Raw genomic sequence first — 126,162 nt, forward strand, 5'->3', positions numbered from 1 at the left:
TGGGGCACTTGCTTTTGGCTTCAGGTTGCTGTGAAATTCAGATTTTCTGCAAGATGCCAGCCGAAATCAGCCTTTTGTCTTCATCCGGATGTTTGAGATGGAAGGACAGTTCTTTGCGTCTCTTACAGGTGTTTTTTATTCAAGTTTTTTGATTAAAATACAAAGATTAGTGTTTCAAACGTGGAAATAAGAACATTGTGGAACTAAATAGATAGAATTAATAGGTAGAATTAAGGTAAGACCACGAGTGTTTCCTGTATTCTGTTAATATGTCAAGGTGTGTGTATACAATATATCAAATTGCTTTAAACACCCCAGTAATGTAAAATGGGAAAGGTGTTTTCAGAGATTCTCAGTCCTCAGCTACTTGTCCAAGATTTTGTTAATGTTTTTGTTCATGTTTTACAGAAGCAGAATTGCAAAAAGCCCATAAGAAAAGACGTTATTCTGGCCTGTTTTATTAACTGCAGCAGGAATTTAGGATGCTGGAAGATGAGGACTTTCCTTCCTGAGCCGCTGAAGTCCCGCTGGCCCACAGAGCTCTGTCAGAATCATCCTCTCGCCGTCCACCCTTCCCCTCCCAGAGGTGGTGATTCCAGCCCCCCGCCCCGATACCTCTTCAGAAGCAAGCTGTGCGCTCTACCCAACAGTCACAAGGGATCAGTAATAAATAACTATAAGTAGTAAGAAATAATAATAGTAGTACTAGTATTATGAAGAAGGAGGAGAAGAAGACAAAGAAGGAGAAGAAGAGGAAGGAGAAGGAGGAGAATGAGAACAAGAAAGAGGAGGAGAAGGATGAAAGAAGGAGAAAGAAGAGGAGAAGAAAAAGAAGTAGAATGAGAAGAAAGAGAAGAAGGAGAAGAATGAGAATAATAAGAAGGAAAGAACAAGAAAGAAGAGAAGGAGAAGAAGGGAAGGAGAAGGACAAGGAGGAGAAGGAGAAGGACAAGGAGGAGAAGGAGGAGAAGGAGAAAGAAAGAACAAGATGAGAAGAAGGAGAAGGAGAAGAAAAATGAAAAGGAGAAGAGAAGGAAAGAGGGAGAAAGAAGAGAAGGAGAAGAACAGGTAGAATGAGAATGAGAAGGAGGAGGAGGACAAGGACAAGGAGGAGAAGGAGAATAGAAGGAGAAGGAGGAGAAGGAGGAGAAAGGAAGAACGAGATGAGAAGAAGGAGAAGTAGAATGAAAATGAGAAGAAGGAGAATTATAATAAGAAGAAGGATGAGAAGAACAAGAAGAACTAAAAGGAGAAGAGAAGGAAAGAGGGAGAAAGAAGAGAAGAAGAAGAACAGGTAGAATGAGAATGAGAAGGAGGAGGAGGACAAGGAGGAGAAGGAGAATAGGAGAAGGAGAAAGGAAGAACGAGATGAGAAGAAGGAGAAGTAGAATGAAAATGAGAAGAAGGAGGATAATAATAAGAAGAAGGATGAGAAGAACAAGAAGAACTAAAAGGAGAGAAGAGAGAAGAGGGAAGAGAGAAGAGGGAAGAGAGAAGAGAGAAGAGAAGAAGTAGAATGAGAAGGAGGAGGAGGAGAAGAAGAAGGAAAATAAGGAGGAGAAGGAGACGCAAAGGAGCAGCAGCAAAGGAGGCGCCGCCCTGCCCCCCCGACCCGGGCCGCTCTGTCCCCCCCCCGGCCCGCGCGCAGCCGCTTTCTCTCCGCGTCACTTTCGCTTTCGCTCTCCGGGCGGGCGGCGGCAGCGCCGGGGCCTGCGGGCGGGGGCGGCCGGTTCCGGCGGTCTGGCGGTGGCAATGGCAGCGCGGCGGCGGCCCGTGGGGCCGGCGGCGGGGCCGGCGGCGCTGGTGTCCGTGGTGGCGCTGGTGTCCGTGGCGGCGCTGGTGGCGGCGGCGGGGGCGCCCGGCGGCCCGTTCCCCTGGGACGCGGTGCGGCTGCCCCCGCACGTGGAGCCGCTGCGGTACCACCTGCTCCTGCACCCCAACCTGAGCACGCTGAGCTTCGCGGGCCGCGCCGACATCGAGCTGCGGGTGGCCCGGCCGGCCGGCGCCATCGTGCTGCACGCCAAGGGGCTGCGGGTGGCGGCGGCGGCCGTGGCGCCCGGCGGGGCCGCCCCGGCGCGGCCGCTGCGGGTGCTGGAGCGGCCGGACCGCGAGCAGCTGGCGCTGCTGCCCGCGCAGCCCCTGCGCCCCGGGAACTACACCCTGAGCCTGGAGTACCGGGCCAACCTCTCCGACACCTTCCGCGGCTTCTACCGGAGCACCTACCGCACCCGCGACGGGCAGCTCAGGTGCGGTGGGGGTTACAGGGGGACACCGCGGGTTCCCTGGGGTAAATGGGGGTGGGACGGGCTGCCCGGGGCGGTGCTGGAGTCACCGCCCTGGAGGGCTGGACAGACGGACGTGAGGCTCTCAGGACATGGGGCAGGGACAGGGTGGGAATGGGTGGACTCGGTGACCTTGAGGTGCTTTTGCAACCAAAACGATTCTGTGATTCTATGAAATGCAGCCACATGGAGTAGCTGCTTCTAGAAAATGCTGCCACCTTTCAGTTTTCTGTGTCCCAAGCTACTCCAGCGGTCAGGCTCCTGCGGCAGGTCGGGCAGCACCCCACGGCCCACGGATTGTGTGTGCTGGGGCTCCTGCCTCTGGCCTTGCTGGGCCTGACTCCACCAAAGCATCCACTGATTCACAGAACCACAGAGGGTTTGTGTTGCAGGGCCCTCCCCAGCTCCCCAGCCCCCCTGCCATGACAGGGACACCTTCACCAGCTCAGGGTGCTCAGACCCCGTCCAGCCTGGCCTGGGATGTCTCAGGGATGGTTCATCCACCACCTCTCTGGGTACCTGGCACAGGCTCTCACCACCCTCAGGACAACAATTCCTTCCTCATGTCCGGCCTGAATCTCCCTCCTTTAGTTTAAACCATCACCCTTGTCCTGTCACAACAGCCCCTGCTCTAAAGTCTGTCCCATCTTTCTCATGGGCCCCTTTTAAGCACTGAAAGGTGCACTAAGGTGTCCCGGAGCTTCTCTTCTCCAGTGAACAGCCCAGCTCTCTCCCCTGTCCCCAGCAGAGCTGTTCCAGCCTCGGGTCATTGCTGGGGCTGCTCTGGCCCCTCTCCAGCAGCTCCATGTGTGTGTGCTGAGGTTCCCTGGGTCGTGGTGGAGCAGCCGGGGCCTCGTCCTCCACAGCCCCTCCAGGGGACCTTGGTTCGGCTTCATTTGGCCGCCTCAGTTGCCCACCACAGACTGAGAAATGGTAATCGGTCCTTGACATGCAGAAGTTTTTGGTAGTACCGTTAGTTACTTTGTAAATTTGAAATTAACTGTTCTCACACTAAAGGGGTGAATGCTGTGCGTGTGAAGGTGTGTGACCAAAAACCCTTTTTCCCCCCATTTAGAGTGCTTGCAGCAACACAGTTCGAGCCGACGGCGGCGCGGATGGCCTTCCCGTGCTTCGACGAACCGGCCTTTAAAGCCACGTTCTCGGTGAAGATCAGGAGGGAGCCGAAGCACCTCGCGCTGTCCAACATGCCCATTGTAGGTGGAACTTTGAACCATGTGCTGTGGGTTGATGGTCTCTGAAACTGAAAGCAAAAGGAGAACAAAACATCCAGACTGGCGCTGGTCATCACCCCAGTTCTCTCATGAGAGCGTGGTGCTGCTGTCTTGACACAAAGCTGAGAAGAAATTAAGATAATGATGCGTTGTGTGTGTTCCTGCTGCTCAGCAGAGGTGTGAGAATGAGCAGCACAACGCAGTCTCCATAGCCCCTGTTTTACTTAGGAAATGCTTTCCATGTTGATCTTAGATTTTAAGATCAATGATGATACATATATATACGAATAAATATGTGATTCATGTGTATTATTAATTGTCAGATAAGCAGCACCTTCTCTGTGAAAAAGTACTTTATACTTCAAAAAAACATCTGAGTCAAAGTGCCATACGTGTAATCTCTACAGATACTGTTTGTGATTACAAATACTAAGTATATAGGGTTAACCGTGTTTTGTACTTTGATCTTACTTTGGGTGTAGGAGATTCTTCATAATTTCTTCTGTACTGTTAGCTGCTGGTTTGCAAGGAAAATAACCTTTATAAATCAGGGGACAGCACCCCCAAAACTCCTTCCACAGGTACATTGTAGATCAATGCATAAAGTAATGATTAAGGAGTGGGTGCTAAATATGTTCCAGGTCTGAATTAGTCAGCTAAGGCTCTGTGTAACCAGGGGCGGAGAAGTGAGGCCTCAACACGCGACTTGTTTTATGCTGAACTAGATATTTGTGGTAACTGAGCCACAATTTGGGGGAGTTCACGTCTCTTGTGTAACAACAGCTGCTGGGATTTATATGGCTGCTAATCAGATGAAATTGTGTGAGATTAATTGCGTCTTTTTAAACTGGGAAGAAACACAACCGTTGTTGGTCCCCACAGGTTGTGCTGCTGGGATAATCTATGCTTGTTTTTAGGTGAAGTCTGTGAATTTGACGCCCTGGCTCGTTGAAGACCATTTTGATACGACGGTCAAGATGAGTACGTACCTCGTGGCCTTCATTGTTTCGGATTTTAAATCCATCAGCAAAACGACCAGTCATGGAGTTAAGGTAACTCAGTCTCATCTTCTCACAATGCTTTAGTATTTAAGTCTGTGTCAATACATAACGATGTACTTTTCAGTTAAATCATTGGATTTATATATCTTGACATTTTACAGGAATGAAAGGAGAGAAAGAAATTGGTTTTGTAATTAGATGATTAGTTTGCATTCTGACCTCTATTAGTTTCAAAAGCTTTGGTAACAGGCTTGCAAATAATATAACAACATAACATAGCATAACATAGCATAGCATAGCATAGCATAACACAACACAACACAACACAACACAACACAAAACGTAACACATAACACGTAACACATAACACATAACAACACATAACACATAACACATAACACATAACACATAACACATAACACATAACACATAACACAACACATAACATAACACAACACAACACATAACAACATAACATAACAAATAACATAACTCATAACATAACACATAACACATAACACAACACATAACACATCATAACACAACACATAACACATAACACATAACGTAACACATTAACATAACACATAACATAACCTAACACATAACATACTGGTAACGTAGTTTGTTTCATGTAATTAAGGCAAATGAAATACAGTTTTAATGAAGCATCAGCACTAAAATAAACCCGTTATCAGTCGAACAATTCTGACGTGATACGGGTGGCAATTGTAGGAGCTTTCTCGGGGCGTCGTGGTTCTGCTGGGTAACTTTTAAAACTTGCATTCCCAATTCCGATGTCATTTCTCTTCAAACGCTTTACTAACCGCTGTGTGGGAGGTGTGGAGCGCGCGGGGGTGTCCCCCGCGGTCCCGGGCGCCCGTTCGGCGCAGCCGCGGGCGGTGCGGCTGAGGCGCTGCCGTGTCCGCCGCAGGTGTCTGTGTACGCGGCGCCCGACAAGATCCACCAGGCCGGCTACGCCCTGGACGCCGCGGTGAAGCTTCTGGACTTCTACGAGGATTACTTCAGCATTCCGTATCCGCTGCCCAAACAAGGTGAGCGTTAAACAACAGAATCCATTCGAGAGCCTTGCTAAGCACAGCGAGTAAATCATTGGCACTAAGTCAGTGATTTAGGGTATTGAGACAGCACCAAGTTAGGCTCATAGGCTTTTAGACTGGCTGATTCAGAGGACTGAAGGACATTTTGAGAAACTGGGAACTGAAACTCCCATCTTCTGTACAGAGCTTTTTAAAATATGTTTTTGCAAATGTATGTAAGGGAGCCATTGGGAGTGTGTGTGACACATGTGCCTGTGCTGTCGGGAGGTGGGATGAGCGAGTGGGTTCTCTGTTGAATAAAATGATACTAGTGCTGTGGTGTTTTGTTTTTATTGCTTTTCCTTTTTATTTTCTCTTCTAGACTTGGCAGCTATTCCCGATTTCCAGTCTGGCGCCATGGAAAACTGGGGGCTGACCACATACCGGGAATCCGCATTGTTGTACGACCCCGAGAAGTCCTCGGCGTCCTCTAAGCTGTGGATTACTACGGTCATAGCCCACGAGCTGGCTCACCAGGTCAGGTTTGGGCGAGAATGAGGGATTCGAGTGGGCCTGCAGAGGGGTCAGGGCTGATGGACCCTCTGTGGGACGGGCATTTTGAGGCTGTAACATGAAAATAGCAGCTTTGGTGAGCGTGCGTATCGGGGCTCTAAACAAAAATGTGTTCAGCTCCACAGCTCCAGTGCCGTGGGGACTTTGCACCATTGTCAGCCCTTGAAATTAATCACACACTACCAAAATAGGCACGTAGAACTTTGGGAAGGCAAGCTGTTTCACAGGTGGCTTCTTTACAAGTTTTAATGGAACATGCGTGGAAGCTGCTGCTTTAGCGAATTACCATTAAAATGAGAAATGAAATGGGGAGAGGCCCAAGCAAGCTGTATCTCTAAAAAGGTTCCTTAGAGGACAATAACATGCTATAAATGTGGTTTCAGTAGCAGCTCTTGTGATAAATTGTGTGTTTCATTTCAGAAGCTCTCTCTTTTTCTCCTTTTTTTCGCAGTGGTTTGGCAACCTGGTTACCATGGAGTGGTGGAACGACCTGTGGTTGAACGAGGGGTTTGCCAAGTTCATGGAGTTTGTGTCGGTCCGTGTTACCCACCCAGAGCTGGCAGTTGTAAGCACCTGCTACTGTACTTTTATTTTATAACTGTCTTCTAATTCCACTAATTAATAAGGTTAAAGATCAAGCAGATTTGTGCTGTGAAACACTTTAAAATTTCTCTTTGAGGTGATATCTGAAGGGTAGGAATGTTGATTTAACTATACGTACATATTTTCAGGAGCTTATGACGGAAGGTAATGATCGCAGTGAAAGCGTATTCTTTTTTTTAAAAGACATTTAGACTTCCAAAAATGTAAAGAAATTATTTTATCTTATTTCATCAAATAGGGTTGGACTTGAACACACTAAAATCCTTCTACTAGCTTAGCAGAAGTCTGATATATGAAATTTATTCCAAAGTGAGATGAACAATGCATCTGGGCAGAGTTTCGCCATAGCACTATGGTGGTGTTATAAGTAGTGAAATTCACCGTATTTTCCTTTTTAATTTGTTTTATGATTATTGACCACCCTGTCATCAGACTGTGGGAATGTGCACATCTCTTTTTGGACCTATTTTTTAAGTCTCACTAGCTCGACTATTTCAGTTTAGAACACTAGAACTCACTTGGCTGTCTGTATTATTGTTTTGGTCTTTTTATGCTCCGGACTAAGAAGAAATATACGTTTTGCTTTCCATGTACAATTTAAAGATTGTGCAGAACAGGCTGAAAAGTGAATGAATAGGGATTCAGCGGTCACCGTGCAGAACTGGGTAGTGATATTTGGTTTTGCCTCCTCTCAGGAAGACCATTTCTTGAGGAGATGTTTTGATGCCATGGAAGTGGATGCATTAGATTCGTCACATCCCATCTCTACTCCTGTGGAAGATCCAGCTCAAATCTTAGAAATGTTTGATGATGTTTCTTATGAGAAGGTAAAGCACATAAGTGCTGTTGGTTTCACTGTTGTACTCCGTGCGCTCTGCGATTGTGTTTCACTGATGTCGCCCCACATGTAAGGTGGCCCTGACACGTGATGTTAGTGGTTTTGTGACCTGAGTTGCCCCTTGTCCAAAACACCTGGGTGGATTCAAACCGCAGTTGCCTTTTCCATTTCTAAAATGAAAGAGCCTTTACTTCTTCTGTTTGTTCTGTGTCAGTTTAGCCTTAAACCTTTTTTTTAGGTTCTCAACCCAAGGAGCATTTTTCACTGGAGCATTATATGGTGCTGGCTTGTATAGTAATTAAAAAAATAACATAACTTAATCAGTAATATTTTTAAGAGTAATGATGACAAAAAAACAGAGTACTGGTTCAATATATGTAAAACTAGATTATTTTTTAACCAGAGAGCCATATAAAAGTGAACTGTTGTGTAGATTAGTGGCATGAGATTCTTCTGAAACAATTATCTTGCCAGATAAGGAGACGTTTTGGAAACACGTTGTTGCTCTTTTTTTCAGGGATCTTGTATATTAAATATGCTGAGGGACTACCTGACTGCTGATGTGTTCAAAGCCGGACTTGTGCAGTACCTGCAGAAATACAGCTACAAGAATACGAGAAATGCAGACCTGTGGAACAGCATGACGAATGCAAGTGTTCCTTATTATGTTATTTTTTCCAAATTTCTTAACTTCTTGTGAATAGTGCGTCTATTACTGGAGACTGTGACCAGTCCTTCTGCTTATGGCATCAAACAGAGATGACCAAAACATGTTTTTCCCTTTCAGATTTGTCCTACAGTGGGTACTGACAAAAACGAACTAGAAGGTGGTGGTTTCTGCAGAAGCCAACAGTCGCCGTCAGCTGCAGTAAGCGTCTGGTTTTTTACCCATCGGTATTTGGGAGTGTGACGGGTGTCTGTGCCTTCTCACGTTGTTACTGTTCTGTGCCGTGGCATCAATATGTGCACATTCCAAAAGCCTCATTTGCCACTTGAGTGTAGTTCTAGGGAGAGTGTAGGTTTCTTCAGTTCCGTTAGAAATCTGTTTTCTCTGAGACTGGACGGAAATCCTGCTCCTGCACCCAGGGCTGATTGAAAGGCATCAGCACTTCAAGAGATCACAGAGTCATATAACCGCGGAATGGTTCGGGTTGAAGGGGCCTCCACAGCCATCCCAGGGGTTTCTAAAACACTTTTGTTCCTCTTATCACAAGAACAGGACGAAAAATCAGAGTCAGCAGGATGGATCGAGCCAGCAGGAGGTGGCGGTGGCTTTGGTCACAGAATCACAGATGGTTTGTGTTGCAGGGCCCTCCCCAGCTCCCCAGCCCCCCTGCCATGACAGGGACACCTTCACCAGCTCAGGGTGCTCAGAGCCCCGTCCAGCCTGGCCTGGGATGTCTCAGGGATGGTTCATCCACCACCTCTCTGGGTACCTGGCACAGGCTCTCACCACCCTCAGGACAACAATTCCTTCCTCATGTCCGGCCTGAATCTCCCTCCCTTAGTTTAAACCATCACCCTTGTCCTGTCACAACAGGCCCTGCTCAAAAGTCTGTCCCATCTTTCTCATGGGCCCCTTTTAAGCACTGAAAGGTGCACTAAGGTGTCCTGGAGCTTCTCTTCTCCAGCTGAACACTCACAACTTCACAGCAGCTTGCACAGAGCTCCTACACACCCATTTCCATTCACCGTCAGTGTCCTCCCACCTTCCTCCTCTTCTTATGTTGTCTTCCTCCCTCCCTGCCGCCCAGCACTGGACGAAGGGAGAGGCTCTGGACGTGAGGGCGATGATGGACACGTGGACGCTGCAGAAGGGCTTTCCCCTGGTGACCGTGACGCTGAGAGGGAGGAACGTCCACCTGCAGCAGGAGCGCTACGTGAAAGGGGACAGTTCTGCCTCCTCGGCAGGGTGAGAACAACGGGAAATCTCACACAAACCGGAATGCCCCTGTGGCCAATGGTGGTGGGCAATGGGAGATATTGCTGCTGTTTGTTGAGCTCCCTGGGCTGTCTGGCTGTGAGTCTTTCCCCCTGTAGCCCAGGGTTGGTGGGAGTTGTGGGTGACACTCCATGCCGGGCCGGGCTGCCAGCAGTGGTGGAGTCCGGGTGAACTGGGTGACTGTGTCTGTGTGTCTGTGTGTCTTGGGTGTCCGGGTGAACTGGGTGACGGGGTGTCTCTGTGTCTGTGTGTCTTGGGTGTCCGGGTGAACTGGGTGACGGGGTGTCTCTGTGTCTGTGTGTCTTGGGTGTCCGGGTGAACTGGGTGACGGGGTGTCTCTGTGTCTGTGTGTCTTGGGTGTCCGGGTGAACTGGGGTCTGGGTAAGTGGGTAAACTGGGTGTCCGGGTGTCTGTGCATCTGGGTGACAGGGTGTCCAGGTGACGGAGTGAGCTGGGTGATTGGGTGACTGGGTGAACTGGGTGTCCGAGTGAGGGGGTGTCGGTGTGACTGGGTGTCCAAGTGAGGGGGTGTTAGTGTGACTCGGTGTCAGGGTGACTAGGTGTCAGGGTGACTAGGTGTTGGGGTGACTGGGTGTTGGGGTGACTGGGTGTCAGTGTGATTGGGTGTCAGGGTAACTATGTGTCAGGGTGACTGGGTGAACTGGGTGATTTGGTGTCAGGGTGACTGGGTGAACTGGGTGACTGGGTGTTGGGGTGACTGTGTGTCAGGGTGACTGGGTGTCAATGTGATTTGGTGTCAGTGTGACTGGGTGTCGGGGTGACTGGGTGTCAGTGTGACTGGGTGTCAGGGTGTCAGGGTGACTGGGTGTCAGTGTGACTGGGTGTCAGTGTGACTGGGTGCCGGGGTGACCGGGTGGTTGTGTGGCTGTGTGCACCGGGTGATGCGGTGCTGCAGGCCCGCTGGCAGCACCGGGCTGTGAGGGTCCCGGTGCCGCGGCTGCCGTGCCCGTGGCGCCGGGGGACACGGGTGGGAGCGTCGGGTGGATCCGGCCCCGGCTGCGGCCGGAGCCGCGAGTGCCGCGCGCTGTGGTGCTGTGTGGTGACACAGATCCCGCGGTGCTGGACCGGGGCACGCTGCAGGAGCTTTCACAAAGTTCTGTCGTTAATCAAACCACTTCTGTTTTGCAATAGATACTTGTGGCACATTCCACTAACCTACATTACCAGTAAATCCAACCAGGTCCAGAGATTTTTGATGACAACTAAAGCAGGTAATTTCTTTGGCTAACTGGGTGACTAATTTATTTAAAGTTTGTTTGCAAGCCTTTTGGTTTTGCGTGGGTTTTTTTTCAGGATGGGGAGCTGGAGGTACGAATATCAGAGAAGCACATTTTTGTCAGCTCATTAATATCACTGTAACCATCTCTTAAATATACACATAAACCATGTTGCTGTGTTCTTTACATCACTGAGATGGGAGTAACAGCATTATTTGGTATAGTATTAGTATGTGTTTGAATCACTAAGAGAAATGTGAGTAATGTTTTTGTTTCCAGATGTCATTATCCTTCCAGAAGAGGTGGAGTGGGTTAAATTCAACGTGGACATGAACGGGTATTACATTGTGCACTATGAAGATGACGGGTGGGATCGTCTCATTAACCTTTTGAAAGAGAACCACACAGTGATTAGCAGCAACGACAGAGCAAGTCTCGTTAACAACGCATTCCAGCTCGTGAGGTATGGCCTTCTGTCCGCGTCTGAGAAAACACAAACTGTGTGTTTATGAGGATGTACCACCGAGGAAGTGTCGGTAATGTATATAGTATTCATTAAATGTGTTAAATAGAGCGTATTTTCTTGTTCATGGCAGCGTAAAGCTGGGATTTATCTTGATTGCAGTGGATTTATCTAAGCGTGTTTAGTGACTGGTGTCGTGTCCCATACACACACGCTAACGGAATCTGCCGTTGTGATGCACTAAGGTAGCATTTTTGCACCTGTAAAGATGCTGGTGCCATTTGTCAGCTGGAAACAAGGCTGTGACAGCCACGAACGTGACGTGATTGCGAGGGGTTGGTCGTGGTTCTGCGGTGCTGTGACTCACAGTGCTCTGCAAACCCGGGGCAGGGAGCTGAACCACCGGCGGCCGCGACTGCTGCTCTGAGTGTTGTCCCAAAACAGGGTTCGACCCGCTGTGCACACCAGTGAGCAAATACAGCACAGAGGGACGAGGTGTTGTTTATTACAGGGTTGTGTAAGTCTGGATGCTGGAATAAAGCCGGCACAACAGCAAGAAGAGTAACAGCCGTTATACACAAAATCTTATCCCTGTGTTCACACCGTAAAGAGCCACTTGGTTACACATTTGCATATTGCATTACATAATCCTTTTAGTGTATAATGAGCAACGTTCAGCTAGAGGACACTTGATCCAACAGTCCTGAGATGTGTTACAGTAAGACTGCACTGATTGTGCGGCTTCAAACTGTCTGAAGCTGCGAGGTCAGTGCTGCCTGTAGCTGTGAGCAGGAGTTTGCAAGTCACTCTGGTCTTTGTGATATGAGCAGACCAGCCTAAAACTGAAATGATTTATATATCTTTATGTTAGCAATCGCAGACAGGATTAATTCCTGTAACCGATGACAATGCGAGTGCACGGCATTCGAGAACAATGGGGCTGGGGAGAGCTGAAGACAGTTGAGATCGGGTGAGCGTGAGGTGGCAGCTTGCAGGGCCGTGTCAGCAGCGCCAGCCGAGGTCTTTGTTTGGAGAGCAGAAGGAAGGTCTTTCCAGTTTCAAAAGAGGAGAGTGAAGAACGATTGCTGTGTTGAAGGAGCTTGGGATGCAAAGGGCAACAGGACCGAGAGATGCAAACTGGGTGACGCAGGGTCTGTTTGTGATGGGTCACGAGCACGGGTATTTTGAGGCAGGTGAATAAGGAGAAAATGAGAACGGGTGCAGGGAGCTGATGTGGAAAGGATGCAGAAAAAGGGTTTGGCACCAGGATGAAGAAATGCACAAGGAGAGTGAGAAAGCACATCTTGTGTTTTCTGTTCGCTCTCAGTAAATGAGCGAGATGTTCCTGGGAGAGGAAGGAGAGTGTGCAGGGTCGGGTAACGCAGCAGGTGGGTTGCAGCACTGAGGTTTGCTGCAGGATAAGTATCTACGTGTCGAGGCAGAAAGGTGCTGCGGGGAAACTATCTCGGTCCTTGGATTCCTTTTGTGTGTGTGGTTTGTAGAGAAAAACAGAAAGTGGGGAGAGCGCAATAGAGACAAGGAGTGTGGGGAAACCTCAGCGTGTGAGAGATGGGGGAAAGGTGGATCTTTATTGGTCATTCCCCTACACCCCATTTCTTAGTTCCGAGATTAGTTATGAGGCTTCATAGTGTATGTAGCTCCTCAGCCACATTTCACTTCAAAAAGCAAAGTTAGAAGGGATGTGGAAGCTACCTTTAAGGCTTTCCTATTGGTATAGATTTCTGAAAAATGTTTGGCTTGGATTGTGCTTGAAAGTTTGCCTTTTAAGTTTCACCGTAACGTGTTTTATCCCCTTTCTTCTACTTCCTTAGAATAAAAAAATTGTCAATTTCCAAAGCTTTTGATTTAACTTTATACCTGAAACACGAGCGACAAATCATGCCCGTGCTCCAGGGGCTGAGCGAGCTGATCCCCGTGTACAGGCTGATAGAGCGGAGGGCTGCGGGTGGCACAGAGAAACACCTGCAGGTAACGTTTTAAACGTCCGGAACGTCCTCACTCTGCCCGTACCCCGTGAAACGCACTTCAGTGTATCTCTTGGTTGTCCCCTAATTTTAGGAGTACATAGTGAACCTGTTCAAGGAGCTGATTGACGGTCAGTCGTGGAGCGACGAGGGGTCGGTGTCGGCGCGGCTGCTGAGGAGCTCGCTGCTGCTGTTCGCCTGCGTGCACCGGTACCCGCCCTGCGTGCGCCGGGCCACCCAGCTCTTCACCGAGTGGCAGGAATCCAACGGGACCCTCAGGTTTGTCCTGCAGCAGCTTCTGTTTTCTCTGACACACTGTTTAATTACACTGGAGTTAATTTATGAGAAGAGGTAAACTTCAGTCCTTTCCATGCTCCCAAGTTAAGCCTTCGTAATGTTGGTATCTTGCGCTTCACATTTGCGGCGCCTCCACAGCGCGGTGTGTGACCCTGGGGAGACCACACCTGGAATATTGTGTCCAGCTGTGGCCCCTCAGTTCCAGCAGGACAGGGAACTGCTGCAGAGAGTCCAGCGCAGCCACCAAGATGCTGCAGGGAGTGGAGCATCTCCCGTGTGAGGAAAGGCTGAGGGAGCTGGGGCTCTGGAGCTGGACAAGAGGACACTGAGGGGGGACTCATTGCTGGGATCAATATGGAAAGGGGCAGTGTCAGGAGGATGGAGCCAGGCTCTTCTGGTGACAACCAGGGACAGGACAAGGGGCAATGGGTGCAAACTGGAACACAGGAGGTTCCACTGAAAGAGGAGAAGAGACTTGTTGGGGTGAGGGTGTCAGAGCCTGGCCCAGGCTGCCCAGGGGGTTGTGGAGTCTCCTTCTCTGCAGACATTCCAACCCCCTGGACACCTTCCTGTGTAACCTCATCTGGGTGTTCCTGCTCCATGGGGGATTGCACTGGATGGGCTTTCCAGGGCCCTTCAACCCCTGACACTCTGGGATTCTGTGATTCTGTGTGCAAACGGTGCTGCACAGCTGGGGCTGTAAGGATGTCCTGAAAAGGGAAAGTAACGTGTTCCCTCGTTTATCTGCCTGAAGATTGACCTGTGCCTGCTGTAAAAATAGGTAACTGCTGCTCTTGAACTTCACCTGATTTTTGTTCCTCATTGTGATGTAAGAACTCGCTGAAACATCCTCCAGAATGTGTCTGCGAGGTTGTTCTGGGCAGGTCAATGAAGAACATACCGGTGTCTGACCGGGCACAGCCAGGGAAGGAATATACAAAAATAAACAGAGGAACGGCGAGTCCAGAACTTCTGGAAGTCATTTCCAAGGCAGGAGCAGGACTGAGGTGCAGCTGGAGTGTTTAACTGTTTCCCAGCCACGGGGATCACTTTCCAGCACCCCAGAGGGACAAGTGTTCCTAATGAAGTGTCAGCTCTGACTGTTGATGTTGACAGTGGCACTGCTGCGTCTCCCGGTGTTCTCCTGAGTGCACCGTGCGTGACCGGTGTTTGCCTCCTGCAGGCTGCCGGCGGACGTGCGGAGCGCCGTGTACGCTGTGGGCGCGCAGACGCCGCGCGGCTGGGATTTCCTGCTCGGCAAATACCGGCTGCACTCCTTCCACCTGGAGAAAAACAACATCGAGTTCGCGCTGAGCCTGACCGAGCGCCAGGACGAGCTGCGGTGGTAAGCAGCGCCGCGGGAGCAGGAACGCGCTGGGGAATCCGTGGACACCGAAACAGAAAATAGAATTATTCAGAGCCTTGTCTCTTAGGCTTTGAATTTAATGGTATATAAAATGCTTTATAGAGTTAATATGGCCACAGGAAGCAGCTGCACCTTTCCATTTCTTTGTTTTGGTGCCGGGGGTCAATGTGCTCAGAATTCGCAGCAGCAGATTAGGACAAAATACAATAAAACAGCCATTCAGTCCCTTATCTTCGCTTGGCAGACACTTCTTTATTCGCCCCCGTAGTTATTCTGGTTACAGGTGCATATACTGTACGTTTCTCATAGAAATCTGAGGTTTCCTGGTGCGAAGGGAGCTGAGCAGCACCGGGGTTCCTGGGGCTGCCCAGGGACCGTCACCGTGACGTGACGGGAGCGGGACGGACGTGGCGAGGGGCGCGTTGTGGAACCGCCGCAACCCGCGGCAGCGACGTGTCGGGACACCAGGACGTGAACTCGGCGCGGCGACGCGTCCGTTTGTCCACACGCCTGAACTTCAATTCCTGTTGTTGATTCCAGGTTGATGGATCAAGGTCTGCGAGGCGACATCATAAGAACTCAGGATCTTCCACACATTATTATATATGTTGCCAAAAACCCTTCTGGCTATCATCTGGCTTGGGAATTTTTGAAAGAAAATTGGGAGAAAATTGTAGAAAAGTAAGGAACATAAGTTGTTTTACTGCTCTCTCTGCCCAATTTGCCTCTAAAACTCTCTACAAAAGCAGACATTCTCTGAGTGTGGGTGTTTCCTTTTGCCAGGTTTGAGCTTGGTTCGAACTCCGTAGCAGGAATTGTTGCGGGGGTGACGAGTCGGTACTCGACAAGGTCACATCTTGCACAGGTAAGATGTTCAGATCCTGGTTAAAATAAATAGCTGTAGCGTTAATTAAATGAAAATTTGGAATGAATCCTAGTGTGGTAAAGCATGATGGTTGTGAAGCGATGGGGTCGGATCCTGCGTTTTTCTTGAGAAGGGTTGTGCTGGGATGAGTTGGGTTACTGAGCAGGAGGGGAGGAGAGGGAGAGGGAGAGGGAGAGGGAGAGGGAGAGGGAGAGGGAGAGGGAGAGGAGAGGAGGAGGGGAGAGGAGAGAAGGAGAGGAGAGGAGAGAAGAGGAGAGGAGAGGAGAGGAGAGAGAGAAGAGAAGAGAAGAGAAGAGAAGAGAAGAGAAGAGAAGAGAAGAGAAGAGAAGAGAAGAGAAGAGAAGAGAAGAGAAGAGAAGAGAAGAGAAGAGAAGAGAAGAGAAGAGAAGAGAAGAGAAGAGAAGAGAGAAGAGAAGAGAAGAGAAGAGAAGAGAAGAGAAGAGAAGAGAAGAGAAGAGGAGAGGAGAGGAGAGGAGAGGAGAGGAGAGGAGAGGAGAGGAGAGGAGAGGAGAGGAGAGGAGAGGAGAGGAGAGGAGAGGAGAGGAGAGGAGAGGAGAGGAGAGGAGAGGAGAGGAGAGGAGAGGAGAGGAGAGGAGAGGAGAGGAGAGGAGAGGAGAGGAGAGGAGAGAAAGAAGAGGAGGAGGAGAAGCGTTTTTACTGAGCTGAGAAAATGCTGAGGGACAGGGAGAAATACAGCACTGTTCTGCATCTTCTATTCTGGGATAACTCTCCGTGCTCCTGGGTGTCACATGTGATAACCATTTTATCTGCGTGTTCCAGTCTCTGTCGATGGTAAACACCCCAGGCCGGTGGACGTGCGGGGCTGATGACGGTGTCATCTTCCCAGAAGCTGCTGCTTTTGTTGCCTGTTTAAAATTTTCAGCTTTAGGGCAAAACACAGCCAGAAGTGATGCAGCTATGTTAAGTATAAAAGGAAGGACCACAGAATGTCATTCTCACATTCGCGTTAAACCCGCGTGCTCGCGGCGCAGGGACTGCGGGGACGTGTCTCTGTCCGCCCCACGTGCGGCTGCGTCTCCCGTGGGGACTCACACGAGTTCCTGAGCACCAAGTCAGCGTGAGGCTGCGGGAACATCCAGCAACTCCCTTCATGTGATGCGTTTGTATTGTGCTTTGTGACCTCACATCGAAGCCATCAAATTATCAGAAAATGATGCAATTTGTACAATATGTACGGTCACCATATCTTTTGAAATATCTGCCATTAACACCAACTCACGTCTGAGGTTGTGTGGAGTTTCCGCCCCATTCTTGGGGTGCGGGGTGGGTCTGGGTGTCATGAACGTCTTGCTGGGTTTCCATGCACCCAGGAGACGCTGCAGCCTCTTAATCAACTGCTATTTCACGTCTTTTTTGTCAACAGGTGAAAGAATTCTTCGGTTCTGCGGGGGAGAAGAGCGCGCAGCTTCGGTGTGTGCAGCAGGCGATCGAGACCATCGAGGACAACATCGAATGGATGGACAGAAACTTCGAGGAAGTCAAAGCGTGGCTGCAAAACAACCACCTGTAAATCAGGGCACCTCACTTGTCTTTGTCGGAAACAACCGAAAAGCGCTGAGGAGCTGTGGAAGCTCAGGGACGAGGGGCAGCGGGGGTGTGTGAATCGCTTCATTTGTACGGAGCCGTGCGTCGGGCTGCTGCTCGTGCTTGTGTTTTGCTTGGACACGGTGACGCCTTTCGCTGATCTCTCACCAGGGGATATTTTTTGAGAGAAAAGGGACGTTGTTCATCAATGGGGATGGGGACACTGGAAAGAAATAATTGTCTTCTGCAAGACAACCCGAGAGACGTTGCACCAGCACAGCCGACCCATCGGTGCCGTCCTGCGGAGCTGACGGAGCCGCCTGCGCCTCCGTCGCCCTGCAGTTCATCTCTCCGGGACAATCGTCTTCACAAACACGCAGCTCAGATCGTCACGTAATTAAAAACAAACCCCAGGTATCCACCGTGATTAAAACGGCGTCTGTGGTGAACAATCCCAGTGACTGGGGGTTTATTCCCAAGGCTATCGCGGTGTCCCCGGCGTCCCCAGACGTCACCGTGTCCCCAGCTCTGCCCGGCGCCTCATCCTGGGCTCCGTCTGCACTGGAATCGTTCTTGTGCTCTGGATTTCCAGGAAACAAGAACGTACATTTTGTGTGGGAAAAATAATAAAGTTGGTGGGTTTAACTTTAGATGGTTTAAATGGGAGTTTTTACTTTTAATTGTCCCTACTTCACCTAATTGAAATGCAACTCTTGCCACACGTATTAATTGGTGTTAAAAGGACAGACACTCATGATGGTCCTTACACTTCACATGTAGGGCAATCATGAAGAATTGTAAGCCAGTTGCTCTAGGCAGAGAAATTATTAAGTTGTTTATATCGTGCTCAGAAGGGAAAGTTGATTCAGGAGGCAAAGCTGGAACTTGGAGGGTGGTGGGTTTGGTTTGGTTTGTTCTTTTTTTGGTTTTCTGTTTGTATTTTTTGTTGTTGGTGGAGGGTTTTCCCCAACAGGCGGCTGTGACTGACCCTCTCTGTTCACCTCTGTTTGCCTTTTATTGCTGTACTGAACTTTTCTTACAGAACAAAGTCCATGTGATATCCCCGTTCCCGAGTCCCCAGTGTCCCTGCTCCTCCGGCCGCGCTGGTGACGTGAGTCCCGGGTTTGTTTCCTCCGCGGTTCTGACCCATCTCATTGTTCTCACCAACCAGAAACCGTAACAAATCGGGGAAAAATGGGTAAAAATCTGGAGCTGACTACAAGCCTGTGCCTGTGCCTTGATCTCCAGCTGCACCCCTCACTGCCCAAGGGGAACAACTGCGGGGGCTCAGACGCTGTCAGTGCTGCTGCCGCATCTCAGAAAACACCGTTTGCTTTTGTCCATCACACACAAGGCGCTTTGTGCCCTGAACTGGCCGGCCTGTGCATCTCCTGCTGTTCCTGCATTGCTGGTTCTTGCTTTAAACTGTTCAGAGCTGAATATGCAATTTAACAACAACAACAATTGTTTACATGATTCCAGATAGAGAATTTGTCTCTTTTTCGCACATCATTTTGCTGTTGTGAGCAGTAATTTGCGTTACTGTTTTCTGCTTTGTCTTCAGTTTCTCAACTCTGGGGAAAATTCGGTGTTATTCCTGGTACAGCACGGACCCCCCTTGCCCTCACCCCTCCCTTTTTAATCAATTTTTAATTGAGAAAGCATCAATTAACCAGTGTCCAGCTGCCATGTGGCCGTCTCAGCAGAGCGAAGGGAGCTCCACAACACGGGCGTTGAGGTGTCATGAATCCCACACTAAATTTCACCGACTGAGCCGTATGAAGTGGCACTGACAAACATTTTATACGTGGTTCGGTGCGACAGAAGCGTCGGACGGAGCAGCGCAGCGCGCGGGTCTGCGGCTGCTGCGCGGGCGGAGGCGCCGCCGCTGCCCGGGACGGGATCATCGCTGCACGTCGGACATTCAGCAAAATAATCCAACGGGAATTTCTGAGCAAAATAATCGCCTCATTTCTCAAAACTCTTGTGCTTACGGCAAATGTTTCAGCTGCTTCCCTGCACACGGAGCCCACGTGTTAAATCTGGTCCTGGTCAATGGCGATACAGCTTTGAAAGGGAAAAGTGCGGCAGCAGGATCTCGATGAGGTTGTGAGGGCTCCGTGAAGTGTCACCGACAGGCACCGCACAGGGACTTTTTAAACACAGCTTTAATGCACCAACGTTTGGGTTTTTTTAGCAATTTCTAGGGTTCCTTTTGTCTTACAACAGCCAGGTATCGGCGGTAATAAACAGAAAGTTAAGCACATCGTCATGCATTCTTAAAACCTTTATTAGTGTGACACAGGTTCTCGGTACAGACTGCGAAGGACAGTCGGAAGTCTAAATATCCCCAATTATGTCTCGGGCTGTCCCTGCGGAGCTGCAGGGGCTCTGGTGCTGCAGGGGCTCTGGTTCTACAGTGCAGCTCTGGTTCTACAACGTGGCTCTGGTTCTACAGCGCGGCTCTGGTTCTACAGTGCAGCTCTGGTTCTACAGCGGCTTTGGTTCTACAGCGCGGCTTTGGTTCTACAGTGTGGCTCTGGTTCTACAGCGCGGCTCTGGTTCTACAGTGCGGCTCTGGTTCTACAGTGCGGCTCTGGTTCTACAGCGGCTTTGGTTCTACAGCACAGCTCTGGTTCTACAGCGGCTCTGGTTCTACAGACGGTGTGGGCCGCGTGTGAACAACTGCGAGGCGGAGCGGGTGTGCGAGGCATGGAAAGAACACGTGCCAGGTGTGGAAAACACGGGTACCATGTGTGAAAAGCACAGGTACCGTGTGTGAAAACACAGGTGTGATGGGTGGAAGCACGGGTGTGATGGGTGGAAGCACGGGTGGGATGATGAGTGGAAGCACAGGTGTGATGGGTGGAAGCACGGGTGTGATGGTTGAAGCACGGGTGTGATGATGGGTGGAAGCGCGGGTGCTGTGTATATAAAGTTGGGTGCGATGGGTGGAAGGCCATGGTGTGTGGAGGCCGCTCTGCAGAGCGACAGACAGAGCCCCGTGCGGGCACGTGTGACTTTGCTCTGGCAGCAGCGGCTCCGGCAGCCCCCTCTGCAGCAACAGGGGCAGAAACGAGTAGAAACAGTGCAAAATTAGAAAATTAAAAAAGTGCACCTGTCGACCTGAACTTCCTTTGATCTCTGCGAAGGCTCCTCCTCCATCTCCCTCCTGTGACGGTGACAGTGTCACTGTTACACCAGGATTGTACTTTGTTCAGTCCAGGACACTCCTTAAAATTATATAACAGTACAGATACAAATGGAAATAAAAAACCAAAGCGACCTAAATCCTTATCTGGTGCTTCTGTCGTTTTAACTACAGCTAAGGCAGCATCCGAGACACCTGTTTCATTTCTAGACGCACTTGTCGAAGCGGTTAATCCCCAGTTTCTCGCTCTTTATCTACCCACAGGTTTCCCACCAGGTCCTGGCGTGAGGAACGGCCACTCGGCCAGGCTGACGGTCACCAGAGCTCGTTACATTCCACAATACTTAAGGCATTTGCTGCAACACTGAAAATGCGAGCACGTACAAATTCCTCAGAGATCTACAGGCACTACGTGAAGATTATGTGCAAAAGTCCGCAGGTCTTTTCTTTTTTTTGGCATTGCTATTCATTTATGAAATATATTTCTCGCAAATATAAAGCATTCTTTCTCTCTGAAAACTGAAGAAAATTACAAAAAAAGTCAAAGTATGGGAGTATAACAAAATGAATGGCCAGGGAAAAAATAACCTTAGTCTACTACCAGGAAAAAAGAAAATGTGAAAAGAGTCCCGCAAGTATCACTGTACAAAACCACCCAGAATAACCATCAGCTTTTGTTCTTCGGAAATCATTATCCACCAACAGAAAGAAGACGTTTTACATGATGCGCCAAGACCCTGGGGGAAACAAAAAGAAAAACAGTTACAGTGCTTGTTCTCTTCAGTTTGGAACAGCGTCGGGAGCGGGACACCCGCGGGTTTAGTGTTGGAACAGCGTCAGGAGTGGGACAACCGTGGGCTTGGTGTTGGAACAGCGTCGGGAGCGCGACACCCATGAGTTTGGTGTTGGAACAGCGTCGGGAGCGGGACACCCGCGGGTTTGGTGTTGGGGTCAGAGCTGGTGACGGAGCCGCCCTCGTCTGTCCCCAGCACACCCGGGACCCTCCAGCCCAGGGCATCACAGCGCTGAACATTGATGGTGATGGAAGACACTAATTATGGACGATGATGCTAAACATGTTATCATCACAGAATCATTTTGGTTGGAAAAGCCCCTCAAATCACGGAGTCCAACCATAACCCACCCCAGCACTGCCCCATGTCCTGAGAGCCTCATGTCTGTCTGTCCAGCCCTCCAGGGCTGGTGACTCCAGCACTGCCCTGGGCAGCCTGTTCAATGCCCCACAGCCCTTTGGGGAAGAAATTGTTCCCAGATCCAACCTCAGCCTCCCCTGGGCAACTTGAGGCCGTTTCCTCTGCTCCTGGCGCTTGTTCCTGGGGAGCAGAGCCCGACCCCCCTGGCTCCAAGCTCCTTTCAGGCAGTTCAGAGATCAGAAGGTCTCCCCTCAGCTCCTGTTCTCCAGCTGAACCCCCAGGTCCCTCAGCCGCTCCATCACACTTGTGCTCCAGCCCCTCACCAGCTCCGTTCCCTTCTCTGCACGCTCTCCAGTGCCTCAATGTCCTTCTGATGATGAGGGGCCCAGAACTGCCCCAGGATTCGGGATTTGGCGGATGTGGGGGCCGCCGTGCACGGAGCAGCACTCGTGTCAGGGGGACACGTGCGTGAACAGGTCACATTTGTGCCAGGGGAGCCCAGAGCAGAACAGCAGAACCTGTGGCACCTGCCAGCTCAGCTGCGGGGCTGCGGTGTCTGCTCCAAAACCAGTCTGGTGCAGAAACAATGAGATAATCTCACTGTCCTAAAGACAGAAACAACTGGTTGTTGGTTTCGGTCTTCATTACCCAGCAAAACAGCTTACCAGGGAAGCTGTATGTCGTGCTTTGGAATCCTCAGTTACATGAACCTGAAGGAATTTAGCTACACAGAGTAATTCTGTACTAATAGTGTGAAAAAGTCTGTGGAAAAAGAAGTAAGGCCCAGGATTCACTACAGTGGAGCTCACAGACATTCCAGGTGTTGTGTCTAACAGCACCTCCAACCACCTCTGTGTTTAGTTAAGACTGTCAACAAAACTCAGCTCTAATAACAACTCATTAATTGTCTTTGTGGTAGTTCACAGAATAAAGAAATCTCACCTCATAACGTTCAATGTTTAGCTCGTTTTCTGCTTCTCAGATTTGCTGCCGGAGGACTGTCCCCTTCCCTAAGGAGAAACAGGAGACCGTGAGCAACAGTAAACCAAGCTAACATCAGAAATAAAGCTGAGAGACACCCACCAGAAGCCACCGTTCAGACATAAGTACGATCTGCAGTTGAAATAATGGAACTTCAGCAGCAGTATGTGTAACTTCTATTGTGTATATATTTTCACTTTCCCCCCATCGCTTTGTTTCGGGTGGGGAGCTGTGGTGACCTCTGCACATCCCATTCCTCAACATCCTTTTCCCTACTCGTGACCCAGCACAACTCAGAACATTAGCAGCTACGTCACCGTGAACGGCAGTTCAAGAGCTCCCCCAGTTTCACGCTGAAGCTGTGAGACAGTTCTGCTGTTACACTGGAGGTGTGTGTCGCAATTTCATAATCAGGAAAAATCCCACCATTGAAACGTGACACATGAAATTCCCGGAGCAGACGCTATCCCCTGATTCAGCGCTCTGCCCGCACGTGTCCTGCGAGAGAACAGTGCGACGGGAGGTTTCACCCTTTCCCAATATTTTGTGAATTACTGGATGACAAAAGCCCAGCAATTTTTTTTTTTTTCTTTTTAAATACAGGAAAAAACTTGCCTTTTTTCCCATCAAATTCACTGTGCATACTTATTTACGAATCCATGTGTCCCGTCCCAGCCGATGGGATGAGGGATGAGTTAACTCCAGACGCGACACGCGCCCCGGCTCAACAGATGAGACCACGTGTGAGTTAACTCGGGGTTAATTCTGCGCCGTTATGTGAAGTGAATGACCGACAATCACCTCTGGGGTCCAATTCAATTGTGAGTTTTACTAAAAGTACTTGTTGGAATATTGGTTACAGCGAATGGTGACTTGGCAAAAGTATAACAGAACTTATCAACACATTAACAGCGAAAATCCTACTGCTTCTGGCTGAACTAGTTTTGCCATAATGTTTTCAGCCATGTCCTTATCAATACTCAACAACGTGTAGGTTTTAATTCCTTTTTAGAAGATAAATGATGACAACTCAATAAAAGGGTGTGTGGTTGAAGGAGTACATTCTAACCGCTTTCAGAAAGCTGTTATTTAGCACAGAGATGGGATCTCAGGCAGCTGTCAGCATGGGAACCGACACTTCGATCAGCACCCACAGTGAGCAAGGAGCTGTGAGCCCAGCCCCCTCCGGAGCGCCACGCTCTCTCCAAAATAAATATTTTAGTGCCCATTTATTTAAAATTTTCCTTGAAACAGCCAGGTGCTCTTATGTACACACTGACAAAAATGGATTGAGTTCAACCTATTGATAAAAAATTCTCCCCAAAGTAATATCCACGTAATATGAACCTGAAGTCCAGCTGCCCATCTCTCATGTTCACAGTGTATGGCAACCAGACTGTCTGTGTTATAAAATAACATCCCTACCGTTTTAGGGTCCTTGGGTTTTCCTTTGTCCTTCGGGGCTGGTTTCGTGGTGACGGTTTCCTTTCCGCTTTTGTCCTACACTCCAAAGAAAAGAATAATTACAGTTACAAACAGAACAGAGGATTGATGGCTCCTGCTTTGGCATCTGTGGTATTTCAAATGCGGCTGGTCTGGCAGGACAGTGCTCGGTGCAGGACACACGGACGGAATCGCAGAAAGGCGGGATATGGAGCTTAGTTTAGCACCAGAAAGCACAAAAATTCTGGTATATACAGGCAGATTTTGTATTTACTAAAAAGCAATAATGCTGCAGCAGAAGATTAAGCTCCGAAGTCCATAACCACACAGACCAGTTAAAACATGACCAGTCTGACCCTGTGCCAGGGCCGCCGGCAGAGCTCGAGACACAACCACCTCCAGCATCTGAACGCCGGGTTCAAAGCTGCTGCTTCTCTGCACCCCAGAGGGGAACAGTGTAAGACCACAGATAATCATAATAAAGCATTTTACATATGGACAAACTTATAATTCGCTCTTTGTATAAGCTTCAGGAAGATAATGCACAATTTCGCTCAGGAACAGGTTATGCTTCCACACCTCTGTCTGTCCAAGCAACTTAATGTTTTACTGCTAATATAATGGTTTGGTCAAAGATCAAATATCTTGTAAACTGGTTGTCATTGCTTAAAAGAATGGATCCTGTCTGCCATTGCTAACCTAACGATATATAAATCATTTCAGTTTTAGGCTGGTCTGCTCATATCACAAAGAACAGAGTGACTTGCAAACTCCTGCTCACAGCTACAGGCAGCACTGACCTCGCAGCTTCAGACACTTTGAAGCCGCACAATTAGCTGAGTCTTGCTAAAGCACATCTCGAGACTGTTGGATCAAGTGTCCTTTGGCTGAACGTTGCTCATTATATGATAAAGGATTATGTAATGCAATATGCAAATGGTGTGAACACAGGGATAAGATTTTGTATACGTTGCCTTTCACTGTTCTTGCTGTTGTGTCGCTTTATTCCAGCATCCAGACTTGTGCAACTCTGTAATAAACAACATCTCGTCTCTGTGTGCTAAATTAGGCTCATTTGTATGCACACTGGGTAAAGAACCCTGTTTTGGGATAACACCAGGGCACAGGGTGGAACACAACACATAGACGATAATTAGTACCATCCCCGTGTTAATGACCTCCAGATTTAGCACCTTCCACTGCTTAGCTCGTTTCATATGGCCTCGCGTGTGCAGCGCTTTGCTGGGAAGAGTCTGACAGGTGTTTGTCAGCTGCATTTAATATGATTTAATGACAAATAAACGCTCCATTTCTCATTACTGACCTCTCCAGCCCATTCCTTCTTCATCTTTCTGGCCAGTTCTACTATTTTCCCTAAGACACCTGAAATTCCTACTCCCTGCAGAACCTCCTGGAACTGCTCCTCACTCCCAGCCTACAACTACTGCCCCGCAGCACGTGCAGCCACTGAACAAAGATTTCTCTGCCTCTCTACATGTTTTGGATACTTGGATACTCTGATCTGTTAACAAACCGTTACCACAGTTCCCTGCTCCACTCGCTGTCTTACCTCTCCAGAACTCCCTAAATACCACAAACCCTCCTTCTTCCAAATATTCAGCGCACAGCAAGACACCTCAGACTCACACTATGGTAGCAAGACAATCACGACACCTGGAGAGCATCTTCCAAAGGGTAGCTGCTGCAAATAAAAGCGAGGAACCTTCTTGGAGCAGCAAAAAACTGTTATTGTTTGCAAGTTATTAGCAGAAAATGTCCTACCTTTGAGTGCTTTGGTGTGGCAGGAGCCTTCGCTGAAGTATCGAAGTCCCCTGACAGGGCATCGATGGCTGCAGAGTCATCCGCAGGCTGCTGCAATGATTTTAGTTCTGAAGTCACACAACATGCAATACTTCCCAGTGTCACATTAATGTTTCAGAATTTATGTCTGCTTTAATTATCACTGTCTTGAAAGAAAACACACTTGGGCTCTATGCGTATGTAAGAACAGAGATGTCTGCTTGAGGTTTCCAAAATACACCATTTCTTTGAATACTGGACCTGAACATTCACAGTGCAGTTGTGCATAAACACTGTATTTATTGTGCAGAGTGACTCTCCACAAAAGTTTTACTGTCCATGCTGTCACTATTACCTACTGCATTCAATGGCATTTATGAGAATTCACAGTGAATCACGCCTTGAGCCTACAATAAAGCTACTTCCAATAAAAGATCAGAGCAGTATGAAACAAAGAGCAGAAATATGATAAATGTCACCTTTTCTTCTTTGTGTTTCGCATCATCCTTTGCTGTTGGCTTTACTGGTTTACCCTTGGGAAGAAGAAAGATTACATTGTCATTTTGAAATGGTCGAATAATTGTGAGACACATGTACGCACGTTTGACATCGGGAGTTTACAGATTACCAAAAAAGCTGAACCAATCTGAACTGATTTCTTTATTCCTCACGCTATTTACTCAAAAGTCAGTTCACGATGTGTTTTCATGCTCTGTTACTCCTACTACATCTGTGATATCATCTTTGTGCCGTCAGAGTCTACTGGAGAAACAGCCTCGTGCAGAGAAGATCAAACCACAGCGCGCAGGGAAAACGCCGAGGTGACATCCCTGTGTTCACTGTGTCCCCACGCGTGCCACGGAACCACGTGGAGTGGAAAGGCACTATTACCACAGCCCGCAGGTTTCTCCTGTTCATCAGCTTCTGTTTCAATTAAATGCATGCAAGGATATACAAAGCTACGCTAAGTATAGGATATGTACATGTTTGACTCTAATACATAAATCTAGAACACACAGTCACTTATTCCCCATTCTCCCCATAATTCCAAAGAGGACAGAACGCTCACGGGCACAATTTCTGTCTCAATAAAAGGAACAAAGCTCTTCGTACCTGCTCCCCCGACTCCAGCAGTTTTCGGTAGTCGGGAGGGATCGTCTCCTCTCGTTCTCCAAGTTTGTCTCTGTGTTCAGACTTAGCCTTTTCCTGAAAGCATCCAGGTTTGAACAGCGTTAATGATTTTGTTAGAAATATTAGCAAACAGTAAGTCACAGTGCCCATTAAACTCACGGCAAATGCCTTTTTTGTATTTAAAATTTTAAAAATACTAGAGAGATCTCATTTATTCATTTCACCATTGAATGTGTTTCATGCCTGAAGGTTTTAGAAATTACTAGCTGTCAAGAAGAGCACACATTTAATAAGTTGGACATATATATACACAGCAGTACACCAGCATAAAAACCTGAAATTATATCAACTTTCAGTTCTACTTTTCAGCAATATGGCCAAAATAAGTCATTTCATACTTCCACACTGCAGCTTTGACACCAAACTGATGTATTGCAATGTCTGAGCTGTGAAATCTCCTTCTAGACTCCAGCCTAAATTTATTCAGGAGTGTCTTATGGTGCCGTTTTTTCCTTATTTTTGTTTGGTTTGGTGTTTTGTTCTGTGTTTTTGTTTGTTTTTTCCCCAGTAAAGTCCTTTACCTTAAATACTTCAGTCTACAATTCACTGTTACTACTATGAAGTAACGTGTCCGATTTTCTTATTAGCAGAAATGTCTTTATACAATTACATAAAGAAAGACTGAACGAAGGAAAAACAAGCTGAAAGTGTTAAGTAAAAAAAAGAAGAGATTGATTAAATGAACATGTCTGCTGAAGAACTTGGTACCTGCGGGGTTAAAAAAGTCAAAGTTTAACAAAAAGACCACAAAATTAATTTTAAAAACAGATGCCAGAGAAGACACCTGAAAAATAATTAAAATAATGACAACGAGAGGTACTGAAATCAAAGTATTGCAAATTTTCTGTAACATTTCAACACTTACATTCAAATGGCTAAAGTATAGGAACTAATTCAACCTTTTTCACACAATCACAAGTAATCCAGCTGATTGAAGAGCAGAGTGCCTGCTCAGAAGCAAAATCATCTAAGTGAATGGGCTGATATGCCTACGGGTAGGACAACTTAACAGCGTGTTGCTTTTTTCTAGTAACCTTACTCCTACATCTGAAAATCACTTGCGTGTACTTCTCTGAGTGTATAGGAAGTATTGCACTATATGCTTTTAAAAAATATCCATAAGAAGTAAGGCAAGGATCTGTTTTGTTCTTTTTTTCTCTTTTTCTTTTATTTTCACCCAGACTGCAGAAGTTTCAGAGTGACTTTTGTTACCTTCACTTTATCCACAACGGGTTTGTTCTCATCAGGGTCTGGTTCCCTCTGTCCCAGGGAATCGGACAGGAGATCCAAGGCTTCGTCCATCTCTTTTCCCCCCTAATGAAGGATAAACACATTCATGAGTGCAAATTTGCTGTAAAAATAATTTAATATAAATGCTGACTAATGAACTGTCAGTTTCAGTAAACAATGAGCCATCAGCTCTCCCTCTGTAATTACACTGGAATTGCAAAAGCCAGGGGAAAAAACTACAGAATATTTAAGACCTACAAGAAACACGATTTTAGGAAGGGTTATGGAATTTATTTAATGGCTTTCTTTTGTTACACATAAGCCTACCTGATCTAATGAGAAGAGTTCCTCAAAAAGAGTGTTTTTTGGTAACTGCCATTCATTTTGCAAACATCACGATCACTGCATATCAGCTGCTAAGGAAGTCTTAATCTGAATTAGAGCTTATTAACAATTTATCTTCACAATATGTATGGTCTTTTGCTAATTCACACTGGTTTTATTCAAACACTGGTTAGCAAAAAAAAGCCCTTAAACGCAATTAAAACCCTGGTGGGATGAGCTTTGTACTCTTTGCAATCAGTCTGGAAACACTAGAGGGAGCTCCCACCGCACAGATTACAACAGGAAAAGGAGGAGGAGGACAAATTACGACTATTAATTAACACATGCACCAGATGCACATGCACTGTGCTGGTGGTAAAAGCGGGTGCTGCCTGTCCCTCTGTTAACCCTGAACTCCTCCGCCTATAGGCTTAACAGATGACTTGGCCACTGTGCCAATGACTACACTATTATTATTTTAAACGTTCTCATTACCTAACGAGGAACAGAAAGCTGTGTTCTGTCTAAAAAAAACACCAGACAGACCAGTCTTTGCACTCAGTTAAACATAAAGTGCCCAGAAACTCATGCTTTCTCTCTTTCCTCCCAATGGCCAGTGTGACAATAAGTTATTTAACTTCTCAACACTCTGCGTGAGTAAAACTGGCCAGACCGTGCTCCCTTCTCTCCTCCATAGCCCATCTTTGGTTCGAGATACGATGGACAGAGGGGTCGCTTACCGAGGCGGGAGCTGGAGGGGCTGCTGATCGCAGGGAGGAAACGGCGGCAGCGGAGATGACCCCCGAGGAACCCGCGGGCTCCTCAGCCCGCTCGGTGCTCTGGAACGAGACACAGGGTCAGTGCTGGCAGAGGGCTGCAGAAACACCGCCAGATTCAAACCACCTCGTGAACACATTGAACTTGGCACTTCCTATAGATTTACTCAGCATGACTGTAGGTAAGGGTAGCAGCAAACAATCATTGACGCTTAAAGAACATTTTAAAAATAACTATCAAGGCCTTATATTTGTTCTGAAACTGTTTGTTTTATTTTCGGGGAATACTGTTTAATTTAATTGCTCTCCCATTAATTTATTGCATAAAATATTTTGCAACTTTCATCAATTAATTTAAGAAAGTTTAGGAAGGAAAACAAATAAAATATGAAGATAGATGAAACAATTTGAAAATAAACCAGATTTCCAGAAATCAAATCTACTGACCTTTATTACAGTTGGTGTAGGTAACGGTGCAGATGGCAATGGTGAAGCGGAAAACCCTGCTGTCAAACCCTCTAGGAGATCATCTTCACTCATGGGCTATCATTAAAAACAACAAAAAAGACACTTGTAGTCCTTTTCATCTATTAAAAACTGAACAGGTAACAAAATCTGTCTCCATTATTAAACTGAAGACCGAGGAACCTTAGTGACATTTGGGTAAGTAACTCATGAATGAGACATCTGTCTGAATATTCACTTTTTTTACCTGGGACTTTTCTTCTGGTTTTGGTACAAGTGGTTTTCCATCTTTATCCTATAAAAGAAAAATCCCTTTGTGTTAAACCAAGCAGTCCACAAATGACCATGCGAGACAATTGCTCTGAGAGCATTTGCTGACCGACGGACAGTGTTACACAAAAATGACCCAACCAGTAACCTCTAGCACCAAGTACTGTTACTCCACGTGTCATCTAAAAAATCCAGGTCCTGTAAGTTACAGACGTCTGAGTGCTGAAAAGCAACACAGCGTGCGGGATTCTGAGCTCCCCAATTTGCATTTCAACTTCCACGGCAACAGCACCATGAATAAACAAACCCCAAGCTCTGGATGCCAAGCCCGGGGGGCCGTTGTCCTTCCACCCCGGCAGCTGTGGCGGGTGCTGTGCAGCTCTTGGCTGTGCCCAATAACCCGTTTATCTTGAACGAGTCGAAGCGATGTTTGTAAAAATGGCAGCTTGCAGCACTGTGGGTTTTTTAACAGCTTTGACCAATCACAGTATTTTAAGTACTAAAACACAAAAAGCTAATGAAAGACTCCAGTGCACTAACACCAGTCAAACTGATGATGTGTAGGTACAGGTATCTAAACCACTCCCGTGCCGATGCCTGTCTAATGACTGATGCCAGATATGCAGGAACTCCAATAAGAACTTTCATATACTATAAAAATGGCTGAAGCAAACATCAGTATTTCAAAATGAAATGGAGTTGCAGTTTCATCTGTCTATTCTGAGGAATGAGGAGAAAGTATGGCTAAAATAGCATATTAAATAAATTACTTTTGCTTCTGTTAATCTGTACTCTGGAGGAATTGTTTCTTCATCTTCGCCTAGTTTTTTGTGTTCTTCCTGTTTGTTTTTCTCCTATGAAGGTAAAATAAAAATAATATTAATAAAACCAACAAAACATACATGCATATAAGCAAGTTTTCAAGGTTTTCAGTGTACTGATTCAAATTAGTCTTTCAATCCAACTACCAGATAAAAGTCTCACGGAAATCACAAGGGTTGTTGGAAGGCGAAAGAATATAGATTTTTCAATGACTTACTTGAGGCTCTGTGTTAAAATAACAAGATCAGCGGAAAAAACTCCAAAGTTTTACCTATTGTTCCTAATTTAAACAAGTCATGATAAATTTGGTTCCTTTTGCAAAAGGACCACGCTGTTCAGCGCCCCTGCTGTGCGTGTTAATTCAGCTTTGGTTCAGCAGTGAGACACTAAGCAAATGTGGATTTTAGAAGGTGAGGGAACCACTGCATGGTAATAGTCAGAATGATTAAGGAAATGTGCTCACTGTGTTGAAATCCCACTAGTGCTTCCTAAGCAGAAGTGAAAGTATTATCTCTAAGTTTTTCCTGGACTGAGGAAATACAGTCACACTGAAGATAATGGTATCAAAAGTCTATTTTTTGAGGTCTGGCTGTTTCTCTACCTTGACCTTGTCCACAGCGGGTTTGTTTTCATCCGGATCAGGCTCTCTCTTTCCCAGGCTGCTGGACAGGGCTTCCAGCGCTTCGTCTGCCACGTGACCAACCTGTGAGGGCATCGGGACAGCAAGAACAAATCAGTTCTGAGTCTGCAGTTCAGCTGCAGCTGAAGAAACCTGTTGTCCTGGTTTTGTTAAAAACAAGTTTCTCTTTCAGTGAATTTGCCTGTCAGCTAAAGCTTCATATGAGCTGCATCTTCCTGGAGAACCAGATACATGTTTTGGTAAACATAGCAATAGAATGTGAGATATTGATAAGATGGATGGACATCTCGCGAGAGGGGCAGCGAGAAACACGTGACCAAAAACTGACCAACTGTGTATAACATCCCATTCATGTGATAATTCATATAAAAGTGGGAGATCATGAGGATCTCGTGCCTTTTTCCCTTTTCCCTATGGTGACATTAGGAGAGGACCTTGTGAGTCGCCCCAGCGAACCGAGGCCAGTGACAGACTGAATCCAGCTCCGGTTGGCTGCAGAGTCCAGTCCAGGACTTCGGGTGCCGGTTCTGCAGTTGCTGGGACTTTCCAGATTGGTTTTGTATATTTTGTATTACTTTCTCTATTTTATCAGCAGCATTAGTAAAACATTGTTAATGTTTCCAGCTCTCTTCTCTCTGTCCTTCTTTCCCTCCTGATCGCCTGTTCTGAGTGGGAAGGGGGGAGAGGGGATTAACGATACATCTGCCAGGGTTTTATTGTCACCTCGCAATCTAAACCCTCGACACCCATTCATACACTACCAACGCCAACCATGTAATACTTAAGGTAAAAATTAGAGAAGTAAACTTAAAAACTGTGATGCTCCTCTCCCTGATGGTCTTCAGGTACTTGGGATCTGCCAAGTTCATGGCATAAGGAGACTTTCACAGGGCTGTTCTGTAAACTGGCTTTTCCCTTCCAAAGACTTACAGCTACAATGTTCCACAGGGCAGGGGGTTTGTTTTGTATTGTTTTTTAATAGAAGCACGTATATTCTGAGAAGAGATGCAAGAAAGCGAGCGATTAATGTACTCTTCTGGAATGTTCACTAGGACAATAATGATTTTGTTTGGTAGAATTTGTTTTTCCTGCAGCATCTATCAAGTTTACAAACAGCATGCGTTTTAGAGCACCAAGAGCTGGAGCAGACCAGCTTGACTTTCTCGGTGTCGAAGGCCGCTGACCTTCCCTGTTCAGTTTGTGCTTTACTCGACGGTTTGGAAAGCTCTGTGTGTTGCCTCTGCGGAGGAGGAACACGCGTCGTGACCACCACCGCATAAACGAGCTCTGCTTTACCTCCCGCCGGGACTACTGACCGGAGACACGGCCGGCGGGGCTGCAGACTGCACCGCGCAGGCTGCGGCGCGGGGGACGACCGCGTCCTCGGCAGCTCCTGCAGGCGCGGGGTCCGAAGGCTTCTGAAACAGAACATTCACACTGTGTTTTACTGAATATGCTCAGAAACCCAAAACACACCCGTTAAATGGCTTTTCTTTTTTTAATACAGTATGAAACAAGACAGAAAAGTCTAAATTCGAAGGTAGGAGCCCCTCAGTTAAGGACTAAGTGACTATACTGCGTGTTCCACTGAAGGCAGTAGGGGGAAAAAGAGAAACAGAAGAAAACATTTTCATTGAAAGAATAGCAGCACTACCCAGTCCCAGCAAAGCGATCAGTGTCAGTGTGTTCGGTGAACAGGGAAGATGCACCTTGGACGTGCCGCGGGGCTCCGGTGGTTTGGGCTGCTCCACAGGCTGCGCGCGGCGGGAAAAGTCTTTCGAAAACTCATCAACGAGATCGGATTCACTCAAAGGCTGCAAAACAGACATTACGTGGTACAGGTGACTCACTGCCGCTTTTGATTTATTTTATCAAGAATTCTCTCTCGACTACTCAGAAAGCAGAAAAACTTTTGCATCCCACACCAAAATAACCATTCGCATTTATGTGCAACGGAACAGCGTGAATGTCACAGTGCAAAAAATTAAGAAAACTACTTTTCAGAATGAGTCAGTTGCTTTGTTATCAAAAGTCAATATAATGCAGAGAACACCACATTCAATACTGTTTACAGAGCTACTGAACAGCAAAATCCAAACTCTAAATTAGAAAAATATAATGCTAATATTTACTGGATAGTATTCACTATAACAGCATCATGTTGCTGTAGTATTTCAAATATAAATTACATGTAGGTAGTGGAAAGCAGCGCCATCAGATTATGATTCTCCCCTTTTAATGTTTTTCCAGCAGAAGCGGGTTTACCCAGAGGCTGTATGGGCTGAAGCTCCCTCAGCCTCCCACCGACGCTGACACCGGTTTGCACCACGCACGGGGGGAAGGTGAATGAACTGCAGCTCTAGTTCCCTGCTGCGTGGTCTGTTACAACCTGTTGGCACTACGTGATCCAGTACTGCGTGATCTATAGGCTTCGATCTATCACTAGTGCTCCTGGAACACTCTGAACTACTGTTTACACCTAAATGTCTAAATCTTTGCCTGCAGTGATCGCCATTCACCTGCTACACATAACTTAATTGATTAGGGCTCATTTTGTCAAATTCATAACATGTAAAATTACGTTTTATAAAGGAGAGTCTCCTACTTTCTCTCCCACTTGCCTTCCTTTGTTGATCAGTGCCCCTAAGTCTTTATAAAATGTCTCACATAAGGCCCCACTTTTCATAACGACTGAATTCTTTCACTAAAGCAAAAAAAGCTTTTAGGCAATAACCGTGTTTTTCACAAAAATAACGACACTGCATGTAATTAAGGGTATGCAGAATGGAGGCCCGAGCTAACAGAAGCCCGAGCTGCAACCACGAAGGAAGAAGAGCTTTGCATTCACCAGGGATCAAGGAAGAACTGTGAGTGACTGAGGCTTTTTCACCTATTGACACAACTCTCTTGTTTTGCTGGGTTTGGTTCCACAGATCTAAATGGCTGATGTCCCCACAGGAATGCCGGTGAACACATCCTGCTCAAAGCTATTGCCTTCTTCAAGTCATAAAGAGTTTCTCAGTTTCTCCAGTGCACAGTTCCTTTGCTTTTTCTAATTTTTGCTTTCTTCCTGTGCATTTTCAACTAACCTTTCTAACTTTCAATCTTTTCAACCCATCATGCACTTTCTAGGCCATGATGGATACTTTCTGCAAGTGCAAGCTGCTCTTTGTGGTTAGGGAAATGTCTACAGCAGCTTTTGCCTTCTTTCCAGTCGTGTTCCTTTGTATATGATGACCCATGACATGTCAAGAAAACAAAAGGTTTTCCTGCCTCACCTCTCTCTGCCCTTCAACAGCTCCAACAGACTTGCATGAACACCTCACAGCAACTCCCCAACCGCTTTTCTTTGTGCCAGGAGCCATTCCTGTAACCCTCTCCTATTTCAGTGATCTCTCAACTGTTTTGTTGCGATGGGCTCTTCACTCACGACCAGTGAATTTCAATTAAACTTCCACCTGATCAGCAGGTTTTGTGCAAGGAAGTAAACGCACAAACAGACCAACAGACTCACAAACGGCACAGGGAGAAGTGGCGGCAGAGAGGGAGAAAACAGGGCGTCCGTTCACACTCCTGCAATAGTGACAGTTTTCTAACCTTAGGTTTTTCCTCAGGCTTGGGCAATATCGGTTTTCCATCTTTATCCTAAAAAAAATTAAACATTATTGACATTTTTCCATTGTTACAATAAGTGCTTCATAAGCACCAGCAAAACGATGTAAAATGAATGATACACACAAGGTGAAATCAGTAACAGGAATCCCCCTAAATCTTACATGGCCAGGAAAGTGGATAAAAAAAGCAAATCACAACAAAAATGGGCCAAGGGACCAAAGAGAGTTCATTCCTATCAGTATCAATATGCAGCAGGAATTAATTCCATAGTAAACCAGCGGGAATTCATCAGCAGTAAAACATGTTTTGAGTGCAAAACCCAAACTTTTGCACTTGAACAGACGCGGTTAAATCCCAGGTCTGTAGTCAGATGGCCTTGAAATATCTAAAATGGGATGAAACTGCTCCTTTCAAAATAGAAAGTCAACATCGAGCTCCAGCAAGGTCAGTTTATATAGCAACCTCGTTCGCATGAGTTATACCAATAACCATGGCAAGTATTTTCAGCTCTGAATTTTATGGAAAACACATTTCAGCTGTATTGTTTTGCTATTGCTTAACCTTGAACAAATCTCCCACCACTTGAAGCAACAGCCTGAAAAAATGAGTTACTTTTCATACCATTTTAAACCAGCGTTTTCAAGGCTGCGTCACAAATCGGTACCCGAGAGCGCTTCTTAAAGGGACGGATTTCACAGCAGAGAGGTTCAGTATCAGAAACCAGTAACCCCACTCTTGGAGAAGGAATGTGCAACTGGGAAGATACACTTATCACCAACCGCAGAAAGCCAACAATTAAATATTAGTTTTGCTTGTTTTCTGTGTGTTCTTTCCCTCTCTGTGATGAAATAAAGCATCAGACACAGCTCACTATTTACAAAGCAGTTGAGATATGAAAAGCTTACCAACTCTGGTGTTAACCTGTATTCCGGAGGTATCGTGTCATCACGTTCTCCAGTCTTCTCTTCTTTTTTCTCTTTAGCTTTTGCCTTAAAAACAAAGAACGAAACCCAACCAATTAGGGAAATTAAAATAAACACCTCAAAGTACACTCAACTTCTCTATCAAGATTCTTCAGCCTGCTGTTCAAAGAAGTACTAGCATCACACAAAATTATTCCATATATCAAGATATTAAAACTCCTCAGTTTATTCATATCAAATTTCTGTCATAAAATCATTGTGTCTTAAGAATCAACACCATATGTGAATACGTTACTTTAAATTCTAAAAAACTTCAGGCACTATTCTGAGCTGTAACATCCAGTCAGGTACTTCAAGAATTTTTGGGTTGTACAAAATCCTCAGAATCACTTTGATTCTACAATCTGTAATCCTGTATCTTCTTCCGTCTCTCCTACCGAAACACAGCCTTTAACTCTCTGGACCCCCTCGGTGAAGCAACGCATCCACTAAGTTATCTGAAGGCCCAGACTCACTGAATCTGCAACACAATGTGGTGCTTTCTGCCAAAATTGGGCTCCAGCATCTTCTCTCGGCAACAAAGACTTTCTGCTATTTCCCTGTCCTTTGTCTGCTCTGAGCTGTAGGTGAAAACAGGGGAAAATAACTGCTGTTGGCAGGGCTATAGGCAGAGTTTGCAAAACTGAACTAAAAAGTCAAAGTTTAACATGCAAACACAGGGCTACTGTAAAAATCTAACTGTTGAAGAAAAACAAAGGTCTTGGGAGACACGGCAAAAGACCCAAATCGGAAACATAATGAGGTCTGATAGAAAAATAAGTACATGCGTGAAAACCCCCAAAAGTTAATTAAAAACACAACAGCAGACACATGCAAAACAAAAGCTTGCTATCAGTTGTACCCAGTGCTTGGGGAAAAAACCAGTGCGACTACCACCAGCACGGGGAGAAGTGTACGTGTGTATGCTTATAGCCAAATAAAATGCCTTTAGTTTTCCTGACTATCTTCTATTCTGTCTGTATACACTCGGGATACCTTCGCTTCTTAACCACACAAACTCAGACATTCCTTAGGCCTTGCACTGTTTTTATTTTACACGCTTGTACAGGATCTAACGAGGAGGATTCAGGATTCCAAGGGAGAGTCCGAAAGCTGCTGTAAAAAGGAGTAAGATTATACCTCTGACACCTCTACAACAGGAGTAGGGTCTTCAGGCTCAGGTTCAGGTGCACCAAGAGTATCAAGAAGAGCTTCCACTGCATCATCTTTGATATCCTGCATTTAAGGAAATACACAAATAATTCTGTTATTTCCTTTAAGTGACACAGGCTTTACCTTACACATCTCTTATGCTCTATATGAAGCAAAAAGCCAGCACCAGACTCGTAATTCCTGCTTGGCTTTACCTAATTTCATTAACATAAAATTGCAGGATATGGCAAATTACGTGATAAGAATAGCACAGTGTAATCAAGCCGTATCTCCTCTTAGGGAGAGATGAGAGGAAAAAGAAAGAAAGAAAAAAACCCCAGGATTTCCATATGTTTTGGAATGGCAAACCCAGGAAGTGTAAGGTCACACTTGCTTTCTACATAGCAAAAAAGAAAGGTTTGTAAAACAGGAGAAATTACGTCATGTCTGAGTTCTAAACACACCTCGCATAGCTAAGGAAACACATACATTTCTCTACTGCCCCTAGTCAGAAGAACTACAGCTACTCCGCAGAGAATCCAGAAGGAGAATCATCCGGCCCACTAAGGCCGGATCTTTAAGGCAGAGCCTGGACAATAGCAATTCCTATTACTCCTGCGCTTTCTATGACAAACAGGATTTACAACCGAAAATGAGGACGATGAGCATCTTTACAGGATCACACACATAAAATATGGTGTGTGCTTGTAGATTTTAATTAGAAGTTAACCAGTAAAGAATGAGTGTGCATACCTCTTCTGATTTTGCTTTCTTCTCCTCAGGAGGAGCAGATGTCTTGAGTGAACTTGCTGCTTGTGCTTGCACGATTTCTCCTTCTTTACCGGGTTTCTACAAGAGATAGGAAGTTACACGCAAATTTGCAAAAATAAAAAGGACGGAAGAATTGTTAAGATCATTTAAAAGTGAAATATTATTATAAAAATGGCACTATTTCACTGCAATAAAGGCACGTAACGGTGCAAAAAGTATCAATACCTCTGTTGGACTTGTCTTCTCTTCAGCAGGAGCAGCACTAGAGGTGAAGTCGGACGACAGTGCCTCTGCAAGCTCATCATCCGTCATTGGCTTCTGAGAAGGAATTGCAAACTAGGTGATGATCATTAAAGTTAAAACGTCAGTGCTGCCAAACCCAGTTTAAAGATCTGTGTGCTCCATGCTGACTCACGCAAACACATGAGCACATGTTGCTGTTGCAGGAAAAACAGAGAGATTTCCCCTCACTGGTTGATTAATATTTTAGATAGGCTTTTATGTTTATATGTTAAACTTATAAACAGTAAAATTAAGCTGGCTTAAAGAAATACCTTGCTAAGTACAGAAATTCAGGTAATCTTTGCTAAAGACATTACAAAGAGACTCCTACACGCACAGCTACTATTTCTTCCCTGTGTTATTATAATCCCAAATATCTCTATAAGTCTTTATTTGACTTGTTTCATCTTCAGCCAGTGTCCTGAAAATTCCTACTTACTTATTACAAACATCTGTGCCAAATTCTATTTTGTTTTATCAGTATTTACGTTGTGTGACACCCTACAGCCCTCTCCCACTTCCTGGGATTTTGGAAGACAGGCAACACTGAATTTTTTCTAGGAATCTAATGGTAATTGGGTTATTTCCACCTTCCAGTATAAAAAACCCAAGTCTTACTTCATCCTGGTCATCCACTTTCGGTGGGACTCCATCTTTGCCATGTCCTTTGCTCTAGAATGAGAATTAGTCTTGTGGTAAATGGGAAGCAAAGCCACACAAAATGAAAGAAAACACACACCGGGAATTTTTGGTTTTGACTCACTGACCTTCAACAATTTAACGTACTCTGGAGGGAGGCTACCTTCCCGTTTGCCCAGTTCTTCCAGGTATTCTGAAGAGAAACCTTCCTATGGAAAGAACACACGCATTAATCTTTTTTGTACTCATTTTAATTGAGAAAAATGTCTAACGTGGAGCTATGTGTGGTGATCCTTCTGGGCAGCAAACGCGAGGCTGGGTAGGTCAGAGGGACCGTCCTGAGCGTGGCTGTTGGGTGTCTTTGGGAACCTCGTGTCACGCACACGTGTCCCGTGTGGCTTCAACCACGCACGTGGTTCAGCAAAGCTCTGCACCTGCACTGACAGGTTCCTCTGCGCTGACAGAAACCACTTCAGTGCCCCAGACCATACGATATATTGCTGTATTTTAAATATTTACAAATTCAAACATTTTTATTACAGCTGACTACTGCACTGAGCCATTGACCTCGTAATCCTAAACCTTCTTACGTTACTCTCCCGTTCTGACTCAGAAGTATGTATTCTTCCCCATGTTTTACTCTTCCTCAAAAAGAAATGAAATCTTGGTTGTTTGTACTCTTTTTTACCCCCATCCCTGCCCTTGGTAAATCCGTGCTTGGAAATCACTTCAAAAGCAACAAACTCCCATTGTTGGTACTTCACTATTTTCTAGTGCAATACAAACATAACTGCATCATTTCTGTATTACTGAAAACAACACCAAAATGCAACCCTGTAAGCTCTGTTTTTCCTGTTAGCACAGTGAGAATTACTGGATCCATGTAGCAGTGAGCAACTACAGACATATTTCAGAGACTAATGTTGTAAAACATAAAAACACGTGAAATACCGTAACTTCGGGGCCGGTGTAAACAGGACTAGGAGGCACATGTTCTTCAGGTCCACCGAGCGTATCTATAAGGCTATCTAGTGCCGACTCATCCATACCAGCCTAAAATAAAAAGCGGATCATTATATAAGTTATCATACTGTACAAAGGATAAAAAAAAGCTGAATAATCTCCTGAATGTGTAGAAAACTCCTCAAAATGAAACCAAAAGTTTATTTGAGTAGGTCCTGCACTTGCCAGTTTTTTCAGTGAGAACTGTTCTTAAATCCTTTCCCCACTGTCAGTAATAAGATCATGTGTATTTATATACTATCTGACATACACGCACACATATATAAATATAACTGAAGACAAAGAGTAACCAATTTTATGCTAGTTGTGGAAAAAGTGATTTTTAAAAGTCCTATTTGCCACAACACAAATGACTCAGCAGTAGTTTGCTACGTTTTCTTTCAGATAGTCCTTCACCACCATGCATAACTAGTACACAGCAATATCTCAGCGGTCACCGATTCACGTTTTCTGGGACGTGTTTCAGAGAGAGAAACACACCCCGAGACATTTCCACATGGGGGGCGTTTGCCTGGGCTGTGTTCACCAACCTCAGCACTCGATTTATCAGCTGCAGCAGCCGCGCTGGCACCGGCTGCGCCTGCACCAGCCGCCGCGGACGCCTTCTCAGACACGGGCTGCAGAAACACGAGAAGAATCATTGTTATACCGCCCTACGCTGGAAATTCTGGAGACAAACCAAAGTAAAACGGCGATGTTCTACTCAGGCATGCATATCTATTGTTCCTCTTCACCTACACCTTGAATAAGAAAAGATAAGCTGGTTCTGGGTCCTGTCTGAGTGCTCTGGAAGTTGAGTGGCTGCAGCCTGCATGATACTAAGCTCAGCTTAAAATGTTCAGCTCTGAGGCTGCGCTTATCTTTTGGACTCAGCAGCTGGACAGCGCAACACTCAGATGCTTGGGCAGAGTGAGCTGCTGTCTACCTGCAATACTAGACAGAACACACTGTTTGCAGTGTGATTTTATCGTGAGAAAAGCATGTAATTTTAAGTACCTCCTTTATTTTAACTTTGCCAGTAAAAGAAACATGCAGTGTAGAAAGACTATGAGGCCCCTTCAAAGTCCCTTTTGAAAGCTTTCGTTTGCACCCGATAGCTCTCAATGCAGCACTAACAGCAGGGTGAACAAACAGGCAGGGTGAACTCCTCCAGGGGTTGGGTGCCGGAGCAACAGCCACACAAACGCAGACCGCTGCATCATTTACCCATTCGCTGCAGAAAGGTGGGTTCCGGTACTGAGGCAGGAGTCCTTCAGGCTACTCCGGCCTTGTCACCCAGACAGAGTACATCAAAATATCTCAATCCTGACCCTACTACACTTCTGCTCCAACTTTTTGACATGACCCTTCCCCAGCTGTTTCCCCGACCCTTCTGTTCCTTCTTCCCTCTTGCAGTCACGGTATAGGGGCTGCCCTGCTGCACACAGACACCTGTAACTTGGTGACCTGTGCGTCTGGAGCCAGCCCAGCAATGACAAACACGCCATGGGCTCCACAGAACAGCCGCTCACCCAACAGCGAGAACAGATGTACCGAGAGGGCAGCAGAGGCGGATGCACGTCAGGATCACCAAACAACCAGCACAAACGGCCAACACCGTCTGCCTGGACAGCTCCATCTGCTTATGCATTAACAGGGTTGGCTGGAGGAGGTGTGCTCAGGATGTTAATTAGCGGGCAAAATGTGAATTTCCTAAGTCCTGGATTTTAGAGCAGCACGAGGAGGTTTGTCACACACTCCTTTAAACACAGGGCAGCTTTCGAGCTTTTCTACACGGTGATTTTTGTGGGCCTGTGCTCACTTACCACAGCCAGCACAAGAATCTGCCTTGACATAGACGGCTAACACCTACCGTAACATAAATAACAAACTGGATTGCTGCTCTACAAACCTTCGCTGTCTCTGTGGAGGGTGCTGGTGGACGCTGGTCAGCCTGAGCTGCAGTTACTTTTCCAGTGTCATTTGGTTTAGAAGTTGTCACAGAAGGTGAGGTTTGGCTTTTTGCCTGTTTGGACATAAACTATTAGTATTAGATATGGAAACAGTTTGTTTGGCTTGGATTTTCTTTATTTTTTAGGAAAGGAAAGGAGAAGGGGAACAGGAAGGGGAAGGGGAAAAGGGAAACGGAAAGGGGAAAGGGGAAAGGGAAAGGGGAAAGGGGAAAGGGGAGAGGGAAAGGGAAAGAGGAAGGGGAAGGGGAAGAGGAAAGGGGAAAGAGGAAGGGGATGGGGATGGGGAAGGGGAAGAGGAAGGGGAAGGGAAAAGGGAAAGGGAAGGGGAAAGGGGAAAGGAGAAAGGGGAAAGGAGAAAGGGGAGAGGGAAGGGAAAGGGAAAGGGAAGGGGAAAGGAAAGGTGAAGGGGAAGGGAAAGGGGAAGGGGAAAGGGGAAAGGGAAAAGGGGAGAGGGGAGAGGGGAGAGGGAGAGGGAAAGGGAAAGGGAAGGGGAAAGGAAAGGTGAAGGGGAAGAGGAACGGGAAGGGGAAAGGGAAGGGGAAAGGAAAGGGGAAAGGGAAGGGGAAGGGAAGGGGAAAGGGGAAAGGGAAAGGGAAAGGGGAAAGGGAAGAGGAAGGGGAAGGGGAAAGGGAAGGAAAGAAGAAAAATTCTACAAGCCTCTGTTAAAAATAAAATGGAGAAAAATGATACAACTTACGGCAGCGGGTTCCTTCTGCCTCTCTTCAGCCAGCTGTTTATTTTGAGAGTCTGTCGGCTGTCATAAAACAAAATAAAACGAGGCTTACCCTTAGCACGGTTCAGCTGTGGAACATGCTCCACCCCGGGTCACACCAGCACAGTCCCGCCCCACGCGCCCGGTTCCGCCCGCCAGCCCCTCACCGGCGCCGGCTCTGCCGCACCGCGCCGCGGTTCGCACCGCACGGCGGCCGCGCGGACCCCACCCTCTTTTGGCAAAGTTAGCCAAAGGCCAAAGTACAACTCGCCAAAGGTGAAAGATAAGTATTTACCTTGGTCGACTGCGTGTTTTTTCCAGATTCCATTTTGGTTGTTGGTATGGACTGAAATACAAGCAACACACACACAGAGAGGGGTTAATATGCTTGGTTATTTCTAAGAGGCCAGCTTATTCAAGACAATCACCAAACAGGCTCACGCTTGTGAGCACACGTGCTGTGAAACCGATCTACGCTGCTCTGGCCTCGCAGTTCGCAACACCGGCACAGACCCCGCGATCCCCGTGATCTGAGGGCGAACACACACGCTCCTCGCACCAAGGAGCAAAAACAGACAAAGAAGATTTTAGACAAATAAAATGAACTGTTTGATTTACACCTGGAAGTTTTCTGCAGCCGTGCTGCAAAATTTACTCCAGCAATTCATCCCAAAGTGCACTGAGCAATAGATTACTGGTAGTAGAAACATGTAGGAACAAACCCTCTATCCTGCACATACACTATTTAAAGTTAGTACGAGACAAATAACAGCTTTTTTTTCCCCTACTAGCCTATTAAAAATCAGTGAACAACTAAAATCAACACCAACAGAGTCTCCTAGGCAGCAGTTTACATTTGTTCATCATTTGTAATGTTTTCATTTCAGCTGCCAAGCACTAATTACCCTTTAGACACATCCAGCTCCTATTTGCTAGCCGACCACACAGAGAAGCTGGCTAAATTAGTTTAGCATTTGTTACACAAGTGTTCACACCCACACACTGAGCCACAGACTCCTGGCTGGGGAATCCTGAAAACGCACGAAAACGCATATGCCGGGCACAAGCTTGGCAAAGGTCTGGATGCTGTAAGCACAGTAAAGAACACACCACCGGGGAAGTGAGTCACAAAGGGTAAAATACCGATAGAGAGGGACGACAAAAATGTCCTGAACCCCAGAGCGGGGAAAAAACAAGAATAAATTTAAAAAATGAATAAAAATACATCACTTAACCTCTCGCATTCACCACTTTGGATTTTCTCTTGGCATCTGACCTGGTTGAAACACGGTACTTCTCAGGCTCGGTCAAACTTTATATGCTCACATATGTTCACCCTTGTTACATGACCGCTATATGGTTAACGCAAAGACACGCACAACCATTCGTGCACCTGTACACAAACCAATCCTATATAGGAAAGGCAATCCTAAATTCTCTCCGTTTTTAAGCTCAGGAGAGCGGTGTGTACGTAACACCCAAAGCGAAGCGTCAGTCCCACGTGTGAGTCCCTGGGCACTGCTGTGGTTCAACCCGACCAGCAATGACGAGCACGGAGCCGCTCGCTCCCCGCGACACCCAAACGGGAGAGCGAGAAACTCGGCGATGGAGATAAACATGGTTTAATAAAGTAACGAAACAATACTAATATACCACTACTACTAGACATGTATATGAGATGGAAAATAGAATAGAAAATGAGAGATACTCGAAGCAGTTACTCATGAACTACGTCCACATGGGGAAAGATACCCAGGTCCCAACAGCCCCTCCCAGGGTAAGAGGGGAAAAACGACCAAAAAGGCAGAAATTCCCAGAGGCCACCAGGAAATGGCGGAACAGTAAAGGCCAGACTAGAGGAGCGGCCGAATGGAACCGCCCCGAAACGGAGCGGAACCAGGACGGGTCTCCTGGCCAGAAACCCTCTCTGGAACGCTCCTCAGACCCGAAGCCCAACGCCAGCGGGATGGAATACTGCCACTGACCACCCTGATGTCACTGAGGTGCGTCCCCCCAGCGTCCCCGCAGCCCCCCACACCTGCGGGCTCACAACGTCCTCGGTCCCAGGCCACCCAAGGCAGCCGCGAGGCCCCGTGTTCCCCCGGGTCCCGTTACCTGAAGAACAGCGTTAACACCAACCCCTGTTCTGGGTGTTACCGTCTTGTTCTCAGACTAGTCCACACAACCACCGTGCCAGCTCAAAAAAGAAAAGTTTCTGACTGCATGAAGAAAATATTAACCCGTTTTCAGTCAACCCAGCACGGGCAGCAAGGCTGCAGAGAACAGAAGGGCAGGCACGAGGTCCAAGAAGCAGAGCGTGACGGTTCCTGCTCTGGCATCGCTGCCTGCTCAGGCTTCAGGTACAAACTCAGGCTTTTCAGAAAAAAACCTAAACGTATCTTTTTTTGCATGACAATGTATTTACCTGAGTTTCTGTCAACACCTGACAAGAGCCTTCCAGAACATGAATTCAAATTCTCAGCCTGCCAAACCAGTTATTAGCAACTGCAGGCTATTTTTGTTTTCAATTGTAAATAATATTTTAATAAATATTTGATTTTTTTGTGTAGGGTATGCTTCATTCTTTATTCTTGTATACCTTTTAAAATGAGCAGATTTGCTCATATACATTTATCTTGACGATGCTGAAGAATATATGGACTCATGCCGGCAACGCCTTGATTCAGGACATATGCACATGAAGATGCTAATGCCATCTTAAAATATATGAACAGGAACACATACATGCTTACACACACATCTATTTAGATACACTTTTAGCAATAATTGAGTTCAAATCCAATAATAAAAAATTCACAGAGTCCCAGAATGTCAGGGGTTGAAGGGCCCTGGAAAGCCCATCCAGTGCAATCCCCCATGGAGCAGGAACACCCAGCTGAGGTTACACAGGAAGGTGTCCAGGGGGTTGGAATGTCTGCACAGAAGGAGACTCCACAACCCCCTGGGCAGCCTGGGCCAGGCTCTGACACCCTCACCCCAACAAGTTTCTTCTCCTCTTTCAGTGGAACCTCCTGTGTTCCAGTTTGCACCCATTGCCCCTTGTCCTGTCACTGGTTGTCACCAGAAGAGCCTGGCTCCATCCTCCTGACACTCCCCCTTTCCGTATTGATCCCCAGGAATGAGTCCCCCCTCAGTGTCCTCTTGTCCAGCTCCAGAGCCCCAGCTCCCTCAGCCTTTCCTCACACGGGAGATGCTCCACTCCCTCCAGCATCTTGGTGGCTGCGCTGGACTCTCTCCAGCAGTTCCCTGTCCTGCTGGAACTGAGGGGCCACAACTGGACACAAGATTCCAGGTGTGGTCTCCCCAGGGCAGAGCAGAGGGGCAGGAGAACCTCTCTGACCTACTGACCACCCCCTTCTAACCCACCCCAGGTCCCATTGGCTTCCTGGCCACAAGGGCCCAGTGCTGGCTCATGGTCACCCTGCTGTCCCCAGGACCCCAGGTCCCTTTCCCCTACACTGCTCTCTAATATGTAATTTCCCAACTTACACTGGAACCTGGGGTTGTTCCTGCCCAGATTCAAGACTCTACACTTGCCCTTGTTATGTTTCATTAAATTTCTCCCCGCCCAGCTCTCCAGCCTGTCCAGGTCTCTGATGGCAGCACAGCTTCCAGTGTCACCCACTCCTCCCAGCTCGGTGTCACCAGCAAACTTGCTGACAGTCACTCTATTCCCTCGTCCAAGTCATTGATGAATATATTGAACAATACCGGGCCCAGCACTGCCCCCTGGGGCTCTGCACTGGATACTGGCCTCAACTGGACTCTGCCCATTGACCACGACTCTCTGGCTTCTTCCCTTCAGCCAGTTCGCAGTCACCTCACTCCCCGCTCATCCAGCCCGCACTCCCTCAGCTGAGCTGTGAGGATGCTGTGGGACACTGTGTCAAATGCCTCACTCAAGTCAAGGTAGATCATGTCCATCATCCATCCATCTTGTTATGTCCTCATCAAAGTCAAAGAGGTTGGTCAAGCACGACTTCCCCTTGGTGAAGCCATGTTGACTGCCCTAATGACCCTCTTACCCCTGATATGCCTTGAGATGGCACCAAGGAGAAGTCGTTCCATCAGTTTTCCAGGGGTGGAGGTGAGGCTGACCGGTCTATAATTACCCGGGTCCTCCTTCTTGCCCTTTTTGAAGACTGGAGTGACATCTGCTTTCCTCCAGTCCTCAGGCACCTCTCCCGTTTCCCAAGACTTGGCAAAGATGATGGAGAGCGGTCCAGCAATGACTTCAGCCATCTCCTCAGCACCTCTGAGTGCATCCCATCCGGACCCATGGATTTATGGTGTCCAGATTGCCCAACTGCTCCCTAACCCAGTCCTCATCAGCCCAGGCAGACTCCTCCACTGTCCTGCCTTCCTCTGGGCTCAGCGGTGCGGGATCCTCAGGACAGCCCCCGGCAGAGCAGACAGAGACAAAGAAACATTCAGTAACTCTGCCTTCCCTGTGTCTTCTGTCACCAGGGCACCCACCTCGTTCCTCAGTGGGCCTGCATTGCCTCTGCTGTTAGTTTTATCTGCCGTGTATTGGAAAAAGCTCTTCCTGTTGTCCTTGACCCCTCTGGCCAGGTTTAATTCTAAGGAGGCCTTAGCTTTCCTAGTTGCCTCCTACACCCTCTGACAACAGCCTGATATTCTCCCCAAGTGGCCAGTTCCTCCTTCCATGATCTGTAAACTCTTCTCTTCCACTTGAGCACACCCAGCAGCTCCTGTTTAACCACGCAGGTCTCCTGGCTCCCTTCCTCATTACCAGGCAAGTCAAACCAGCAGCTTCAGCACAAGACTTTAGACTCTAGTTGCTCGAAGGTAACTGTTCAGTCGCTGTTTGAACAGTCAGTGGCGACAGCCACGGACCGAAGCCACAGCAGCGTTTTACAGCCTACACCGACTCCTGCACAGGAAGAGACTTTCCACCCGCGCTGCGGCTCCTCCCCCCCGCGCTGCCGCTCCTCCCCCCCGCGCTGCCGCTCCTCCCCCCCGCGCTGATGCTCCTCCCCCCGCGCTGCCGCTCCTCCCCCCCGCGCTGCCGCTCCTCCCCCCCGCGCTGCCGCTCCTCCCCCCCGCGCTGCCGCTCCTCCCCCCGGCGCTGATGCTCCTCCCCCCCGCGCTGCCGATCCTCCCCCCCGCGCTGCCGCTCCTCCCCCCGGCGCTGATGCTCCTCCCACCCGCGCTGCGGCCCCTGCCCCCCACGCTGCCGCCCCTCCCCCCCGCGCCGCCGCTCCTCCCCCCCGCGCTGCGGCTCCTCCCCCCCGCGCTGCGGCCCCTCCCCCCCGCGCTGCGGCTCCTCCCCCCCGCGGTGCCGCGTCCCACACGGCGCGGTTTAAACTGCCCGCGGAACCCCAAACCCCGCCTGGAAAAGAAAAGCTGCGCGCACAAGTTCCACGCTCCTGCCGCAGCAACTCGCGGCTTTCGCAGAGGGGCGCAAAGTGGGGTTAACTGCAGGAACTGACCGCTGAGGCGGGTCCAGAGCAGGGGTAGGAGCAGCTGTGCACCAGAGGGACTCCAAGAAAGACTAACGAGACTTGGTCACAGCAGGCAATTAGCAAACAGTTGTTAATTTGCAAGAAATTCAGGACTAGGAACAAAAGTGACTCAGCAACCTTCATCTCAAGGGGGTCTAATGTCGAAATGCGGATGATGTGCTTAATCCAACGGGAGGAAGGAATTAATAACGCAACACACATTAAAAGGAAACACTAATTATCTTACACACGTAAATGCCGGACACTGTTTCAAAGAGATGCGTGTTCACCAGTCTCACTGTGCTGATGTGCCTCTGCTGCTCTACTTCTGCCTCATCTCGCAAACACCAGTTTTACAGGTTGGAGTAGATATTTACCACGTTCTTCTACAGTTGTTTCAAATTTCAAGCAGGGAAAGACCACAACTATTTCCAGATAGCTGTCTGGGTTCAGCCGTGTGGAGAACAGCGTCAGTAACAAACGTGACAGAAGGGATTTGTTCACAGCCACAACAGGAGGATGAAACTGGAGACTTGGTCAGTGTGCACAAATAGAAATGGTTTGTCATCCAGCTCACTGCTACCAGTCCAAGTCACAGAATCACAGGATCATTTTGGTTGGAAAAGCCCCTCAAGATCATCGAGCCCAATGGTGAACTGACCCCTGTCCCTGCCCCGTGTCCTGAGAACCTCATGTCCGTCTGTCCAGCCCTCCAGGGCTGGTGACTCCAGCACTGCCCTGGGCAGCCTGTTCCAATGCCCCACAGCCCTTTGGGGAAGAAATTGTTCCCAGATCCAACCTCAATCTAATAATAATAACATCCTAATGCTGCCTGTTCCCTGTTGTCATCTTAATGCACATCTCTGAGTGGAGTCTAGGTCCACCTTCTCTGGACTGGAAGTCAACCATTACTTTCCACTTAACCTTTTAAAACCCTTTTCTGCTCTCTGAACTGCCTGAAAGGAGCTTGGAGCCAGGGGGGTCGGGCTCTGCTCCCCAGGAACAAGCGCCAGGAGCAGAGGAAACGGCCTCAAGTTGCCCAGGGGAGGTTGAGGTTGGATCTGGGAACAATTTCTTCCCCAAAGGGCTGTGGGGCATTGAACAGGCTGCCCAGGGCAGTGCTGGAGTCACCATCCCTGGAGGGATGGACAGACGGACATGAGGCTCTCAGGACAGGGGGCAGGGACAGGGGTGGGTTATGGTTGGACTCCATGATCCTGAGGGTCTCTTCCAACTGAAACGATTCTACGATTCTGTGTATTCCTGCAAGCGCAGGCTACACGCCCCTGGGTAGCCAGTTCTGATGTTTGGTCTCCATTACGATGTACTGTGATGCCAGGGGGTAAAAGGACACCAAGGCAGGTGTTCCCAGGCTGTGTGCCCGGCCTGCAGCGCCGGGGGCGCCGGCTGCGCCGGAGCGGCCGCTGTCCCGCCAGCCCCCCCGCCTCCCGCCTCCCGCGCGCCCCAGGAGCACCGCCCCGCCGCGCCAGGCCCCGCGCGTCCGGCTCCGCGTTCAGCGCTGCCATGGGCGTCACTGCTGTGAGTACGGAAAGCGAAAGGAGAGAGCGGTAAACCGTCCGTGTAAATAATTTATGTAGATTCTGTTAGGCAACAGAGGCACAGGGGAGGATGATGAGTCTCCTTGGCCACCCAAGTACGTGACTGATGACACGGCGTGGACACTGACGTTCTCGTCAGAAGACAAGACAGAACAAGCGCACTAAGGGAAGGGAGCTGTCAGACGGACAGAGGTACTGACTAATGAGATAATGCAGTTGTACATACACTAAAAGCTGAAACTTGTCCCGAATTCTTTGAGTATGTGCAAAATTATCACCAGGTAAATAACGCTGCAGTTACACAGCGGGGAGCTATATACATGCCAAACCGTGAATAAGCTAAAATTTTAAATGTTAATTACGTTTTTCTTATTGCTCCCATAAAATTCTCTGACTACTTTGCACGGCATTTTTTAGATATTTTTCAAAGAGGAAACTAAGCTGCAGGCAGGAAATAGGCCAAGTGAAGCTACTCAGCATCGAAGCACTGGGAACGGAAGGACGCTGCTGCACGCGCTCGAGCGTGACCGCGAGCGTGAGCCCTCAGTCCATACCTGCGCTCCAGGGGGCTTCACAGCCTGCGGTTCTGATGCATCTGCAGAAGGGGACTGCTTCTGGGAGGAAAAAAGCAAAATAATGCATTTCAGCTTGTTGTACATCTATTAAGCAAGCATAAGCAACCTGAACTCATCAGCTACCCAGCTAAAAATTAAGGGTAAATTATTATTGAAAAATCAGTGTTATTTCAGCTCCTCTGTCTTGCCCGTATTTCCACAACACACACAGCAGGACTTTGACAGTGTGGGTGCCCATAGACCTTCTCACAACATTATTTGTTTTCTCTCATGTAGTGAAAACAAGTTTAATATCAAGTATTAAAATAAATCCTGCTGTCATACTGAAGCACAAATACTGACTGTGCAGGATTTGTCCACACTTCCCTTTTTTAACAAAAATTTTACTTTTGGATTTACTAGTTCGTCATACAAAACATTAAATACTAAATAAGCAAACTCAAATACATTGAGATAAAAAAGAATAATTGATGTGTATGTAACATGCATGAGTGTTTCTACGTATCGTGCAAAGGACACGATTTGTTTTCCTTGCACACCTTAGTGAGACCTTGGACTAAACACACACTAGAGAGAACCTCAAATTTCCATGCTACAGAAATGGAAACAAATAATTTCTGCTTCCATATATGTATAGATTGACTATATAATAGATGGGAACCTCTGTATGGGCGGAGATGTACACAGGAATGCACAGAGCCTCCCACGCCAGGACAGGGAACAAAAGGTTTTAAACCACCTTTTTACACATTTCCACCACCACCACCAGGTCATCTGTCGGCAATACCACACTTCTCTTAATTTGAACTTTAGTAATTTTTGCTTTTCTTTCTTCTCCATGAAATTAGTCTGAATTCCTTCTACATGACCAGCAAGCAGGTATCTGTTCTACACGGTTGTATTAGTCACCCTCGTCCCTGTCCGTTTAATAAAAGCACGTTTACCTGAGCCTTTCTCCGTTCCTCCCCTCCGAAAACTCCTACCAAGCTTTTTTCGTACAGCACAGTGAATTACTGCTCCTCGGCGTGCCTCGCTTCCTCCACCGCTCTTTGTGCCTGAATTCTGCCGTACTCAAGGCCTCCCGTTTGCCGCTTTCACCCTAAAAGAGCCGCTATGGGGAGGAAGGGTGTCCTCGTCCTTCCAGCCCTCCAGCGCTCAGGGTTTGCGACCACACGGAGCCGCGCTGAGACAAAGATCCAACCCTGCGCTTGGCGCCCAGCCTGTCAACACCAGACTGACTCTGGGCGGCTTTTATTATATATATATATACATACATATATATATATATATATCTATTTTTTTTTTTTTACAATTGTTGCCCTGAGGGTGGTGAGAGCCTGTGCCAGGTACCCAGAGAGGTGGTGGATGAACCATCCCTGAGACATCCCAGGCCAGGCTGGACGGGCTCTGAGCACCCTGAGCTGGTGAAGGTGTCCCTGTCATGGCAGGGGTGCTGGGGAGGGCCCTTCAATACAAACTTCTGTGATTCTACGATTCTATGACTACTTTCTGGACTGTTTTTTGCAGCGTTTGCTCTGCCTTTCCCCTCCCCCGGGCCCGCCATGTCCAGCTGCGACCCGGCTGCATTTTCGCAGCCCCACAGCCAGCCTGCAGCAGGGTGACACAACACCCGGACACGTGTCAGGCGCAGAGGTAAATATTAAAAGGCTGCTTAGCAACGGGCATAATCAGCGCCTGACGCACGGCTCCGGCAGCCGGGCAGGCACACCCTGCCGCACCGCGGAACCCCGCCAGGACAACACCCGCACCGAACACCGAGCTGACAGACGGAACACGGGGAGGAGAGCGCGGCTCAGAGCGCAGGCCGGGCCGGAGCGCCAGGCGGGGCTCAAGCGCAGAGCGGAGGTTCTGCTGTTGTGAGGGGTGTCGGGGCAGACCCGGCAGATGACGGGAAGCCGAGCGTCACCGCGGCGGGCGCCTGCTCCTCCCGCAGTGCTGCCGGGGCTGGGGCGCTCGGCGTGCCCTGCAAACCCGGGTCTGGCCCAGGGAGACAGTCCCTTGAGAGCGGGGCCAGCTGGGTTCTGGTCTGGGGCTGCAGGGCACTTCAGAAAGCGCCTCTGGGACGTGGGACAGGAGGAAAACTCCATAGCGAAGCATCCAGGATCCCGAGAGATCACCAGCACAGAGCACACAGAGATCACAGAATCACAGGATGGTGATTCCCAGCTCCCCAGCCCCCTGCCATGACAGGGACACCTTCACCAGCTCAGGGTGCTCAGAGCCCGTCCAGCCTGGCCTGGGATGTCTCAGGGATGGTTCATCCACCACCTCTCTGGGTACCTGGCACAGGCTCTCACCACCCTCAGGACAACAATTCCTTCCTCATGTCCGGCCTGAATCTCCCTCCTTTAGTTTAAACCATCACCCTTGTCCTGTCACAACAGGCCCTGCTCTAAAGTCTGTCCCATCTTTCCCATGGGCCCCTTTTAAGCACTGAAAGGTGCACTAAGATGTCCCGGAGCTTCTCTTCTCCAGTGAACAGCCCAGCTCTCTCCCCTGTCCCACAGCACAGGTCTGGAGATGGTCCCTGCAGTGGAACCCACTGACAGCACGAGACCCCCAGGACCCCTGCAGAAGGGGCTCAAAACACAGGTTATGGGTTAACAGTGGTCAGGCAAACACCAGTACCTGTTAGCTGCCCAGCTGCTGGTGACAGGCAGTGTGACGGCTGCGGGTCACAGCTGCGCTGTCACCAGCCCGGGCACAGACAGACAGACAGACAGCACAGGACCTGGCCAGCACAACCCTGCTGCTCTCAGCCCTGAGTCTGAGCACGGCTTCCCAGGAAGGGCTGATGGAGAGAGCTGGGTCTGATCCGACAAGAGAAGGAACGCCCTCAGAAACACGTTTGTCCTGCTAGCGTGACAGTGTTCATGCTACTGTTGAACGAGTATAGTCACAAAAGCAAAAAAGTGGGTTAGTAAAACAAACCAAAAAGAGCCTATCTAAAATTATTATCTATCTAGTATCACTTCATTGTACCTCGCAAACCTGGAACTAAAAGGGAAAGTGCAACAGAAGAAGAAAAAAGCAAAGGTGACAAACTTCAAAAGCAGAAAAAGTAACTGTTCAGAGAACTGGATGCAAATGCAGTTGGAAAAGAAAACAGCAGGTGGAGAAAGCTAAAAATCACTGAAACCACCCCATAGCCAATGTAGTGTGAGCTATTGTCAACTAGAACTGTAGAGTCTGGATATCCATGGAGAAGACTGATCAGATGGAGGAAGGTCGCTGCTCGCCCTTAGAAAGGAGCACAATGCACCAACGGACACCTTGGAAACAGAAGAGAGGCTGAAAACATTTACTGGGCCAATACAGAAACACTGCGATTACACGAGGATAAATAAGAACCAACAGATTGCTCAAGAACAAGGCACGTACAGATAATGCAGCACTCCATACACTCAAACACGAGACGAGCTCGGGGGGTGAGGATGAACGCGCCTCCAGAGGACACGCTGCAGCTTCTCACAGCATCGGAGGGGACGTTTTCTTCAACCAAATGGGGATGTTAGCGTGTGACACGAGTTACAAGCTCGTTTGCAGCCTCCGCATTCCAGAGAGGACCCGAAGGGATCCCCAAGAGGCCGGTGGGGGGCTGGAGGAGGTCGGACGCAGCAACACAAATCCCCAAAGCCGGGCGGGCAGCAGCACTGGGAAAACACGGTTACAATGCCACAGACTGAGACTGTCTTGCCAGAAACACCCAAGGAAGGAGGAATCTGAGATAAAAATCTGTTACCATGACAACATAAATATAAAATACAGGAATAGTTTTCCATCTTTCTGTCTTGAGCTTCTCTGGGTCAACTGCTACGAGAGTTTTGGCCATACAGATGAATAAAGAAAGATTTGAGGACATGTCTAGAAAAAAACAATGGAGGAAAAGGATGCATGAGGGACTCAGTGCTAGGAAAAGCAAAATAGTACCTGATGCTTCGTCCTCTGCCTAGTGAGCCTAGGAATGGGAGAAGACCGAGAAACTGGCTTATTCTGCAGCAAAGAGTGTCCCAGGTCAGAACCCACAGAGCCCCGCTCCTGGGCAGGGTCTGCACGATGAACAAACGTCAGCCCTGCAGCCTCCGGGCTGGATAATGGAAATATTTTCTGAGTGATGGAGCTGTACCTGGTCTAGGACAGAAGGACCTGATGAAATAATGAATAACCTGATGAAATTTAACAAGGACAAGTGTAGAGTCCTGCATCTGGGCAGGAACAACCCCAGGTTCCAGTATAGGTTGGGAGATTACATATTAGAGAGCAGTGTAGGGGAAAGGGACCTGGGGGTCCTGGGGACAGCAGGGTGACCATGAGCCAGCACTGGGCCCTTGTGGCCAGGAAGCCAATGGGACCTGGGGTGGGTTAGAAGGGGGTGGTCAGTAGGTCAGAGAGGTTCTCCTGCCCCTCTGCTCTGCCCTGGGGAGACCACACCTGGAATCTTGTGTCCAGCTGTGGCCCCTCAGTTCCAGCAGGACAGGGAACTGCTGCAGAGAGTCCAGCGCAGCCACCAAGATGCTGCAGGGAGTGGAGCATCTCCCGTGTGAGGAAAGGCTGAGGGAGCTGGGGCTCTGGAGCTGGACAAGAGGACACTGAGGGGTGACCTTATTAATGCTTATAAATATATAAAGGGTGAGTGCCACGAGGATGGAGCCAGGCTCTTCTTGGTGGCAAACAATGATAGGACAAGGGGTAATGGGATCAATCTGGAACACAAGAGGTTCCACTTAAGTATGAGAAGAACTTGTTTGGGGTGAGGGTGTCAGAGCCTGGCCCAGGCTGCCCAGGGGGTTGTGGAGTCTCCTTCTCTGCAGACATTCCAACCCGCCTGGACACCTTCCTGTGTAACCTCAGCTGGGTGTTCCTGCTCCATGGGGGGATTGCACTGGATGGGCTTTCCAGGGCCCTTCCAATCCCAAACATACTGTGACACCTGGGCCCTCACCTGGGCTCACACCTCACCTGTGCCTGAGCTGGACTCGGGCTCAAAGCCAACAGCAGCTTCATTATTTCAACAGCACTGACTCACAGGGTTACTCCAGCACAGCCGGGTAATGGGAGGCAACACCTGATCTGCCTGTCTACAAACGGTCACTTCTTTCCACGAACGCTGTTACAGAGCTTCAATTAACAGCGTCTGCAAGATGCGGGCAGCGAACGCTCTTCAGAGAACCACTGTGAAAAATAATGGGTTGTTTCACTTCGGTGTAAAATACCACCCGAGCTGTTACAGGTTGAAGCTCTCACTTGGATGGCACGTGGTGACGAGTGGCTGTGCCACCGCCAGCTCCATGGGCAGAGTCACGCAGCAGCACCTATATACAGCGTTTAAAACTGGAAAACGCACCCCTGAAACTGCCTCTTCATGTAGGTTTTATTATAACAGTGTCTGCAACAGCTGAATTAAAACAACAAATTTGAGTGCTTCTGTGCCATTTGCCATCCCAAGCAATTCTGGAAACATCCTAGTACTTTGTAATTACCGGTCTTACACACAGCTCCTCTATTAAGTTGGTAAGAAAAATTCTGTCTTTTTAAGAGAAAGACAAAAAAATGCCACACAACCAAGAAAACAACATTTTTTTTCTGAGATTTCTGGCTCTCAGTTAATTTTGTGGAGGTTTAACTTTAAAAACTTGACGAAATGGCCCAGCAGGACACGGGCGGTTTGTTGAATTCATGCTTTTTTGGCTGGATTATCCTATATATGTGCTTTTTAATACCGATCTTAAACAAAACAACCACCAAAACCAAAGAACCACCCCCCAAACAAACAACACACAAAAACCAACTAAACAAAAAACACGAAAACAAACCCCAAATCCAAAGCAACTCAAAACAACGCAAACAAAACCAAAACCAACAACAAAACTCCCGTCTCTAGGGATGCTTCCTGTGCTCTTACCACTCGCGAACTCAGCTGGTGTGAATATAACCTAAGAATGTGTAAAGACTCTTACTGTTATTATAGATTAATTTTCCACAACCTGACAACAAAGGCAAAAAGCAAAAGAACCTGGGAGATAAACTGACTCCCCCTTAGAGCTGAGAACAACAAATACTGATCTATGCCCAGGAGCAAGATCAGCCATCATTTAGAGATGCTAAAAGAGCACGTAGGAAATAAACAAACCCGTTTTGTCAGGAAACAAAAACCCGACAAGTTTTTAGAGACTGGTTTGAACCAAGACACTGAAAAGCTGATCAGCTCATGCAGCTTCTTTTACAGCCTCAAGTGCCGCTAAATTTATTGGCGGCACATTGAGCCAGACAACTTCCATAACACAAGACTCACACTTACTGTTTTATTCTATTTTGATTACTAAAATAAAATGTCTGCGATTTTGGCACAGAAAAGAAACTTAGCAAGACTTCATCACTGGATTTTATGTATCAGCTAAAGCTGATTAACCATACTACTACTCACATCTAAAGCAATAGGTTTTTAAGCAGCATTTTTTGAGTTAACCTACTCGCATTTCAATTTGGCCACACTAAATCAAGTGTCATGAAGCACAATCTGTCAATAAGATCAATATTATATTTACCGCAGTGTAGAACAAGGCTTCACACCACCTAGAGACTAAGTGACCTGTCAAACCACCTTTAGACTGGATGTCTGTTTTAAGACCTCTGGATTTCAGCAAACAATGTCAAGTCCGAAGCTTAATACCGGCATGTTTGTTTATTTTAGTAACTATTAAATCACTATTAAGACTCTGAAACAGCTTTATGCTCAAACAAGAAACAGCCAAGGGCAGAAAATGACAACTGACTTAAAAAAATGCTTGTACCATTTGATTCTTAAGCCCCCAACACCTCAGTTTGTGTTTCCTTATGCACAGGCAGCCAGGGGTATGCAGAAGAGTTCAGAACCACCCCACAGCTGACGGTGTCTTCATTTATTACGGTCTCCCGCTGCGTCTGATGCTTTCACAGTTCGTGTTTGGTTGTTCATTTGTTTTGGAAGCAGAGAAGAGTTTGCCAGTGGGTCACAGAGCGTGGTACCTAAACACAAACCTTTACACACGCAGAGCTCTGTTTGCAGGCAGAATAAATGACCAGGACTTAAGCACGTGGCATGGCTACTGCTCCTTAACCTCTGCTGAGCACAGACAACCTCTATTTAATGTACTTTTGTGAGTGTCGCAAGTGACGTGTACAGCAAGGCAGCGCACAGTGAGCCCGCGCTGCCGCAGGATCTGTGTGTGACACCATTCACCGCGCTGCCGCAGGATCTGTGTGTGAACACCATTCACCGCGCTGCCGCAGGATCTGTGTGTGACACCATTCACCGCGCTGCCGCAGGATCTGTGTGTGACACCATTCACCGCGCTGCCGCAGGATCTGTGTGTGACACCATTCACCGTGCTGCCACAGGATCTGTGTGTGACACCATTCACCGCGCTGCCGCAGGATCTGTGTGTGACACCATTCACCGCGCTGCCGCAGGATCTGTGTGTGAACACCATTCACCGCGCTGCCGCAGGATCTGTGTGTGACACCATTCACCGCGCTGCCGCAGGATCTGTGTGTGACACCATTCACCGCGCTGCCGCAGGATCTGTGTGTGAACACCATTCACCGCGCTGCCGCAGGATCTGTGTGTGACACCATTCACCGCGCTGCCGCAGGATCTGTGTGTGACACCATTCACCGCGCTGCCGCAGGATCTGTGTGTGACACCATTCACCGCAGGATCTGTGTGTGAACACCATTCACCGCGCTGCCGCAGGATCTGTGTGTGAACACCACCCACCGCGCTGCCGCAGGATCTGTGTGTGACACCATTCACCGCGCTGCTGCAGGATCTGTGTGTGAACACCATTCACCGCGCTGCCGCAGGATCTGTGTGTGAACACCATTCACCGCGCTGCCGCAGGATCTGTGTGTGAACACCACCCACCGCGCTGCCGCAGGATCTGTGTGTGAACACCATTCACCGCGCTGCCGCAGGATCTGTGTGTGACACCATTCACCGCGCTGCCGCAGGATCTGTGTGCGACACCATTCACCGCGCTGCCGCAGGATCTGTGTGTGACACCATTCACCGCGCTGCCGCAGGATCTGTGTGTGAACACCATTCACCGCGCTGCCGCAGGATCTGTGTGTGAACACCACCCACCGCGCTGCCGCAGGATCTGTGTGTGAACACCATTCACCGCGCTGCCGCAGGATCTGTGTGTGACACCATTCACCGCGCTGCCGCAGGATCTGTGTGCGACACCATTCACCGCGCTGCCGCAGGATCTGTGTGCGACACCATTCACCGCGCTGCCGCAGCCCCGCGCTCCTCGCTCCTGTTAAACGGAGGTACTGCACGAAGGCTCTGGTTTTGTGTCCAGATTCACCTCTTCACCACCAAACGGAGGCTTCGCTTCATGGAAAAGGCTTTTCAACTCGCGGCACCAGGCAAGTGAAAGCACGTTACTCTCAAACCTGCTTCTCATTGTCAAAGATGCTCATTTTCTTGTCATTTGGAGGAAGACTGATCTCAGTATTTCCATTTGATCACAGAAGGGTTACCTAACTCGGTTCCCGCAGCCGCGCACGCAGAAATACTCACAAAAGCCACACTTCGAGCATCAGGCAAACTCACAGAAAGCAGTTCCGACATCAACCATTTGTTTCTAACTCCTCTTTTTTTATTTCTTCCTGGAACGTGCTCTTTGGTTACCTGCTTTTGGAACCTCCTGCTTCCACCACAACAAATCCGCGGGGTGGCACAGGCTGGGATCCCACACAGCCGTGTTCAAGCACCAGGAGCCGCTCCCCAGCGCCGTCCCCGCGGCTCCAGAGCCGGAGCGCGGCTCTGTGTCCTGTGTCCTCAGAGCCACCGCTCTGCGCTCTGCAGCAGGTCCGTGCTCAGCTGGAATCGCCACCCCTGCCCGCTCCCGTTCCCGCGCGTTGTGTGAAGCGCCAGAACGTTCCGGAGCGCGCTCAGCACCGGCCTGTGAGCCGGTGAGAGAACAGCAGGAAAACGCGGAGCTGAACACGAGTGACACGCAGCCCGCGCTCTCTAAAGGGACTGTTAAAAAGACAGACACGTCACATAAAACAAGAGCCCGCCTTCAGACCGGGGGTGTCTGGGGTGTGAGCGCGGCTGTGTTTGCTGCAATAATCAAACCAGGCAGCGCTCCAAGAGGCGGCCGGCGGTCCCGAGAGCTGGAGGGGGTGCTCTGAGTCACAAAGGGGACCTGTCACCCCCCGGGTGCAGAAACAGTGTTAGTAACCAGGCCATATGAACTGATATGCACATTGTCACAACAGCGTCGGCTACCAAAACGGATGGAAAATATGACTGGAGGATAAACAAAAACCACCGAGTCAAGGAAAGTTACTAGAGTTTTGGTTTTAAAATGTATTCTGAGGACAAAGCTGCAAAACCTTTCGGGAGGAGGGGAGGGGCTTTTTCTTACATCATTTTAGAAACACATCCACCATGGTTTTACTATCGCCCGTTAGGAAGAGCCAGCTCGGGGCATTTCTCGCCCCAGCATTGGCATTTAGCCCTCAGAACGGGTACGGCAGGGCCCTCGGCACGCTCGAACAGGCACGTTATGGTTCCATTACAAACCACAGTCCCCACCCCCGCCAGGCCTCGTCCTGCCCCACAGGCTTCCTTCCTGAGACACAAAACCGAGGTTTCTCGCTGGCTCGAGCACTCACACTGAGCCGGGCAGCCGGCAGGCACTGAGCTGAGCCTGCCCAGGCCCGGGCCTGAGCCTCACAGAGCTCGCGAGGAGCATGACAAGGCCCCGAGCTCCTGCCAGGGCAGGTCTTCCTCCCTGGGAAAACACAGCAGAGACGATGAGGATGAACACACTGAAAACCGACTCACTGGATAACAGCAGCTCCTCTGCTTGCAGGAGACGGAGGTTTCTCCCGCACCCCGTTCCCATCCAGCACCTCCAGGGCCCCGCAGCTCCCGCAGGTTTCACACCGGAGAGCCCGTCTGAGCCGCAGAGCTGCGGAACTCGAGAAACACGGGCTGGGACTCATCCTGACACCCGAGATCAGCAACAGCGCTTCCTGCACGCTCGACACGCCCCACGTGTCTCATCGCCCACGTAGGAAACAAAACAAAACAAAACCGCTCCATTTTATGCAAGAGGTTGATGGTAACAAATACATTGTTCTACAAAGAAAATGTCGTACATAGAATAAATTATTACCCGGCATGTTTTATGTCAATTAAAAAATACATCATTGAGAAAACCAGTCACTGAAAAAAGGAAACAGCCCCAGAACTCAGCAGCGCTCTCCGCAATGCTGAACTCTGCATTATTTAACACGCTATTGTCGCCCTCTCCAAAGAAGAGAAGGAAGGATGACATTGATACTGCCACCTGCCACGTGAAGACAGACCTGGTTTCCTCAGCTTGTTATTGGATAAGTCTGAAAACACTCATGATTATGGATCAGCAGTTTCAGGTTACAGTGACTATAATCAGTGACACACCTGAAGCAACACCTGCCAGTCTGATTTCTACTGCTACAAAACAACAGTAATATAATGTATTGAGAAGTATCACATTGTCCCATATGTTTGTTTTATCTGTCACTTTAGCATCTTTTAGGTATCAACTATTAACAAACCCTTGTTATGGACACCTAAGCACGCTTCAGCCATTAAGCTGCTCTCACGGACCCCCGCACCCAAACTGTGCAATATCCCCTACGTGTCAGGCAAACCAACCTCTGCGTTTGTATTCCAGAAGAGTTATGTGAGTTTTTGAAGCTGTCACAAACAAACCAACCAGACAAAACTGAACCAAAACACCTCCACACGACACCAAAACCCAAACAAACCACCGTGCAAACGGCAGCACTCCAACGGCAATGCCGGCGTGCGCCAGAAGCCCCAGAACCCGGCGGCTTGTGCTGCTTCAGCCCTTGACATTCCCCAAGAGAAACCAAAATCTAAAAGAACTGCAACAGGAACACGAATTACCCGAAAGCAGAGGCAGCGGGAAAGCAAAACCGGTATAAACAGCAAACTTACAGGGTACCTGCGCACCTCCTGCTCCCACAGGAACATCGCATCGGGTGTTTGGGCCCATTTTGCCCGGTGTGGTTTGGGTTTTTGGAGGTTTTTTGAGGTTTTTGAGGTTTCTGGAGGTGCACGTGGCCATGGACCAGCGGGTTCGGCACAAGGAAAGCACAGAAGTGCTACTGGCCAAAAGAAATACAGACAGCCAGACCGGTTAAGGCCACTGGATCTTGACTGATTAATACTATTTTTAAGCATAATAAACCCAAATAATGTATGTTAATTTAGAATTTAAAAGCTGCAGCTTCTTAAAATACCAGTACCGACGTGTTTTTAATTTTTTTCGCTCCACAATCAAATTCTCAACACCTGTACTGTTTCTTTCATATCTCTGTTTTTAAGGAGAGCGCCCACCCCCACTAACCCACTCTTCAACCATTCTTTCATAGTGACACCCTTATCTCAACGGGACAAGAACAAAACCGAGCCCTACAAGGGAAACAGAAATGGGAAAACGCCTGAAGATACCGCGCAAGACTGGTGGGGAAACGTCCCATTTTTTGAGTGAAATAGATGCTATTTGGTGAACGGGCCGCACGCTGGCAGCAGCTCTGAGGGAACCCGTTATTTCCTACCGTCCTGCTGCAGAACGCCTGCACACCGAGACACAAGGAGAGCACGGAAAGGAGCTTCTCGGGTTGTACCCTTAAATGTTTCTTCTGAATAAGCTCAGAATTTAGAGACGGCCTTTCCAGCCTGCACAGTATGACTGGAAACAGGGATCAATTTATGCATTTCCGTGGACACTTCCAATCAGCACAGTGATTCCAGATGGCATCTCCTTAAAACGCCCTCCTTCACAGTCAGGTGTCTGCGCAAAGCTCACAAAATAAAATAATTGGTGGTGGTTAAGTAAAGTATGTAGCATAAAAAATAATCCCAGGAAATATAGTGACAGTTTGAATCACTTTTTGTGATAACCCAGATAAACTTGTGGCAGATTTTCCAGTCTGCTGCAGAAACAGTAGGACCTTCGCTCAAAGACAATGAGTGATTGCTCTTTTTGCCTTGTTGTTTTCCTGGTTTTTGCACTAATAAGTAGATTGGATCCCCCTTTAAAAGAGTGTTAATTTGGATGCTAGCTGAAAGTAACCGATTTCTTAAATCATTAAGATCAAGAGGGTTCATCTGAAATCACTCAAGATCACTCAAATCTGAAATAAAAATGACTCTTACTGAATTTCCGTTGTTGTTGAATTCTTCCAGCACGGCTTCGATGAATTGTCCATTAAAGTAATACAGACATCCTCCCTTCACTAAGCTACAACAGCCAGCAACACAAAGAAAATAATTACTCACCAGGAACTCATTAAAAGCAATGCCAAAAATCTGCTACATAAAAAGCAGCAAAACATCCTTTGATATCAACAGAATTACCATATAAGAACGCAAAGATCCATGAAAGATAGCCGTGTCCAGCTGTGTTCAAACACCGGTGCCTCCTATGAACAGCTACGATAGAACTCGGAGCTGGAAACTGGCCTTCCTGTTGGCTGTGGAACTGGCAAAAACAACGTGAAAGGCTGTAGAAGGAAACACCTTCTGCAGGAGGACGGAGGTGGGTTCAGTCTGCCCTTTGCTGGTGCTCGTGGCCAGCCGGTACACCCGATGGCCAGGACCCCACCGGAGTCCAGCTGTACACCGCCTGTGTCCGACACAGCTGCCGAAGAGACCCCGGTACAAACAACAGCCGCTCAGGGCTTCACGTCAGGGAGGAACGACAGGCTGGCCATAGAAAACAGGCGGAGCATTTGTCCCCGTTAAATTTATCTGAACTATTCATTTTGATCCGAGTTTTACTGAAACCGGGCACATAAAGGTTGCCAAGTGAAGTTCCTCGGTGCCCATAACACAAACGCTGTACTGATATAGAAGAGAGGAGGCACGAGGGGCAGCACTCACTCCTCACACCGCACGGACACGTGTGCTGCCAAAAAGCGCCTGTGAGAAGACGCTGAGCAGAAGGGGCGAGTAAATGCTGGCTGCAGGGAGCTGAGTGAAACAACAAAGGGCGCAGGGATAACATCACCACGCAAAGAATGGCGGCTCAGATACACAGCGTGACAAAACAAAGCCAGACTGAGAAGTGCTCTTAACAGCCCGTGTTACAGGAGGACTAAACAACTGCAGGAAAATTAAACTACCCACGCATTAGTGAGGCATTAAGCAAAGACAAACGCCCATCACACCAAGCTCCTGCGTCCTAGACTCAGAAATACAGGTGAACCAAGCAGAACACAAGACATCAGTTATTACTGCTTACTAAATGAAGTAAAAATTACTTAGGCCGTAATATAGAGGCAGAAAAAACCCAACCAACTTCTGGCTATTCGGTTTAAAGCTATTTCATCACTGGGTAAGAAGAGGTTAATAAAATGAGCAGGTCTACCTGGAGCAGCTGAACTGCCCCCACTCACCCACCTCTTCAAAGGGCTCAGAGACCTGCCTGGGGGGCTGTGTCCATGGACAGGTCTTATCCACCAAGAAGGAACCCAAGTAAATTCCGCATGCAAGACACATTAAAGCTACAGCGGGGGAAAATCTGAAGGGAGAAGCAGCAGTCCCAAAGTCGTCAACACCACTAGAATGTTTGAGATTGCGTTAAACGGCTTTATCTGCTTTTGCAGCAGAAGAGAAAAGGCTGCTTTGCCTTTTAAAGAAATACTTCCTTTCCTGCAAAATTCCTGTAAAAAAAATCCAGTAAAATTTTTCTTTTTAATAGCTATTTTCAGAGACTACGAGAAAAAGAGGGGCAGAAAAGAAAATCGCCAAATGGCTTAAAAGAAAAGGTGGCACAAATGACAAAACCAGTAAATCTACAAGTTTTGCTCTATTTTAAATAGAACTGTAGGATCGCAGGAGATTATTAAAACTGAAGGATATAATTAAAAGAATGTTTAGTCTAACTGAAGAAATGTAATCATGGCCGAGTGGGAAGTAAAAACTTAAAATAGCTATTGATTAAAAGTCAATATGAGACAGCACGAGGTAAGTGGTTTCATAGTACATAATTTTACCAGCAAATACTTTGGAATGTCAGAGAAACTGCAGAAGCATCAAATACTGAATAAAGTACATAGCCTAAGCTGTCATAACACAATATAAAGCAATTCCTGGCAATTACATTACGTCACATTTTCATTATTAGGCTACCTTCCAGTTCTCACACTTAACAGCATCACTGAAAATTGTACTTTGCATGCTTAATGTGAAAGATAGGCTTATAATAGAATAAAACCGCATACAGGAAAAAAATAGTTAAAAATGTGTTAGTTGTCAAATTAGATGCGAGTTTCCAAGGGACTAAGTGGTTGGCGGCTGATAAGCAGAAAGATAATACTGGAGACCGTGCCATGGCGAACAGCTGTCACCACGTATGGAATACTACGTATGGAATACTATTGCTTTACCGGAGGAGAACGGCCCTGGAAACCGCGAGGAACAGAGAGCAACAAAAAACACGGGGCTGCCTTCAGTGACGGGCAAAGGCACCGAAAGAAAGGGACGACAGGGCTTACCCCCCCGCGTCCTTCACTGAGCAGGAAGGAAAAACATTTAAGTAGCACAGAAGTATCTTCAGGAGCATTATTTTACAAAAGCATTGATTGGAAAATCCAGTTGAAAAGCAGAAACACTTCCTGCTGACAGGATCTTTCAAACGATGGGGTGTCTCCAGACACGGAATATTGTGGTGGATACACTCGTTGTGCTCTGGTTCAGGCTGACAACAGCCCCCGTGTTCTTGGGGCTCACCTGTGAGTCCCTGGCTTGTGTATGAGGGAGTGAACATGTCTTGAAAAGCATTTTGAAAGGCGGTTTGGAAACCCCAAAGTGCCAGATAACCAAAGCACAGAACAACGTGTGTCGTCTGCACCGCTGACCAGCAGCCAAGCACCTCGTCCTACAAACGTCACCACCAGGATGTGTCCCATTGGAGCTGATCCCAAACGGCAGCCGGACCACGCACCAGCAGCAGAGACGCCTCTCCAGGTCAGTGAGACCCCTCAAGGTGCAGAGATCCTCTACCCACAACAGATCCTTGGTCAGGGATCAACAGCATGCTGAATCAATACTATGAAACACTACTAATCCAGGTAGCTACTCGATGTTATTATAAACTTTGTAGGAATAATTCCATTAGACATAAACCATTGCTCAAGTCCAAGTCTAAGATTGGATCCAGCCGCACCTGGGCTACATCAGGAGTTTGGAAAGCAAGGAGGTTGGTTTCTAAAGCAAAGGGGGTCCACTCTGAACCTCATGACTCAATGGGAGGGTCCTCCCTACTCTTTGTGTAGCCTATGTGAATCATCCTAACTGGATTCTAACTCAATTTTCCTTTGTGTGTTTCTTCCACACAGTAATGAATAAAGTGAACCTTGCCATCAAACTTGTTGAATCTTGTCAAACCACTGTTAGACTTCATCTCTGTATAAGATACTGCTGCTTCTCTCTTTTGAGTGAGATGCATTGCACTCATCTGAGAGAAATACACACCAGTGATTACCAACTGCAGCCACCAGCTCAGAAACTGCATTTTCAACACGCTGTTTCAATACCCTGCAACACCTGAGCACGCTCAATGTGATCCCTGCTTCTCCTCAGGGTGCACCAACCGCATTCCAATACACCAGTCAACTGTACAATGCCTCTCACACCAAATTCCCAAATGACTGAACTGCTCCAGGGGCAAAACAGCTACAGGTCCTTCGATCTCATCAGGTCCTGCTGGGTAAATAGAATCCAAACATACAAACAAAATCTAAGGGTGAAAAAGAACCGTAGCCCCACAAGACAAATGAAGTTTGCTGCTGATAACAACTGCACCATGATTTTTTAAAATAACCAGGACACTAACAAAGAACCTGTGATGGGAGAACGTTGCCGTGTCTGTTTCCTCGAGAAGCGAACGCTGGTGTTCTGCTGACCTGCATTCCCCTCTCAATCCACTGCAACCTCTAGCAAGACACAAAGAGCATCTCGGTCTTGCTGAATGCTGGCAAATAAAGTGTTTCTACCCCACTGCAGAGCACGAAGTCACATCGTATTTCAACCATATCATATCATATCGTAATCACCTTACTTTCTAAAGAGACGGTTTACTAAAGTATGCATTACCTTAGCAGCAGCAGGTGCTCCACTCGCCTGTGTTTTGGGGGGCTGGCTGACGTTAGCACTTGCTGGGTTTTTCTACAACACACAAGAGCGACATAATAAAACATCAGATATGTTCATCAAGAAAAGCCAAGTAAAACTGTAAAGCAAAACTTTATTTTTAAAAAGGTATGCTAAAAAAAAGGCCATTAGAACATTTTATGCAAGGCAAGTCATCTAAAACAAATTATCCTATCTAACTTTAATTCACGCAGACCCATTTCAGACTGTTTTGCCACGACCAGAATAGGTTGTTTTCTCCTATTGTTTCACTGATGACATACAAATCTATGCTGTTTCCTGTGGCAGAGCAACTCTGCTTTAATTAACAGTTAAAGCAACAGTCACCATATACACTTTGATGAAACACACCAACGGAAACAGGACAGGTAAGCTATTGCTGTACAGACATAACCTGAACGACAGCACGGAAGGTAACACTGCACTTCAAGCAGGGAAGGAAAGATAGGAAGATAAGGGCAAAACGATGGTTTTTCTATTAGTAACTATTCTTGCAACTGAAACAAACCCGTGATATCCCCTCTGGACCTCCAGTTTCCACCAATGCAATGCCACTATTAGCAAGTACTACTAAATACCACTGAAAAAACTTGGTGATTGCAGAAATCAGGCCTAATGAAGGCTGTCTGTGGTACCTAAGGCTATGTCTAACGTGACTGGGGTGCTCAGAAGACCCACAAATACAGTAGTTTTGCAGAAGGAGCACCTACCAACATATTCAAAGATTCCAGGTACAACGCTAACCTTTTCTCTTTTTCCCTAGTCTGAACTAGGAAAAAAACTAACAGAATGAAATACATCTGTGTTCTGAGCATGAATTTGTGCTTATCAATCAAATACTATAAAGAAAAAACCATGAATGTCAACACTGCTTCACAGCAATAAAGGTACAGGTGGGAGAGAGAGAAAAAAAGGAGCAAATAAATTCTTCTGTAGAGAAAGACTACCTGGAGATAAGCTGCACGGAAAGTGAAGCCGCCACCTCAAATCAGTATTCTTCACTCAACGCTGACTGTGATAGGCTGAGTAACACATTTTAGTTCCCAGGGTCATCTTTCAACAGTAACTTCTTCAGTATCTACCCCCTGATACATTTGTAAAAGTTGAAAAATTGGCCGCATCACACTCCTGGGTTCATCCTTCTTTTACGCTTATTGAAATAACGATGTGATGTGCTCCTCAGCATCCCCGCAGGCAAACCAGCCCCGACACCCTATCAACAACCCGTCCAACAACCCACCCGCGCTGCTCCGTCCCTCCCGCCCGGGAGGGAACGGGTGTTTCCCGTGACAGTCGCAGACACAATCCGCTGTACCCGTCTCACTCCCAACCTGATAATAACAGAGCCAACGAATTATCAAAGCACAGCTTCTTTATGAAATAAATTAGAGCCAGGAGCCTGTGCAGAGTTGTCTGTGAAGGATTAGAAGCTGTGGCATACGGGTATTCATAATCTGTTCTTCATTATTAGCAGTGGCTTCAAAAAAAAAAGGCAAAACAGTGTTTCAGAGTGGAATATTAATTCTCTCACATCTAATAAAGGAGAGCTAAAATACATATCCCTTTGATATGTAGATTTTCCAAGTGAAGACATGCGTTAAGACTGGTGTCTAGAAACATGGATTAACTGCTAATTTTGGACTACAACATGCAAGTGTTCATTGTAATATGCATATTGTACAGTTGTTTTGAAAGAGGGAAGAAAGTGCAATCTCTGTTCTGGAAAGGCTTCTGACAACCGTCAGCAGCATTTCAGCCTTCACCTTTCCATCTTCATTCTAGAACTGCTTGAGCAGCACCCACGCTGTTTGTTCTAGGGTGAGAAGAGCCTCACATCAGAACAGCTTCCAACGGGCACCAAAACTTAACTGAAATAATGGCGCTTTTTAAACTATGTTTTTGCGTCTTAGCCAAAGAAGAGCCGAACCAGAAATGGAAGATGGGCACAGCACCAGCTCAGGACCGCTCTGCTCCCCACCGAGGAGCCTGAAGCAAGTAATTCAGCACCAAAGTAGAAAGAAACCTCACAAAGGCTCTAATCAGCTCCTTACGCGCCTCCACAACCCAGACCAGCACTGGACACCACAAACCGTCACCAGTCAGCATTACGCCTCTGAACTCTGAGTAACGCCTTTTTCTGGATAAGTAATCCTGCATGACAGGCATCGGGATTAAAAGTTACCACAGAAATCCTGATGTCAGGGCAAAGAATCACGTCTGAAACGACAGTGATGCTTCAGCACCAGTTATCGCGCTCATCCTTTCCAAGTAAAGAATGTATTTCCTGCTAAGCAAAAACAACGAGCTGAGCGAGCAGCACATATTTTGTCTGTGCTGCTGTAAACGGCAGGACGAGTCAGGGAGGGTCTTGTTTCACACCATATCTGGTAAAATGTGGCCCCACTCTAATCTGGGGCTTCAAATTCCTACAATTCCTTCAAATTCCTCAAATCCCTGGGCCCCGCCTTGCTTTTAATACCAGATCTTTACAGTCGGACACCCGCAATGCAGGGCGGGATCTTTAGCTCCTTGGTGTTTCCCCACCACGGCGAGGCGAGGAGAGGCCTGTGCGGTCGGTAACACGAGCCCCCGAAGCAGGGCCGGGGTTCCGGAGCAGACCCGCACCGGACCGGAGCGAGGAGAGGCCCGTGCGATGGCGCGCGGTCGATAACACGGGCCCCCGAAGCAGGGCCGGGGTTCCGGAGCAGACCCGCGCAGGACCGGAGCGAGGAGAGGCCTGTGCGATGGCGCGCGGTCGGTAACACGAGCCCCCGAAGCAGGGCCGGGGTTCCGGAGCAGAACTAACATCTGCACCGACACCCCGCCTGCACACGCGGCAACGCGCTAAGGATACGCGCCGAAGCCCAGGGGCTCTGCACGGGAGTGCGGGTGTGAAACAAATACAGTGACATGAAAGAGCTCGGGTACACGTTGATACTCCTTCCAAACACCCTCAAATATTCAGACAATTTGTGGCCAGGGGACTTCTTAATTTCAGTGTATTTTATAAACTGTCCTGGGTTTCTCTTTTTGTCCCATCTGCCCTTAGAAGTATGTACCTTCCATCATCCGAAAGCTTCTCGAGCACCAAAGTCCCAGGCACGGGGCGCCTGAGGTGCTGTGACACCGGTGCAATGGCACACCGGAGCTGGAGATGATGCCAATGTGAGGGGTACGGAAAACCACACCAGCTGTCTCCCATGCGCTAACTCTTCAGAAGAAAGGAAATCTCCTATTTCACACACTTTGCAATGTCGTTCTGCACACACACTGACTCACGAGCGTGAACTCAAAACACGGTGAGAAAACGGGGGGGCAGATACGGAGACCAGCAGCACATCGCTCACTCTCGCTGGGTGGCAGGTGCGTCCCAGCTGCAAACATACGCAACAGCTTCCAGTGCACGAGCAAACACAATGCCAACAATCATAATTCCCTTTCTGTTAACATCCACCACATCAACAAGGGATGAAAACATTTCATTAAAGCTCATTTAGATTCTCAAGAACTGTCTGATTCTCCTTGGAACTGAATTCAAAAAATCTAAGGTTCTGAACACCGAGACATAAAGAGTTAAGGTATATCCATGTGACACGAACACTTGTCCTTGAACAGTAACACACACACTTTCACTATACTGATAAAGAACTGCCTATATCTTCTTGTAATTACATACTCTAACACATCTTTAATGCTATGTCCCTCCAGCAAATCTTTTGCCTATTTCCACAAGACACCACGTACAGATACACATTCTGTTGCTCATCATTAGATTGACAGATTACGTGTATCTCACCCTAAAGTTGACCATTCCTGAGGCAAACAGATCCCCCTGTCTGTCAACTTGAAGCTCGAGCAGCACTACTGAAATAAGGCAAACATTATATTTCCTTTGATAACATAAAGAAGTGAAGAGGATCCACCTTTCCAAAAGCAACATGGCTCAGAGTCCTGTCCCTTCCAAAACCCTTTCCCAACCTCCCTCCTGCGCTGGATACAGTGGCACTGCATATTAGTGCAAAAAAAGGGCTTCCAAATAATTACTATAGGTTACTAAGAGGGAGCAGGGTTAAAGTAAAATGGGCACATAGTCTTAAGGCCACGTTAGCTTTTGTTTTCAGAAACTGAACAGACTAAATTTAGCATTCTAGAAGGAAGTGCTGTGGTAAGCCTTATGTTTCTGGCCATGGAGCAGAAGAGGTGAGTGGGAACCGGTGGGAAGAGAAGAGGCGGAAAGGGCTGTGAGCATCCTCTGCTCTGCACAGCGGCAGCGCCCGAACTCACCTGCTGCCCGTCCCTGCAGGCGGCTCTGCCTGTGCGACCCCAGTGCCAGACACAGAGCCCAGCGCCCCAGGCTGTTAGTGACCCCTGTGTGTCCCCAGCCCCCCCTGCTCCCGCAGGGTCACAGCAGATCACACAGGATCCCAGGGGCTGCAATGGCTCACAGAAGGAGACTCCACACCCGCTCTGGGCAGCCTGGGCCAGGCTCTGGCACCTCCAGCAAACAAGGTTCTGCTCATGTTCACATGGAGCCTCCTGTGTTTCAGTCTGTGCCCGCTGCCCCTCACCCTGGCCTTGGGCACCACTGAGCAGAGTCTGCTCCATCCTGACACCCACCCTGACACACTGATCATTGATCACATCCCTCTCAGCTCCTCTTCTCCACTCCGCAGCCCCAGCTCTCTCAGTGTCTCCTCACACAAAGATGCTCCAGACCCCTCAGCATCTCCGTGTCCCTCCCTGGACTCTCTGCAGTGGTTCCTTGTCCCTCTTGACCTGGGGAGCCCAGCATTGGCCCCAGTTCTGCAGATGGGGCCTCCCCAGGCAGAGCAGAGGGGAGGAACAACCTCCCTGACCTGCTGCCCACACTCTTCCTCACACACCCCAGCTCCCGTTGGCCTCTTGGCCACAGGGCACGTTGGTGACTCACGCTCACCCTGTTGTCCCCAGAGCTCCCAGGTCCTTCTCTGCAGAGCTGCCTCCAGCAGGTCACCCAACCTGTGCTGGTTGGGGGGCTGTTCCTCCCCACGGGCAGGAGGTCCCACACCGGCACAGAACACCACCGTGGGTTTAGAAGCTGTTTTGAAGCGAGGAGCAGACACACAGTGCAGCTCTGGACGCGGTGCAGGGCGCGAAGCTGCTCCGGGGTCAGCGGGGAAGGCTGCTCCGGGAGCTCGTTCCTCCGCTCCGGGCTCCGAGGATGCCGGTTATCACATGAATGTTGCTGCACCAGCCTGGAACCTGGTCAGCCGGTTTCTTCTCTCTGCTACCGAGCAGCTGGATGACCTTAAGAAGGCAAATCCCGCTCTGTGCTTCAGCACCTCCCCTTCCCCACATTCTAACTGTGCCACTTGGATAAGATGTCTAGCCTCCCTTATGCAGCGCTTTAAGATCTAAGGATGAAAGTACTGTGTGATAGTCAAGCAAAAAGTCACTGGAAACTTCACAAACTAAATATGTTCTGAAGAAACCATCTTATGAACTAACATCTGTTGGTATATCACACAGAAAGCGCACATACTCCATGCTGTGATTGTATGTAATTCCAAAACGACAGTATTATGAAACAGATCATCTTCACACTGGTAACTCCTAACTCTTTTAACGCATTATTTTATTCTCCTGTATTATGATGATAGAAAGAGAAAAATGTCATAGAGCCATTTAATCTTCCCAGCACCTCTGTGCAAGTCTCAGCAAGCAGGTTTCTATTTGCAGTAAACCTGCTGTGCTCTTTTTCAATCTATTTTTAAGTCTCCAAGAAGCAAAGGCTGAAGAGCCCTATTCTGCGCTTCCACAGTACTCACTTTGAGTGCTCCTTGATGTTGTGGGCAACTGGCACCTCCTACTCAGACCTGTGTCAGACCTTTCCTACCTTTACTTTTCTTCCTCTGCCCTTCTTCTCCCACTCCTTGTGAACTATATACCCAAAGAGACAGGGTCATTTATTGTTCTTTTAGTTAAACAATAAGCACATGGGCTTTTACAATTTTCCCTTCAATGTGAATGTGAACTTGTCAAAGATTTTGCATTTCCTTGTCATTTATACAATGCATTACCAAACCTCTTCTAGCAGGGAGGTGAACAAACTCAAATTCTATACAAGGTCATCCACAGCTACCTACAGATCATCAATTTCTGCTTCAAAAACTGAAGGCTACAGGAATAACCTCCAGCTTTTAAACCTGAACATACCATTGCAGACTCTTCGAAAAGCTGTACAGAGATTCAGAGCTGCTACCTCAACTGCTTTAAAAACTCAGAGCGTTTTGGAGGTAGATGTGAACCGTGGTGGAGCTAATGCCATTCAATGGACCTACAGAAAAGTGTTTTCATGTACTTTCACTTCCAAGTATTTTAAAGCCACCGGAACAAGTCAAATATACACAGAAATTCACAAGAGGAACACAGGCGGTATCATAAGGAGTCACAAAGCAAAAGCACCAGGACAATGAACTTAGTAACAGCCTTCTTTTTCTAGCTATAAACAGATACTCCCCGTGAGAGGTCAGAACAGTAACTGCACAGCTCAAACTACAGGCTTCAACCCCCTCCCTTCCCACAAACTACTCAGCACTTCTATATAAAGAGCAACAACAGGCAGTGAAAGAACTTGGCAGTAAACTAAGAGTGTATGAAAGAACAATGCTATTTAAGAAAAAACCTGAACTGTCTAGAGAGGAAAGGAGGAACATGTTTCCAGGCTAGACAAGCCTTCCTTGGTATTTGGACGGGAAAGAAAGGTAATTACTTTAATCACCTACTTCAGAAGACAGTAACAAAAGTGTTCGATGCCCTTGATTTGCAGTGCAGTTAAATGCACAAAGTTACTTTCCAAATAGCTTCTGCTATGAACAAAGTATCAGTCACACCTATTTCTGCCCTCCTGTATGTCAATTATTTGAAACCATCAAGTGGACAACTAGATTCTGTGAATTTTTCCCAGCGAATGTGCTGCTGGCCCCCCCGGGCCACCAGCGCTGGCACCCGCGTCCCAGCACACGCCGTGAACACCAGTGTCTGGGGAGGCAGCATCTCGAAAAACAAGCGTTGTTTCTAAAATACAGCACTGGCCACGTATGTGCAAATGTGTCAGGAGAGGGCCCAGACACATGACAGCTATGTATGAACACGGATCTGTGTTTTTGGAAGAAAAGCCAGGATGCAGACAAGGTGGAAGGAGCCATCTGTACAATCACACACATCCTCATCTGTACAATCGAAAAACTGGGACCACCACACCTGTCCCACAGACACGTCCACTGAGATCATTTCCACCGATACTGGCGTGAAGTGCTTGTGAAAGGACGAGCAGAGCAAATACATATTCTCAGTAGGCTGTGCAGCAGCCCGAGACAAAACTACACATTGCTGGAGTGAATAACGAGTGACAACAGTCACCAGTTAATTGCCTGAAAACTACCACTTTGCTATCATAAGACAAAAATCTGTATACGAGGAAATTCATTACCAGCTTTACCTCTTAGCATGTTCAAACAGTTGAACTTACCTCTGCTGAGTCTGCTTTTTTGTCTTCTGGTTTGGAAGAAGCTCCACTTGCCTTCTTATCACCGTGCTGTAAGCGGAGAAAAAGGTACGTGTTTATTAAGATACCAAAATAAACGGTTTATGTAGAGAAAGTCCCAAGTATCTTAGCGCATGTATGATTCCTTTCACCTACCACAGTACGACAGAAGGGAACATTATAAGTTTTCCTTTTCACTAACAGACAGGATCTATAACTGGATAACTTCAGGTGAAAACACTTAAAGCCACCACCACAACTTCTAGAATTCTGCTGCTGACATACATAAAAAATTAACGCTGTAACAGTTCATTAAAGCTGCACGCTAGGAAATACAGTTCTTCCAGGGTCCCCAAACCTCCCCCACCTTTCCTCCCCTCCAACGCTTTGAACTCGCTTCCATCCATCCTGATGTGCAACCCCGTTCGTTTCCCACGTGTGGCAATGTATAGAAAGTCACGTTTTTACAGCGTGCACACTGGAATTCAGCACGTTTTACTCTCTGCATCTCTGAAAAGTGGTGAATGCAGTCTGCCAAAAAGTCTTCTTCAAAACCATATTGTTTAACCTTTAGAGTCTAAAAAAGGCAAGAAACAAGAAATTCTTCTGCCAATATAAAAGGCAATACAATATAGCCATTTTCTAATGGCAAGAGTAACTTCCCACAGCAGCTGAGCCATCTGGGAATGGGAATTCACGTCTGCTTTGTTTTGTTAAGTAAAAACAAGAGATGATTTGAGACTAATTTATTCCCTTCTGTTTTTAGGGTTGAGCAGCAGGAGGTAAACTTTGCTAACCCATTAAAATAAGGAGTTCCTACAGATCTTTGTTTACATGGCTATAGGGAGAAAGTAATGATCCATGTGTCACCGTACTGTTTTCAACCGGAATGTGTTCATGCACATCAGCAGACAGGCTGCAAAAATACTACAGCTGAATGAACAAATAAAACTAAAAGTAAAAAACCAGCATGTTTCTAATCCGTTTCCATTACGGTGGTACACGACAAAACTTCAAAAATTGTTTTAGAAAACCTCTAATAATAGAATTTTTAAAATGTTTTTGGGCATGGCTAAGATGCTTGACAAGTTTTAAAACTGGAAATGCTATTCTCATATTCCAATTGTGCCTCTTCAGAGGAAAAACAAGGCCTGTAGGTTGTCTTTTCAGGTAACAGATGAATCGATTCACTGCCCCATTATAGCACTTTCAGTACAGACACAATTAACCGTGTTATCTGTGCTTTTTACGGCTCTAATACAATAAAAATAGACCACATGCATACCAGTAAAAGCCACGTCAGTGAGCGTGCTCTTGTGATAAAAGAGCTGGCGCTGCCCTAAGGCTCAGGAGCTGCAGCTCCTGCCCAGCAAAACTGGGCTGTGCAGACCAGGCTCTGTGCCTGAGCACTCGGCATCACAACACTCAGAGAGCCACGCGTGTCCTGAATCCAGCACATCTTCCTGTGCGTTATATGCAGTATTTTATTGCTTCTATTCATTTGCCTCCTCGCTTGGTCCCTGGGTGTCAGGGCTCCTGTGTCTGCCCCAGCACACGCTCCTGTTTCCCATCCCCAGGCCGGGGTTCGCGCTGCCCGCGCAGGGCAGGACGGGACGGGGGGGCAGCGTTCCCTGCGCCCCCTCCACACCAAATAACAACCCAGGGTGGCCCCGCTGCCCAGAGAGCAGAAGGAATGGGCAGGGATCTGGATGAGCTCGAGAAGTGGATCCACGTAAACCCCCTCAGGTTCAACAAGGCCAAGCGCCAGGTCCTGCCCTGGTGGGACAGCCCCCGGTATCGGTCCCGCTGGGTGCAGGATGGAGAGCAGCCCCAGGAGAAGGACTTGGGGGCACCGGGCTGAGAGATCGGCCATGAGCCGCCATGTGCGCTCGCAGCCCAGAAGCCAACGGTGCCCTGGGCTGCATCCCCAGCCCCGCGGGCGGCAGGTTTGGGGGATCCTGCCCCTCTGCTCCGCTCTGTGAGACCCCCCTGCAGTGCTGGGCCAGCTCTGGGTCCTCAGCACAGACACACATGGAGCTGCTGGAGAGGGGCCAGAGCAGCCCCAGCAATGACCCGAGGCTGGAACAGCTCTGCTGGGGACAGGGGAGAGAGCTGGGCTGTTCACTGGAGAAGAGAAGCTCCGGGACACCTTAGTGCACCTTTCAGTGCTTAAAAGGGGCCCATGAGAAAGACGGGACAGACTTTAGAGCAGGGCCTGTTGTGACAGGACAAGGGTGATGGTTTAAACTAAAGGAGGGAGATTCAGGCCGGACATGAGGAAGGAATTGTTGCCCTGAGGGTGGTGAGAGCCTGTGCCAGGTACCCAGAGAGGTGGTGGATGAACCATCCCTGAGACATCCCAGGCCAGGCTGGACGGGCTCTGAGCACCCTGAGCTGGTGAAGGTGTCCCTGTCATGGCAGGGGGGCTGGGGAGCTGGGGAGGGCCCTGCAACACAAACTATCTGTGGTTCTATGACAAGGAACGTAACTTTGCCGCCCCTAAACTCAAGCTGGAAAGAGATTAAATGCATGCCGTCTTCCCCGCACAAGGCCATGTCAAACAGCACCTATGAGACTTTGAATTAAAGGCCAAATGCTGTTTATTTTACCTATGGGACCAAAGCATGTATGGCCCAACCACACTGATGTTTTGTCCCCTAAGATGGAGTCACACACTGTGTACACATTAAGTGCTGATACTTCCTGGCCTCAGATAACAAAACAGCCTGTGGAAGTTTTACCTCACCTGGAAGTCCAGCATGCTGAGGAGTTAACCTTGGAAAGCACAACTTCCCAGCACCACTTCTGAGATCCCCTGAACAGCTGATGCTTCGGGGATATGAGAAGGGATCCTGTTTCAAAAATACCCATCAACAGCTCTTCTCTGCTCTGCATTTCCACGCTTTGAACCTCCTAGTTAAAATAAATAAATAGATAGTTCATTCACTAATAACATACCCATAACCAAGGGGACAGGAGCACCTCCAGCTCTGTCACACAAACAGTGGGTGCACAGTTGAGTTACACTTTTAGTTTAACTAATGAACTAACAACAATTCCTTATAGTTGTTAAGCTGGCTCAAAATATTTTCCAACTCCACTAAAACCAAAACAAGGAAACCGACCCATAGTCATGTCCTCACAAAATGCACAAAGAAGTGTGATGAACAAAAAAGTTTATCCTGAGATCTTCAGCCTGTTCTACAGCACACAAAAATGTCACGACACTCTTGCCTTACAGACACACCTTTAACTTCTGATTCAAAGGGCATCCGTGAAACAGAAAGTAACTGGCCTAGGCGAACAGCACAGGGCAAAATACCAATAACCAAACACATGGCTGCATTCTCAGCCTGTGCTTGCAAAAATCAGAGCTCAGCCAAAGGTCTTGCTTCAACAAATCATTTCTAGGCCTCGGGAGCCCCATCGGAGCGTGGAGCCCGTGTTCCAAACACGGCGCGGCGTCCCGCGGTGACGGCACGCTCGGGAACGGGGTGAGAAGGGATCTCCTCGCAGGATTCTCAGCTGAAGCCAACCAGTTGCGCATTACAGATATTAAAGGACACATGTAATTTTATACAGATAGGGCTTTCACCTTTGTTTTCAGTTAAAATTGTGAAGAAGCAGATCTTTGATGCTGCACAGAAAACTCCCAGATGGTAAGAGGCGTCAGGGGAACCGCAATCAAACAATGTAAAGAATGGAAAGGTGAAAACTAGATTCTTCAGCAGCCAAGCCCTTCTGCTTTAAATACACCAACCAGCAAAAACCTTGGTAGGGCAATCACTGAATTTCTTTTGCACCTGTTTCTGTCTCACACCTTTTCTGGTTCACTTATTCACCCTTTACACCACAACGTGTCTCGGGCAGACGCTGCCGGTGTGATGCACGAGCACGGGACACGCGGCGGCTCCAACACCGTGACGACGGGTTTACAACAGCGTCTGCGGGAGCCGCTTCCTTCCCCGTCACGGGTGACGACCAAGGCCTTGCCGTAGCACCTTTTCTTACCCGGGATTCAGCGACCCGGGACCCGTCAGCACCTAACACAGCCACCCCAAACTGCCCTCCTTGTGACTTCGTGTCACCGCTGCCACACGGTATCACTGACTTGACCTGACGCAACGAACAAGACTTGAAAACATTACTAAACACTGATCCAAGCTACTCAGAGCAATTTAAAAGCAGAGTCATAAACTCAACAGATTTCATCTACCTGATTACATACTTATGAAGTACTTTAAAGCGGTGTTCTCTTGACAGCCGCCTTACGCGACACATACTTTCTGTAAAACTTTGACAGAATGCAGACTTTTTTTTTCGCTGCTCCATAGAGATAGAACCTGGTTCCTCGAGTGACTAGTGGGTTATAAGGAGGAGTTTTGAAGCCGTGGCGGGTTCCGAGCCGGCCGAGCCGCGGGGACCCCCCGGAGCGCTGCGGTTTGCTCGGGGACCCCCGGCCACCCCCCGCCCACCCGCGGCGGGGCACGCGTGTCCGGGAGAGCGCCGAGGAGCTGCTTCCGAGGCAGAAACCGTCCGGACTGTCCCCTGCCCTGTGTCGCAAACCGACGCGTCCTGACGGGGCGTCAGTTTCATCAGCGAGTTTGCGTTATTCAGGGGATTATGCAAACAGCCGACGGGAGGAAAAAATCCCGGCTTTGTGCTGCTTGTCAAGACCGCGGAGGGACTGCGACAGGAGAGCGACGAGCTCTCATCTGACCTGAAATACGGGCGTTTAAAAAAGCGCTGACTCGCCCCCGTCACCACAAGCTCCTTTCCGCATCCCTCCCGAGCGCCGTGCCGAGGGGAGCGGCCCGCGACCCCCGCCCGCCCGCCCCGCTTTACCGTGGCGCACCACCACCGCGCGAAGGCCATGGCTGCCGCTGCTCGCACGGCTCGGCCGCGCCCGCCCGCGCCTCCGCCCCGGGGCGGCCCCGCCGCCGCCTCCCCCAGCGGGGCGGCCCCGGCCCCGCCACCCGCCCGCGCACCCGCCCGGCTTACCGCGGCGGGGGGCGGCTGCCGCCCCGGCCCGGGCTCAGACATGGCGGCGGGGCGCGGGGCAGCGGGGGCAGCGGCGGCAGCTCACGGCGGTCCCGGCGGCACGGCCGGGCCCTCCCCTTCCTGCCGGGCCGGGCCGCGGCTCGGGCTGGGCCGGCCGGGCGGGGCCGGGCGGGAGGCGGCGGCTCCGGGGCCCGCGGCAGCGACAGGACAGCGCTCGCCCGACACTTGAAAAAGTGCGATTTGGGGCGGGGGGGGGGGGGGGTAAAAGCGCAGTTTCCTTTTCCTCTGAAAGCCCCTCAGCCCTTCCCCGTGGAAAATCACAGAGTCCCAGAATGTGAGGGGCTGAAGGGCCCTGTAAAGCTCATCCAGTGCAATCCCCCCATGGAGCAGGAACACCCAGATGAGGTTACACAGGAAGGTGTCCAGGGGGTTGGAATGTCTGCACAGAAGGAGACTCCACAACCCCCTGGGCAGCCTGGGCCAGGCTCTGACACCCTCACCCCAACAAGTTTCTTCTCCTCTTTCAGTGGAACCTCCTGTGTTCCAGTTTGCACCCATTGCCCCTTGTCCTGTCCCTGGTTGTCACCAGAAGAGCCTGGCTCCATCCTCCTGACACTCCCCCTTTCCATATTGATCCCCAGGAATGAGTCCCCCCTCAGTCTCCTCTTGTCCAGCTCTGGAGCCCAGAGGGGTGGTCTCTGCAGGGCAGAGAAGGTCTCTCAGATGGAAAGCGTTGGGTTTGCACACCTGGCCCTCAGCTGGAGGGTGGCGGCGAGGCAGGTCCTGTGCTGTCACAACGTCCCCAAAACGGGGATGGGCAGCGGGTGCCTGTGGCTGCTCTGGCCCCCCAGATCCTGGACTCACACCCAGAGCTCTGAACTGCCTGAAAGGAGCTTGGAGCCAGGGGGGTCGGGCTCTGCTCCCCAGGAACAAGCGCCAGGAGCAGAGGAAACGGCCTCAAGTTGCCCAGGGGAGGTTGAGGTTGGATGTGGGAACAATTTCTTCCCCCAAGGGCTGTGGGGCATTGAACAGGCTGCCCAGGGCAGTGCTGGAGTCACCAGCCCTGGAGAGGTTTAACAGATGAGGTTCTTACGGACACAGTTTAGTGACAGATTTAGGTCACGGTTCAACTCGATGATCTTGATGTCCTCTTCCAACCAAAATGATTCTATGATTCTATTCCCTGCTCCCTCCAGGGAAGAGGCAGCAGGACTAAGTCCCTTTGTGGGAAGCCTGTAACCCCACTCAGCGCTCAGGCCCTCTCTGGTCAGAGACAAGGAGACGGTGGGTGAGGGTGGACCCCCTGAGGTCCTGGGCATTAATCTCCAGACAGGAAGGACAGGTTAAAGCTGTCCCTGCTCCTCGTTTCTGATTATCTCCGTGCAGATTTATGGCTGGCTTTTGAAGTGCTTCAGCCTGTGACTTGTATGGGTTTTGCATTCCACTCCATGGGTCACCTGCCTAAAATTCAGCCTTCACTCGAGCTCTGCATTGCATCTGGCCATGAAAATGCGAACCGCTTGTGTGGGACGGACTTACAACGATATGTATCTAGGCAGGGTGCTCCGGAGGAGGAGGAGGCGAGGGCCGTGCGCAGTGCGTGACTTCTGCACCAGGCTCTTGGGCGCTGTTCTGTCTGCAATCACTCCAACAGGTCTAACAGATTGAGCTGCATTCCTTGGCCGCGGGCAGGACCGTCCCTGCTGACACGGTGCTCCGGGAGCCTCGCTGTGCATCACTCTCGAGACCATGACAAACCACTGGAGCTGGCAGTAATTTAATTGCCGTGTTGCACGGTAACGAGGCATTAATAGATTGAACCCCTGGTGATGTCAGTCTGTGTCATGCTGGGTGTTGAGGGTTCTGCTGATCCAGAAGCACGTCGTCAGTTCTGAGCTCTCCCAGTAATAAGTCAGGTATGTAGGTGAGATCTGAGCACTGGATAGCTGCAGGATGGAGGAGGAATGCTCAGACACTTACTCCAGTCCATCTGCAGTGTTGTGGAAACCGACTGGGCTCCAGCCTCGCAAGGAAATCTCGCTTTGGGGCAAAAGGCTTGGCACAGCTTTTTCTATTAGAAGCTTCCTCTAGTATGCCACTGCTTTAAGAAACCCTCATTTACTGGCATTTTCTGCATATACTTATTCTTAACTAGTTTAGACTTCTTTTATACGTAAAGGGTGTAGACAGCACATATTTACCAGGGGACGGAAAAGCAGAGGCTTGTTCCTCTGACAAAGAGGATCTCAGCTGACGGGTGCCTGAGTCAGCTCTTGATCCACTGCAGGCCTAAACACCACCCCAATGGTCTGATCATTTGGGTGAAGATTTGGGTATTTGAGTGGAGGAGTTGCTAGTAATTATCCACGTCAGCCTGACACTTTTTATCTGTAACCAGGAAAAGACAAGTTTTTCTCACAGCTTTCAGCAGCGTACAGGTGTGCAATTTCAAGTTCATGTTTTTTCTGTTGCAATTTCTACTTATTCCTTCATAGCGTCTGCGAGCGAACAAACCCACAAATGCTGAGATTTTACACGGCGTTGGTCGTGGGATTCTGCTGGTCAGAAACAGAAGCCGGAGACGATGGATAGTCCAGACACACAGCTTGTTCAATGCATGTTGGCTGGAGCAACGTGGGGTGGCCACATCAGGAACACAGGTTTTTACTGTGATAATGTGTATTTAAAAACCTTCTTTATGCTTTTAATAGTCACTCTGAGTTACGTCTCGTGGATACATTTACGTGTTACTCAAGGTATTGGGAGCCTAGATTTGGAATCCAGAGTGACAGACTCATTTTTCCCTACCATGCTCCGTCTCCAAGGGGCTCCAGTTGACGTCAAGTGCCTCTGAATAAAAAGGTGCTCAAAATTCTGGCAGAATCGGATCAAATTTTTGCCAAGCATACATATTTTATTACTGTAACTTGCATAATAGTACTACTGCAAGCTTATGAGTCATTCCCCAAACTTACAAAATAAAGTTCAAGATCTCTTGTGTAATTGCATTTTTACCTAGGGTAGTTAAAAAAAAAAAAAAAAAAAATCAGTCTAAAAGTAAGGATAAAAACCAGTTGGGCAAGTTGCTTGTTTAATCTCTTTCCTCCTCTTCCTCTGGTCTACCAAGAAACTAACCAGGCGTTTTCTTTCTGTTCTCCTCCTCCCCAAACCAAAACTGCCAGGATTTACGTATTTTTTTAATCTGATGCACGGAGTCCCACCCTGTTTTAACACATGAACAGTAACAGAGATGGACAAGTACATTTAATTTCTTCTTCTACTGTTTTTGTTCACGAAGAATTTGGTAAATGTAAATGGGAATTTTCAGTTATAGTGATTCTGTTTGTTGATAAAAGCAAATAGTTTGATAACATCCCTGCTATATAAATCAATAATCCAAATCCTTATTGTTGAAAAGAAAGGTTTCTTGCTGTATATATCAATAGCCATATTTTTATATGTGTTATAAATATATAATATATATATTATATAAATATATAATTATCATATAATTGATATGTCCTCTGCTTGTTTGGTGTGGTTTGGAGATCTCCTGCTGGACTCCGCTCCACTGCTGAATGAAATGTCCTTTCCACAGACACAAACACCGAGCTTTGACACCAACCAAGAGAAAACTGGAGTTTTCCGTGGGTTTTGTTGTTTTGTAAATCCCTAAATACTGAGGTGGGATTTCACCGCAAAAATAACTTTGTAAGTAAGTTTGAATGATGAGCGGAGGGCTGAATGGGGGTGATATGTGCAGAAGTGTTTATTTATCCAGACGTTCTATTTCCTCACGCCGAAGCAGAGCAGATGCGAGGTGGAGGCAGAACGGGTCGTGACGGCGAGCGGGGTCCAAAAGGAGAAGCGGCGGAGGAGCGAGGAGTGAGCGCCAAACATCGCAGGTATGCGGGAGCGCCGACCGCCGCGCAGCCCGCTGCTTCCAGCTGGAAACGCGCCCCTGGCATCAGGTGTATTCCACAAAGTGCTGTCGAGGGTTTAGATTGCGGGGTGACAATCAAACCCTGGCAGGTGTATTGTTAACTCCCTCTCCCCCCCACTTCCCCCTTTTGCCCCTCCCTCTCCCCGCTTCCCACTCAGCACAGGGGATCGGGAGGGAAAGAAGGACAGAGAGAAGAGAGTTGGAAAAGTTAACAATGTTTTACTAATGCTACTAATAAGAATAGAGAAAATAATACAAAATATACAAAACCAATCTGGAAAGTCCCAGCAACTGCAGAGCCGGCACCTGAAGTCCTGGACTGGACTCTGCAGCCAACTGGAGCTGGATTCAGTCTCTCACTGGCCTCAGTTCGCAGGGACGAGTCACAAGGTCCTCTCCTAATGTCGCCATAAGCAGAAGGGAAAAAGCAAAAAGGAAAAAGGGCAAAGGGACGAGATCCTTGTGATCTCCCACTTTTATATGAAGTATTCATGTGAATGGGATGTTATACACAGTTGGTCAGTTTCTTGGTCACCGGTTTCTCGTTGCCCCTCTCATGAGATGTCCATCCATGCTTATCAATAAGTTACCATTCCATTGCTCTGTTTACCAAAACATGTATCTGGTTCTCCAGGAAAATGCAGCTCATATGAAGCTTTAGCTGACAGGCAAATTCACTGAAAGAGAAACTTGTTTTTAACAAAACCAGGACAAGTGCAAACCAAATTATGCAATTACAGTAAAATGTGTGCCCTAGGCATGTTTAGTTTTTATAAACCTGATTTATACGTGTGAAAATAATACCATCTAGCTCAGATTCTCCAACTGTAGGCTTAGATTAGTCTCTAAGTAGAAACTGCAGTAAGGAAAACTTTGGAGAGCTCTGTGTGAGGTGAGACAAAAAAAATATCTGTTTAGAAGTAAATTTTAAAGTCTTGATACACTGCAAAGTCTCAAATCGATAGAAAAACATTTTCAACACGCTGAATTTAGCAAAATTGTTTGCGTCAGCTCTATATCTTGCAAATCATAAAAACCCACACAGGAGATTAAAACTTTAATGTACTTCTTGGACGTTTTCTCACTTTAGCTGCATTTGCAGCAAAAGCAATTTACTTAAAAGCAAGAGCATTTGCTCCAGCGGGGCTGCACTTGTCCCTGACCCTCAGGGTGCGCAGTGGTCCCCGCAGGTCCAAACACCCCTTCGCGTGCAATTAATCCTGGGGTACTTGGTGCTAAAAGAGGCTCCAGGGAGGAAGGGTTGTGAAAATAGCTATGGTTTTCTAAAATGCATCCTGTGAAAGGAGCTCAAAGTTGTTTGCTTTGGTTTGCAGAGATGCAGTAAATCATTTATGTGGATGACTTTCGAATGAGTCATCACAGGGTAATTAAGAAAAGGTTTTACAGGACATATCTCTCTTTTTCTTTTTTTTTCTGTTTTGTTCTATGTTTTCTTTTTCTCACTTTATTACTTATGCGCTGATAAATGCAATTTATGCTGAAGAAGCCCAAGATGGATCAGAGTGTAGTTTACAACTAATCCAAAATCAAAAATAAAACCAACATTTGGCTACTTTCCATAGTGTATATACAGTCATACATACATACATGCAGCTATTTTGTACAAGTATGTGATGTAATGCACTGTATCACTAAGGCATATTCGCATGATTCCCAGGTGAATAAAAGACTAGTGACTAAAGACTAAAAGATAATAATCTACAACAAAACAGCACTGAAAGGTAGAATTAATTTACACTGACCTCACAGAACAAAATGTTAAGCTTAAGACAGGATTTTGATAGGAGCCTCAGAGAATGTCTAGGGCCGGGAAAGGGAGGAAGATATCACCTCCACCTGCCTCGCTCAGCCTTCGGAAGGCGATGCTTCTCGTGTGCTTTCGGCAGCTGGTTACGAAACAACACATCAGTTATGACAAGCGTTTTCCCATCATGTTTCCCTCCTCACTGGAGGGAGGGAGGTATGAAATACCCTCCGCCAAGCATGGAATCCCAGTGAGCTGCAACGCGCACATGGCCCGTGCAGGACGCGGCCCCGGACGGCGGGGACGGGGGAGCCCTGGTCCCGTTCCTGGGGAGGCTGTTGCCTTTGCTTTTGGTAAACGGAGACCTGGGAGGACTGAGGGAGGTCCGGGGTCGCACAGGGTCCTTGCAGCACATAAAGGCATTCACCCCGGCTTTTGTTTGTGAGCAATCCCTTTGGTCACACCGCATTACTGATGTGATTATTGAGCTTGGAAATGGGGCTATTAACAGCGAAGAATAGTTGTTACATGGCTTGTCCGCTTTGGTGTGCCGGCTGTCAGAAGCCTAACCATGGTTTGCATCTAAGCGTGCACTTATAACGGCATAATTACATGTGCAAAATGTGTTTGCATGCAGACACACACATTCATGCAGCCGTATGGGAGGAGTGGTGACACTGGAAGCTGTGCTGCCATCAGAGACCTGGACAGGCTGGAGAGCTGGGCGGGGAGAAATGTAATGAAATAGAACAAGGGCAAGTGTAGAGTCTTGAATCTGGGCAGGAACAACCCCAGGTTCCAGTGTAAGTTGGGGAATGAGCTGTTAGAGAGCAGTGTAGGGGAAAGGGACCTGGGGGTCCTGGGGACAGCAGGGTGACCATGAGCCAGCACTGGGCCCTTGTGGCCAGGAAGCCAATGGGACCTGGGGTGGGTTAGAAGGGGGTGGTCAGTAGGTCAGAGAGGTTCTCCTGCCCCTCTGCTCTGCCCTGGGGAGACCACACCTGGAATCTTGTGTCCAGTTGTGGCCCCTCAGTTCCAGCAGGACAGGGAACTGCTGCAGAGAGTCCAGCGCAGCCACCAAGATGCTGCAGGGAGTGGAGCATCTCCCGTGTGAGGAAAGGCTGAGGGAGCTGGGGCTCTGGAGCTGGACAAGAGGAGACTGAGGGGGGACTCATTCATGGGGGTCAAGATGGAAATCCCGGGGGGAATTGCACTGGATGAGCTTTCCAGCTCCCTTCCAACCCCTCACATTCTGGGATTCTGTGTACGCACATTTTAAATATACTCACACACGCAATTTATTGGTTGCACTCTAGACTTAAGAAAAACCACTGTCAGCTCCTTTGCCAGCCACGGCTGCGTGACGTGCCTGGACACGGGACCAGAGCCGTCAGCCGCTCTGAGAACATCACCACGCTGAGGAGCCCAGCCCGGCTTGGCTGTGTTCTGCATTTAGCAGCCTCGTTAGTGGCTGGTTCCTCCTGCGCTTTGCTCAGCTGACTTGTGCCTTGTCTGAAAGTGAGACTAACATGCTAAAGGCTGCATTAATATTAATAACCATGTCTTCAAAGAATAGCTGTGCTTACAGCGTGACATTATTGCCGTCTCCTGCTTCGCCGTTCCTCGTGGCGCGGTTTGAGTTCTCCATCGCTGGTGACTGTATGCGCTCGGCAGGACTGAGCCTCACAGGTCTCTGCTCAGATTAACACTGGGACTGGTGCCTTTTGACAACCACAACTTCCAGTCAAAGCAGCAGAAAGGAAGTGAAAGTAAGTGCAGGCCGTCACAGAAATGTTTTATGGAAAATTGCGACACTGCTCCGCAGAAAATTCTTTCCTGCTTCAGAAATGTAAGGAAATAAACTGGGATTGGTTGGAAGGCAAACATGGGTAATGTGGAAAACATTTTACAGCTATATGCTGTTTTGAGGGCAGTGTACATTTGTCATTACTAAAAAAAGAAAGCAAATTGAACTAACAATGGGCAGAACCAGAGATAAGTGAGTACGTGGAAACAGGACCACAGCACTCAGTACAGCTTGGCTTGACATTCAGTTCAGTGCGAATAAAAAACCCCAACAACCCTCGCTTTTTGTGTGCTTCACTGTGGCCAAACAGATCGCTCTCGCCTCCATAACCAATTGCAGCTGTTTTGTAGATGCAAAACTGCACAATAATACAAACCACGGCTTCATCTGAGTGGCCAGGGGGTGACGGGGAAAGTGTCCGCGGTGCGCCGCTCGGGGACAGCCCGGCTTGCAGCAGCTCCCGCTCTGCTCACGCTCCTCTGTGAGATGGAGCGTTTACAGAGCTGAAGCGCAGATAACGTGCTCTGGCATCTCTGCTCTCCCCAGGGAGTAGTTCTGGTTTACATTTTAAGCCGTGCGTTAGTTTCACCTGTCCCGCGGGGTGCGGTGGGGTGGCTCTGCGCTGCAGCAAGACCTGCCCCCGTGCGTGTGTGGGACCAGGCGGCGGTGCAGGAGTGAGGGGACTTGGTTTGCAGAGAAACCACTTGACAGCACAACCCAGCGCAATTTAAATCCAGGTGATGTGCAAATCACTGCCAGAGGTAAACAGGATCCCAACCGCACCACAAACCCCAGAACCTGTCATTTCCACCCACAGGAATGTGCGGCTCCGCCGAGGCAGGCGGTGGAGGGGTGCTCTGCCCCCTCCGGGCACTGACCCCACCTGGGCGATGGAAACGGTCTGCAAACACAGTCACCGCAGCACAGGTGGGTGGATGGCACATGTACAGATGCTCTGATATGAGACATGCAGGAACCGACAATTTGTATACACCAGCCCCAGACATTGCAAAACCCAGAGTATTTCAAGTTGCCATGGGCAGCAGAGCAGCGACACTCCGGGAAGTTCTCCTCTTGAGGAAATGCATTTATTTGGTGTGGAGCTACTTGCGGTGACCCTGCCCAGGACAGCCGCACCACGCCCGGGCTCGTCCTGCCGAAACCAGCGCGTCCGCCCCGGCTCACGGCGTGCTCTGCGCCTCCGGCACAAAACCTGCCCCCTGGCCCCCTTTCCAAACCCAGGTGCCTGATCCCTCCTGATCCCCAGAACAAAGGGCAGAGAAGCCCCCGGGCAGGCGACGGGGCTGAACCACAGATCCCCATGAATGCTGCAGCTGGGGAAGAGCGGCTGGAAAAGGCCCTGGGGGTGTTGGTGACAGCGGCTGAACATGAGCCAGCGTGTGCCCAGGTGGCCAAGAGGCCACAGGATCCTGGCTGGGACCAGCACTGGGGTGGCCAGCAGGCCCAGGGCAGTGACCGTCCCTGTGCTGGGACCTGGGGAGGACAAACCGCCAATCCTGGGGCAGTTCTGGGCCCCTCATCATCAGAAGGACATTGAGGCACTAGAGAGAGTGCAGAGGAGGGAACGGAGCTGGTGAGGGGCTGGAGCACAAGTGTGATGGAGCGGCTGAGGGACCTGGGGGTTCAGCTGGAGAACAGGAGCTGAGGGGAGACCTTCTGATCTCTGACCTGCCTGAAAGGAGCTTGGAGCCAGGGGGGTCGGGCTCTGCTCCCCAGGAACAAGCGCCAGGAGCAGAGGAAACGGCCTCAAGTTGCGCCAGGGGAGGCTGAGGTTGGATCTGGGAACAATTTCTCCCCCAGAGGGCTGTGGGGCATTGAACAGGCTGCCCAGGGCAGTGCTGGAGTCACCATCCCTGGAGGGCTGGACAGACGGACAGGAGGCTCTCAGGACATGGGGCAGGGACACAGTGGGTTATGGTTGGACTCAATAATCTTAAAGGTCTTTTCCAACCTCAGTGATTCTCAGAATCCACTATATTCCATGATTCTTTTCACATATCTGTGTACATTATGGGCCCAGCACCAGCTTTGGTGGGAAGCCCTCCTAATTTATTTTCTCACTGTTTTCTCACGGGTGGACTCGATGATCTTGAGGGGCTCTCCCAGCCGAAATGATTCTGTGATCATTCTGTGTTCTGTGACCGTTCTGTGTTCTGTGACCGTTCTGTGTTCTGTGACCGTTCTGTGGTTCTGTGATCATTCTGTGATCATTCTGTGATGGTTCTGTGTTCTGTGATCGTTCTGTGGTTCTGTGATCATTCTGTGATCATTCTGTGACCGTTCTGTGTTCTGTGATCATTCTGGGGTTCTGTGACTGTTCTGTGTTCTGTGATCGTTCTGTGGTTCTGTGATCATTCTGTGGTTCTGTGACCATTCTGTGTTCTGTGACCGTTCTGTGATCATTCTGTGATGGTTCTGTGTTCCGTGACCGCTCTGTGTTCCGTGTTTCCGTCATGCTGGCGGCGGGTCGCACCCGTCGGTCGCTGCTGCTCCTCGTGCCTCGGCTGTGACTCACCGGCAGCCGCGCGATGACAAATCCGTCCTGCTCTGCCCCTGCGAGGCCCCAGGCTGGCGGCACAGCAGCTCCGGGGTGGAGCAACGAGCTCAAGAATTGCTGTGCAATTATTAAATGTGGCAAAGAGTGGCCTCGAGTAAGAAAATAAACACTGCCCGCTGTAAGACCCTGAAAACTGAGACGAGATTTTTGCAAACTGCGTGTGAGCACAAGTACCCACCTCCTGCACCGGGCGCTGGGGAAACGAATATCCTCCTCCCCTGCTCAGAATTTGGCACAACCGGAGGAAATGTGGCCACTTCCACTTGAGCTGCTTCAAACCTCACTGCAAATAATGGCTTCCCGCTGCCTCGAGTGAGTTTCAGATCAAGTCCAAGAAACATTATTTCTGCAACATTAAAGTACTGAAGCAGCACTTTACAGGAGCCCAGTCCAGATATCTGCGTGTCAGAAAACGCCCTTTCCCCCTTGTGGGGGAAAAATGGAAAGAACGTGCAGAAATCAGAACACCCAGGTCCATTATCCTTTCAAACAAGACTCCAGAAAGCCCTGCAGCGTCGCACACTGCTGTCAGAACACCCTGGATCCTTTTCAACAGGCTGATTACACCCAAACCTGCCGTCGGGTTGGGGGGCTGCTGGTGTTTGTGGTGCACAAACAGTTAATGCCAGAGTGCCTACGTCTCCTCCTCATCCTCATCCTCATCCTCATCCTCATCCTCATCCTCATCCTCATCCTCATCCTCTGCTGCCCAGGCACATGGGTTTGAAAACAGAGACAGGGACATGCTTCACATGCCACGGGGAGATAATCCCCGTCCCTGGGGAACCAGGACACCTCGGGGGGAGGGAAAATAAGTACAGTGTATAGAGCTGGAAATGCAAAAAGCATTGCCAAAGAACAGGAGGGCTTGGAGAACCTGAGACAGGGGCTGGAGATGGGGAGCAGGGCGATGGCGCGTCTCTGGGAGAGGTTTTGTTTTCTGCAGGTCTGCGCAGCTGCAGTCTGGTTTTCTTCCCCCGAGCTCCACCCTGCTGTCCCCTGCGCTGCTCCGTGTCCACGCCGGGCTGCGAACCCACGGGGTGCACGGAGCGTGACTCACCCGGCCCGGCCGTGCAGGGACCTCAGAAGTGCAATCCCCCCATGGAGCAGGAACACCCAGCTGAGGTTACACAGGAAGGTGTCCAGGCGGGTTGGAATGTCTGCACAGAAGGAGACTCCACAACCCCCTGGGCAGCCTGGGCCAGGCTCTGACACCCTCACCCCAACAAGTTGCTTCTTAAATTTAAGTGGAACCTCTTGTGTTCCAGCTTGATCCCATTACCCCTTGTCCTATCATTGTTTGCCACCGAGAAGAGCCTGGCTCCATCCTCGTGGCACTCACCCTTTATATATTATAAACATCAATAAGGTCCCCCCTCAGTGTCCTCTTGTCCAGCTCCAGAGCCCCAGCTCCCTCAGCCTTTCCTCACACGGGAGATGCTCCACTCCCTGCAGCATCTTGGTGGCTGCGCTGGACTCTCTCCAGCAGTTCCCTGTCCTGCTGGAACTGAGGGGCCACAACTGGACACAAGATTCCAGGTGTGGTCTCCCCAGGGCAGAGCAGAGGGGCAGGAGAACCTCTCTGACCTACTGACCACCCCCTTCTAACCCACCCCAGGTCCCATTGGCTTCCTGGCCACAGGGGCCCAGTGCTGGCTCATGGTCACCCTGCTGTCCCCAGGACCCCCAGGTCCCTTTCCCCTACGCTGCTCTCTAATGGGTCATTCCCCAACTTACACTGGAACCTGAGGTTGTTCCTGCCCAGATTCAAGACTCTACACTTGCCCTTGTTCTATTTTATTAATTTTCCCCCTGCCCAGCTCCCCAGCCTGTCCAGGTCTCTGATGGCAGCACAGCTTCCAGTGTCACCACTGCTCCCAGCTTGGTGTCACCAGCAAACTTGCTGACAGTCACTCTATTCGCTCATCCAAATCACTGATGAATATATTGAATAGTACCGGCCCCAGCACTGCCCCTGAGGCTCTGCACTGGATACTGGCCTCAACTGGACTCTGCCCATTGACTACCACTTGCGTTTGGGGCAGGTCGGTCACTGCTGCTCTGTTGGGGGCTCTCCCACCCATCAGTGGGGCTGTGCTGCCTCGCACCCCCTCCATCCCCCTGCCGCACGCACCGGGGCTCTGCAAAACACCTGAAAATCCATCAGCTACGCCACATACCCTGGAAATCCTCGTTTGAGGTGCCAGGTTTTACACCCTTGGCTTCCCCAGTTGCAGCTGTCTGCTCTGACCCTTCCAGGCTCTGCCAAATGAATGTCACCGCGGGGCTTCTCACCAGTTCCAGGGCTGCGGGATGCTTGGAAACGTCCTCGCAGCGCTGCGGGGTCTGTCAGGTGACACGTACCCCGGCTGGTGTTTGCTGTACCCAGGCTTGCTTCTCCTCAGCCCTTGAGCCCTTCATGAAGTGCCCACCACCCCCACTGGGAATCCAACCAGCATCAACTAAGCACCAGTTATTAATCTGGTTAAATAATATTGCTCAGCCTTTTATTTTGTGTGTGTGATGCTCTGGTGACATCTGGGAGTCTCAGGCACCCCTGTTATACCAAAAAACATTCAAGCACTGGGCAGAAAGACAGAATCTGAGGAGTTTAAGCTGTAAGACCCAGACAGCCCCTTCTATTGCTTGAAACGCTGCGAGCAGAGTTGCAGGATGGCCCCGCGTTCTGCCGGTCCCGGCTCCTCCTGCCCGGGTGCCGGTTGTGTGCCGAGCTCTGATTTCTGCCTCCCCCCCGGCCCTCGGTGACTCATTTCCTCGCAGGGCTGGTCTCATCCTGCGCTGCCCTCTGCCGCAGCGGAGCGTCTCACAAAAATGAGTCAAGATAACACGTTGTTGGAAATTTTGCCTTTTTTGCCACAGCATGCAGAGAGACTTCTCTGTGGGCACCCGGGCGGGGGTTTGTATGCAGCCTGATACGTAAGGAAAGGTGGGGAAAAATCAATCCATCCGCACATAGTGCCATTTTATGTTGCTGTTGTGCAAACAGGGAGGCGCTGGCGGTGATAACTCAAAAAGTAAAGTAGCCTCAAGCTTCCGTTTCATTATTTTGTTATAAATTAAGACCGTAAGTGGTGGAATGAGGGCAGAAATCCCCGCGTTGGCTCCTGACGGGGCCCGAGGCTGTTGGGAAATCGGGTGCACATTTCCCTGCTCCATACGTGAGACACCAATCCCTCGTACACACATCGTACGGCAGAAATTCAGCCTTTGTGTTCTTTGAGATGTGTGATCCTTTCCTTGCAAAGGAGCCAATCCTCTCTGGGATTGAAAATTAGAACATTTTAGTTACTCTTGTGCCTTTCTTAGACTTTCATCTGTCACTCAGATACAGTTTGTGTCGTTATTTATATCAGTTTTAGGACGGAAGGCAAACAAAACTGAGTGGTAGGAATCTTAAAATCTTGCAGTCTCCATTTAGCGTAACTAAACTCTGGGATTTGCCTTCCAGCCGCTATAGGGGAAAACAAGGATTTTCAGGGTAGGTTTTTTTCATTTCTTCATCTATATGAACAGCCCACTGGTGACGTGCCAAAGAGTTTTTGTGTTTCTGTCAAGAGTTAATAGACAAAACAGCCAAAAAGATCATAGAATCAGAGAATCGGTTTGGTTGGAAAAGCCCCTCAGGATCATGGAGTCCAACCATAACCCACCCTGTCCCTGCCCCCTGTCCTGAGAGCCTCATGTCCGTCTGTCCAGCCCTCCAGGGCTGGTGACTCCAGCACTGCCCTGGGCAGCCTGTTCAATGCCCCACAGCCCTTTGGGGAAGAAATTGTTCCCACATCCAACCTCAACCTCCCCTGGCGCAACTTGAGGCCGGTTGACGCACTGGGGACGCAGCAGTTGAGGCTCCGCTGCCACGTTGTGCCCGATGCACAGCACAGCGGGACTGTGAAAATTACAGACATTAAACCAGGCTGCAAAGCCAGCCCAGGCTGGTGCCGGGTTGTGTGCAGAGACACATCTGGAAACTCCCTGTCCTATAGATTATCGTTGCTTATAGCTGCAGAGATCAGAAACAACGCACAGCGGGACGCACGGGGACGCACACGCAGACAGACCTGGCTCGGGAGGGAGTGCTGAGCCCAGCAGAGCAGAGCGCTGAGCCAGGATGCGGCCTTTGTTAGCCATTGACAGTCCACAGGATTTACAGATACGGACCTGGACTAATAAGATGTTTTTCCAATAATTATCGTTAAAAACACACTACACTCATGTTATGTTTGTTTCAGTCACGTTCCCACTCATTCACAGACCAGGCCCAAGGGCATTCACACAGCACACATATGGGGCGGTTTTCCAACCTGAGATATTCTCACTGGCCTGGGCTACCACTTCTTACACTCATGAAAAACACGTTTTGTATGATCTGTGCAAGGCCCTTCAGCTGGAACTGCTGTTCACACAGGTAGCCAGGAAACATCCGACTGCCACAGAATCGCAGAATCCCAGAATGTGAGGGGTTGAAGGGCCCTGGAAAGCCCATCCAGTGCAATCCCCCATGGAGCAGGAACACCCAGATGAGGTTACACAGGAAGGTGTCCAGGGGGTTGGAATGTCTGCACAGAAGGAGACTCCACAACCCCCTGGGCAGCCTGGGCCAGGCTCTGACACCCTCACCCCCAACAAGTTGCTTCTCCTCTTTCAGTGGAACCTCCTGTGTTCCAGTTTGCACCCATTGCCCCTTGTCCTGTCCCTGGTTGTCACCAGAAGAGCCTGGCTCCATCCTCCTGACACTCCCCCTTTCCATATTGATCCCCAGGAATGAGTCCCCCCTCAGTGTCCTCTTGTCCAGCTCCAGAGCCCCAGCTCCCTCAGCCTTTCCTCATGAGGACGCATCCTGCATTTTCAGAGTCTCCCGTTCCCGTTCCACAGACGGAACATGGCGATGCAGCAGGGGCGGTTCGCGCTATAGATAAAACCCCCCCGGATGTGGTGGGATGCCGGACTGCAGCGGCGCGGGCTGCTGTGACGTGCCGAGCCATGCTGTGCCGTGCCATGCCGTGCTGTGCTGTGCCGTGCCGTGCCGTGCTGCCTCCGTGCCGTGCCGTGCAGTGCCGTGCCGTGTTGTGCCGTGCCGCCTCCGTGCCGTGCCGTGCCGAGCCGTGTCGTGCTGTGATGTGCCGTGCTGTGCCATGCCGTGCTGCCACCATGCTGTGCTGTGCTGTGCCGTGTTGCCTCCGTGCCGTGCCGTGCTGTGCCATGCCGAGCCGTGCCGTACCGTACCGTGCCATGCCGTGCTGTGCCATGCCGAGCTGTGCCGTACCGTGCCGTGCTGTGCTGTGCCGTGCCGTGTTGCCTCCGTGCTGTGCCGTGCTGTGCCGTGCCGTGCTGTGCCATACCGTGCCGTGCTGTGCCGTGCCGTGCTGTGCCATGCCAAGCCGTGCCGTGCTGTGCCGTGCTGTGCCGTGCCGTGCCGTGCTCCAGCCCGCCTGCCTGCCTCCCGTTTACGAGAGTTTGAAGTTTCCGATGGGAACACGCACACTTTGCCTCTTTGGGGCCCGTCCCGATGAACCGCTCGGCCCTGGGGCTGCCTTGGGGGTGAACAAAGCGGATGGAACCCGTCCAGAAGCAGAGGGGCGGCTCTCCAGGGGAGCGCTCCCCGGAGGGGGGTTTGTGCTGGTGTGGTTACCCGCAGGCTTCCAGCTTCAGGGCTGACTGCGATGAAAACCTGCCGCCCAGAGGCAGCTCTGCCGGCGCCCGTGAGCGGACACAGCCGAACTGTCAGAAACGCAGGGCCCATTTCGATCCTTTTCTTGATGCATTTACTGCTAATTATAAACAGAAGCTGAACTGGCAGAAGAGAGATTAGATCATGTTGGCAGAGTCTGCTGGTTCATTCTTTATTTTCTCTTGAAACACTGAAACGTGTGCCATCTGCTGAGGTCATGGCTTTCTTCCGCTTGCTTTTTCTTTTTTTCTCTTTTATCTTTTCCTTTTTTTTTCTTTCTTTTTCTTTTCCTTTTTTTTCTTTCTTTTTCTTTTTCTTTTTTTCTTTTTCTTTTTCTTTTTCTTTTTCTTTTTCTTTTTCTTTTTCTTTTTCTTTTTCTTTTTCTTTTTCTTTTTCTTTTTCTTTTTCTTTTTCTTTTTCTTTTTCTTTTTCTTTTTCTTTTTCTTTTTCTTTTTCTTTTTCTTTTTCTCTTTTTCTTTTTCTCTTTTTCTTTTTCTTTTTCTTTTTCTTTTTCTTTTTCTTTTTCTTTTTCTTTTTCTTTTTCTTTTTCTTTTTCTTTTTCTTTTTCTTTTTCTTTTTCTTTTTCTTTTTCTTTTTCTTTTTCTTTTTCTTTTTCTTTTTCTTTTTCTTTTTCTTTTTCTTTTTCTTTTTCTTTTTCTTTTTCTCTTTCCTCCTTTCCTCTTTTCCTTTCCCTTTCCCTTTCCCTTTCCCCTTTTCCCTTTCCCCCTCTCCCTTTTCCTTTTCCCCCTTTCCCTTTTCCTTTTCCCTCTTTCCCTTTCCCTTTTCCCCCTTTCCCTCTTCCTCTTCCTTTTCCTTTTCCTCTTTTCCTTCCCCCTTTTCCTCTTTTCCTTTTTTTCCCTTTCCCTTCCCCTCTTCCTTCCCCTTCCCTGTCCCTCCTGCCCCAGACCAGGCAGTTGTCCCTCTGCACTCTGATTTCAGCCCCCCACGGGTACCGGGTGTACTTCGGCATCCCCCGCAGCCGGTGTGGTCCCTGCATCCCGCACACCACCACGTCTGGGTGAGAACCGTGTGTTCTGTCACCTGCCCGCTCCATGCTCAGCACTAATTAACTTCCAGCAAAATGACAATTAAACACACATTACAAAAAATCTTGAGCGTGAAACAAATCTGTGTAGACTTCAATTTGACACATCGTAAAGCTTTTCAGGCAAGACTGGGAAGACAGCATCTGATTAATCTAGTATGCAAATGTGGGCCTGTTAGCAATTCGTGCTATCAAATATGAGTAAGACAGTGACAAAGCTGAGATTTATTCCTGGGTGATGTGAAATAATCCATCTCCGTCCTTAAGAAACATTCAGAGAAGCACCAGCTCTGCTGAAGAAAGATGTTGAGAGGGGTTTTCGGGGGGAACCTCATGGTTTACAGAGATAATATTTAAAGACAGTGCATCCTCAATCGTGAAGGACCAGTAATGGGGCAGGAAAATAAATGTCTGTGCTCACAGGAGTGATGTTTGCTTCCAGCCCAAATGGCAGGGGATACTCTAGGAGAAGCAGAGGCCACATAACTCCTGATTAGTACCAAACGGGGCCCATGACAAAGATGGGACAGACTTTAGAGCAGGGCCTGTTGTGACAGGACAAGGGTGATGGTTTAAACTAAAGGAGGGAGGTTCAGGCTGGACATGAGGAAGGAATTGTTGTCCTGAGGGTGGTGAGAGCCTGTGCCAGGTACCCAGAGAGGTGGTGGATGAACCATCCCTGAGACATCCCAGGCCAGGCTGGACGGGGTCTGAGCACCCTGAGCTGGTGAAGGTGTCCCTGTCATGGCAGGGGGGCTGGGGAGCTGGGGAGGGCCCTGCAACACAAACCATCTGTCATTCTGTGATTAGGGAAAAGAGAAAATAAATAAATTTAAAAAAAAAAAAGGTTGAAAGGCTGTTATGGGATCATCACCTTTTCCATTGCATTTTCTTTCATCAGATTAAAATATTTTCTGAAATTTTTCCTCTTTTTTTTATTGCTGATTGATGGATATCGGTTTCAAAGTCTGTCCCTCGAAAGGTCTGCAGTCTCCAGTGCTGTGATGCTGGTACCGCTGGGCCCCTGCGTGTTCTGCAGCAGCGATCTCCCACTCCTGCACTCGGATGGGGGGTTGAAATTCCCGACAGAAGCTCTGGGTCCATTTGTGCTGCTTCTTTGTGGGGTTTGGGGGTCTCCTGGTTCAACCCCACGGCAAACAGATCTCAATGTGAGAGACAGGGGATGTGGGGAAGGAGCCGAGGCAGGAGATGGGGGAGCCCATGGGGTCCAGCGGCAACAAACTGCTTGTTTTTCAGCCCAGGGAACCCAGACATTACTGACGTTTGTTAGGAGCAGGAAAAGTGGCGTTTTTCATCTGCTGTTTGTTACCAATGGGGTTTTACACCCAGCGCCGCTCCCGTCCCACTCACGGGATATGCCTGTTCTGTGCCGAAAGGCTCCGTGTGAACTCCCTGCAGTTTTCACAACACTCAGAATATTTAAAAACTCACTATCAAGCCAAAAGAATAACAAGAAAGCATGGCGGTGTGGAACACGTGCACCGCCGAGGAGTCACCGGCACAGGGACCGAGCTCCTTGCTGCCTTGTGACACTGCGGCAGGATGCAAACCCCGCTCTGTCCCCCTCCCTCCTTCAGTATGGAAGGAGTAGGCACGTCTCCCTCTCTGCTACTTGAGGCCAACAGCTTCTTTTGTTTGGCCCCAGAGCCCCCTGGCCAGAGCCATTGACTGAGCCGCTGGGCACCTGTGGCCAGTGTGGGGGATGTTTGGAGGCTTCAGGGGCACCCACAGCCAGTGTGGGGGTGCAGAGAAGCTTCTGGAATGCCCACAGTCAGATCTGATCAGCCAATATAAAAACGGGATTCTCGTCCAGACTCCGCCCATTGTCGCGGGTCTGTCGGAGCACGAGCGAGGTGCTGCCACCGAGAGCCCCCCGGGATGGAGACTGCACTGCCTCGCCGCCACGGGGGTGAGGAAAACTGCCCGCAGCATTGCGAGTGTATTTATACTTTCCGTGCACATGAGCACGTGTAACTTTCCGTGCTCAATATGAGCACGTGTAAAATCAATCCTCGCATAATCGCGGGTGTATTTTCCTCCTGTGCTTCCCTATAAGCACGTGTAACTTTCCATGCACTTTTGCACACGTACTTTCCGTGCTTAATACAAGCACGTGTGCTTTCCGTGCACATTTGCATACATCAGTAAATTAACCCTCGCAGGATTGCGAGTGTATTATAAATTTACCCTCGCACAATCGCGAGTGTACACTTCCCGTACTCACTACGAGTACATGTATCCCTTAAAATAACCCTGCACCGTGTTCAGGCAAGTGTGTACTTCTCCAGGGCTCAGGGCCGGCTCCGGCACTGTTTTGGTGAAGCCACGTGCATGCACACTGTGGACCGCCTGTTGTATTAGTTGCTGCCCCTTAATAATTTCCTCAACTGATATCTGAACCTGTATTTAAGTCACTTTTGGAGTGCTAAAACCCTGTTTCTCACCAGTTTAATAAAAGTTGTTTTGGACCGTGTTGTCTCATAAACTAACCTCGGGGTGCCTCCGTGACAGACACAAAGGCTCTTTTTCCCTATTTGTAGCCAAATTCTGGTGTTTGCTGTGAGAAGTCTGCGTGGGGTCCCCATGGCGGTGTCACCTTTCTTCCTCACTTTTAAAGTTTAAAAGTCTGAGGAGTGCACATGAGGAATGGGAAAAGGAGCCAATCAGATTTTGAATTAATAACTTTTCCTAGGCTCCCTGAGCGTGTGGAAATCCACGTTTGCAGCGAAGCGGCTTTCCCAGGGCCAGCGCTTCTCCTGCCCTTGCCGCACGGGTACGGCAGCCGCGTCTCACAAACCGGGCGAGCTCGGCTGGTGGCCCCACCACAGCTCGTGTTTTCCTTTCTTTTCCCCAAAGAGCCTCACCTTGTAGCCATGGCAACTCGCTGCCAGGCACAGGCAGGCCCTGGAGCTGGTGCTGCCCATGGCTTCCCACCCGCGGCGAGGTGAAGCATCCCTCCGAGGGCTGCAGCATCCCTGCGTGTGCTCCGACATCCCTGAGGGCTGCAGCATCCCCTCGAGAGCCGCAGCATCCTCTTGAGAGCCACAGCATCCCCTCGAGAGCCACAGCATTCCATTGAGAGCCACAGCATCCCTCCGAGGGCTGCAGCATCCCTGCGTGTGCTCCGACATCCCTGTGGGCTGCAGCATCCCCTCGAGAGCCACAGCATCCCCTTGAGAGCCACAGCATCCCTCCGAGGGCTGCAGCATCCCTGCGTGTGCTCCGACATCCCTGTGGGCTGCAGCATCTCCTCGAGAGCCACAGCATCCCCTCGAGAGCCACAGCATCCCCTTGAGAGCCACAGCATCCTCTTGAGAGCCACAGCATCCCTCCAAGGGCTGCAGCATCCCTGCGTGTGCTCTGACATCCCTGAGGGCTGCAGCATCCCCTCGAGAGCCACAGGATCCCCTCGAGAGCCACAGCATCCCCTTGAGAGCCACAGTATCCCTCTGAGGGCTGCAGCATCCCTGCGTGTGCTCCGACATCCCTGAGGGCTGCAGCATCCCCTCGAGAGCCGCAGCATCCTCTTGAGAGCCACAGCATCCCCTCGAGAGCCACAGCATTCCATTGAGAGCCACAGCATCCCTCCGAGGGCTGCAGCATCCCTGCGTGTGCTCCGACATCCCTGTGGGCTGCAGCATCCCCTCGAGAGCCACAGCATCCCCTTGAGAGCCACAGCATCCCTCCGAGGGCTGCAGCATCCCTGCGTGTGCTCCGACATCCCTGTGGGCTGCAGCATCTCCTCGAGAGCCACAGCATCCCCTCGAGAGCCACAGCATCCCCTTGAGAGCCACAGCATCCTCTTGAGAGCCACAGCATCCCTCCAAGGGCTGCAGCATCCCTGCGTGTGCTCTGACATCCCTGAGGGCTGCAGCATCCCCTCGAGAGCCACAGGATCCCCTCGAGAGCCACAGCATCCCCTTGAGAGCCACAGTATCCCTCTGAGGGCTGCAGCATCCCTGCGTGTGCTCCGACATCCCTGAGGGCTGCAGCATCCCCTCGAGAGCCGCAGCATCCTCTTGAGAGCCACAGCATCCCCTCGAGAGCCACAGCATTCCATTGAGAGCCACAGCATCCCTCCGAGGGCTGCAGCATCCCTGCGTGTGCTCCGACATCCCTGTGGGCTGCAGCATCCCCTCGAGAGCCACAGCATCCCCTTGAGAGCCACAGCATCCCTCCGAGGGCTGCAGCATCCCTGCGTGTGCTCCGACATCCCTGTGGGCTGCAGCATCTCCTCGAGAGCCACAGCATCCCCTCGAGAGCCACAGCATCCCCTTGAGAGCCACAGCATCCTCTTGAGAGCCACAGCATCCCTCCAAGGGCTGCAGCATCCCTGCGTGTGCTCTGACATCCCTGAGGGCTGCAGCATCCCCTCGAGAGCCACAGGATCCCCTCGAGAGCCACAGCATCCCCTTGAGAGCCACAGTATCCCTCTGAGGGCTGCAGCATCCCTGCGTGTGCTCCGACATCCCTGAGGGCTGCAGCATCCCCTCGAGAGCCGCAGCATCCTCTTGAGAGCCACAGCATCCCCTCGAGAGCCACAGCATCCCTCCAAGGGCTGCAGCATCCGAGTGTGCTCCAACATCCCTGAGGGCTGCAGCATCCCCTTGAGAGCCACAGCATCCCCTTGAGAGCCACAGCATCCCTCCGAGGGCTGCAGCATCCCTGCGTGTGCTCCGACATCCCTGAGGGCTGCAGCATCCCCTTGAGAGCCACAGCATCCCTTCATGGCCTGCAACATCCCTGTGTGTGCGCCGACATCCCTGAGCGCTGCAGCATGCCCTTGAGAACTGCAGCATCCCTCCAAGGGCTGCAGCATCCCTTTGTGGGCTGCAGCATCCCTCTAAGGGCTACAGAATCCCTTCATGGGTTGCAGCCTCCCGACAAGAGCCACAACATCTCCTTGAGAGCTGCAGCATCCCTTCTTGGGTCACAGTAACCCTTGTGGGTTGCAGCATCCCATTGTGGGTCACAGCATTCCTCTGAGGGCTGCAGCATCCCTGCGTGTGCTCTGACATCCTTTGTGGGCTGCAGCATCCCCTCAAGAGCCGTAGCATCCCTTTGTGGGCTGCAGCATCTGTTTGAGGGGTCCAGCATCCCCTTGAGAGCTGCACCATCCCGTCATGGGTTGCAGCATCCCTTCTCGGGTCACAGCATCACGTTGTTGTGGGTCGCAGCATCCCTTCACAGGTCGCAGCATCCCTTCACAGGTCGCAGCATCCCTTCACAGGTCGCAGCATCCCTTCGAGGGCTGCAGCGTTTCCTTGGGTGCTCCCACACACACACACTGTGCCAGGGATGCTGGATGAGACGCTTGATTAACTCTGAGCAGGGGACCAGGACTGTTCTCCTGGGAGGGGCTGTTATCGACAGGTGGGGTGTCTGCTGTCATAAACAGCCCTGTGCCACAGGGCATATCCCTTGTGTCTCAGAAGATCTCCCATTAAGATGTATATTCTGGGGTGAAAAAGGGATTTGATGCTGCTCCAGCAGCAAGCTCAGAGGCATTGAAGGGATGTAGTCACTCAGCCTGGGATTTCGCTCCCAGGCTTTTTGCGGTTGCTTGTTATTGCAGACATTTGTTATACCCTGCACTAGTCAGATTGTCCTTTGAGATACTTTCTCATGATGGCAGCGACATTCCTTAGTGAAAATTTCTTAATGAAGATTTGTTGATGAAAACCATTACTTTAAATTTCCCATAGGTTTCATTGGCACGGGCAGCCCAGACATTTCCTCCCGTTGCCTCGAGGATCCCTCCTCCGAGGGTCTGAGGAGACAGAGGATGTAAGGGGAGACACATTCCCACCCTCCGTTGATGCAGAAAGGTCCTGTTTGTAATCGCTCTGCTCTGAGAGCCAAGGACGCTCTGAGCTCTGCCCACAAGTGTGGGGCAGCGAGGAAGGGGATGGACGGACAGGGCTGGACTGACACCCACACTGAGCAATGGGACTGTTCCAGCCCATTAGCACCATGCTTCACATTTAAGGGAGGGGATCTTCCAGTCTCTTGGGCATTCTTGCTCTTACTCTTGGGGATTTCTTCTCTCTTTTTTTCTTAGTTGTTTTTTGTGTTGTTTTGTTTTGTTTTGTTTGTTTGTTTTTGTTTTGTTTGTGTTTGTTTTGTTTGTCTGTTTGTTTTCTGGAGCTGGGGGAGTTCGGTTCAGGACATGTAATTCAGCCTTTTGCTGTTTTGCAGAGGCCTCTGGGCTTTTCTTCCTTTTTTCTTTCCTTTCTTCTCTTTGGGATCAGCTGTTCAGACCAGGTGCTGCTCACTGGGACTGGCTGCTCATTGTGGACAGATTCCATGAGGAATTGCACTGAGTACCTTTTATTTCTATTTTATATCTATATTTACTAGTAGCGTATCAGTATTTTGTTGTTTTATTAAACTGAGTTTATGTCAATCCAAGTTTCTCCCTTCCATGTTGATTCCCTCCCCTATTGGGGTGAGTGAGCGGCTGTGTGGTTGCGTTGCCAGCTCAGGTTCAACCGCGACGGGTGGGAAGGGGAGATGGGACCGGCCGAAAAAGCACTGACACCTGTAAAACACACGATAGCCGCCCACAGGGTGATGTTTTATTATTCCAAAGAGTCTGTGGGCAGATTATTGGTGCTGCTACACAGGGCAGAAAAGGCTTTTGCTGTGTGTTTGTGTCCTGTGAAGGTGGACAAACAGGCTCCCATATAACTCAGGCTGTAGTCACCAGAGCTGTGCAGCACCGTGAAAACACTTTGTAAACACATCATGCCAGGAAATAAAGCCTAGTCTCTACTCATCATGGAATAATTCATTTTTTTAATCATCAGCAAGCTCAATCCTCATTATATTTTATCAGTAATTTCCTTTACACTCCCAAATTTTCTGTGGCATCACTAGTATTTAGTGACCATTAGGAGATGCATCTGCTCATTGCTATGCAACAGCAAAGGGGAGGAAATCATAACCACGTCTCCAGTGCAAATATATTGTTCACTTTCAAAGACTGGTGTTCAAAAATCACGGGAACGCCGGCATTTTTTCTCCGAGGCATCTGAGCTCAGTGGGTACAAACCCTGTGCCAGTCAGCATCGGTCCTTGATATAAAAACAGAATTAGAGCCTGAACTAAAACCTCACATAGTGTTTGTTGAAAGTAATTTTAATGAGATAATTTCTCAGGCGTTTTTTCTTGGTGAACAAGGAGAAAACAGCTGGAGTGGTGAACAGCGTTGTCAGTCCTGGGTGATACCGACACATCGTTGTACACAGAGGCTGTTACCCCGGAGTGCCTGTAGCTCTGGCTGTCACCACCGTTCTCCTCATCCCGCCCGTCAACACGTCGAAAATAAATCTGAACCTCATTTGCATGGAGCAATTTGCACGCAGTGGCGAAACCGACTCTTAATTCTGTTTATTTCGTGGTCGCACTGGAAGCACCGATGTCACTGCAAGGGGCACCTGCACCGCAGCGGCGGCTGCCTGGGGCCCTGGTGGTGTCCCAGCATTTCCAGCGTCTGGCCCTTTCCTGCCACCTGTAACGATATCTAATCTTAAACACACAATGCAGGCTTTTATTGCAACTATTCGGATGCCTTGAGGACAAGGAAGTACCCGTGTACATACTTAAGGACTTTTGAGCTCTTTTCCAGTGTTTGCATGTTCTCCTGGAGAGGAGAACAGACCGGCCAGCGATACGGAGGGTCAGATTCCACCATGGAAACTGCTCACAGCCCTTCCCAGCTCCTTGGAAACGCCGTGCGGAGCAAGGGTGACGCTCGGTGATCTGCGGGCAGGATGGGGCCTCTCGCGGCTCTGCTGTTGTCCCCTCGTTGGTCAGATGGACCCGGTTCGTGGTGGTTCAGATGTTCTCCTGCTGTCCGTGCCTGCCCAGCTCAGCTCTTCAAGCCGAGTCCCGCAGCGAGTGAGAAGACAACACGGTGGCCGAAGGACGAGCGCTGCTCATCTCAGCAACATTTCGTGCTCTCCCAAGGAGCAGAAAGAGCAATTTTAAAATTTAAGATAAATTTTCCCAAGTAAAATCTGGTAAAACGAGCTGTTCCATGACCCTGGGATCTGAGACTGGAAATGGCACTTGGTGCCATGGTCTAGTAAACGCACTAGAGTTGGACCAAGGGTTGGACTCGATGATCTCTGAGGTCTTTTCCAACCCAGTTGATTCTGTGATTCTGATCCTTATTCTCTACAAATTTGTGCCTTCTAGTTGATTCTTCCTACCAACTTACAACAAGGTTGCAGCAGAAGGACCCATCTTGTTACATATCAACGAATGTATGTGCTGCAGATACCAAGAGATTCATCTGGAGAGGCTTCAGCCCTTTAGATGTGAAAATGTCTTTCTGAACACCAAAAAGCAGAGAAACAAAGCGGAGGGTCCTCGTGCCTGACAAAACTGTGAACTCTGGAAGTTGTCCTTTCAACGAACAGCAGGTACAATGACAAATGGAAACAGCCAGGAGTCATTCCTGGTGTGGACGGTGGACTTGAGACACTGCTCTGTTGTACTTGTGCACCTGGAAGAGAAACTCAAACTGAGCTTCACGGGATTCAAAGATTTTTAGGAAATGGGGCTAAAAACACGAGCTAGAATTTTCTTTGGGAAAATAGCCTGGAAAACAGATACTGAAGAGAAGCTGCTAAATTAATGTGTACTGTGATTAAGTTACAAAAGACGTACCCATCATTAACCAATTGACATAATAAACACTTCCTGACCACCTAAAAAACAAGGGGGTGTTTTTCAAGTTTTAGATCCTTCTGCAGGGCAAGAGGGAGTCAGAAGGTTAAGTGACACGTTGTTTAGAAGCAGAGTGCTTAGCTTGTATTTGACAATTAATAGATGCATTGTAAGTAAGAAACTGAAGAATTATAATTAACATCATCAATTATTTCTTAGTATAGATGTATCGTATGTCAAAATTTTTAAAAATTGTAATGCATATGTAATGATTATGTGAATATGAGCAACGCAAGAGCATCCAGTCATTGGGGCACTGATGGAGGGTGATCCCAGCGCTGATAAGATAAAGAATGGTGCTTAACAGGGTAATTGACTCTGCCGTTCAGTTTATTTCCCCGTTTCAATACATTTAGTAACGATTAGGCACTTAAACGGGATTCAGCTGGTTTCCAGTGTTGTTTTGGGTATTGCCTGTCTTTTAGGGGAGGGTTAAACTGGCGTTTTCACCACATATGAGGTTTCTGCGTCTGTAAAAACAGCGGCTTCTGTGACCAGCGGCGCTGGGTCACATCTGGAAATGCCGCAGCCCGGGGTGCGGTGTCCCCGACAGGGCCGTGTCCCCTCTCAGGGCCGTGCTGGGGGGGCTGAGCTGCTGGTCCCTCACAGCAGCACAACCTGATTCCTGCCCTGGAGCCACCGCCGAGCGACGTCGCCTGATCTCCATCATTTGCAGAAATACAGGGGTCTTTCTGATACGAGGAAACCTGACATCAATATGTGGGAACTCCTTCCCTTGCACAAACCTAACTTTTGAGAGGTTTTGCTCAAAATCAGGATGAGGAATCTGGCACCAGTTCTCCTCAGGCCTTCTCCTGAAAAGCAGAGGCTTTCCTAAGCAACGTGACGTTGATATTGACTGTACAAACAACGGCTGCGCCTCCACTCTCTATCAGCTTTGCTTTATTAACCATTGCAGGTTTTATTGTGAAGCTTCTCTGATCATTTGCATCTTACACAATGGGGGAGCAAAGCGATTCCACCGGCGGGTCTGCACCTGGTTTGCGTTTCTCAGCTGTTGGGCCAGGAGGGCAGGATGAGTTCAGTCCTGAGATCCTTTCCTCGGGGCTCCTGCTGTTAGTGGCACCTTCGTCTCTTTCAGCACCGAATATCTTATTGAACAATCCCAGCTGATATTATGCTATATTTCCTTTCCCACTTCACTTTTAATAACTCCCATTATATATTACTATTATGACTGGCTGATGCCAAGCTGTAAAGGATTTTCTTTACCCTGCTGTGGATCTTTGCAGGTGCTCCAGACTGTTGTGGGAAATACACCTTAAACCATTAAGGTTTTTATAGAAGTCACCCTGGAAAATTGAAGCTATTACCTCCCCGCCCTTTGGAAAGATGATAATTCACTAAGCAGGAGCAAGAATAACCAGTCTTTTTTTAAATCAGTGTGTGTGTCCATGGCTCGTTAGCAAAGCTGTCGGCCCTTTCCCCAGGCGCCGTGGAGAGCTGTTAATTAGTGACGGACGGTCGGGGGTCGCGGCAGCCCCAGCGCAGCCAGCGCCGTGTGAGCCGCGCAGGGTATGGAGCCAGCGCCACGGGGGCCCGACGCCGCCAACAACACCCATCTGACCACTGATTGTACGGTCCGTGGTCAGCAGTGTCGCCCGCACACAGGGAGCAACGTGCGAGCTTTGCTTCTGATCATCAGCCTGTTCTGAAAATGAACGTGTGTGTGAAGAAGGGCCAAACAGCAAAAATCATTAGTGAATACGGGCAGAAGGTGCTCAATACCCATTCTGAGATTTCCGAGCGTGCTTCAGTTGAACAGTATAGTAAAAATCTACAAGCTCAGCCTCTCTCCATACATCAGCCTATAACATGCAGCCAAGAATATTTGCAATTTGTGTAATACTTCATTCATTTTCCACAAAATGGAAGAACTGGAGAATTTAAAGCAGGACACTGTGTTTTAGCTATATGTTAAAATTCAGGAGAACACTTGTAATCCCTTAAATGGTTTTTGGGATATCACAGGAGAATCAGATCAATTTCAAGAGTTCCAGAAGAAGGAATGAGGCATGACAGTCTATACACCTCCTCTAATTTTTGCTTCCCAGAATTAGATACGTTCTTGTGACGGGTTGTTTTCCATGTCGCAGTTCTTCTGTTAAAAACAAGCTGTTGCATTTTCTTCCCTCCCCTTACACCAGCAGCCAAACCTGAAAATGAATCAGAGGGGCCAGAGCAGGTTGGGCGGCCGGCGGGGCGGTGGGTGGTGGGTCAGGATCAAGGACCACGATCACCTGGTGCCACAGCTGTCCTGGTTTTGTTAAAAACAAGTTTCTCTGTTAGTGAATTTGCCTGTCAGCTAAAGCTTCATATCAGCTACATTTTCCTGGAGAACCAGACACATGTTTTAGTAAATAGAGCAATGGAATGTGAGGTCATTGCTAAGGATGGATGGACATCCTGTGAGAGGGGCAACGAGAAACAGGTGACCAAAACCTGATCAACTAAGTATCCCATCCCACCCCACCCCATCCCATCCCATCCCATCCCATCCCATCCCATCCCATCCCATCCCATCCCATCCCACCCCATCCCATCCCTTCCCATTCACATGATACTTCATATAAAAGTGGGAGATCATAAGGACCTTTTCCTTTTTCGTCCCTTTTCCCTATGGCCGACATTAGGAGAGGACCTTGCGAGTCGTCCCTGCGAACTGAGGCCAGTGACAGACTGAATCCAGCTCCGGTTGGCTGCAGAGTCCACTCCAGGACTTCGGGTGCCGGCTCTGCAGTTGCCGGGACTTTCCAGATTGGTTTTGTATATTTTGTATTATTTTCTCTATTTTATCAGCAGCATTAGTAAAACATTGTTAATTTTTCCAGATCTCTTCTATCCTCCTTTCCCTCCTGATCGCCTGTTCTGAGTGGGAAGTGGGGAGGAGGGAGCTGAAGGGGGAAGTGGGTCAACAAAACATCTGCCACAGTTTTGTTGTGACCCTGCAATCAACCCTCGACACAGACATGGTGACTTTCAGTGGGGATCACTTGGATAAGCCCATTGTGCAGGTACCTGGGTTTGTTGTTGCCACCTTTTGTGTAGGTTTGAGTACACATACCAAGCAGTCCGCTATGGCTGCATCCAGCCCTGATGAAAAATGATGCGAAAATTGTTTTCTCCATGCTCAGGATGATTTACCAAGTGCAGTTTGTTTCTTGCTAAGCTTGGCTCAAAAAGGGGGTCCTGGCCTGGCTGAAGCCAGTGAAAGGCTTGTTCCTGAGCTCATGGAGACAGGATTTACTACCACCCTTCATGCCGCTGAGATGCACCTTTGCCTCCCAGCCCTGCCTGTTGCTTCTGCCGCTCTTGTTAAAAACGTTGTTTCACAATATCACAGTATCACAGTATGTTTGGGATTGGAAGGGCCCTGGAAAGCTCATCCAGTGCAATCCCCCCATGGAGCAGGAACACCCAGATGAGGTTACACAGGAAGGTGTCCAGGCGGGTTGGAATGTCTGCAGAGAAGGAGACTCCACAACCCCCTGGGCAGCCTGGGCCAGGCTCTGACACCCTCACCCCAACAAGTTTCTTCTCCTCTTTCAGCGGAACCTCCTGTGTTCCAGTTTGCACCCATTGCCCCTTGTCCTGTCCCTGGTTGTCACCAGAAGAGCCTGGCTCCATCCTCCTGACACTCCCCCTTTCCATCTTGATCCCCATGAATGAGTCCCCCCTCAGTGTCCTCTTGTCCAGCTCCAGAGCCCCAGCTCCCTCAGCCTTTCCTCACACGGGAGATGCTCCACTCCCTGCAGCATCTTGGTGGCTGCGCTGGACTCTCTGCAGCAGTTCCCTGTCCTGCTGGAACTGAGGGGCCACAACTGGACACAAGATTCCAGGTGTGGTCTCCCCAGGGCAGAGCAGAGGGGCAGGAGAACCTCTCTGACCTACTGACCACCCCCTTCTAACCCACCCCAGGTACCATTGGCTTCCTGGCCACAAGGGCACGGTGCTGTTTGCCCCAGTTTCATTCCAGATTTGTTCCCCTGTGTACAGAAAACGTTTCTGCCCAGTAACCCCGTTTCGTGATCCCTGCCTGTCCGGTGTGTGTTGTCTCGGGTGCCCCTGCAAAGCAGCAGCCGCTGTCCGGCCCCATCCGCCGTGCTGTCAGCCTGCAGACATCCCAAAGACCCCGTGGCCTTTCCTGCCCTTTCCAGGCACGCTCGGGTGGGCTGCACCGCCCTGCAGAGCACGGCCAGACCGCGGTTGTGCTGTGGAGAGGACGCTCGGCGCTCACTGCCGGCTGTGAACGGGCTCTGCGAACACCCCAGCACGTCCCACGGCCCCCAGGACTCAACGGGGATCACGGCGCTGCTGCTGATGTTTTGTCTACATTGCCTCCCAGGCGTGCTGCTGGAAGGCAGTGTTCAGTGATTTATAAAAATGTCTGTACAAAATCACGTTAGGAAAGCTCTTCTTCCACAGGAGGTGGCTCATTCTCTGCGCGTCCCCTTTGTGAACACACCGCCGCAGTATTTTGCTGAACATGGCCAGAAGGGACTGAGGTGTTTTACATTCACCAGTGCTCCTGGTTTGTGTCTCAGCAGCACAGACGAGCTGTCGGGGCCAAAATTCTTCCCTGGGCTCTCTCTGGAGTGTCCAAGGAGCCATGACCACTATGACCAGGCTGGGGAGGGACAAACCCGGCTCCTGCTGCACCGGGGACCAGTCTGCTCCCATCTGCAGGTGAGGACTCCTGCGTCATCCAAATAACGGGTTCGTCAGTGCTCCTGCCTTTGGAATTCCCTGGGGAGACCACACCTGGAATATTGTGTCCAGTTGTGGCCCCTCAGTTCCAGCAGGACAGGGAACTGCTGCAGAGAGTCCAGCGCAGCCACCAAGATGCTGCAGGGAGTGGAGCATCTCCCGGGTGAGGAAAGGCTGAGGGAGCTGGGGCTCTGGAGCTGGACAAGAGGACACTGAGGACACTCATTCAATATGGATCAATATGGAAAGGGGGAGTGTCAGGAGGATGGAGCCAGGCTCTTCTGGTGACAACCAGGGACAGGACAAGGGGCAATGGGTGCAAACTGGAACACAGGAGGTTCCACTTGAATATGAGAAGAAACTTGTTGGGGGTGAGGGTGTCAGAGCCTGGCCCAGGCTGCCCAGGGTGTTGTGGAGTCTCCTTCTGTGCAGACATTCCAACCCCCTGGACACCTTCCTGTGTAACCTCAGCTGGGTGTTCCTGCTCCATGGGGGGATTGCACTGGATGAGCTTTCCAGGGCCCTTCAACCCCTCACATTCTGGGATTCTGCGATTCTGCTCCATTTTCTATCAGTAAGAAGTTATATATAGTTCCTAATTTCTGTTTCAACAATTTATATAATGTATTTTTGGACCCAGCTCCACAATGGGGTGCACTGGGGTTATTGCACAAGGTCTGGGGTGACCTGGACGAGGTTCGGTCACTGTCACCCTCTCACTGTTGGGAATGGTCTGCAGGGGACAGATGGGTCCGTGACTTCGTTCTGCAGAAGGTTCAACACAAGCAGAGATGAGGAGCAGCTCTGTTTGAAAGGCTCTGTGGGTGGTGGGGACAACACATCTTGGTTTTCCCTTTTTCCTGAGAAATTAGTGGAAATAAGTAATTTAGCAGAAGAAGTATTCTAGAGAGCTGTTTCCTTTCATCATTATTTGTAGGGCAGGCTTTCAAAACTCACAGTACTTTCTGCTGGGACCAGATGGAAACTTTCTGTCTAAATGCATGAAAACATATTAGGAGTCCAGAGAAACACATTTTTGTCCAAACAGGGTTTCTTCACATGAAAATAACTGTGAGTGGAGTCAATAACATGTTACACTCATGAAGTTACTGTGTAAATGAGAACTGTTTAGTTCAATTTGAACACATCCATGGCACCGCCCTTGGGCAGCGCTGCGTGTGGTGCCTGTGGGTGATCTAAGAACCCCCAAGCCTGCTATTAGTCCAGGCTCTGCCAGGCGGGGACCAAACAGAGGGAGCAGGGCGGAAATGTCTGAGTAGCAAAGGGCTCGTCTGAAGGTGCTGAGAATCCAGTATTTGTAAAAAAACATATTTATTTGTTAGAGTCCTGGCAGCCAGTGTCAGGAGCACCTCTGCTTATGTGAATAGTCATGGTGTGCACAACAGCTGTTCAGTGTAAGAGCATTGTATGCAGAACCTGTGCATGGAGAGGAAGAGGAAGAGGAAGAGGAAGAGGAAGGGGAAGGGGAAGGGGAAGGGGAAGGGGAAGGGGAAGGGGAAGGGGAAGGGGAAGGGGAAGGGGAAGGGGAAGAGGAAGAGGAAGAGGAAGAGGAAGAGGAAGAGGAAGAGGAAGAGGAAGAGGAAGAGGAAGAAGAGGAGAAGAGAAAAGAGAGGAGAAGGAGAAGGAGAAGGAGAAGGAGAAGGAGAAGGAGAAGGAGAAGGAGAAGGAGAAGGAGAGCAGAGGAGAAGAGAAGAGAAGAGAAGAGAAGAGAAGAGAAGAGAAGAGAAGAGAAGAGAAGAGAAGAGAAGAGAAGAGAAGAGAAGAGAAGAGAAAGAAGAGAAGAGAAGAGAAGAGAAGAGAAGAGAAGAGAAGAGAAGAGAAGAGAAGAGAAGAGAAGAGAAGAGAAGAGAAGAGAAGAGAAGAGAAGAGAAGAGAAGAGAAGAGAAGAGAAGAGAAGAGAAGAGAAAGAAGAGAAGAGGAGAAGAGAAGAGAAGAGAAGAGAAGAGAAGAGAAGAGAGGAGAAGAGAAGAGAAGAGAAGAGAAGAAAAAGGTGCTGGGTGTGTATTACCTTTGGGGGTCTCTTGCACTGATGCCCAAGCCAGCCCTTTTCCATCCATGAGGGAGAGTGTGGGCTGTCAGATTGTCTGGTTTTAAGCAAAAACATGAAAATTGGAAGTTAATTTGTCTCTTCATAGAATCAGAGAACATTTTGTGTTGAAGGGACCTTCAAAGCTCATCTGGTCCAACCCCTGCCATGAGCAGGGACATCTTCACCCATCCCAGGTTGCTTAGAACTTTGGAAAAATACCTGTGACCATCTCTTTTATAAAAGAACTGCTCTTGAGCAGGGAGACAACAGCAGCATCTGGGGTCAGATATAAATTAGCCGTGTTCCCAGCATCTGGTTCTCACCTCTGCTGTTTCTTTTTGCGCTGGGTCTGTACACTGTGCAAACTCTCCAGGAAGTTCATAATGAGAGCAGATGTCCCCTGGCAAAAAAACAAACCAAATCAAACCAAACCGAACCAAACCGAACCGAACCAAACCAAACCAAACCAAACCGAACCGAACCGAACCCAACTGAACCGAACCAAACCAAACCAAACCAAACCAAACCAAACCGAACCGAACCGAACCGAACCAAACCAAACCGAACCGAACCAAACCAAACCAAACCAAACCAAACCAAACCAAACCAAACCAAACCAAACCAAACCAAACCAAACCATATCTAAATGCTTTCTAGGGGCTTTTCTTTAATTTGGTTCATTTACAGGTGGCCTTACAAACCCGTTTGTGCAGTCACAGCTGGAGCTGCGCTTGCCATACTTGTACATGGACGAGTTTGAGTATGAAGAAGCAGAAATAGTGGGGAAATGACTGTGTCCTCCCAGGGCTGCCCGGGATTTACAGCTCCCTCCCTCCCTGGCCGTGCCGTGGCTGCTGAAATCGGTGCCCAGCATGGACCAGGATCAGCTGCAGGATGGGAGGATGGGGTGTCAATCGGCACAGGAGATGCGGGTGTGCATCGGTTGTTCAATGCCCTCGGCACGGCGTCGGTGACGCGGGGATGATCTCGGCCCACGGCAACTTCCGTCACCTTGAAAAGCCCGAGCTGCCCGTCTGGGGTGTAATTCCTTGTTTGCAGAGATAATGTCAATGATTGGAATAATCATCAACCTGATCCAGCTGGAAAAGTAAACACCTTGTTCTCCTGGCTCGAGCCGCGTTTGCTGAGCAGCAGCACCTGTGGCACCGGGGGAAGAGCTCACACCCAGGAAACATTGCTGTTCCCACTTCTATTGTCCTTTGCGACGGAAGCTCTTACCTTTGTTTTTACTATAAAACCCCTGTAGCAGAGATCATCCGCAGTTCTGACTCAGACCATTAAGAGCATATTGAGAAATAACTTAGGTTTCCCAGAAGGCTAATTTACGTCAGCAAGCAAAAAGATAATCACAGCCATAAATCTTTGTCCGTGTCCGTATCTCCTGATTGCTTTAAAAATATCAGGACAATACTTTCTATACCTTAACCCAATGCAGTCATTTGACTTGTTTTTGCCGGCTTCTGCAGTGCACGGTGGTTATGCTGTTCTATAGCAGCCTCATTTCCAGCATGCTGGAATTAAGCATGCTCTCTAAATTATGCATGACTTTTTAACATTCATGAATCCCATCATTTTAGTTTATTGATCAGTTCTTTCCCACAACTGGCAACAACCCATGAGGAAATGAATGTTCTACACCGGGCAAATGGGAATTTTATTGATGTAATATAGGGAAAGCAATAGACATGCTTAGCAAGCTAAAATGTCACCAGCATTTGTCTGAGAGTGGTATTGGTGTCCTCCTCACTACGTTTTACCCGGGGTTTTCATGGGAGTTTAAAAAGCTGCTCTATTTAATATTTATAGGGAAGCTAGGATATCCTCCTAGCCCTCTATTGCCATTAATATTAACGAAGGAAACCATATACCTTCCTTTCCTTCTATTAATATTAATGAAAATGAACACCTTTTTCGTAGCACAGTCGACCTTTCCTGCTCCCCCCGGCCCCTCTGCCCCCAAACATGCCAAATAGGCTCCTATGGCCAACGGTGACCCACGGCTCTCCTGCTGACCAGGACACCGCGATTCCTTACACTTCAGCACAATAAAACCGCCGCGATTACACCATTCGGATGGTCCCACAGGCCCCCGAGGAGCCGCCCCCATCACCAACCAGCTCCCGTGCGACTCCCCTCACCCTTCCAGGCAGTTAAAGCAATTTGAATTCTCTGCGTGCGCCTCCTGAATCACGTACATGGATGATGTGCACACAGTGAATCCTGTGCCGGGAAACGCCTGGGCCTGTTGTACACTTTGGTAAAAGTGATTAGTGCAAGAGAGTCAATTCTGCATCATTCATTGGGTGCGTGTAATGAGATCAGTCTGCTCATCTGATTTCCTGCTCATCAAGGAACTTTATGCTTGTTGAATATCACTGAATTTGTGTCCACGAGGAAAATGGAGAGATTAAGATTCATTCTAATAAAATCTTGTACCACAGTGAAATTAACCTACAGAGAAAAATGAGTACTTCTTGAAAACATGATATTAATTTGAAGTGTGCGTGTAGCAAAAATGCTCCTTGTTAAAGCATAACTTGCTTTTTACTCATCGTTTTTCTCCAGGGTGCACAGCAGAATAAACAGAATGAGCTCAGGGGCTTTTCTTTTTGAACAGCTTCAAATAGTTGAAAAAACTTAATCGTGCTCTCAGAAGGTCTTGAGGGCTCCCACGCCTCCCAAGGTGTGTAAATCTCAGTAGTCTGTGTTAAAATGATGGAAAAGTTACTAGGATTAAAAAAAAACCAGCATTCTGCGTAATAATAATCCTGAAAGGAAAGCACAGGTCGCATCCGGCAGCCACAGGGGCAGAGCGAGCTGGTGCAGTATCAGAAAGGTGAACCCACGTACAGCAGATTATAGTGCGAGTGACACAGGTGGCAAGAGGAGTGTGGTCTCCAGCAGGTGTGCAGAACCTCTGCTCTCTGTGATGTCTTTGCAGGTAAAGTCTGTAATGCAGAAACCGAGGAGGGTTACAAAGAAAACAGAGCAGAAATCCCCTCTCGAATGCTGAAGTTTGCGGGTGGTTATTAGTGGCAGAACTGACATTCACAGGGGCTCTCTGGAGTCAGATATATTGAGACTTCGGGTTCTGAGAAAACTATTCTTTATCACACATCAATGAGAAAACAAGTCTCTTGCCCTTTGGATTTTTGGGTAGCCAGGGAATGCAATGACCGTCTAAACAAATTGCCAGCTGTCCTCTTGGATATGACGAGTCAAATCACTTTGTTCTTTACCCCTTTTCCAACAGGACAGCCTGACATTACAGAGCTGCCATGTCCGTGAGCCCTCACCACGTCAGGCTCTTTTTCCAGTATGTTTGATCTCTGTAACAACTTTGTGACTATGCAGAGCTCTTCATAAATATTTAATTCAAATTATTCCGCAGACAAAAGCACCGGGGAAGAGTCAGAAAGTGACTCACCACTTCTCCATTGGGGATGAGTGGCGAGGCGGCGCTGGCATGGCCGCGAGAGAGGGTTGTTGGTGCTGATAAACCATCTGCAGGTGGATCCACGTGAGCACAGGCTGACTCGGTTCAGCTCTGAGTGCCAGGCCCCCATCCCTTCCCATCCCACCCTATCCCATCCCATCAGATCCCATCCCATCCCATCCCATCCCACCCTATCCCGTCCCATCCCATCCCACCCTATTTCATCCCATCCTATCTTATCCCACCCATCCCACCCCACCCTATCCCATCCCATCCCATCCCATCCCATCCCACCCTATCCCATCCCATCCCATCCCAACCCTTCCCATCCCATCCCTTCCCTCCCATCCCATCCCACCCAACCCCCCTTCCCTTCCCTTCCCTTCCCTTCCCTTCCCTTCCCTTCCCTTCCCTTCCCTTCCCTTCCCTTCCCTTCCCTTCCCTTCCCTTCCCTTCCCTTCCCTTCCCTTCCCTTCCCTTCCCTTCCCTTCCCTTCCCTTCCCTTCCCTTCCCTTCCCTTCCCTTCCCTTCCCTTCCCTTCCCTTCCCTTCCCTTCCCTTCCCTTCCCTTCCCTTCCCTTCCCTTCCCTTCCCTTCCCTTCCCTTCCCTTCCCTTCCCTTCCCTTCCCTTCCCTTCCCTTCCCTTCCCTTCCCTTCCCTTCCCTTCCCTTCCCTTCCTTTCCCTCCCCATTCCATCCCATCCCACCCTATCCCATCCCATCCCATCCCATCCCATCCCATCCCATCCCATCCCATCCCATCCCATCCCTTCCCATCCCACCCTATCCCATCCCACCCTATCGCATCCCATCCCATCCCATCCCATCCCATCCCATCCCATCCCATCCCATCCCATCCCAATCCCATCCCATCCCATCCCATCCCATCCCATCCCATCCCATCCCTTCCCATCCCACCCCATCCCTTCCCATCCCATCCCATCTCATCCCATCCCATCCCTTCCCATCCCATCCCTTCCCATCCCGCCCCATCCCTTCCCATCCCATCCCATCCCACCCTGTCCCATCCCATCTATCCCATCCCATCCCATCCCATCCCATCCCATCCCATCCCATCCCACTCTATCCCTTCCCATCCCTTCCCGTCCCATTCCATCCATCTCATCTCATCCCATCCCTGAACCCGGTTCAGCTCCGAGCGCCGGGCCCCATCCTGCTGCAGCTCTGATGCAAAACCCACAGTTCCCCTCATTCTGTGCACTCGAGGCTTCGCGATGTTTGAAACTTATGTTCCTCCCAGAAGCACCTGAACCCCTCAGTTCTGGCACAGAAAAGGAACAAGAGGACGTGTGACTCCTCGCCAGTGTGCCGGTTTAATTAGATAAATGCACATGGGTCGGAGCGCTGTGGGTTCGGCTGCAGGACTTCTGGGCACTTGGTCTCACTTCAACCAGTGTGCTCGCATCCGTCTGGGAAACAGAAATACCTTTAATTTAAAATAATCTTGTAGAAAAAAGGTATTTCTTGTACCATCAGCTGGAGTATCAGTGAGAAAACAAGCACAACTTCTACACTCCAAGCCAGCACAAATCACTTTAGCAGTAAAATAATGGTAAAAAAAGTATCAGTAATCTATTTCAACTTTCAAGAGCTTTAACCGTGATAGCATGGATGGAAATAATAAAGAAAAAGTGATCACACATTAAAACGATTGCTGATTAAACACTGTGCAAGGTTCAGCTATTCCTGTGTTCTTCTGGTACAACTTAATTGACTTCTATTTATGCTCACATTTTTCTGGAATTTGTTTTCATTGATTTGGCAGCCTACAGTAAATTTGCCATATTTGGTTAATTGCAGGAAGGTTTTAAAATAATCGCAAGCATCAGCTTTACCTTTTGAGCTTCGCCAGTTAAATGAGAGCAGGTAACCAACAGCTATGGAGGCCCGCAGGAAAAACGGTGAAGAGATGTTTTCCTGAAGTGACACTTAGAGCTACAGCTCGTCTGGTTGTCCACAACCTGCCTCCCCACCCAGACACCAGCTCGTGCTCGTGGGTGTGGGCAGCCTGGCCTTGTCTGTGTTTCCTTTGCATGTCCATATGTCCATGCTCACGTTGGTGTCCCACAGGGGTACAGAAGGGATATGATCTGCAGCTGGCATCAGCGTTCATTTGTGGCAGGTCATCTCCTCCACCCATTCACTGCAGCAATTCCTTTGCACACGCAGTAACCCAGGGTCAACGTGTCTGCCTGCATTGTTGAAGTTTCTGTAACAAGTGAAGTTTCATCAGGACATGGGGGTTTGTGTCCCTTTGGATGACCTTGCTGTGCTCCCATTAAGAGATCACCAAAGCCCGCATGAGGGTTCCCACCCCATCGCACCCCATCCCACACCATCCCATCCCATCCCATCCCTCCCTATCCCATCCCATCCCATCCCACCCCGTCCCTTCCCATCGCATCCCACCCTATCCCATCCCATCCCACTCTATCCCATCCCATCCCATCCCACCCCATCTCACCCTACCCATCCCACCCTATCCCATCCCATCCCACTCTATCCCATCCCATCCCACCCCATCTCACCCTACCCATCCCATCCCTATCCCATCCCTTCCCATCCCTTCCCACCCCATCCCATCCCATCTCACCCTACCCATCCCATCCCATCCCATCCCATCCCATCCCATCCCATCCCATCCCATCCCATCCCATCCCACCCTATCCCATCTCATCCCATCCCACCCCAAAACATCCCATCCCATCATATCCCATCCCAACCCATCCCATCCATCCCATCCACCCCATTCCGTCCTGCCCCATCCCATCCCATCCCATCCCATCCCATCCCATCCCATCCCATCCCATTCCATCCCATCCCATCCCACAGGTGAGCAGGTTACGTCTCACAGCTACAGAGATTGGCTGAACTGTCTGTGAAACCACTTGGGAAATGCTCCATTTATTATTCACCTTAAAGTCAGCAAGAACCACAGTTCTGATCTTAAACTCTGTGTCAGTGAACAGCAGCAGGTCTGGGAAGCGCTGCAGCACCTGAGCCGCCTCTGCTGGGGCAGCGAGACACCCCCTCAACACTCCATCCTGTGAATTCTCCTTTAAATGTTCTGGAAAATGGCGTTAAGGTGGTTTTATCCATCTATTTCCACAGTTTGTGAAAGTTTCCCCTCTGTAACACAATAAAGATTTTGTTGAAAAAATGGTGATACAAAGGACAGCTGAAAAATGACTAATCTTAATTATGTCAGTGTAACTGGCTGATCATTGCATGACGCTTAACTTCTTTTGCATATATTTTCTTGACTTTACGTACTCTTGCACCAAGTTCTGCCTTCATGCGCAAGTTTCGGCAACAGCCCAGGAAATAAATGAGACTACGGTCAGGCGTATCTTGATAGAGTAACCTTATATTTCTGTTTTCAGATAAGCTGCATTTTGAGTTGCAGTGCTACCCTGGAAGCTGTGGCTGTTGGTGGGTGACATTTATTGTTATGAATTGCTGTCGCAGGTCTTTGCAGCCTGCAGGATGCTACCAGTCCTCCAGGAGAGCACCGAAGGGTAAAATCAAAAACAGTTCCCATTTTAATTTGAAATTAAAAGTATCTTTATCGCAGGGTGCACCGGGGACCCCCGAGTGCGCCCTGTCAGCCCTGACAGCCTTGCTGGGCACTCCTGGTAGCGCTGCCTCTGGGCACCCGTCACCTGCAAATCCCCCGGCGCTTTGGGGAGGAAACCTCTGATTTTGGGTGTTCCCGTTGAGCTGGGCTCACTCGTCTACCATCCTGGGGTTTTCTTGTAGTCCCGCTGGGCCGGTGAGGTACCAGCCAACCAGGGAAAGTGGAAGTACCTTCAGAAATAGTTCTGCATATCCCATCTACAGCACACCTAAAAATGCGATGTTTATGCTTTTAACTAATACTCCATGACCCTGTCATTAACACTTGTGGCTGGCGTGTCGTCAGGCTACCATAACAGCTCAGATGGTGCATGAAGAGAAGTGCAAACCCTTCAGTGTGGATTAATCCTTCACATGCATATTAATCCCTCGTTTGTTTTATGTCTGCTAAAATCCTTATTTAGTTTGATGCTGTAATTTCACCACGACTTGTTATGTACTGCGGTGTAACCTTGCTACGTACTGCTGTGCAAACTTGATGCAATGGCCACAAAAATCAAAACCATGTTCTCCATTTTGGGTGTGTTGAAAATACAAACATTTCCAAGCGATGGGAACCGCTTCGATGGTCCCTTTGTAAAGAGCGCTGTCTGTCTCATGCACATTCGGGTTTGCAAAGCTCTGCAAGACACGAAGCGAGAAAATAAGATATAAAGTCAAGATGCTGCTGTTTTATTCCCCGAGTCATGCCAAGGGGGGAAGAAGGCGTTATAAATAGCTGCAGGCAGAGGAGAAGGCTCTTGTGCGCAACGTCAGTTTTATGATGCCGAGGTGAAGCTGGTATGAGTCACTCCTATAACTTACATGGGCATGACACAGGCTTTTGACATTCACTATTTTCTTTTTCACTTATCAAAAGTTATAATTACCCCTTGAAAGCTTGGATCCGCTCTCTCTTCCTATCATTCAGTCCCTTTGTGTCTGGCACCTGGCCATCTTTCCAGCGCACGTAGTCCATCTGGGCGCTGTTCTGGCCCTTGTTGCTCCCGCGGCTGAGTGCTGGCAGGATTTATAGATCTCGTTCAGTCTGTGTCTCACACTGTCCTGCGCAATCAGGGAGCCGGGGGTCGGTGCCTCGGGTCACGGTCACACAGGCACCGCACGGCACCACCACGGCAGGACCCGCGTAGGTGTGAACCGTATCCCGGCTGCGGGACAAGTCTGGCCTATGCTCGACCTCCTTTTAACCCAGACTACTCAGGAAGAACTGTGACATTTAAGAGACGGTGTCGAGGGTTTATGGTTGCGGGGTGACAATAAAACCGTGGCAGGTGTATTGTTAACCTCCTATACACCCCCTTCCTCCTTCAGCCCCTGCCTCTCCCCCTTCCCACTCAGCACAGGCGATCCGGAGGGAAAGAAGGACAGAGGGAAGAGAGCTGGAAAAATTAACAATGTTTTACTAATGTTACTAATAAAAACAGAGAAAGTAATACAAAATATACAAAACCAATCTGGAAAGTCTCAGCAACTGCAGAGCCGGCACCCGAAGTCCTGGAGTGGACTCTGCAGCCAACCGGAGCTGGATTCAGTCTGCCACTGGCCTCGGTTCACAGGGAGGACTCGCAAGGTCCTCTCCTAATGTCGGCCATAAGCAGAAGGGATGAGATCCATGTTATCTCCCACTTTTATATGCAGTATTCACATGAATGGGATGTTACACACAGTTGGTCAGTTTTTGGTCACCTGTTTCTCGTTGCCCCAATGTCCATCCATCTTATCAATAACCTCACATTCCATTGCTCTGTTACCAAAACATGTATCTGGTTCTCCAGGAAAACGCAGCTGATATGAAGCTTTAGCTGACAGGCAAATTCACTGAAAGAGAAACTTGTTTTTAACAAAACCAGGACAGACGGCAGAGACAGGGCGCAGGAGAACAGCTGGGCTTATTTTACCCATTAAGTGGTCGCCATCCCACCCCTGTGGCTTGCTGACTTTTCTAAGCAGACTGTTGTGTCTTAAAAATAGCATTACCTAATTGTATTATATATGTATGGTATATATATAATATATACATATTTATTATAAATATTATAACGGCCAGGCAAATAAACTGAAGAGCAAGCAAGGAAAAGTATTTTTTGTTCTTCCTTTATTTTTTGTTCTTCCTTTATTTTTTTCTTTTTTTTTTTAACCTATTCCTTGTTTTTACACAGACCCTTACAAAAAAGACACTTGCTAGGACATTCTTGCTTTCTTTCTGTGGGTGTCCGTGGATACCTGCGGCATGTGCACACACACACACGTATTTTTGCGGCTGTACAGAGCGTGATTCCTTGCGGCTGTTTGGCAGGTGGGTCGTGCTGGTTCCCGAAGGCTGGGGGGACAAGCGGGGAAATAAACCTTGGGCTCCTCTTCCCGCAGAGCCGCAGCACATGGGGGTGTCACTGTCACACAGGGGCAGCCCTTGATTGTGGGTCTGGGGGAGCGGGGGGAGCGGGGAGCACGGTCGGGCTGGCAGAGGCTGGCAGAGCCGCACTGTGTGCTGCGGCGGCTCTGCACAGGTGCTGAGCGCCTCGTACAGCGCCGGATGGTGCTTCTGCAGCCCGGGCCAGGGAGACGTTAATATGTCATGATGAGGAAACAGACTGCAGGTGTGTCCTGGTGGGAGCAATTTGCAAGATGGACAGCTTGGGGGACGGGCTTTGGCAAATCAGTTTTCTCTGCCTCTTTAGTCATGGATGATCAATTAAAAACATAGTTCTTTTGTAAAATGGCTTGTAATGTCCATTACTGCTAATACCTGCTACTCTAAAACGCCCTGTGAGAAGCATGCTCTATTGTTATCTATGCTCCTTCCTTTGTTCTTACCTCTGGTCCTTTTGCCTACGACATTCACTGTACTTCTGCATTGCAAACAACGCTGCCTGTTTTAAAGGACATTTGAAAGCTTCTTTTTCTCATTCTCTATAAAATAGTCATTTTAAAATGCTTCCTTCCTTACAATGGGGTATTAGAGCGCTGTGCGCATCAAGGATACTATTGACATGTTCCGCAGGGTATTTTTAGCATAGTGGAAAAAATAAAATCTTGAGAAAGGTCAGTTCTTTCACTGCGCTAATTAAATTGCCGTGGAAGGAGATTATATCACGATGGCGACCAGCAAACCTGCCAGAACGTCACACGGCGCGGCCGCCTTTGTGAGCGGGCGGTGTGAGCGCGGCCGCAGGGATGGACAGACACACGGCCAGGTCGTCCTTCAGCAGATTTATTTCTTTGGTGTTTTCACCATGGTCAGCAGGAAGATCTCTTAAAAAGAGCTCGTTTCCACCCTCGTTTCATTACGTTTGCTGTTAATGGGGTGCCGCGTTGTGCACGGGCTATGCAGGGGCGAACGTGCCGATGACCGCAGGTGATGCCACCGGTGGGTCTGTGTGCATGGGCAGCTGCTCCAGCACAGCCTGGGACAGACACAGAGCGTGCTCTGGGTAAACGGTGAGGGGGTGATTTCCCCCTCCGGGTGACGGTGTCACACAGCCTGTGTGCAGTTGTGACAGCTGATGAAGTCCACACGAGCTTGCACACCCAGATTTGGAGCTGCTCATGGCTTAACTTGTTATCTTGCCTCTGCTGCCCATCTCGCTGCCTCCAGCACCTTATGTTGCCAGAATGGCTGGGAACAGGCTCCAGGTTGGGGTTTTCATTCTCCAATGTGTGGTGGCCATGGTGGGTGACCAGCTGCCCCCGGGAGCGGCTCTGCAGCCATCACCAGTGGGTTCTGCCACCCAGTCTGGTCACCCCACAACAGTGGTTGTACGGGGCTTCGTGTTCATCTTTGTCATCCTTTGTGCTCCTGTCACCTCACAGAGCCCAGCGCCCCAGGCTGTTAGTGCCCCCTGTGTGTCCCCAGCCCCCCCTGCTCCCGCAGGGTCACAGCAGATCACACAGGATCCCAGGGGCTGCAATGGCTCACAGAAGGAGACTCCACACCCGCTCTGGGCAGCCTGGGCCAGGCTCTGGCACCTCCAGCAAACAAGGTTCTGCTCATGTTCACATGGAGCCTCCCGTGTTTCAGTCTGTGCCCGCTGCCCCTCACCCTGGCCTTGGGCACCACTGAACAGAGTCTGCTCCATCCTGACACCACCCTGACACACTGATCATTGATCACATCCCTCTCAGCTCCTCTTCTCCACTCCGCAGCCCCAGCTCTCTCAGTGTCTCCTCACACAAAGATGCTCCAGACCCCTCAGCATCTCCGTGTCCCTCCCTGGACTCTCTGCAGTGGTTCCTTGTCCCTCTTGACCTGGGGAGCCCAGCACTGGCCCCAGTTCTGCAGATGGGGCCTCCCCAGGCAGAGCAGAGGGGCAGGAACAACCTCCCTGACCTGCTGCCCACACTCTTCCTCACACACCCCAGCTCCCGTTGGCCTCTTGGCCACAGGGCACGTTGGTGACTCACGCTCACCCTGTTGTCAACCAGCACAGGACACCTCAGTGTGTTACAATTCAGAGGGAAGGTCCAGGCAGAGGTAAAGGGTCAGGACCAAGGGTGTGTAAAGCACCGTGACTTTGCTGTAAAACTGGCACAACAGTCCTGCAGAGGGACCCCAGCAGAAAACCCTTGGACGATTCACCCCATCCTGGCCCGCACCCCGTGTGTCACTGGGCCAAGCGCAGAACTGGAGTCTGGGGTCTCCCACTCCTCACCGATCTGTTCGTTTTTGTCAGGCGGGCTGTCAAGTAGCGTTCTGCCCGTCACCAGCTGTTTCGCACCTGCAGCTGGAGAAAACAAGTTCTTGGTAACAGCCAGAACGTTCTCCTGTCAGACACTGTTCTGTTCTTATCCCCAGGACGCTGCTCCCCTTGGCTCCTCCTTGAAGCCTCTGAGGCCTTTTTCACTTAACGAAGCAGAAAGCTCAAAGGTTCACAGCTTGCAGAAGTTATGCTGAGGAAACTCACTTATGCTGAGGGAATTCTATGTAAGCAGTTTCTAACCAAGTTCTGTAGGAAGCAGCGTAGCCAATAATTCAATAAACCCGGGCAGTCTGTGCCCTAACAACTACCACAGGGCTCGGCAGGAGACCGGTGAACGTGTCTGGAGAAATGAGTCTCTGCTCGGTCCCCATCCAGAACGCAGGAGGAGAGCCCTGCTGGCACAGGGGCCACAGCAGCACTAGGGGACAGTGCTGGGACTGGTGGGCGCAGGGTGGGAAAGCAGCGGGACAGCGTTACAGGCAGTTTTGAGGAGACAGCACATGTACCGGCTGGGGTGACTGTGCAGAGCAGGACCTGGGAGCTCTGTCTGACAAAGACCAGAGTGACTTGCAAACTCCTGCTCAGAACTACAGACAGCACTGACCTCGCAGCTTCAGACAGTTTGAAGCCGCACAATTAGCTGAGTCTTGCTAAAGCACATCTCGAGACTGTTGGATCAAGTGTCCTTTAGCTGAACGTTGCTCATTATACGCTAAAATGATTACATAATGCAATACGCAAATGTGTAACCAATTGGCTCTTCAGGGTATGAACGCAGGGATAAGATTTTGTATACGTTGCCTTTCACTGTTCTTGCTGTTGTGTCGCTTTATTCCAGCATCCAGACTTGTGCAACTCTGTAATAAACAACATCTCGTCTCTGTGTGCTAAATTAGGCTCATTTGTATGCACACTGGGTAAAGAACCCTGTTCTGGGACAACAGTATGAGCTATAACCATAAATGCAACCAAACCTTTCAGCTAGGGTTTTGCTGGCTATTTTTTCTGAAAGCCAATTGTAAACTCTTCTTTCTTACCTTCCTTAACCAGGCACTTCATGGAGTACTTTATCTGCATGACCGTGGACCTGAAGTGCACCCACGCGGTGTTTGTACAGGTGTCCAACCCACTCGGCTCACCTGTACCAGCGCTGTGGGAAATGACAGATCCAAGTTAATCATCTGGAGTCTGTTTTAGGAGCCAAAAAAAAAGGCAGGAGAAACAGAAAAGTGTTTCTGAGTGCGGAAAGCCCTGGGTTGCCTGGATCACACAGGCAGGACATGCCAGAGCCACCTTGTGCTCCGGGTTCTGGAGCCCTATAGAGCAGCCTGAACAAAGGTGGATCCGTCCTCTCCTGGAGTACAAACCCTCTCGTCACGCTCACTCCCGAGCTGGGATATCTGTATTCTGGAAATATGCTGAAGGTTTCTTATTATGTCGTTTCTGTGGCTGTGTGAGTAAATCTTGTAGTCAGGCGAAGCGTGAATAGTTTGGCACATATAATTTACTCAATGTATTCAGATGTGGTGTCCTGAATACTAAGCACTGTGCTCTCATCAATGAAAAGGGCTAATTTTAAATGTCTTTTTTTTCCTTTCTTTTCTCTTGGCAGTTGGGGTTGTATGTAAATCTTGCACTTGTGTGTATGTTTCTAATGAGGTACTGGGATTTATTTTAAGACACAATCTAGCCAGACTCGCAGTGAGACAACCGGCCTGGCAGGTCAGACTCCAAGGGGAAATTTAGGAGGAAGAGAAAAGGCATTTCTGTACTGAAATGGGTGTGTAGTCTCTTACCTAAAGGCTCTAAGACATATGCTCTGCGTGTCCTGTTCCACCAGCCCTGGGAGCCAGAACATTCAAGCTATTTTCAGCCCCTGTAAGACGGTTCCAAATCTCCATCACTCACATCTAATTCTGTTAACCATTATCCGTGGCATTGCCATTAACACAAGAGTGCCCAGGGCTCCTTCCATCTGCACAACTATAAATCAGGAGCAATTCCAGAGAATGATGGAAGAGTTAGAAGAACCTAAGCCAACAAATGTACCATGAGAGTCATGATACCCCTGTTACCTTTCTCTCTCTCTAATTTTGTTCCAGGATCGTCCCCCTTGGATTTGCAGTATGGCTCACACCCTCTGAGGATCACGGAATCACAGATGGTTTGTGTTGCAGGGCCCTCCCCAGCTCCCCAGCCCCCCTGCCATGACAGGGACACCTTCACCAGCTCAGGGTGCTCAGAGCCCCATCCAGCCTGGCCTGGGATGTCTCAGGGATGGTTCATCCACCACCTCTCTGGGTACCTGGCACAGGCTCTCACCACCCTCAGGACAACAATTCCTTCCTCATGTCCAGCCTGAATCTCCCTCCTTTAGTTTAAACCATCACCCCTTGTCCTGTCACAACAGGCCCTGCTCTAAAGTCTGTCCCATCTTTCTTATCAGCTCCTGACACCGCTGCTCAGGGCACCCCTGCTGTGGGTACCACAGTGACCTCTGCGGGTGAAGCCCACGGGCAGACCCTTCACCCCACAGATGTCCAAGGTGTCCAGCGGTTTCGGAAAGGCTCTGCTCTCACGTCCGCTCCCCATCCCCGGTGAACAGCCAGAGACGTGTCTGCATCCACGCTGAGGAAAGGAGGCTGTTCAGTATGCAGAAAGCTTCCCTTCTTCTTCTTTTTCTTTATGTTTAATTAGAGCGCGGCAGAGCGCTGTGACACGGAGCAGCTATTATGCCACAGCCTGTCAGCTGCAGCGCTGGCGGGCGGGCGCCTGCGGGCTGCGTCTTGGGTTTGCTGATAGGAACCTCGCACAAAGAATATCTCCTGCTCCATCAGACCTCTGAACCAGCCTGCCAGCTCCGGAGACAGGGGACAAGGCTCCAGCATGATGGAGGAGCAAGGAGGATGGGAAGCAAACCCTTGGGCTGATTTCTAATTGGGAAGACAATGAG

At 49.1% G+C, this 126,162-nt stretch overlaps 2 protein-coding genes across 12 annotated transcripts; one reads left to right on the top strand and one right to left on the bottom strand.

Moving 5' to 3' along the window:
- Positions 1-1,550: 1,550 nt before the first annotated feature.
- Positions 1,551-18,279, top strand: ERAP1 (endoplasmic reticulum aminopeptidase 1). Its single transcript, XM_082074438.1, has 18 exons — positions 1,551-2,246; positions 3,358-3,496; positions 4,432-4,566; positions 5,450-5,570; positions 5,938-6,092; positions 6,580-6,693; positions 7,427-7,558; positions 8,087-8,218; positions 8,357-8,437; positions 9,324-9,481; positions 10,664-10,743; positions 11,029-11,212; positions 13,045-13,201; positions 13,292-13,476; positions 14,678-14,839; positions 15,401-15,541; positions 15,644-15,725; positions 17,131-18,279. Exons 1-18 carry the CDS (start codon positions 1,753-1,755, stop codon positions 17,275-17,277), a joined length of 2,799 nt encoding a protein of 932 aa, XP_081930564.1. The 5' UTR covers positions 1,551-1,752; the 3' UTR covers positions 17,278-18,279.
- Positions 18,280-19,560: 1,281 nt separating this feature from the next.
- On the bottom strand, positions 19,561-79,173 carry CAST (calpastatin; the record flags this gene model as incomplete). 11 transcript variants are annotated; one of them, XM_082074445.1, is made up of 31 exons in its annotated part: positions 19,561-21,179; positions 22,539-22,606; positions 24,003-24,077; positions 25,803-25,889; positions 26,300-26,353; positions 26,934-27,026; positions 28,224-28,325; positions 29,306-29,404; positions 29,789-29,884; positions 30,054-30,101; positions 30,847-30,930; positions 31,500-31,601; positions 32,855-32,956; positions 33,248-33,352; positions 35,136-35,183; positions 36,059-36,142; positions 36,592-36,696; positions 37,256-37,351; positions 38,021-38,116; positions 38,264-38,356; positions 38,939-38,992; positions 39,088-39,168; positions 39,911-40,012; positions 40,513-40,599; positions 41,874-41,987; positions 42,632-42,688; positions 42,942-42,992; positions 50,246-50,305; positions 66,456-66,527; positions 74,023-74,088; positions 79,039-79,173. In XM_082074445.1, 30 exons carry the CDS (start codon positions 79,078-79,080, stop codon positions 22,556-22,558), a joined length of 2,406 nt encoding a protein of 801 aa, XP_081930571.1. In that variant the 3' UTR covers positions 19,561-21,179; positions 22,539-22,555. The 11 variants fall into 11 exon arrangements, with proteins under 11 accessions (XP_081930571.1, XP_081930568.1, XP_081930569.1 ...); XM_082074442.1 differs by having other exon boundaries at positions 24,003-24,082; XM_082074443.1 differs by having other exon boundaries at positions 25,803-25,892.
- Positions 79,174-126,162: the final 46,989 nt, after the last annotated feature.

This window comes from Streptopelia decaocto, assembly GCF_964273445.1.
Source record: "Streptopelia decaocto genome assembly, chromosome: Z".
In the NCBI taxonomy this organism is placed as follows: Eukaryota; Metazoa; Chordata; class Aves; order Columbiformes; family Columbidae; genus Streptopelia; species Streptopelia decaocto.

Excerpts from the sequence above, each read along its gene's own strand:
- ERAP1 (XM_082074438.1), top strand. The coding sequence starts at position 1,753 with ATGGCAGCGCGGCGGCGGCCCGTGGGGCCGGCGGCGGGGCCGGCGGCG. Across the intron at positions 2,247-3,357 it reads ACCCGCGACGGGCAGCTCAG|AGTGCTTGCAGCAACACAGT; the intron begins GTGCGGTGGGGG and ends CCCCCCATTTAG. Across the intron at positions 13,202-13,291 it reads GCACAGAGAAACACCTGCAG|GAGTACATAGTGAACCTGTT; the intron begins GTAACGTTTTAA and ends CCCTAATTTTAG.